The sequence below is a fragment of the Salvia miltiorrhiza genome, chromosome 1 (genome assembly GCF_028751815.1).
Source record: "Salvia miltiorrhiza cultivar Shanhuang (shh) chromosome 1, IMPLAD_Smil_shh, whole genome shotgun sequence".
NCBI classification, from domain to species: domain Eukaryota; kingdom Viridiplantae; phylum Streptophyta; class Magnoliopsida; order Lamiales; family Lamiaceae; genus Salvia; species Salvia miltiorrhiza.
In genome coordinates this window covers 59,816,282-59,959,771 of record NC_080387.1, presented here as the reverse complement: position 1 = coordinate 59,959,771, position 143,490 = coordinate 59,816,282, and the positions used below count along the sequence as shown (strand labels likewise).

General features: G+C 35.4%; 14 protein-coding genes and 1 long non-coding RNA gene across 22 annotated transcripts in view; 9 read left to right on the top strand and 6 right to left on the bottom strand.

The window, feature by feature from the left end:
* The first annotated feature begins 20,034 nt into the window (after positions 1-20,034).
* LOC130999770 (pentatricopeptide repeat-containing protein At1g62260, mitochondrial) lies at positions 20,035-24,839 on the top strand. Of its 7 annotated transcripts, none has more exons than XM_057925445.1 (4): positions 20,035-22,153; positions 22,867-22,913; positions 23,627-23,742; positions 23,860-24,839. In XM_057925445.1, exon 1 carries the CDS (start codon positions 20,164-20,166, stop codon positions 22,099-22,101), a length of 1,938 nt encoding a protein of 645 aa, XP_057781428.1. In that variant the 5' UTR covers positions 20,035-20,163; the 3' UTR covers positions 22,102-22,153; positions 22,867-22,913; positions 23,627-23,742; positions 23,860-24,839. The 7 variants fall into 7 exon arrangements, with proteins under 7 accessions (XP_057781428.1, XP_057781398.1, XP_057781405.1 ...); XM_057925415.1 differs by having other exon boundaries at positions 23,836-24,839; XM_057925422.1 differs by lacking the exon at positions 23,627-23,742.
* On the bottom strand, positions 24,313-28,452 carry LOC130999810 (mitochondrial ATP-independent inner membrane protease subunit 2-like). Of its 2 annotated transcripts, XM_057925474.1 has the most exons (6): positions 28,243-28,452; positions 27,048-27,211; positions 26,522-26,705; positions 25,806-25,912; positions 25,596-25,722; positions 24,313-24,554 (listed from the first exon to the last, which is right to left on the bottom strand). In XM_057925474.1, the coding sequence occupies exons 1-5, from the start codon at positions 28,315-28,317 to the stop codon at positions 25,641-25,643; spliced, it is 612 nt and encodes a 203-aa protein (XP_057781457.1). In that variant the 5' UTR covers positions 28,318-28,452; the 3' UTR covers positions 24,313-24,554; positions 25,596-25,640. The 2 variants fall into 2 exon arrangements, with proteins under 2 accessions (XP_057781457.1, XP_057781447.1); XM_057925464.1 differs by lacking the exon at positions 24,313-24,554 and having other exon boundaries at positions 25,451-25,722.
* A 6,735-nt stretch (positions 28,453-35,187) lies between these two features.
* Positions 35,188-47,116, bottom strand: LOC131010934 (uncharacterized). The gene is made up of 10 exons (XM_057938646.1): positions 46,896-47,116; positions 38,690-38,861; positions 37,175-37,331; positions 37,057-37,089; positions 36,886-36,977; positions 36,620-36,684; positions 36,401-36,530; positions 36,023-36,331; positions 35,836-35,937; positions 35,188-35,749 (listed from the first exon to the last, which is right to left on the bottom strand). The coding sequence occupies exons 1-10, from the start codon at positions 47,114-47,116 to the stop codon at positions 35,297-35,299; spliced, it is 1,734 nt and encodes a 577-aa protein (XP_057794629.1). The 3' UTR covers positions 35,188-35,296.
* A 1,103-nt stretch (positions 47,117-48,219) lies between these two features.
* Positions 48,220-59,646, top strand: LOC130999765 (structural maintenance of chromosomes protein 1). The gene is given in 19 exon segments (XM_057925394.1): positions 48,220-48,933; positions 49,484-49,720; positions 50,057-50,287; positions 50,511-50,749; positions 50,859-51,125; positions 51,216-51,486; positions 51,881-52,005; positions 52,474-52,583; positions 52,704-52,811; positions 52,902-53,041; positions 54,723-54,816; positions 54,924-55,128; positions 56,250-56,419; positions 56,937-57,046; positions 57,230-57,609; positions 58,312-58,558; positions 58,560-58,591; positions 59,107-59,334; positions 59,417-59,646. Coding segments are annotated over 19 exon segments (3,681 nt in total). The 5' UTR covers positions 48,220-48,495; the 3' UTR covers positions 59,466-59,646.
* A 704-nt stretch (positions 59,647-60,350) lies between these two features.
* Positions 60,351-62,107, top strand: LOC130999758 (11S globulin seed storage protein Ana o 2.0101-like). Its single transcript, XM_057925382.1, has 3 exons — positions 60,351-60,811; positions 60,884-61,557; positions 61,638-62,107. Exons 1-3 carry the CDS (start codon positions 60,421-60,423, stop codon positions 62,037-62,039), a joined length of 1,467 nt encoding a protein of 488 aa, XP_057781365.1. The 5' UTR covers positions 60,351-60,420; the 3' UTR covers positions 62,040-62,107.
* A 2,776-nt stretch (positions 62,108-64,883) lies between these two features.
* On the top strand, positions 64,884-68,123 carry LOC131010924 (uncharacterized). The gene is made up of 5 exons (XM_057938635.1): positions 64,884-65,681; positions 65,763-67,058; positions 67,130-67,237; positions 67,313-67,516; positions 67,599-68,123. Exons 1-5 carry the CDS (start codon positions 64,884-64,886, stop codon positions 68,052-68,054), a joined length of 2,862 nt encoding a protein of 953 aa, XP_057794618.1. The 3' UTR covers positions 68,055-68,123.
* Positions 68,124-68,193: 70 nt separating this feature from the next.
* LOC131010916 (uncharacterized) lies at positions 68,194-71,028 on the bottom strand. The gene is made up of 2 exons (XM_057938627.1): positions 68,629-71,028; positions 68,194-68,530 (listed from the first exon to the last, which is right to left on the bottom strand). Exons 1-2 carry the CDS (start codon positions 70,908-70,910, stop codon positions 68,194-68,196), a joined length of 2,619 nt encoding a protein of 872 aa, XP_057794610.1. The 5' UTR covers positions 70,911-71,028.
* A 5,261-nt stretch (positions 71,029-76,289) lies between these two features.
* On the top strand, positions 76,290-78,358 carry LOC130999749 (11S globulin seed storage protein 1-like). The gene is made up of 4 exons (XM_057925370.1): positions 76,290-76,773; positions 76,892-77,145; positions 77,215-77,658; positions 77,738-78,358. The coding sequence occupies exons 1-4, from the start codon at positions 76,485-76,487 to the stop codon at positions 78,131-78,133; spliced, it is 1,383 nt and encodes a 460-aa protein (XP_057781353.1). The 5' UTR covers positions 76,290-76,484; the 3' UTR covers positions 78,134-78,358.
* Positions 78,359-83,487: 5,129 nt separating this feature from the next.
* On the top strand, positions 83,488-84,541 carry LOC130999737 (uncharacterized). Its single transcript, XM_057925359.1, has 2 exons — positions 83,488-83,832; positions 83,919-84,541. The coding sequence occupies exons 1-2, from the start codon at positions 83,699-83,701 to the stop codon at positions 84,241-84,243; spliced, it is 459 nt and encodes a 152-aa protein (XP_057781342.1). The 5' UTR covers positions 83,488-83,698; the 3' UTR covers positions 84,244-84,541.
* Positions 84,542-89,806: 5,265 nt separating this feature from the next.
* On the bottom strand, positions 89,807-100,333 carry LOC130999717 (pre-mRNA-splicing factor SLU7-like). Its single transcript, XM_057925340.1, has 11 exons — positions 100,315-100,333; positions 93,943-94,056; positions 93,434-93,597; positions 93,206-93,318; positions 92,400-92,813; positions 92,085-92,220; positions 91,698-91,997; positions 90,854-91,070; positions 90,393-90,496; positions 90,202-90,270; positions 89,807-90,121 (listed from the first exon to the last, which is right to left on the bottom strand). Exons 2-11 carry the CDS (start codon positions 93,956-93,958, stop codon positions 90,044-90,046), a joined length of 1,611 nt encoding a protein of 536 aa, XP_057781323.1. The 5' UTR covers positions 93,959-94,056; positions 100,315-100,333; the 3' UTR covers positions 89,807-90,043.
* An 866-nt stretch (positions 100,334-101,199) lies between these two features.
* LOC130999728 (transcription factor MYB14-like) lies at positions 101,200-102,683 on the bottom strand. Its single transcript, XM_057925349.1, has 3 exons — positions 102,466-102,683; positions 102,259-102,388; positions 101,200-101,853 (listed from the first exon to the last, which is right to left on the bottom strand). The coding sequence occupies exons 1-3, from the start codon at positions 102,596-102,598 to the stop codon at positions 101,364-101,366; spliced, it is 753 nt and encodes a 250-aa protein (XP_057781332.1). The 5' UTR covers positions 102,599-102,683; the 3' UTR covers positions 101,200-101,363.
* Positions 102,684-116,771: 14,088 nt separating this feature from the next.
* Positions 116,772-117,642, top strand: LOC130999710 (uncharacterized). Its single transcript, XR_009093571.1, has 2 exons — positions 116,772-116,887; positions 117,224-117,642. It is a non-coding gene; the product is annotated as an uncharacterized LOC130999710 (long non-coding RNA).
* LOC130999702 (probable inorganic phosphate transporter 1-7) lies at positions 117,616-121,046 on the bottom strand. Its single transcript, XM_057925324.1, has 2 exons — positions 120,912-121,046; positions 117,616-120,384 (listed from the first exon to the last, which is right to left on the bottom strand). Exon 2 carries the CDS (start codon positions 120,365-120,367, stop codon positions 118,796-118,798), a length of 1,572 nt encoding a protein of 523 aa, XP_057781307.1. The 5' UTR covers positions 120,368-120,384; positions 120,912-121,046; the 3' UTR covers positions 117,616-118,795.
* Positions 121,047-136,806: 15,760 nt separating this feature from the next.
* Positions 136,807-137,312, top strand: LOC130999694 (ethylene-responsive transcription factor ERF098-like). Its single transcript, XM_057925313.1, has one exon. It carries the CDS (start codon positions 136,837-136,839, stop codon positions 137,188-137,190), a length of 354 nt encoding a protein of 117 aa, XP_057781296.1. The 5' UTR covers positions 136,807-136,836; the 3' UTR covers positions 137,191-137,312.
* Positions 137,313-142,703: 5,391 nt separating this feature from the next.
* Positions 142,704-143,490, top strand: part of LOC130999686 (uncharacterized) — a 3,959-nt gene continuing 3,172 nt past the window's right edge. Inside the window, exons 1-2 of the mRNA XM_057925301.1 lie at positions 142,704-142,904; positions 142,982-143,239. Of these exons, the coding sequence (XP_057781284.1) occupies positions 142,865-142,904; positions 142,982-143,239 (298 nt within the window). The 5' untranslated portion in view covers positions 142,704-142,864. The remainder of the gene's footprint in view (positions 142,905-142,981; positions 143,240-143,490) is intronic.

Here is a 143,490-nt window from a genome sequence, read left to right as displayed (position 1 = left end):
TTATTAATCTCTTGATCGTTCATTTTCATCATTTTTAAAGAATATATCGAAAACTCGTAATTCCGTGTTTTAACTTTCAGCTATAGGGTCATGATTCCAACAAACTGCTTCGTAATTTCTTCATCAAAAAAACTTAAAACGGAATTTCTTGAGATATTAAAATAAAACTATAATATAAAAATTGATCAATTTTGAAGTTTTGTTGTTGTGAAAACTCGTACAGCACAGTTGCCCCATATTTTAAAATTTCTACTGATATAAAGAAATTAATTAGTAATACTTTTTGATCTAAAGCATTTGAGAGTAAACATGAATGACAACCCTTTACCAAATTTTGTTAAGGAATAATGATTAATTACACCGAAAATAGCAGTACCACCCTAGAAGTTTCTATTGCAACACCATTTTTTCTTGTTGCAATATTGAGAGCCCAAATTCTTCAACGGCTATATGTTGTTTCATTAGTAAAATGACATCGTTTTAGTTAACTTTAATAAAATACTTGGGTAAGTATAGTAATTGCAAAAATATTAAATAAGCGGTGGTGTAATTGCAATGTTTTAGAAATTATATGAAAACTGCAATTCCGGATATAAATTGTGTTATTTTCGTTAAAATAATCATTTAGTTTATGTCAAACGACATAGTACTTCCCAAATAAGTACTGCCATCTGTCATAAAAATTTATATGCCAAGAAATTGGGTGAATTTAATTACTTTTGTTCCATTTGATTATTGCATGAAAAATAAAAAAAAATAAGAATATAATTAGGATAGGAGTAAAATTTTGACATTATTTTTTCTATAAAATTATCCAAAATAGAATAATTATTGAAAGATTAAATTTATTTATAAATATGACACTTATCTGTAGCCACACTATAAGAGGAAAAAGAAAAAAGACGATCATCTTTAAAACCTTAAAAAAAATGAAATGGCCGAGCTAGTGAAAACACATGTGTAGCAGCAGCACGACATTGTGGAAAAAAATACACATAATTAATTGCAAACATTAATGTTTCATAAAAGTGCGACGCATTAACATATCCAAACAAAATTGAAAATTACTGTGAGTTCCCAAAGGAAAAATGGAAACTGTAGAACAAGCTTTCTAACTTTCTATATGTATGACTAACTTAAAGAAATAAATAAATGATTACACACATAAAGAACTTGAACTATTAAATATATATATATACACACACACACACGTATAGCATTAGAGAAAATTAAAGTTAGCACTTAAACACGATATCCCTTCGTCTCTAACCCTAGCCGCCGCTGCCAGCCACCCCACCTGCACCGGACCGGACCGCTGCCCAGCAACGGACGGACCCGACTCGGCGACTCCAGCCCCGCGACTCCCGCGAAACCCCGTCTCTGTCTCCACTCTCGCCAGTCGAGTAGTCGACAGTCGCGCCGCGCCCGCAGCAGGCACCCTCGCCGCCTCTTCCAACAGCCGACGACCGACGCTCGCCGCGACCTCCTCCGAGTGATGTCCTGAAGTGTTCTTTGCTAGAGGACCTTTGGCGCATCTTTCCACCAGCACAGGCGTGTCTTCCCACCGGCGCCGCTGTCCCCCCGTGCTCTGCCTGCAGGCGGCAGGCCGCACACGATCTCCCAGTCCCTTTCTCCCATCTGTGAGGGCTTTCCGACGATCTGAGAAACAGTAGTTGTGAGGGTGGAGAAGAGGGAATCGGCGTCGTCTCCATCAAGATTAACGTTTGTAGAGATATCAAGACAAGAGATCTGACTTCTCTCTGACGTCTGGCGCATCTTTCCACCAGCACCGGCGTGTCTTCCCACCGGCGCCGCTGTCGCCCCGTGCTCAGCCTGCAGGCGGCAGGCCGTACCCGATCTCCCAGTCCCTTTCTCCCATCTGCAGATCCGCTGCTGCATTTGCCATCACCGACTTCCGCCCGTCACCCCCGGCTGTCGTCGCCTCCTTCACCTTCCCGCCAGCCCCTTTCTGCTCACATCAGTCGACTGCATTGACTTGTGTTGAGGAAGCACTGATTGGGCAGATTGGACTTCGGATCTCCTCGGATTTACAGTTTCGGGCAGATCCACCGGTCTCACATCGAAGCTGCGGCAGTCACCACCACCGATTCAGGCGAACCTCGGAATTCCAGATTCAGGAGACCCTCGGATTTCAAGACTGGGCTTCTCCGGAACCGCCGCGGATCCAGTTTTCCAATCAGACGCGCTCGAGGATCCGGATTTGAGGTATCGGGCAGTCTAGCGACGAGGAGATGCGGCGGAGGTGTGGCTAACGTCTGCGGCAGGCTGCATTTTGATTAGTTCCAATTTAAGAGATGGGAGAGGAGGTTTGGAGGGAGGTGAGGAGACGAGGGGCGGGGAGTAACGGAGCCGATGGGATGGTGACGAAGCAGCAGAACCAAAAGACTCAAAGGTTTTCGAAACTTTGGAAAGATAGAGACGACAATGAAGCACAAAGAGTTACATTCTTTTTCAACAACATTCCAGAAGAATGTAGCTTCGATTTTTTGAGGAGAAAGTTCGGTTCCGTGCGAGAACCGATAGACATCTTTTGTCCAAGAAAGAGAGACAAAAAAGGGAAGCCTTTCGGTTTTGTTCGCTTCGAAGACGTTGAAGATAGGGAAGGTTTGCTGGAGCAGCTGAATAAATTGTGGATTGGGAGCTATAAAATTAGGGTGTTCAAACCGAGATTCGAGAGACAAATGAAGGTCCAAGGAAGTAAAGGGAAGGGAATCAAATCTGACGCGGGTAGAAAGCCGGAAAAAACAAAGGTCGTGCATGCCGCAAAAAGAATGATGGGTGTTTCTTTTAAGGAGGTGCTCACTGGATCAAAAGAAGGGGAGTCAGGATCTTCAGATTTGCTTCAGTTTAAAACTTCGGATGAGGAAACACGATGGCTAGATGGAGCCTTCACGGGTTTCATCAAAGATGAATTCTTGTGGGAAGAGATTAATGAAGAAATCAATAGCGAATGTGCTGGGAAACTGAAGGTGACGACGATGGGAGGAAATTTGGTGTTGATACGTAGTGTCTGCGACGCGCCAAAAGAAAAAATTTTAACCGAGATGGATGAATGGAGTGACTTCTGGTTTCAATGGAAGAGGAAATGGAACGTTGTGGATGTGTTTCAACAACGAGTTGTGTGGACGAGGTGGGTCGGGATCCCACTCCATGCATGGAATCCTCGTTTCTTTGAGTTGGCAACTGCAAAGTTCGGTCGGGTGTTGAAGATGCATGAGAAGACGAAAGAAAAAGAAAAACTGGATGTTGCTTTGATTCAAATATCCACGGGCCTTAGATACATTGATCAAGTGACGGAGTGTTGTATTAATGGAGCAAGGTTCACGTTTCGCATTGAGGAAATTCACGAGAACCCTTTCTCTTCCATGATCGGAGAGCCGGAGTTAGAGGATTCGGGATCGGATGTAGGATGGACGAGCGGGGAGGAGTCCATGGATCCGGCAGCTGCAACCATCGGAGATTGGAACGAGAGCGGTGAAAGGGGTGATGATGTTTCGGTTCTCCAAGAAATCAACGTTTCGTCTCCTTCAATTCAAACTGTTGCAGACACGTTTGTCGAGGAAACCAATTATGAGGGGGCGTTGGCGGGAGGATCGAAAATGCTTTTGAATTTGGTTGGGGCAGAAGGTGAGGGTCAACCACTCGTTAAGGATGGGCAGATGGAATGCCACGCTTTTCAAAGCCCAAATCAGATTTTAGAGGAAGAGAATTGGGCCGACTCCCAGAAGATACAGGAAAAAAGCCCAACTGGTGGCTTTACTGATGTTTCTCTTGATGGGCCAGGAAGAAGCGTTTGTGAGAGAGGTCATACTTTAATGTCGACCCAAGCGCAAGGAGAGAATAGAAGCGCTATTCTGGAAAGGGATCGAAATTCAAAAGGAAAAAAAGGGAGAGAAAAGAAAAAGAATAGAGTCAGGGAGAAAGAGAATTGGAAACACTTCATTTCAGATTTAGAGCCAATTGATGGAAGGGGGGAGGAAGAGGCAGAGCAGGAAAGAGAGGGGGAGAACGAAGAAGGGCAGGAGACGACAGTTGGAGAGCAAATTTCAGGTCAGCAGATATGGGATTTTGGAAAGAAGATCGGGCTGTCAAGTCGAATTCCAGACGAAGATGTTGCTCGACAGATTGAAGTGCAAGGTAATTTTCTTTCTTGTGAAAATGCTGGGAGTATTTTGAGGAATGTTTAATGAATTTGTTATCTTATAACATTCGGGGCTTGGGGAGTGTTGCGAAGCAGAGAGATGTTACTGATTTGGTGAAAGGGCAGAAGATAGATTTTTGTTGCTTACAGGAGACAAAGATGGAGGTGTTTAGGGATTTGTTTTGTAAATCTTGGTGGGGGTCTAATTATACAGATATAGCGATTAGAAATTCGGAGGGAAGGGCTGGAGGAATTGTTTGCTTGTGGAATAGGGAGGTTTTCGAAGCCTCTAGTACGTGGGATTTACCAGGGGCGGTAGTGGTGAATGGTAGGTACAAGGAGGGTGATATCTTATGTTGCATCATCAATGTGTACGCACCAATCGGTTCAGGGGATAAGCGGACATTGTGGGATGCCTTAAGTTCAATTGTGGAACAAAATACGGATAGGAGTGTATGTATCTTGGGAGACTTTAACTCTGTTAGGAGGAGGGATGAACGTGTGGGCAGTGGGGAGGCGTTTGGAGTGGCTGATGCAAGAAGTTTTGAAGAATTTATCCGGGAGAACGATCTGGAGGAAATTAAAACTCAAGGCCGGAAGTTTACTTGGTACAAACCAAATGGAAAGTGCAAGAGTAAGATTGATCGTTTCCTCGTTAATGAGAATTGGCTGGGTGCTTGGGAAGGGACGTCGGCACGAGGACTTCAACGTTCAATTTCGGATCACTGTCCGATTATTCTCACTACAAGATCGGAGGATTGGGGACCAAGACCATTTCGGTTCCTCAATGCATGGGTGAATCATTCGGAGTTCGAGGAGATGGTCAAACAGGTTTGGACGGTGAATAATGTGGGGGGATGGAGCTTTTTTGTGGTTAAGGAGAAATTGAAGAAACTCAAAGAGGTATTGAAGGTGTGGAATCGGACTTCTTTCGGTGAGATTGACAACAAAATCCAAGAACTTCAGAAGGAACTTCAAGAGAAGGATAAGGTGGACGAGCAGAGAGGTCTTGAAGAATCAGAGGTGATCAGGAGAAATGAGATTCAAGCCCTGCTATCCCTTCAACTCAAGAATAAACAGATGATGCTGCAACAGAAAGCCAAACTCAAATGGCTCAAAGAGGGAGACACTAATTCGGGTTTTTTCCATAGGGCAATTCGTGGGAGACGGGTTAAAAACGAGATTGGCGGAATGCTCTTTGAAAACTCTTGGATATCGAAACCGGAAGATGTTAAAGTAAGAGTGAGAAATCATTTTGAAGATTTTTTCAAAAGGAAAGAACGACAGATGCCTGATTTCCCCATAGACTTCATGAGGAGGAAAATTTCAAATGACGAGAGGCATTGGCTGATAAGGGATTTTGAGCTGGACGAGATTAAAGAAGCAGTTTGGAGCTGTTGTGGAGATAAGAGTCCGGGACCCGATGGTTTTAACTTCACATTCTGGAGAGCGGCGTGGCATGTGGTTAAAGAGGACTTACTTCAGCTTTTGAAGGAATTTCATGAAAATGGAAAAATTCCGAAAGGTGGTAACGCCTCTTTTATTGTTCTGATTCCGAAGAAAGAAGGGGCTGGGTCGCTCGATGATTTTCGCCCAATTTCTCTTATCACCAGCTTGTATAAAATTGTGGCTAAAATCCTGGCTGAGAGATTGAAGAGGGTTATGGGGTCGATCATCTCCGATAATCAAAGTGCGTTTGTCAAGGGGCGTTTCATCCTAGATGGGGTGGTTATCCTGAATGAAGCTATTTTTGAGGCAAAAAAGAAGAGAGTAGGCCGTATTTTCTTCAAGATTGACTTCGCAAAAGCATACGACTCTGTGCAATGGGATTTCTTGGATATGCTTCTCAATCGACTTAACTTTGACGGAGTTTGGAGGAAGTGGATTAAAGGGAGTCTGGAATCTGGAACGGCAAGTGTATTGGTGAACGGGTCATCGACGGGAAACTTCAACATGGAGAGAGGTTTGAGACAGGGTGACCCGTTGTCACCTTTCCTTTTCCTTATAGTGGCAGAAGGCCTCAACGAGTTCATTGAAAGAGCAGCGGAGAGGCAGCTCCTGGTTCCGGCGAAGATTGGCAAGGATAAAGTGCCCATTTCACATCTACAGTACGCGGACGATACTATCTTCTTGTTGGAGGCAGTTGACAGAAATTTGGAGAGTGTGAAGAAACTCCTGATTCTCTTCCAGTTCGTCTCGGGTTTAGCTGTAAATTTCGACAAAAGTTGTCTTCTGACAGTGGGAGTGGATGAAGCAGTTGAGAGGAGATGGGCATCGCTCCTCATGTGCAAGATCGGATCCTTTCCGTGTAACTACTTGGGTACTAAAGTGGGGGGGGCGCAGCAATGGTGTTGGAGATTGGAAGTTTTTGGTTAAAAAGGTTTCAAACAAAGTGGCAAGCTGGAAGAAGAGACATCTTTCGCTGGCAGGACGAATTACTCTAGTCAAGTCGGTTTTGCAATCCATCTCGGTCTATCAATTATCCCTCGCTTTCATACCTAAAGCGGTGAGTAAGGAGCTTAATTCACTGGTCTCAAAATTTTTGTGGGGAGGAGGTACACAGACGGGGGTTATTACTTGGTTTAAGTGGAATGCCTTGTGTCTCAATAAGGATTCAGGAGGTCTGGGGTTCCGGAATATCGATTGGTTCAATCAGGTGCTGTTAAGTAAGTGGCTCTGGAGGTTTTTGGGGGAGGGGAAAGCTCTTTGGGTAAGGGTGATCAAATCGCTTTATGGGGAGCTAGTGTGGGGGGAAGGGGGAGAATGTTCGGTGGCGGGAAGAGGTGGACAGAAAGGGTGGTGGCAAAAAATTGTGGATAAGGGAGGAGGAAGGAGAGATCGGTGGTTCATCAATAATTTGAGGCGAAGAATTGGGGATGGACTTGAGACCAGCTTCTGGGAGGATGTGTGGGCGGTAGACAAACCCCTTAAGTTTGTGTTTCCGAGATTGTATAATTTGAGCCTGGATAAGAAAAGGCTGGTTGGTGAAAGCGGGTTTTGGGAGGGAGGGTCGTGGGTTTGGAGGGTGGAGTGGAGGAGGGAGTTAAGGGAGAGGGAGAAAGGGCTTGTGGAGGATCTCCGGTTGGTGATTGCTGATTTTGCTCCTTGTGTAGATGAAACAGACAGATGGAACTGGAATGCGACAACAGATGGATGCTTCACAATTAAGTCGGCATATGAATTTGTGGCAAAAACAAGACAGGACCAACAAGTTTTACCTTTGGAGATGGCAAAGGTTTGGAAGGCCCCAACACCAAATAAAGCCAAGGTGACGGCATGGAGATGTCTTAGAAACAGATTGGCAACATGTGATAATTTGAGTAGAAGAAATGTACAGATCAGCGTGGAGGAGAGATGGTGTAATGCATGTGTTTCTAGTGAGGAAACGACGGAACACATGTTCCTCCATTGCCCGAAAGCAGCGGCGGTGTGGGACCAGATCTTTCAATGGCTCGACATCAAAACGGCAATTCCGAGAGATATCTTTCAACACTTCATTTCTTTCATTGCGGCTGGAAAAAAGAAGAGAGAAAGAAGACTGCTTAAAGCTTTGTGGGTGGGAACAGTGTGGTTGCTCTGGGAAAGCAGGAATGGTAGTCGTTTTCAGCACAAGGCTTGGGATATTGATAGACTTGTCTTACAGATTAAGGGGAGACTTTGGAGCTGGAACGAGGCCTACAAAATCGTGGAGTTAGGAATTCCTTTTACTTCTTGGTGTTCCAAAGATTTTAAACTTGTTTTATTGTTTTGATTGGCATTCCTGATGCCTTGACCCTTTACTTTCAATAAAAATTTTACTTTACTGATCAAAAAAAAAAAAGCATTAGAGAAACTTGAACTTACAAACATATATGGGCATAAACAAAAGAAACACAAAAAGGCTAGATACTTAGGCCACTCAAGCAATAGTACACGTAGCCTGTACATATTTGTATGCGGGAGGTGTGGTCAGAAATGCCTTTAATTCGGTGGTGGCGTCCTTTCACTTTTCGACAGGGGCCGGTTTTGCCTTTGAGGCGGAACTTTTTGCTTTTATTATCATTCTTGAGAGGGCTGCTGCTCATCAATGGTATAACCTTTGGATTGAATCTGATTCGACATACGTTGTTAATGTCTTCAATAATCGTGAGGTTCCGGTCCCGTGGCGTTTCCGGAGCAGATGGCGGGCGGCGCTTCAAGGTGTGGAGCAGTACAACCTCCGTTGCTCTCATAACTACCGGGAAGGTAACCGCGTTGCCGATTACCTCGCTTCCTCTCTTTCGCAGGAAGGGTTTTGGCTTCATTCTATTCCTGAGATTGCTCAGCTGGTTTTCGATGATGTACATTCTTCCTTTGTTCGCATGGTGCGATAGCTTGTCCTGGGTTTTTTATTCGGTGCTTGGTGGGAACCGGGGAGATTTGAGGGTGATGGTACGGCCGGAACTTCCGAAGTCTCCTCAACTCAGTTTCTGCAGCACCTAGTTTCTTTCATGTTTTCTTTGTATCTAGACAGGTACTCTTTTTCCTCGTTCTGAGGTTTTAATGCGGCCCGACCCTGGTCTTTTCTTTGGGTTTTTTTTGGTTCCGTTTTCTTTAATAAAATTTCAATTCAGCAGTACATATTTGTATAAAAGATTAATATATTACCGTTTGATAGTTTTCTTAGGATATGGCAAGATAATTTAAGTCAAGATAAATATCGTAGATAATGAGTGATAGGTATTGTATATTTGTGTTTGATAGTAAAAATAGAATCTTTGATATAATTAATTTTTTTGTTTGATAGACAATATATAACTTAAGATTAAATTAATAAATTATTTCAAAAAAAAAATAAATAAGCAAATTACCTTTTTAACCTTAATATTAAAAATAATAATTAAAAACAAAAAACAAAAAATACAACTACCTATATATCGTGTCCTTTCCCAACCCCCACCATCTTTAATGAATGAACACGTACCCCTCCTACACCCCCCCCCTCTTCTTCTTCTTCTTCTTCTTCTTTTTCTCAGGCTCGCAGTACCCTCCACCCCTTTGCTCCTTTTTTTTTTTTTTTTTGTTTTGAAAGTCTCTGCCCCTTTCTTCTCAAGCATACAAATGCCCCCACCCCACCCCACCCCACCCCACCCCATTTTTTCTTCACAGGCTCACACCCCCAACACCCACCTCTCCCCCCCCCCCCCTTCTTCTTCTTCTTCTTTTTCTCAGGCTCGCAGCGCCCTCCACCCCTTTGCTCCTTTTTTTTTTTTTTTTTTTGAAAGTCTCTGCCCCTTTCTTCTCAAGCATACAAATGCCCCCACCCCACCCCACCCCACCCCATTTTTTCTTCACAGGCTCACACCCCCAACACCCACCTCTCCCCCCCCTTCTTCTTCTTCTTCTTTTTCTCAGGCTCGCAGCGCCCTCCACCCCTTTGCTCTTTTTTTTGTTTTTTTTTTGTTTTGAAAGTCTATGCCCCTTTCTTCTCAAGCATACAAATGCCCCCACCCCACCCCACCCCACCCCATTTTTTCTTCACAGGCTCACACCCCCAACACCCACCTCTTTCTTCTTTTCAAAAATAGCAGAAATTATTGCTTTTTTTTCTGTTGATTTCACTGTCCCCAACGTTTTCGTCGACTCCGCCGCTCCCCAACACTCCACCGCCGCATCTGGATCAATGTTAAATAGCTCGGCTTTGTTTTGTCGAAGGAGGCAGCAAAATAGAGCAGAATTTGTACACCCCTCCGATTTTGAAGTAATTTCAGGGATAAAAATGTAAAATTCAAATCTAATCTCAATCACTGTGCAAATCGATATTATTCAACTGGGGGTGGGCATGGGTTGTATTTTCTCGGCCGCACAGTGATTTTGCAGCGGGCTTTGGTTTTGATGCGGGCCCTTGTTATTATTTACAGTGTCTATCAAACCGAGAGTTAAGGCGAGAAATATAAGTTATCTCATCTAATATACCCTATCAAAGACTCCCTAAATTCAAGTTTTCTGATCTTTTCAAGCAACAGGTAACGTGACTGCGCCAAGTCATAAAAATCAATCTCAAGATATTTGACCATCAATTAATTCAACGTAGGAGGTTGGATTGGACATGTTCCTAACTTTTGTTTTTTATATGTGTATCGTAACATATATAGATATAGGATTTATTGATATAGTAGTATATATCCTAATCTTTTAATTTGCTTTTTACCGATTCCATATATTTTAACTTTTTCTTGAATTACTATATATTTTAACTTTTAAAACTCAGTTTATATCGACTTTTTTATGGTATATTATGTAATTTATGAATTATATTGAATGTGTTTGTTATGTCTTAAATGGAATGAGACAAATGTGACGATGCAAATTAAAAAGTTTGACGTTTCAATTGGAAACAAAGATAGTAGAATATAGTGAAAATGACAATGGTGTAAAATAGGCATTTTGCTTAGTAAATAAGTATATAAAGAGTAGTCAAAATTTAAAAATATACTATAAATCATATCCATTCCCATTTTATATAAATAGACTATTTTATCTTTAATGGAATTGTAATTAAATTATGTTCATGTGAAAAATCAAAGGTTCACACGATCACACGAATTGAACAATTTCGCTTGAACCTTAATATTTTAAATTACTAATTAAGGCCATTTTGGAAAGAAATTATATATTTTGGTAAAATTTATAGTATATTTTTAAACTTTGGCTATAATTTATATAACTAAGTAAAAAATATTATATATTTTGCTTCTAAATATAAATTACCTTAAATTTCATTTCCCAACTTATATGCATCATTTGTGTCGGCAATGTTTTGTGGGGAAATTCATAGATCACAATAAATAAATAAATAAAAACAACTTAGATGCAATGGGGAATTGTAGGAGGTGAATGTGAGTGTGAATTATGATGATCAATTAATGTTTACGATTTTTATTATCAAATTGCCGTTGACTTCATATAACATTCCGTCTGGCTCCTGCAGACAATGGATTTTTTTTAATTATGCAGTGGATTTATTGGCAATCACGTATATAAGGATGAACCTTCGCTATTTATATTAATACTGCAAAACAATTTCCCCTAAAAAATTACTACAAAATAAATTTAAATTCAAGATTCGAAGTAATAGATCATGAATCCTAAATCTTGAACTATGATTAATACGGGCGGTGATGTTTGAAGAGAGAAGGGAGGCAGGCGGTGACTGGTAGGGGGGAGGAGAGAGAGAGAGAATAGAGTGGAGTATGATTTATTTAAGGTAATTAGGGAGTATTTTAATGCTTAATTCACCCCTTATTTTTTCTAAAAAAGGAAACGTGCCATCAATAACGGGACAATCCAAAAAGGAAAACGTGACATTAATAATGGGACTGAGGGAGTATGTATTAGGAACGAGAAACTTAATTTGATTTCTTTTGTTACCATGTGGAACCCGAAAAGTGACAGATAGTGGACTTCTTAATCACTCTATTCTATGTCTAGCCAACATTAACCTTAATTTTCTCCCCTCTTTCCTTGAGAAATGACACACATGCAACCTTGGCCAATTAGCCAGTGCAGTTTTCATAATTGTACCTTTTAAATAGAGATAACTGTTATTTAAATTATAATCTTTGGATCTTATTTAAAAAAAGTAATTTTAAAGTGTTTCAATTTCAATAATGTCACAACCTTTTGGTTTATACCTTAATTATATATATATGAATTTGGAGTTAGATATTTAGACATCCATCTTACATTGAAACTCAAAATTGATTGAGGATTTTTGAAGCTCGTTGTTTGGAATGTACGTATTCTTGTATTGTTTATTTTGTTGACGTCTGAAATTGCAATTTGAATTGTTAATTAGAAAGCTCATTGCATTTAATTCTAACTCAATTACTCAATCTTAAGATGTTCGACGACTAGATCGACAACAATTACTTAACCTTTAGACGTTCGACGACGAGATCGACAACATAGAAGGACAATCCAAATGTTGGGAATTAATTAGCAATTTTCAAATTATACTAATATTTTAGTGGTAATTGCAAAATGAATACACTATTCTGTTACCAGTATTGCAATACCATGTTGATGTTGGGATCTGAAGAATTCAATAAAAACATTTTGAATTATCTCAAAATCGTGGGTCAAGATCATGATGATTCAACAAGTGGTGTTAATTAAGATGAGTTATGATGGAAAGCTCAAGTATCGTCCAAAAAACTTAACATTCAGTATAAGAACTTTAAAAGATATATATGTTGTGAACAAATTGTGACATTTTCCTTGTAAATAAAATTTTATTTGATATCAAATCTTAGAAATATAATTATTTGCTCACTAATTATATCTTATCTTATACATATTGATGGTTCAGTTTTAGATATTTTATAATTACAGTATACTACATGTACTAATTAAAAAAACATCAAATTAAGTTTAAATATCTCAAAAGAATTTTTAAAAAAAGTAGTGAAGTGTCAGTTCATGCTGTAAAGTGTAAACATTTAAGGAATAAAAGCTAACTTTTTTAGCTTGAGTGAAACCCCTACTCTAGCCAAAACCTTTTAGTTGTAGGAAAATATGTTCATGAAGATAAATATATGGAAAATGTAGCCTTTTTAGTGTTGAATTGACAAAGTTACCCTTAATAATATATATTGATTAATTAGTATTTTTACTAATTTTCGAAAATTTCACAAAATAGTAAAATCAAAAAAAATTAAAACAAAAAACAAAACCTAGATTTTGGGTTAAAAAAAAGTTACCGTCTTCTTCCCCAAGTTACCACCGTCTCCGGCGGCTTTTTTTCCGGCGACCTCTTTCCAGCGGTCTCGTGAGGCGGTCTCCAAGGCCGTGTTGCTTCTGTTCCTCTCGTTTCCGGTAAGTCACATCCTCCTAATCTCTCATAACACGGAATTTGTCGAGAGGTTTTTGAAAAAATGGTGTTTTGAAATTTTGTTGGGTAAATCTTGATAATAGAGGGATGTGTTAATCCCCATTGTAATGATGTTCAAACAACGAGATTTGGTTGATTTGGTTTAGTATTAGTGAATATTCTTGTTATTGTTGGTTCTTGATTTGTGATTTTCGCATTGTGTTCATGGTTACACGGAAATATACTTGTTTACACACAAAAAACGATAGTTACACACATTATCAATAGTTACACACTTTATTCGAGTGTTACACACAATTTCGAAAGATAATGTGTGTAACAGTGCACTGTTACACACATTATCTTCCCAAACTGCTACACACATTATCTTCCCAAATTGTGTGTAACCGTTCAAAATGCTTCATTACACACATTATCGACCACAAATGTGTGTAATGGTTCAAACTTCACGTTTACACACAATTTCGGCTGATAATTTGCACTGTTACACACATTATCAGCCGAAATTGTGTGTAACACTCGAATAAAGTGTGTAACTATTGATAATGTGTGTAACTATCGTCTTTTGTGTGTAAACAAGTATATTTTCGTGTAACCATGAACACAAGGCCAGTTCGGACGTCGCAGCGGGAGAGGAAAAGAGATGCAGTGGGAGAGGAGAGGAGAGGCGGCAGCCGTGGGGTTTTACGGCTGCAGGACAATGAAGGAACGACGGCGGAGCGAGCAGCCTGCGTCGGACGTCGACGTCACGACGGCAGCGTGAGAACTCAAAGGCGATGGGGAGATGTTAGGGTTTGAGTGTGAATTATGGGTGTGATAAATTTGATATGGTAATTTTTTGATGTAATTTTATTTGATTTAATTATATTTTTAATTGAACAAAATAGGATTTAATTTTTCAGTTTTTATAAATTATTAAAAATTCAAATAAGGGTAAAAAAGTCTTAAAGGCTACTATTTCCATGTTTTAATTTGAGTGGACATTTTTTCCTTTTATTAAGTTGGAAGGGCTAAGTGAGCCCATTTACTCACTTTGAGTTTTATTGCATAAAGTCATTTATACTCCGGACCCACTTATGAGCGAACTATTGTATTGATTTGGCTTATTATACTGATTCATATAAATTAATTTTATTTTTTTAAATTTAAATTTAGAAATTATTAAGCGACAGAAAAATATATAGGGTGTGTTCTCTTTGTTGTAAATTTATCGTGAGAAAATGAGGAATAAACAAAATTTCACCTTTTAAATCCTTTCAATATTTTTTCTCATTTCCTATTTGACCCTTACTCATTTCTCATTTTCACTACAAAGGAGGGATAATATTATCCCTTCAAAAATAGTGTGATAATATTATTCCTCATTTGTAGTGAAAATGAGGAATAAGTAAGTAGGAAATGAGAGAAATTAAGAAATGAATGATTTAAATGATCAAATTTTGATTATTCTTAATTTTCACATGATAATTTTACAATCAAACAGAACGCATCCATGGATGAAATAAGAGGGAAAAAAGAAAAAAGAAGAAGAAGCAAACTTAGCGTGAAAATAGTAGGAAACCATTCTGACTTTTTCAAATTTCTTTTCCTTTAAAATTTTCACACGCGCCATCTATTTCGCTGCGCCTCCTCGAGTCACCCCTCTGCATCGGGTGCTCTGAACGGGTGGGACGAAAGGTCTATATATGAATACTCCCTCTGTTTTTCTTAAGCGTCCTATTAAGATAAATTTATTGTTTCTTTTTAAGTGTCCTATTTCAAAATTTGAGAATAAAAAATGACAAAGTTCCTACTTTACCCCTTTTTAAATGTCCTATTTCAAAATTTGAGAATAAATTTATTACACTTTGAAAATAATAAATATGGGCACAAAAGTAATACTCCAACTTCCTTGATATATGTATTTTTTTTCCATTGGACACTTAAAAAAAACAGAGGGAGTATTGTTTAAGAGTATACATAAATTAACATAAAGACTTATTTAATAAGGGAGAAAATAAATTAATAAAGACGCACACAATTGGTTATACAATATATTCTCGTACCTGATCTACAGTTTAATACAGTAGGAGTAATTTATATTTCAAACAAGTTTCGATAACAGTGCTAACATTTTTTATAAGATACAGTGCTAACTTAAAGATGCAAGAACTAGGAATATATGTGGTGCTTTCAATAGAAAAATGAAAAGGTAAAACAGAATATTTCCAATGGAAAAGACACAATAAACACGATTTCCATTATTATAAAAACAGTAAAAAAATTGGAAAGATTCTATTGGAAATGAACCAAACACGTTCTTACACTTATCTTGTTTGTAATTTACCCTAAAATTACACAATATTGTGTGTTTGTGTGTGTGTATTCGTACATATATAGTATATTACTATACAGGGGCGGATCCAGGAATTTTGTTGGGGGGGGGGCTGAACTTGCACGGGGGTTCGGGGGCTACCGCCCCCGGGAAAAAATTTTGGGATATAATATATAGTAATTAATAAATAATTGTTTTTTTGTCATTAGATCAACAACAATAATAAAAACCTACAATAGTTTCATTCATTACCATGTCTATTACATTACAAATAATCTATGAATAGACACTTGGCGAACCCGAGCTAGTAATTGTGGAAATAATAAATAATCACCTGGCCCAAAGTTGATCAATGTTGAATTGGGAGAAATTATTTCTCGGATCAAGACACGCCATGCATCTAAGCAAATTAGTGCTAGCTTCGAAAAACCGAGTGTTTAGCTCTTGTATTGTTAGATCAACAACCTAAAATATTAATAGAGTATTTAGTTTATTATTAGTGCTAGCTTTCAGTCTGTCCCGTTTGTATTTCTTAACAGAGTATTTAGTTTATTATTATTTTTAATTTCTATATTTAAAATTTTAAAAAAAAAAATCAAAATTTGGGGGGCTCCCTGGATCCGCCACTGTTACTATATGAACACACGCATACCAGCACCCACATCTGGAAAAGACGATGTATGAAGTTGTGTCCCAAATTTGGACAAACATAGCACGATTTCACTAACTAACTGACACGTGGCTGTGGTCCTAAAATATTGATACGTATTTCAAGCTTCCCCTAAATTTGTTTACTGAAAGATTGGTTCGATCCATGTGTTACGTTTTTAATATCATATTTTATGTTGTACGATCATAATAGAGTATGTTTATGTAGTTATTCAAGAAAAGGATATGATGTTTAGTACACATGATAGGTGTCCTGTCGTTGGGAATGAGATTCAGTGTACCACATTTTATGTTCCATTTCGTGTCCCACTTTTAATTCTATTTAATTTCTTATATATATTTTCTTCAATTTCAATTTTATATGCTTTAGTTTAATTTTGTGATTATTAACTAGGATTTATTTCATTAATATAGGGTATATAATTATTTTTTATCATTTAATTTCTCTTTTATTAGCTAATAATAGGTTGATAAATTCAAAGTGATGGTATATACTTTTTTAAAAAATTAATTTTTTAAAATAAAAATTAAATATAATTCATAATATTATAACAAATTTTATTTTTATAAGCAAGGGACACAGTGGCACACATAAAATTGTGGGACTGAATCTCATCCCGTGTTGTTGATAGTTAAATTATGATATGTAATCACATCATGCGAATACGTCAATACGTTGATATCCATAATAAGTGTGGGATAGATACTTATACCACTCTAATATGTTCTTTGCTTCAAAATTCAAAGTCTTTTATATGTTATCTATTATTCATATTAATTTTTTGGATTTTGTACATAATTTTTTTATATATATATTATACCAAACATGATATTGATGTCTAATAAATTAATAGATATTGCAGTTAAAGATATCACGTCTTATCTCATATCACAGTCAAATACAGTGGCGGATCCAGGGGGGGCTAGGGGGGGCTTCAGCCCCCTCCCAATTTTTAAGTTTTTTTTTTTTTTTTTTTTTTTTTTTAATATAGATATATATATATATTCTTATTATTTTGTTTTATATCTATATATGTGTATATAAATAGAAAAATACAAGAAAAAATATAGTAATACATTATTTATAGTATCCAACTATCCACATTAATTGCTCAACACATTGAGTTATTTATAGTATCCAACTATCCACATTATTTTTATCATTTTTTCTTTCTTAGTTAATTTTTAATGTTAAATTTGAGTCAATTCTAAAGGTAAAAGTAAAATTACTAATTACTAACAATGAAAATTAGTTTATTTGTTTAGAAGATGAAACAATTTTTTTTTAAGAAAAATGAATAAAAGTACGTCTTTATATGCTTTCAATCTACTTGAAGTTGAATTAATTGAATTGCGAACAATTATCTTATTATATTAAGTGATTGTTGAAAAAATGCATGAAAATGAAGTGTACGGAATGCTCAAAAAAATTTGCTTCGGGGGCTCCCGCCCCCGAACCCCCGTGTAAATATTTTCAAACACCATAGTCCAATAAATTCAGCCCCCCCTAACATTGAATCCTGGATCCGCCCCTGGTCAAATATATCACGTCAAATATATCCAATGTCATTTCATAAAGTTTAAAGTATGAAGGAATATTGGCGGATAATTATATATTAATTGTTGATGCTTTTTATTTCGTAAAACTTTATAATTAGTAATAATTATAAATTTAAATATTTTGAATGATCATTTATAATCTTTAATAGATTTCATACATAAAATTATCCAATTTATATATAAAGTAAACAAAAAAGTATTCCAAAGATTAATATATATATATATATATATATATATATATATATATATAAAAGAAAAAATAATTTTTATGTAGGAATACATTTTTTTTTTAGAATTACAAGAGTTATATATCTACACAAAGGTGGAAAACAACCAGCACGTAGATGAGACCACTATCCACATAAAAGTGGAAAATTATCCGCATGTAGACGGATTGAACCCAAAATCTTTTACAAAAGATAGTTTGATGGTGATGCATATCAAAAACTTTGCAGTGTGTGGCAAAGTGTCAAGAAAAGATAAGGCAAGACTGTTGTTGTAGCTTGGGATGACGGATCTTCTTTTGTTGATTTTTTTGTTTGTTTTATTTTAGAGGGTATTGACTATTGAGGTGGTGTAATGGAAAAATGGATTATGTGATTAGCATTTAGCAGTAGGTTTCTAAAATGGAAGATAAAGCTAGAGGAAAATGATTAGCGGTAGTTTTGCAAAATGAATAGCAGTGGTTCCAAGTGATTGGTAAATTGGGATTATATTTGGGGGAAAATTAATTTTCAAGTTAGAGGCTATCTATATTTGGAGTTATTTAGAGGTGATTCATGGTTAAAGTTATTTTACATTGATTTTGAAATAAGGAGATGTGTGATGTTTATATCGTAATGTTCTCAAATTTACTTTTGAGTTCTAAAATTGTGATGAATTCACAATTGATATTGGTTGTAAATTCGAATTTTAAAATTATAAATAATTTTAATTATAAATTTTTGAGTTTAAAGCCAAAATTTACAAATATGAATAATTTTGATTGTAAACTCAAATTTTAAAACTGAAACTCACAAATAAAAATAGTTTTAATTGTAAATTCAATTTTTAAAATTGTACTAATTCACAGCTAAGAATATTTTTAATTGTGAATTTTAATTTCGAAGTTAAAATTTACAATCAAATTATTTGGGATTTGCGAATTGTAGAGGTAAAATAGTAGGTGCGATTACTCTTCATACTTATTTAATTATTATATATATATATATATATATATATATCTGATATTCTTCAAAAAATATACTACTACTAGCTTATAAAGATAAATGCAGAGGAAAATATAGATCATCTTTTCATTGGGCCTAACATTTGCAGCCTCTGTCTCAATGCAGAGGAAAATATAGATCATCTTTTTTGGGGTTGCAACTTTGCTAAACATTTATGGGGTTTTCTTTTCTCATGGTTTGAGATGGAGGTTCCATTTTTTCATGATATTGGCAGTTTCATTATCTTTGCTATGAATTATAACGCAAGTGCGCAGGTGACAAGCCTTTGGCGTGTGGGCGTCGTTACAATTCTTTGGGGTCTCTGGTACTCTCGTAACCAATTGATTTTTCAAAATGTTGTGGCCTCACCTCATGCTTTGATGAAGCTTCTTAAGATTTCCTTTTTGGAGGCTGCGACCAATTTTAAATTAGGAAGCATGGCGAACTCGGTGTTTGAGCTCGGGATCCTTCGTCGCCTTGCTGTTGCAGGCAATCCGCGCCCTGCTCCGGTCACAATTGATGTGGGCTGGACCCTTCCTTCTCCTTCTTGGCTCAAAGCCAATATCGACGGGTCCATTAGGGGTAATCCTCCGGTAATGCATGCGGGTGGTGTGGTCAGAAATGCCTTTAATTCGGTGGTGGCGTGCTTTCACTTTTCGGCAGGAGCCGGTTTTGCCTTTGAGGCGGAACTTTTTGCTTTTATTATCATTCTTGAGAGGGCTGCTGCTCATCAATGGTATAACCTCTGGATTGAATCTGATTCAACATACGTTGTTAATGTCTTCAATAATCGTGAGGTTCCGGTCCCGTGGCGTTTTCGGAGCAGATGGCGGGCGGCGCTTAAAGGTGTGGAGCACTACAACCTCCGTTGCTCTCATAACTACCGGGAAGGTAACAAAGTTGCCGATTACCTCGCTTCCTCTCTTTCGCAGGAAGGGTTTTGGCTTCATTCTATTCCTGAGATTGCTCAGCTGGTTTTCGATGATGTACATTCTTCCTTTGTTCGCATGGTGCGATAGCTTGTCCTGGGTTGTTTGTTCGGTGCTTGGTGGGAACCGGGGAGATTTGGGGGTGATGGTACGGCCGGAACTTCTGAAGTCTCCTCAACTCAGTTTCCGCAAAACCTTGTTTCTTTCATGTTTTCTTTGTATCTAGACGGGTACTCTTTATCCTCGTTTTGAGGTTTTAATGAGGCCCGGCCCTGGTCTTCTCTTTGGGTTTTTTTAGGTTCCATTTTTTTTTAATAAAATTTCAATTCAGCAGCAGCTTATAAAGATAAATGATTTAATTCACGAAGAAATAAGGTCTTCTAATATTAGCAGATCAGCAACGACTCACAACTCCGGCGTCTCCGGCGCCCACTACCGCCTCTTCCGTCGCCTTTTCTCATCTACGACTGATGCTTCCAAGGCTCTGGAGCAGACGGGAATTTGAGCTCTATGGTAATCGGGTATTCTCGACTCTGAGAACTAGCTTGTCCCAAGTCCCTCCCGAAGTCCTCTCTGCTAATAAAAAGATCACAGCGTTGATCCGAAGCGGCCGCCTCGATGACGCAAGGGAATTTTTCGATGGCTTGCGGCAGCGGAACACCGTCACTTGGAATTCAATGCTCAGCGGCTACGTCAAACGCCGTGAGATTGCGAAAGCGCGGCTGCTGTTCGACGAAATGCCTAAGAGGGACTTGGTGTCGTGGAATTTGATTATTTCGGGTTATATGTCGTGTCGGGGAAGGAGGTATGTGGAGGAAGGTAGGTACCTGTTTGATAAAATGCCTGAGAGGGGAGTTGTTTCCTGGAACACTATGATCAGTGGGTATGCGAAGAATGGAAGGGTGGATGATGCATTCAGGCTGTTCGACACTATGCCTGAGAAGAATGTGGTTACTTGGAATGCAATGATCACGGGGTTCTTGGATGATGGTCGCGTGAAGAGAGCTTGTGATCTTTTTAGAGCAATGCCGGAGAGAGATGCTGCTTCGCTTAGTGTAATGGTGTCTGGACTGATTGAGAATGATTATCTTGATGAGGCTGGAAAGCTTTTGCTGGAATACGGGGAAGTGGGAGAGGGGAGAGATGACTTAATCCGTGCTTATAATACTTTGATTGCTGGATATGGTCGGAAGGGAAGGGTTTGGGATGCTCGGCGCCTTTTTGATAAGATACCCCTGTCCAGTGATGGCCGAAAATCAAAGTTTGAGAGGAATGTGGTTTCTTGGAATTCAATGATCATGGCCTATGTTAAAGTTAGGGATATGGCTTCTGCAAGTGAGTTGTTTAATGCGATGGAGAGCCGGGATATTTTTACGTGGAACACAATGATTAGCGGTTATGTTAATGCATCTGATATGGAAGCTGCTGTGAAACTTTTCTTTGATATGAAAACACCGGATGTTTTTTCATGGAACTCGATCATCTCAGGGTATGCACGGGCAGGGAAGATGAAACTTGCTCTTGATTTTTTCCAGAGAATGCCTCAGAAGAATCGGATTTCTTGGAATACTATGATAGCTGGATATGAAAAGAATGGAGGCTTCAAAGAAGCAGTGGAACTATTTGTTTGTATGCAGGCGGAAGGAGAGAAACCGGATAGACATACTCTGTCTTCCCTTCTTAGCATTTGTGCTGAATGTGCAGCCCATCATACGGGCATGCAAATTCATCAGTTGGTATCAAAGATAGTTATACCGGATAACCCTGTATATAACTCTCTCATTACCATGTATGCGAAATGTGGGGCTATATCCGAAGCCAGGACAGTTTTCGATGAGATGGAATCTCAAAAGAATGTAATCTCTTGGAATGCTATGATTGGAGGGTATGCCTCACATGGGTTTGCAAGAGAGGCCTTGGAACTTTTTGAATCAATGAAGTGCTTTAAAGTGAAGCCAACATATATTACATTCATATCAGTTCTGAGCGCGTGTGCTCACGGTGGTCTAGTGGGTGAAGGCAGGTCATATTTCAAATCAATGGTTGAAGATTTTGGAATTAAACCAAGAGTGGAACACTTTTCGTCCCTTGTGGATGTAGTTGGTAGGCATGGGAAGCTTGAGGAGGCGATGGATATCGTTAATAGCTTGCCAGTTGAGCCGGACAAAGCTGTCTGGGGGGCACTTATGGGTGCTTGTAGAGTGCACAACAATGTGGAGCTGGCCAGAATTGCAGCTCAAGCATTGATGAAGCTGGAACCGGAGAGCTCTGGCCCTTACGTCTTGCTGTATAATATGTATGCTGATGCTGAAAGATGGAATGATGCGGATGAAATCAGGATAATTATGGAGAAGAACAAAATTAAAAAGGAACGTGGTTATAGCAGGGTAGATTCTAGTTACTCATAATGTTTGTGCTCCTTCTGGAAACTATAGTAGAAGCAGAGGGATTAACTCACAGGTATTTTATTTATCTTTCCTCTGTAGTTTCAACATGCGTGTATGTATTGTCTTCAATTGTAGTTGGTTGCCAATCAAAATGCAAGATTCTCTGGTCATAAAGTATTGAATTGAAGTTAACTGCTGGGTTAGATGCGAATTAATTCATCCGAGATGCTTATTTTTCAGCATTTTTGTTGAGCTATTGTTGCCTGACACTCTATCTAATGGGGTACAGTGGGCCACTAAAAGATACTATAGCATATGTTGAATGGGTAAAGGAAGACAACAGTTTTCTGACATATTGTTCAGATCTCTCTGGCTATAAACGACCATCCTTTCCCATGACTGAAATTGTGTTGCTAGCCATCACCTGTACAGGCCTCATTGTTGTAAATTTCCTTTGGGAGTGAGATACCACTTGACACCAAATATATCATTCTTCAAGTAAATTCCACAAATGGAAGCAATCTCAATCTCTCGCCACACACACACACACACACAAGTTCCCCCAGAGCCATTGTGTTTATTTTTTTCAATTGTAGCATGCTTCATACATTCTTTGAGTGTTAATGTACTTGAAGTGAACTTAATGATTGCTATGTAGATCCTAGGAGCTGAAGTATTAGAATTTTCATTGTATTTATACTGCAGAATCAGCATCTTTTGACCTGTTTTTCATGATTGTTGGAAGAGGGCATATCTAATCTCCCTTTGCTTGATCCTTCATTGCAGGGTGCACATTTTAAATGGAGGAGCAAATAAGATTCAAACTTTATAGGGTATGGCAAACTCCAACTTTACTCTACTAGATGTGAGAAATGGTACGGTTCTTTAAGTCATAATTAAATCTGTACGCAACCATCTGCTCAAGTTATCTCATGTGTACCTTAAGTTTCGTGGATTGCACGGCCTGAGGTCTAATTCTAACATGTGCTTTAGTTATTCTGTAATCCTGAGGTTTCACTTATTTGTGGATGTAAATCATTTTATAAGCCTGTAGTTACTTGGGAATATACCAGTAACATATGTTCTCATCGTATGTCATTTGTCTTTTGCCAGTTTGATAAATTTATGTGATTCCACAAATTCAGTTTCCTTGAAATATTTTACTGTTTTATGTATTATCTAGGTATTATGAAGTAAATCACGTACAAAAGTTATTGTTTCACTTCAAATTTTTTTTTTTCAGCAATTAGTTAAGCCTTTTGTGTAATTAGGTTATCGGATGCCAGTCACTTCTTATCGTTTGGCTTATCTGAGACAGATGCAAGGCCATTTGGAACTTGCTATTAAATCACATCCTGTGAATATCATGTACTATGGCTTTGACATTCATGAAGACAATATCTCATTTTCTTGCCTTTGGTTGTTAGAAATGCATTAGGTTACTGTGTCAACATGGTTTTCCTATCATAGATGTGATACATGGTGAATTTTTTCCTGTTCGAGGTAAGTAGTAAACATGTTTAGCACTTATCTTTCTTCTGTTTAGACCTTCAGACCCTTTAGCTGATGCTGATAAAGAGAAGAAGACAGTTGTATTGATGTGCTGTACAGGTGGAATTCGCTGAAACTAGATTGATCACAATGTTCTTGGCATTGCCCTGTGTGCGTATTTTTTATTTTTTGTTGTTTCTGCTTAGTGATGATCCTAGATAGTGTTTACATATTCTTTTGATTAAAACAATTGTTGAATTGCAGTGCTTAATACTTTCCCTTCGACAGACGTTTCAAAATATTGTATACTCTAAAGGGAGGCGTATCTAATTATCTCGAGAATGAAGGTCCTGTTGGATGGGTCAGGAATCTATTTGTTTTTGATGCTCGTCTCTCTCTACCACGTTCTACATACAAGCCAGAAGTCAGTGCTGAGGAAAGTGGAAAGCAACTGGTGTCTTTTCATTTGCTAAATGTTACAAGTATCTGAGTTGAGGCACTGCAAATCTTCAAGGGAACCTGCTCTTCCTGTAAGTTTGGTTTGCAAATTTGGTTTGTTTTTGTCTCGGCTATATCTTCTATGGAAATTCCTCAGAAATTGCTCAAAGTGGAACACTTTGGTAGATCAGCTTGAACATTACTACTTAGATTATTTGCCCTGAAAAACTATGGCCAATGAGAACTCTCTCCAATACTACTTGATCTGATGCTGATCTTGACCGTTGCATGATGAAAGTCGAATGACATACAATCTGATGCATTTCATGGTTCATTTAGAGGGAACAAGTTGTGAGTAGCTCCCAGTAAACAATGCCTGGCCCGTGCTACCCAGAATCGAGATCTTGAGCTGCGGAGCAGCTGAATAATGTACAGTAAAGGAAAGGGAAGTTAAATTCTGTTTGCAGTGATCTCATCATCCTCTGATCAGAACAAGAATGCCATTTGTTGCTGTACAGCTTCTGTCTTCTGGAATTCATCGGAGTCTGAAAAGGATTCAGAAGGATTAAATCTTGAGAGTTTCTGAGGTTTTACTAAAAATTGAATACTAGGAATCTTGAGAATCCGTCGCATAGAATTTGTTTGATGAAATTGGTGATTTGTTTAATCTGTGTGGTTTCGATAGGCTATTATATAGAGTTGGAATTTCACAAACAAAATCATGTAGAGCGATCATTGTGTTATTTGTTATATTCAGTTACAATTAACATGTGACAAAACATCAAATTGACATACAAACATGAATTTATGTTTGGCCAAATTTACTTCAACGAGCTTATAAGCTCCAACAATTTATATGTGATTTTTCAAAAGCTTATTAGTTGGTAATATATTTGAATAATTAAGCTTATAAATTAGAGAGAGAATTTTATGCTAGTGAGAATAATTAAGATGAATGAATTTGAAAAGGTACATGATAGAAATAATAAATCATGGTTGAAGTAAAATAACTATTGCATATAAGATTATCAAAATACAAATTGATTTAAAGAAACTTATTTTTTGGAGAGCTTCTTGAAGCTTATTTTTATAATTTATAAATTATTTAGAAACTTATTTTACCAAACATTTTAAAAATGCTTATAAGCTCATAAACAATTTATAAGCTGTTTTAAAGTGTTTATAAAATCAGCCAAACACCCTCTTCATCGGATCTAAAAAGATACCAAGTTATTAGTATTACATAATAGTAATATTTACATAAAAACTAATAGTAGTAGTTAATAAACTATAAGTTTGATCCGATAAATATGCTAACATAATCTGTATATAATTATCGTGTACAAGAAAAATATAAATAGCTTATAATATGAATATTAAGTTAAACATAAATGATTTACGGTTGAGCTTACAAATTAGCTCTTCTAATTTTACCCATAACTCAGACAAACAATATGAAAGCCGAAAGCTTTCACAGTATAGCCCTTAAAAAAGCTTGAAGAATTTTCCAATATCCCATACACAAGACGCAGGAAAGAATTTAGCAGGCTACCATCCCATAAAAGACGCATGTTCAGTTAATTTACCACACTTATTTCAGGCCTAAGAATTGGGAAAACTTGGTGGAGAATCTACTGTCTGTTATTCTTCTTCAACTCGTCAACATCAAGTTCCACCGCCAGCACCGGAGAATCCACAATTGCACTAAGATCACTGAGAACAAGTATTATCATTAATCACTATTCACAACCAGAAAACCATCATAGTTAGAATTTGTATAAATTAAAAAATCTAACCTATTATTCACAGGCCCGTGATCTACATCATTCTTTAGGCAATATATAGCTCTACCAACTATGTCGCTCAGAGTAACTGGACCAAATGATCGACTATCATAGGAGTCCTGCCAACACACCAAGAAAAATCCAGTGAAGGGATAAAAATGAAGGCGAGCACAAATCTCTGCCTGTTGGTATAGAAAAAAGCACATCTCTAGCATAATTGGGTCCTCCAAACATTTATATATTTACCCTGAACAATTTAATAAATCATGTGTAACTACACCCTCTTCAACGAAGATGAAGAAAGTTATAAAGTGAAGCACCAATGAAGTTCAATCCATTTTGGAAATGTTACAAGATCATTTTCAAGGATGCAGTATCTTTATCATGTTTAATTGACTCAATGCAGAAAGTTTCAGTTCATAAAATCAACATTCAAATCAAGTATTTGAATAGCTATACACTGCAATGTAGCATGTATTTCCTCATGAAGGTCAAAGAGCAATCATTATCCGGAGTAGTTCAAAAATGACAACTGCTCATAATAAAAATTATTTTAGCTAGCAGAACGTCTGTTAAGGAAACAAAAGCAGATGAACCATTCGTTCATCAGAAGACTTCTTCTAGAACCATATCTCAACAAATGAAAAGCAAGTGGAATGAATGGAATCTAGTTAGGAAACATACATGGATAGACTGGAAAGAAATATTCAAGCATAAGCAGCATATACCTTGGGTTTTGAATCTTCATTGTCGGCTAGTACCCAGCACTCATTATCCTCAAGAACGAAAGGTTCATCTTTTTTATCAGTGGAAGCCATCTCGTGTCCCTCAATGGCAGCTAACCTCCGAACAAGATACTTGTCTGAGTTCATGGGGTCCTTCAGCACTACCAAGTCTCCAACAAAAACATTGCTAACACAAAAGACACATGCTATCAGCCAGTCGTATCATTTCTGCTGCTGAAACGTCTATATCTCTTCTCATGTACATATAGAGATGAATCAGATGATAAATAACAGATGTTGTGTATAATTTATAGTTAGCACCCATCGTTCAATGGCAGAAACTTTCAATTAGCCCTCCAAGTAAGGGTTGATAAAGAAGTCATCAATAGAGATAGCTAAAGTTCGTGAACACCACTTCATGTGAACTACTTGAAGTCTTGAAAAAAGAAAAACAAAGATATTCCTAGGAGCTAACTTAAAGGTATAGAAATAGAGCTAACCAAACAAATCTGGAAAACAAAAGACGTACGTGGGATCTGCATACGGAATTCTCCGAACAAGAAAAGTTCCAGCTTCAGTCCCGATTGTTGGAGCCACCTCTTCCGCTTTATTCTGATGCAAAAAAGTCACCTTCCCTACAAGAATAGTTTTCACTATGGTATCAAAGCATTTAGCATCCACACGTCCATGGGTCTGCAACACATAAGATTCCTGAGGTGAAGCATAATTCCTACAGCCCAGACAAGGATAATAACAGATAAAAAGTCATCATAGTATAAGCTTTGCATCATCAAAAAATCTATTGCAAGCTGAAGAGTCTGGCTATAATTTAGTTAAATATCTCCACACAAAACGATTGAGAGTACAAACTATCAAACACATTAATTCAACAATTTTTTGAAATAAGTGTGATAGATTTAACCACAAACAACTAGGCCTCCTTGCTTTGATGGATTACTAGAAACTATTCAACAATGTCCGGTGTTTATTATTCCTGATTTATAAATAAGTGGATAACCCAAAACTCTTGATTATTTTGGTTGTATCCACCTAAAGAGGTAATATACTATGTAGTATGTACACATCTCTTTTTTCTTAATGCATCAAAATAAACATACGATCTATATTTTAATTTTATCACATTCAACATTCTAATCATCGCTATCTACCTACCTACCAAATTTGAAGGTCTAGAGGGCAATCGCTGAAAATGAGGAACAAAAAGCCAAAAATAAGAAAAAGATTACTAGATTTCTCTCTTGCTAAGAACTCAAGGAAAATAAGGTGCGAATCTGGGCAAGGATTCCCTGTGATAAGATTAATCTTACTATTCTTCTATCTTCACCATCCTTATTTTTGACCTAAGGATCATAACTACAAACCAACATCCTAAAAGATGGAAGAAAACAGAGAGTAAAGAAAGAAAAGAAAACAGCACACAAACGGACACATCTAACAAATCCAATCAAATTTTTAGCCACTGCAACCGGAAAAAATGATCGATTCCGCACAAATGAGATGTTAAAGCGACAGGGAAATTAAAATCAATATTTAGTGGGAAGACAAGAACAATGAAATACGCTAATCCCTTCAACCGCTGTCCAGAAAAGGAGAAAACTAAAAAGAACAAAACAGAAAAAATGGAAATTTCCCAATATACACACTCAAATATATATATACATAGATGTGATCGGAAGCATATGAACCCAGAAAAAATGCGTTACCTTCTGATAGAGAGAGAAGGAGTACACGACTTTGGTGGTGACGTAGCGCAACCAAGTTGAGAGCGACGACGCCATTGCAATTGCAGTTCAATTATGTGAAGAGAACTCAGATTCCAGCCCTCAGCCCTTAAACCCTCCCAACTTTTTTCATTTTTTCTTTTTTTTGGGAATTTTGTGGTTTTATTGGTATTTACGTGGAATTGTGTTGTTACTTCAAAGACTACGTGTTTTTTTTTTTTTTTTTTTTTGAGCAAATAGTTTAAATTAGTACTAAGACATATCATCCAAATTAATATTTTCCCAATTCAACTCAATATTTTTGCCTATAAATACATTTTTTTTACATTTCCATAGAAATCAAATTGAAATATCTTTTTCTTGTTATATTTTGATATTCTTCTGAAATGAGTTTTCCCTCAGGATTATTAAATATGAGCACGTAATGGGATATAACTTTGAAATGGATAAATAACAAATAATATGCCCATTAATATTGTTCTCACACACAATTTGAACATATTAAGAGGGTGTTTGGCTAAGCTTATTTTAAAAAGCTTATAAGTTCTTAGAGCTTATAAGATGTTTCAAGAGCTTATAAGATGTAATTTTAAGAGCTTATAAGTTATCAAAGTGTTTGGATAATTGAGCTTATAAGCTAGAGAGAAATTTTTTTGCTAGAGAGAGAAAATATTTTTTTAGAGAGAGAAAATCGAAGAGAAATGAACTTAAATGATTAATGATGAAAATAATAAATTATAGTTGAAAAATATTTATAAAATGATTGTTGCATATAAGATTATAAAAAAATAAGTTGGGGTAGTGGAACTTATTTTTTGATGAGCTTATTTTTTGAGCTAATAGGCTGTTTAAGAGCTTATTTTGCCAAACACTTTGAAGAAACTTATAAACTCATAAACAGCTTATAAGCTGTTTTAAGGAGCTTATAAGCTCAGCCAAACACCCTCTAAGTCGTAACATCATAAGTGCATTATTTTGGATTAGAGCAAGTGGGCCAAAATAAATATAGCACATATGACATGAAACAATTGATGATGAGTTGATGATTACATTGGTGTGGATAGGGCTGTGCATCGGTTCAAAACCGAACCGAACCGACCCAATTTATAAAAACCGAAACCGAACCGAACTGTGAAATGGTCAAACCGAACCGAACCGCTGAAAGGTCAAAAACCGACCAAAACCGAACCGGTCTAAACCGATCGGTTTCGGTCGGTAACCGAACCAAACCAAATTATTTATCTTTCTTTTCTCTTTTCAATCATGCAATTTCAACCAAGTTCAGCCACATTATATCATCTCTAAACAAAATCAAAATAAAATAAAAAATTGCATCACCTATCAGCATCACCCAGAAAAAAATAAACAAGCAACAGCGTCGTCGGACGCGGGATGGCGGCAGAGGAAACGCCGGGTGAAAGGGCAGCGTCGACGCAGGCTGGCGGAGGAGGAAAAGTCGGGGGAGAAGGGCATCGTCATCGGACGCGGGCTGCTGGCGGAGGAAAAGCCGGGGGAGAAGGGCAGAGCCGCCGCCTCGCTGGTCTGCTGCTGCGTCAGCGTCAATGTCGCCGGTATGCTCCTGCGCTGGCCTACTGCTAGTCGTCGGCGGAGGATGAGTGGTGTCGCCCGCCCGGCGCGGCGCCGCAGTTGCAGGAGGAAGGGATAGGAGGACGAAGGGAGGCTGTTGGCTGAGTAAAGTTACAGGACTTCTAAGGCAGTGGGGCGGCGGATAGTTCACAATACTTAGGGTTTTCAAATGTTAATTATGTATTTATATTTTCGTATATTAAATATATTATAAATAATATATTTAATAAAAAATATGTATGCATCGGTTCGGTTCGGTTCCCGACCGAACCATGGGACGAGAACCGAAACCGAACCGACATTTGATCGGTTTACACTTTCAAAAATCGAACCGAAAACCGACCCAAAAATCTAAAAACCGAACCAAACCAAAAATGATCGGTTCGATCGGTTTTTTCGGTTCGGGTCGGTTTATGCTCACCCCTAGGTGTGGAGTTAAAATTAACATACAATCCAACTAGCAGCTTCATTTTTATTTTATTTTATCTTTTTTTGTGTTTGCAAACTAATTTATGATGAGTGGTGAGCGTAAAGCTTTGTAAGTGTTTTTTTTTTATATATAAATTATATGTAAATAAAAATAATTAATAACTAAACAATAATGAATTTGAATCCGAGACCTAAATTTTAAATATTAATCATTTATCATTAGCCTGAGATATTAATCATTTATCATTAGCCCGACATACGCAATTTTATAAAGTTTGTAGTGTCAAAAAATGCATCAATAAATCAATACCTTTTGTAGTGTCAAAAAATGAACGATGTCCTCTCTGATCATTAAACAATAAAAGGAACTTGTATAACTTATAAAAGGAACTTATAACTTATATTAAGTAGTACGTACGCCCGTGCGATGCACGGCGAACATCGAAATTAAATACTATAATATTTTAAATAATTATAACTTATTCGTTTCAAATCTTATTTAAGAAAATTATATCAATATATGCAAATTTGAGAGTAATAATATTTTTAAACTAATACATACAATAATTGAAAATTCTAAACATTAATTTAATTATAATCTTTATTGTGTTTTTATTTGAACATGAATTAAATATAGTAACACACACACATATAGGCGCTAAAATAAAGCGACATCTTATAATATAAAATAAGAATAATTTTCAACCCTTAAATCATCAAGATTCACGATTCATTCATCATCTTCTTGGATGAATTTATGGTCTTGAGTTTGAATCTCATAAATAGTGAAAATTTTGATTTTCGCAATTCAAACATTTACACAGCAAATTTATACGTGCTTTTTACATAGAATTCATATATTTTAGTTGGTTCGTATTTTTTATTTTAAGAGTTGGTTTTAGCCTAACCCCTATATACACACATGGATGTAATTATTTGTCAATAGCTCATTCGACCACCCTGAGAAAATTATTATCCATCTAAATTAATATTATTATACAAATACAACATTATTAAAAGGGAATTTTGTTTATGAGTAATTGAGTATTCTGATCGTGTGAAAACCAGTCATCTATCTTATGGAGTATAAAGTGAAAATTGTGAATGTAATCATCTATAAGTAAATAGTTATATATTATGTTATATATTTAGATCACATGAATATGTTTATTTTTAAAAATACATACAAAATAATATTAACCAAATATACTAAAATGAATTAAAAGTTGGATGATGTTATCTACTCAATGTTTGCAAATTTAATAGAATAATAGAATAAAAATTCCTTTTATACTATTATAATTGAATTATTTAAAAGAAAATGGGCCTTTTTTATATAAATTACAGTATTAAATAAATAAAAGAAATTTAAATGCTACGTCACAAGAGACTTGAACCCAAGACCTTTGACCTTAGGCATTAAGATATTACTGCTTGACCAACACATCCACACGAATTCATAATGAGCCTAATACAGTAGAAGAACAAACTGAACACAAATTAATATATTTTTATGTAACTCATCTCTTAAATTACTCCCAACTTATAGTAAACTGTGGCTTTATGGCTTTTCCATCAGCTTCACCTCTTTAAATTTATCAAAAGAAGCAATACAAATAATTTCACCATGCACACAAACATTTATTTGAGGAAGAATAAAGCATATTATGTACTAAAGCATATTCTGCACAAAATCCTTGGCAAGAGAAAGTATCAATTTTTTTGTATTTATCAAAATAAAGAATATCTCAATGTATAAGAAAGAAAAGGTAAACATCATGATGCATATTAATAATCTCCATTTCAATTATATGATTGATGATTGATGATTATCAGAATCTTCAGTAAAAAACAACAACTGACGTATAGGTGCAACGAAAAGACAATAAAATAAACTCAAGCTTATCCATCTGATTCTAAGCATATTCTAACCCGGACCTAAGTGAGCAGCCTTTGCATGCTCCTCTTCTTCACGCAGACTTGGAAACCTTTAGGCTTTTGTTAATAGCACTCAATCTTGCAAGGGATGCCTTCAAGTCAGGCATGTAATAGTTATCGATCACTTGATTGACAACAGCCTTCCCCATGCTGTTGAATTCTTTCTTCATGAAAGACTTGTTAAGAAAATTTGCAAGCTTGTTGTATTTCTAGATCTTAGTTGTTGCAAGCATCACATCTTATCCTTTCCCGGAAGAATGGTCACGGTCTTCTTGTTTGCCAACCACATTAATCAGAACCTATGAAAATCACTAATTCAATCCATGAGCAAAAAAAAAAAAAAAAAAAAAATCATAGGACATTACAGAGTTCAATTTGACGCATATTGCATGCATAGTCAATTTTCAATAGATATCCAACCGATAACAATTTAAGAAAACTTTTTCAAACAACAAATGTACCACAAAAATAAACAAAATCGATAATTTTTTAAAATAATAATCAGAATCCCTACTTCTCTCTATCCCGATAAAGTTGTTCACCACTGGCTTCACAATCTCGATGAATGTATGCTTTCTTCTTCCTTTTTTTGGAGGGCTATTCAGCACTACATGACTCGCAATTTCCAAAAACTCATTCACAAGTTGCATGAATTGAAGGGCGGGAGAAATGTTCAGATCCGGGACGGCTGAAACCTCATTAGCATTTGAATCGGAGGAAGAATTGGAAGAAGAAGAAGAAGATATTTTTTGAGGTGAAATGAGTAGTAGGAATTGAATTTAATTTGAAAAAAATGAAAGGAATGAAATAGAATTTACAAATAAATTTTGGAATAATTTAAAAAATGAGCCATTACCACGACTCAATTAAAAAAAAAAAAAACTAAAAAATCGGCTGAGAGGGAGAGAGGAGATTATATTTTCGGTAATAAAAGAATATATACAATATAAATATATATCTATACAATATATAAGTAGAGTTGCAAGATTATATTTTCTATTTTGTCTAAAAAATGTTAAATTTGATTCATGAAAAAAAAATCTAATATATATCTTAGATTAAACTTCATAACAAAATCTTTAATTTGGTGTAAAAATCTATATATCACACAATTTTTAATGGTAATATTTTACCACCAAAATTTAAAAATTTGGGTTTTTAATGGTTTTTTTCTTTATTTTTCTGTTTCTTTTTCTTCTAACTTTTTTCTTTATCCTTTCAAAATGAGTTAATATATCAAACTAGCCTATTTCTTATAGTAAATTAAAAAGTTACCTGCTTAAATAAAATTTTACATAATAGCCAGTTATTGTGTTAAATGACTAAACTACCCCTAACATTGAAATTAAAAAATTACCCACAAATACATCATTACAAACACACTACATATTTTCAAAAAAATATCACAACATATCTCCACTCTCTCTCTCTCTCTCTCATCTCTCTTTATCGGTTCTCTCTCTCTCTCTCTGTTCTTCCACTTCTCTGATTTCTTCCGCGATTGATTAATTGATTGATTTTACTCCAACTTATTGATTTGTGACCGATGCATTGGATTTGAATCTCTTAAATTTCAAGTAAGATTTCTGTGCACCTCTCTCTCTATCTCCTTCTCTCACTCTCTCTCTCCTTTCTCTCTCTCTCCTAAGCAATGCTCAACTAAAGAAAATGGAATCGACGACTCTGGAGACGAGGATCCAGAGATGGCTGAGCGCGGTGAAGATCATCGTAAGAAAACTGTTTTATCGAGAAGAAAATTAGATGTGATGTCGTCTTCTCTTCGTCGAAGAAGATTTGTGAAGGCATGTTTTTGTGATTGGTGGATATATAGGGATGAGAAGCTGCAAGGGAGGCTACAAAGGTATAGTGGAAGCTGCAACAATTAAATATTCACAACAAAAAAAAAATTACAACAATTTAAAAAAATGATTGAGAAAATTGTTGTAGATTTAATTATATATTTGAAGTTGTGTACTATCAACCAGATTTGTGAATTCACAACTTAATGTTATTAAATTCACAACTAGATCTACGAATTCACAACCAGCTCGATGAATTCACAACTGAATTATTAGTGTTGGTTGTGAATTTGAATTTTAAAGCTCAAATTCACAACTAATTGTTTTGGTTGTGAATTCGAGTATTAAAATTAGAATTCACAACCAGTTTGATGAATTCACAACTGAATTGCTAGTAAAACCTTCCGTAGCTACATATAGGTATTTTTTTATTTTTTTTAACCTTCCGTAGTAAAACCGTAGCTATATATAGATTTCTTTTATATTTTTTTAATAATCCGTAGCAAAACCGTAGCTACATATAGGTATTTTTTTATTTTTTTTAACCTTCCGTAGTAAAACCGTAGCTATATATAGATTTCTTTTATATTTTTTTAATAATCCGTAGCAAAACCGTAGCTACATATAGGAATTTTTTTTATTTTTTTTAACCTTCCGTAGTAAAACCGTAGCTATATATAGATTTCTTTTATATTTTTTTAATAATCCGTAGCAAAACCGTAGCTACATATAGGAATTTTTTTTTTTTTTAACTTTCCGTAGTAAAACCGTAGCTATATATAGATTTCTTTTATATTTTTTTAATAATCCGTAGCAAAACCGTAGCTATATATAGGTATTTTTATTTTTTTTAACTTTCCGTAGTAAAACCGTAGCTATATATAGATTTCTTTTTATATTTTTTTAATAATCCGTAGCAAAACCGTAGCTACATATAGGTATTTTTTTATTTTTTTTAACCTTCCGTAGTAAAACCGTAGCTATATATAGTATTTTTTTATTTTTTTTAATATTCCGTAGCAAAACCGTAGCTACATACCGACATTGTTTTTAGTATTCAGTAGTAAAACCGTAGCAATATATATACTTTTTATTTTTATTTTTTTAATATTTCACTGTAAAACCTGTTTCTAATAAATACAAAATCAATGCAATATTTAAATTAATAATCATCTCAAAATCGAACTAATAAAATATCATAAAGGATACCTGTTAGTGTAATAAATTCATAAACATCTACATAAAAATCTAATAACAATATATAATAAGTACAAAACATGTATTTAGGGTGGAGGCGAGGAACGGGAGGATGATTGGAAGAATTTCATAAGCTGAGAAATTTGTTGTTGCATTTCCAATTGCCTAGTCTCCATTTCTGCTTCTTTTCGTCGTCGCTCCTGCACCTCAGCCTCCATTTCTGCTTCTTTTCGTCGTCGCTCCTGCACCTCAGCCTGTAGAGTAGCTTGTAGAGTAGCCTCTCTCTGTTGTGTCTGCTCTAACTCTGTCTGGAGCTGTGCAATCTGAGCTGAGACTGCTGCTGAAGGAAATTGAGACGAGCACGTCGAATGAGTGCTCGTCGAACCAGTGGAACGCATCTGAGACATAATGCCCAATCCGAGTCTACGCCCCTTCGGATCTGGCGTCACCACCTCCCTATAGATCTGACTGACCTCATCTGGAGTGACATCTCGTCCAAGAGTAGAGCGTAACTCCTCGACTCGACTATGTATCTCAAGCTACATTTAGATGCATTACAAACAACTTAAAATGTGATAAAATAGAATTAAATGCTTAGAATAATTAAAATGTTCATATTACTTACACCCTGAGTCTGTGCCCGTCCATCGAACTGTCCTTTCTTAAAGTGCATCCTCATGAAAGTATCATAATGTGCATCTGCGATAGAAATGTTCTTCTCTCGAGCCTGTAATAAAGAAAAATGATTCAAAATTAAATTATTGAATTATTGAATTTTTTACAAAGATAAAAACACGTTTGCAATAACTTACCACATGCTCAGCATGACTAATAGCACTGCGAGAGCCTCCATAGTGGATAGATAATCCTGTACCTGGACCAGCAGGCTCAGATCGACGATTCTTGCTCGCCTGCTGCGACTTAACTTGGAATACAGGTGTCGCCCAATATTCCTTCCACTTTGTAACAATGTCTTTATGAAGAAATTGAGGTCTGCTCCCTTCATCGATAATAACCTTACATCCATGGACAAAATCTTTATAAGCATGCCTAGCTTGTGAGATCCATGTCTTACGAATGACGTCCGAGCTGTAAACTTCCCCATCCCATGTAAAAGATTTCTACAACATTTGAATTTAAAGTTAGTATAAATTTAATGATATCTAAACTAAATCATTACTATAATATACCTTAAACTCATCATAATATATGTCTATGGTGCTGGGCGACAAACTCTTCCAATTGACGCCTTCAGGATCTATGAAGCCTTGAAAGCTTGAAGTAGTTGTACGTCGAATCTTCTCAGTCGGCCTCAAAATGCTGAATTATAAAGTATTGAATTCAATATTAGTAACTCAAATTAAATATATCATAACATTTTACTTAATTCGACAAACATATATACATACCCATTTTCCAACCAACAGATCCGCCTACCGTCAGTAGCTAATATATGGAAGTTATTAGACTTGGGCTTTATATATATGAAGTGAGAAAATCAGTACATAGGTCTAAAAGATTTCTGGAGTACCAGTGAATAACTTGAAAGAAGCAGGCAACGATCTTTTCTCTTTGGCCCAGAAAACACCAGATTTCTTTGAGTGATAAAGTCCAGGATCAATAATTATAGGCCTAGTTCTTTGGTATCTGCAAATAACAAACAAAGACCAAATACAGTTGAATTGGAAAGCCATTTCAGCAAATGTAAGGCCGATGGAGACAAGTTAAGGGCATAAGTCCAGTGCTCACTCTTTCCAACCAAAGTCACTAGTATGCTCAAGGAAATTCAGATCCCTGCAGCAAATTCAGATCCATTCAGCAGCTTCGGCTTGAGCAGAAGCCTTACCTTCTGTCACCCGTCTCAGTGCCTTGGCAACGGCTAAAACCATATTTAATCAAATTAGTATCAACATATTGCTCCAATAGTAGCATATAGATAACAAATGATTAATCTAAAGACTCACTTCTCAAAGCCTCAGAGAACTCAATCAGATTATCTTCGATTCCTTGGAGAGGAGGCTGTTGAATAAGTTCCTCTATAGATTTTTCTGAGCTCAAAACCGAGGTAGAATCTAGACAGCCATACTCAGCAAACCTTCGAGCACATTTGGGTCCTCGAACCTGCAAAAAGTTGGCATTCAATCCTCAGAAAGTAGGCTCTATGTCGAAATAGAAAAGGGAAAATGAGAGAGAAGTTGGGAAGAAACAGATGCATCAACTCAAGCAAACATGATTGTCTCAAGTATTAATGTTTCAAAAAGTGAAAAGTGGTGATCATGGTGGCAGAGGTTGATAATTATAACATAACTTGTGTATTAACAGGTTAAAGAATTGTGGGAAAAAGGAACACAATAGCAGAATATGTATCATGGCAGTACAATACTACTTTAAGTTCTTCTCCCTTCTCAACTTCATTTTTGTAACCCCAAGTATTTCTGTTCCAAATTCGAAAGTACATCTGAGTTTTGCGGCTTCCCTTCTCATTTATACTCTAAAGTCTCATCTGAGTTCAATGTGTATATTTTCAACAATGATAATAACCGATAATTTCATTCACCTCCAAAATGAATTAGTCAGTTGCTTATAACCTCCAAAATGGCATGACCTGAGAGTTAGACCGTAATTTTTAATTCCAGTATCATTTACATTTTTACTGTTCTTCGACTAATCTGAAATTCTTAACATTCATAATTAAGCCAAACACAAAAGCAGAAAGCTTCATGTAGCAACACTACTGCCTGTATTAGTCGCCTAATCTATATAATACAAGTCCAAGAGATTAAACTACACCTCAGGCGAGACCTCTTGTTACATAAACCAAACCACGAAGAGAAAACGCTATGCTATTTTACACGAAGAAGGCATTCGATCAAGACAAAAGCCATATATCTACTCTTACTATGTTCATCCATTGTAACTGAACTACCACCTACTTAGCTCTTGCTCTGTGTCATCAAATCTCATTCGTGGTTTGTATACGAACAATCTATCAATCTAAATTCCTCAAATTCAGAGCCAATGACACAAAATCAAACAATTCAGGAAACTTTATAACTTTCTGTTAACAGATACAGATTTCTTCTCCTATGCCTCAATCTAGATTTATAATGAATATTGGAGGGGGAGAGAGAGAAAGAATATACCTGCCAACCAAGAAATCTGCAATTATAGAATGCACAACGATCAGCCGTCACTCTAAGCGCCACAGCTTGCCCTGAACCCTAACTAATCCCCATTATGGTGAGATTCTCATTTAAGTTATAATCATTATAGAATCAATTGGAGATACAGGAGCATAAAAGTCGCACACAATTTCATAATGAAGGACTAATTTATGCTCCTGTGTTTAGAGATAGATCAGCTTGGAACTTATTGTAGGGCTAGTTGATTACAGATGAAACGACGGGGATAGACGGCGCATCTGTTTGATCAGATACAGATTGAAATTGAAATTGAAATTGAAATGAGGAAATCCAGACCTTCAGCGGCAACTGAAGGCGACGATGGGGAGAAGATGCAGAGATAGACGACGGATATCGGAGCGGGCGGCGGGGAAGACGGCGGAGATCGAAGCGCGCGGCGGGGAGAACGACTGCGCGGGAGCTTATTTCAGAGATAGACGGCAAAGGGGGCGTGAGAAGATGCAGAGAACTATTTAGATAAATATTAACGACTCTTTAACAACGGAAATCTAATTTAGAAAATAAAACAAAAAATTCAACATATTTTAACTACTATTTAGCTACGGAATATTAATTTTCAAAAATAAAATTAAAAATTCAGTATATTTTGACTACTATTTAGCTACGGAATATTAATTTTCATAAATAAAATTAAAAATTCAGTATATTTTAACTACTATTTAGCTACGGAATATTAATTTTCATAAATAAAATTAAAAATTCAGTATATTTTAACTACTATTTAGCTACGGAATATTAATTTTCATAAATAAAATTAAAAATTCAGTATATTTTAACGACTATTTAGCTACGGAATATTAATTTTAATAAATAAAATGAAAAAATCAGTATATTTTAACGACTATTTAGCTACGGATTATTAATTTAATAAATAAAATGAAAAAATCAGTATATTTTAACGACTATTTAACAACGGAATATTAATTTTCATAAATAAAATAAAAAATTCAGTATATTTTAACGACTATTTAACTACGGATAATTAATTGAATAAATAAAATAAAAAATTAAATATATTTTAACGACTATTTAGCTACGGTTTAATAACTAAATATTTAAAATTAATTAAAAAATCAAAATTAATATGTTTCCGTTGGTAATCCGTAGTTAATTAACTACGGAATAAATTCCGTAGTTAAATTCCGTAGCTAATCTGGCGTTTTCTTGTAGTGCATATTGCATGCATAGTCAATTTTCAATAGATATCCAACCGATAACAATTTAAGAAAACTTTTTCAAACAACAAATGTACCACAAAAATAAACAAAATCGATAATTTTTTAAAATAATAATCAGAATCCCTACTTCTCTCTATCCAACAACTGCAACCACAAGTAAATATGTTTCAAGATTACATAAGTTCGCTCCAACCACTTTCATGCAGTCATACTATATCCTTTAATATGTAGTGACTCAGCCACTGAATAAACTAAACACAATGGAAGCCCAAGACCTTGTAGGCATCAATATCAGCTACCTAGGAACCATCACCATTTCTGAGAGAGAATTGCTACAGGCTGTTAATCAATAAGAACAGAAAAAATACAAATTCAAATCAGCTGAATAAGAAATAGAAAAAAGAAATAGAAATAGAAATAGAAATAGAAATAGAAATAGAGAGAAGGAAACTTGCTTTTGCGCTTGGAGGCGTCGTGAGCAGGGGCGGATCCAGGATTCAATGTTAGGGGGGGCTGAATTTATTGGACTATGGTGTTTGGAAATATTTACACGGGGGTTCGGGGGCGGGAGCCCCCGAAGCAAATTTTTTTGAGCATTCCGTACACTTCATTTTCATGCATTTTTTCAACAATCACTTAATATAATAAGATAATTGTTCGCAATTCAATTAATTCAACATCAAGTAGATTGAAAGCATATAAAGACGTACTTTTATTCATTTTTCTTAAAAAAAAATTGTTTCATCTTCTAAACAAATAAACTAATTTTCATTGTTAGTAATTAGTAATTTTACTTTTACCTTTAGAATTGACTCAAATTTAACATTAAAAATTAACTAAGAAAGAAAAAATGATAAAAATAATATGGATAGTTGGATACTATAAATAACTCAATGTGTTGAGCAATTAATATGGATAGTTGGATACTATAAATAATGTATTACTATATTTTTTCTTGTATTTTTCTATTTATATACACATATATAGATATAAAACAAAATAATAAGAATATATATATATATATATATATCTATATTAAAAAAAAAAAAAAAAACTTAAAAATTGGGAGGGGGCTGAAGCCCCCCCTAGCCCCCCCTGGATCCGCCACTGGTCGTGAGGCCGCAGACCAGACTGAGTTTTGGGTGACAGTTTCGTCTCCATCAGAGTTTGATGAGAAAATGGCGGTTGAATCTCTACCAGAGAACAGCTCGCTGATATGGTGGTGGAATTGGCAAAAGAGGAGATTTGGGTGAGAGAAAGGGTTCAAACTTAGGGGATTTTCTTCTGCAATTAGGTTGCTAAGAATAGTTGGGGAGATAAATAAGCTTAGGGCGTGTTTGGTTTTGGGTAAGGGATTAGTCAGTATAGTTAGTAAACTAGATTATTAGCGTGGATAAATATGTATTACTAATATTGGTTGGTTGTTTGCTATTATGGTTAATTAATCATGATTTTCGTTTGGTATCCATATTTCTAGGTTAGATAAGCTTAAAAATAGACACAATTGCAGGGCCGTATTAATTATCCTGCGTAATCCGAGGGGGGAGGTGGTATTAATTATCCTGCGTAATCCAGATTTTTAACCAGGGCCTTCACATATCGCAGGGCCGTCCGCATAAGTGTTATAGAATACCAAACTCTTTACTACTCTGTATTAACTTAACTAATATGCTGTAAAACCCAAAACCAAACACGCCCTTATAGTCGTGGGATTATGATGTTAATGATTTTTTTAATGTGATATGCGAAAATATTTTCCAACGGACTATAGTCGTGGGATTACAAAACTGAGGAAATGGGTATATGGCATAAAAGTAGGAAATCGAGTAATTATAGTCGTGTGATTATAAAATTGAGGAAATGGGTATATGGCAGAAAAGTAGGAAATAGAGTAACCGCTAATTTTGCCGGGAAAAAGAAATTGTAGAAAACTGTGTTTTCATATATTAATAGATAGATTGTAGCTCCTAAGATAACACGTTATCAACTAAAAAAATATTAAGCACTCGTTTGATACGTAATATAGAGTAATATAGTGTAATGTGTGCTATATATATTTTTTTTTTAATCAAAAAAATAATTTTATTTAAAAACTTACCAGAGGTACCACAAGATTACACAAATACAGAAGGAATTTCGCTAGAGAACTAAGCTCCTTATCAAGTAACCCAAAGATCTTGTTCCAACTCTACATCCTCACTTTCACTTCTTCGATCAGGTCTTTAATATCCCAAGTCTTGCCCTCAAATCTGCTCTCGTTTCGTCATTTCCACAGCAACCACGTGATACAGATCCATAATGTCGATAGAAACTGTCGACTTTTCTTTCCTTTGCCTAGATTTGTGAAAAAGTCGAAGTGTACATTTAAAGATTTGATAAAATATAGTACTCATGTCATATTAATATCATATATTTCATAAAATATAGTATAATATTTATAAAATATATAATATGGAGTAATTTTGTACTCCCTCCGTCTCATTAATAATATCCCAAATTCTTTATTGGATTGTCTCATTTATAACGTCTCAATCCAAAAAAAAAAAATATAGTATTTTGTTTATTATCTTTACTTCTCTCCCCATTTACTTTATTTTTATTTCATTTCATTTATCTTCATTTACTTTTTCACTATTATCATTACCTCTATCCTCATTTACTTTGTCTACATTTTTTTAATTTATGCATCCCATTTTTGTGGGGCGTTATAAATGTGACGGGGAAGTATGATGTATGGAACACACTTGGTTGCGTACATGCAGTCGTCGGGTCAGATTGGGCCAATGGCATTGCCGGGTGTCTGGGCTGCTCGTCTATAAAAAAAATAGAAAAAATTTTATTTGTTCTTGAAAAAGGTTTATTTATTCAAAAAATAAAAAGTCTTATTTTTATATAGGTAAAGTCTCATCTACAATTAAAAAGTCTTAAGTCTTATTTATTAAAAACTTACATTTAAACAAAAAAGTCTTATTTGTTCTTAAATAGTCAAATTTACATTTAAACAAAATCTCATTTACAAATAAAAAATCTTAAATTCTTATTTGTTCTAAATAAAAGTCTTATTTAGGTTTAAATTAATTATATACTCCACATGTCTCCCATATTTATGCATATACTTCTTTTTGGTACGTCCCCAAATTTGACATTATCTCACACATACTTTAAACAATTTTATCCGTGTAACTTACACTTATTTACCCACAATCTAATTAATACTAAGGGTGTGTTTGATAGGGTTTATTAGGTGAGATGATAATATTTCTCACCATTTTTATCAGTTTGATAGGCTATCTCAATAATCTTCCAGGCCCGCAAAAGAGGTGAAGCCCGCACCAAAACACTGTAGCATTTAGATAATACATCCGCCCCAACCCCCTGATCGGTTTTTCTCACTTTGAACAGCAATTGAGATTAGGTTTTGTGTTTCCAATTTTCTCCCTCAAATTTCTCTTTCAAATACGTGAATTTTTGGAAAAGGCAGCCCATTTACGCAGATTAAATTGCAAGGTGTTGATTGAAACACGCCTCTGATTTCAATGGACTTGGGGGTTGCTGGGTTTTTTTAACGGAGGGAAAAGATTTTGAGAGGGGTGTCGGCGCAGCAAGAAATTTGGGGGAAGGGTCGCCGATCCCTTTTTGAGGCGGTGGCAGAGCAACGATGTTCCAAGGTGGAGAGGGGGTGCAGCAAGAAATTTGGGCCGTCGGAGGGTGGGGGAAGGAGATTTGGTCTGCAACAAATTTGGAGGCAAGAAAGGGGGGAAGGTGAAAGAATTTTGGGGAGGATGGGCGGTGATTCTGTTGGGGTAAAGAGAGAGAGAGGAGATCTAGTGTGAGGGGAGTTGGCATGGAGGTGGGGGAGAGAGAGTGTGAGGTTGTGTTTTTTTTTTTTTTCTTGGAGTATTATGGAAGAGGAAGAATTTGAGGGTGGGACCGGCTGGTGGGGGGTTGGGATTAAATAATTATTTTATGATTTTTCTTATGTTTAGTTTATTTATTTAAATATAAGGTTAAAATTGTAATTTATTCTTTAATCTATAATTGTATCCTTTGTATCAAACAATAATACTATTTATCTTAGTATTTATATTTTATTTACCAAACACCTATAAAATATTAACAATCGCACCTAATCTATATTATTTATCTAGATTTTATTTATCATCCCTTAATTATCTCAATTTATGTATTTAGAATTTGAGGGTGGGGGGCGGCTCGTTTGGTATGCCGTATGAGACAAAGTGTGATATGTTTGACCGAGATGTCTCTTACTATATGTCATATCAATATTGAGTAAGGAGCTTACTCAATTGAGTGGAAGACCATTTATGAGTAAGCACCCCACATTGGAGAGACTCATCCACTTACTCATATCCATTAGTTTTAATTTTTGTATTTTTCATTTTAAATTGCACTGACTTAAATAACACAATTACTTGAAATTAAAATTGCATTAATTTAAAAAACTTAAAAATTACAAAAAAATACATAAATTTAAAACTAGCTAATTGTCATCCGTTTGTCGTTTTAGAATATTCGCCACCCGTTAAGCATGGATTTCTTTTTGCTCTGGCGTCATGTTGGCGGTATTCAAGAACAAGATCCGATCGTTGTGGATATCCCTCTTGAGGGCATTTTTGTGGCGTACTCATTGATCATTCTACTGGCTTGGCGTCGATGTTCGCCATGTACTCTTTGCATTCAGGTGGAGCCTTTCGACTTTCCTAAAAGCAAGGATTAAATGATTAAAATAGAAGGAATTTTTTTTTAAAGCAAGAGTTCCTTTGGAATTAAAAAAAAATTAATTCAAATGGTCGAATAGAAAAAAGGAAGAAAAAGAAAAAGAAGGAAGCGACGATTGAATGAGATTTAAAAAAAAATTGCACGCGCCATTTAAAAAGCCGGATGAGTCTTACTCATATTTTCGAGTAAGGCTCGAGTAAATGCATGCCCACATCGGCTTATTCGTCGAGGGGCTTATTTGAGTAAGCCCCATCGAGTAGCCGGATGTGGGTGCTCTTAGTTGAATGCATTAAAATATCTGTAATATATTGTTTGGTGCGTTGTATTAAAATTATATAAAGTTAATAATAGTTATAATTATGATTTGTATTATGTATACACCTCTCTAGGTGGTATACAGAATCACTGAAATCAGTATAATATTTTCGAACTTTTAATTTATAAATTACAGTGTGTTTCGTACTTTTTATCAAAAATATTAGAGTGTTATAGATATGCCATAATCACTTGTACCAAACGAGCCCCCTTAATGTAAGACATTTTCTCCACTATTAATATTTTAAAAAAAATCATTAAAATTCGTGTCGAAAACACTTATGTATATTTAAGTACGGGGACAGATGGATTATTAAAATTGTACTTAATGTTTATAGAAAATTGAAAAATATGCTTTTCTAATTTTTTTTGAAAAATATGAATATTGATAAAAATGTTTTGTAAAATTATTTTGGCAATAAAAATGTCATTTCTGTTGAAAGTAGAGAGAAAAATAGAAGAGAAGATAATAGCGTAGAGAGCGTAAAGAGAATAAATCTACAGGAGCGTCTTACTATGAGGACTAAATGCCTCTATTTATAGGAGATACAAAGATATGGTTACGGTTTAGGGTTAGGTCATTAAGTAGGGAAATATATATATATTATATATATTTACAACACTCCCCCTTAAATGACTAATCCTAAAAATATGTTGCCCCGTTAAAATCTTGCCAGGAAAAATTCAATAGAACAAAAATCTAGTCTAAGGAAAAAGAGTACATGAGCTGCTTCCCCTGAAAATAATCATTGTATATCTTTGAGTCGATGCATGCTGATCTTGTGTACTAGTTCTGAAAGTCGATGTTGATAACGCATTTGATAAAAAGTCTGCCACATTATCGCGTGATCGAATCTTCATGTATAACTTGAGTTGCGTGCAATTTGACTCCAAATAAACTCCTCATTTGATGTTATAGTTTAGATCATGTTTATGCCTTGTTAAAAACCTCTCCGTAAAAATCCTATGGAAAAAACTCGGTAGAGAAAAAGAGTACAAGACATAAATTTACTCATATATTACACTAGTTGTCTCGTTAAAAACCTTAACTAAGAAAACCTCGTAGAAAAAACTTAGCAAGGGAAAAATAGTACAATCATTCGGCCTTCAGGGCCATTGACATTCAAAGTCTAATTTTCAAAACTATTTAAAAGATCCTGCTCCCCCTCAAGATAACAATCTTGGAAGTGTTCAATACAGTTTTCGAAATTACATAAATTATCAACATCATCCACCAATTTTGAATTTCGATTTCTTTCATAACATAGACCAATTTTAATTTGCTTTGAATATAGCCAATAACATGGTTAATATCATTTAAAATTCTCATTCTTGGAGAAACATTAAATCTTGCTAGCAAGTTAATTTTCAATTGTAATACATATCATGCATGATAAAAATGGTGCTCCAATAGCACACAAATAAGGAACTTCGGGTCCTAAATAACTTCGTTATATTGTTTTGGTCTAGGTGTCTCCTTATCCACTTCAAGTTGTAGGATAATCATTTGGTAGCTAAACATATGTGATATTATTCAAAATCTTCTTCGGGTAGGTCGACTATTTCATATAAAATACAGTCAATTGGATTGAAATACACCAATGGGGTGATTCTCGATCTTCAGGTCGAGACAATGCTTAGTTTTAACTAAGCATTTCTATTGGAACTTCACCGTCAGACATTTGTTCACGTTCTCATAAGTTTTGAGTATTCATAAATGTTCTTTCTTCGGAAGAACTTCCTTAATTGGTTATGGACTTTCATATATATATATATATATATATGTATATATTTATGTTTAATAACCTATATAATAATACAACCATAACGGCCATAAATTTGGTATTTATATCAATGATTACTGTCATAAAATGTTATATAAATAACGAAACATAATGCCATTCATAACATGAGAATATATTTGATCGATTGTGGGTTTCTCAAACCCTTGAGCTACTAATCTCGCTTAACATCTTAGTGTTTTCATCCATTTAGTGAGTCAGGTTTTGCCTCATTGCTTATTTCTATATTTATCAATGCTTCTGGCACACTAATATAATTTGTTTTGGATCCAAATAATCTTTAAGTTGAACTAGCAATTTGTGGAGGCAAAAGTTGTTGTTGACAACTATAATTTTTCTATTATACGATTCTCACGTATTCACAAAGTTCATGACAACTTTAGTATAACCAAATTTTCACCATTTCCCATAATATTTGGTCTAGTTGTTTCATAATCTCAATATTACGATAATTTAGTTGCTTGATCGAGGTTGAGAATCAATCTGTGTGGGTGGATTGGTTCAAGTGTGGCCTTCCCTACAGGAGTGTCCTGCATCTTGGGCCGGCGTCTTCTGGTTCGTTGATAATGACTCGATTCCTCACGAGCCTCACATCTCCTGGATGATTCTTCTTGTGGGTACTCTGCTTTGGGCACCTCACCTCCATGGTTCATCTTTAGATCAACCATATTTAGGTTAGCAAATGATTCTGCTAACTCTTGTGGATCCTCTAATCCGATTCGATCAAGGTTATTCATGATTTTTTCCCTTCATGATTCGAATTATGTCCTCCGGTTGCAGTTCCTTGGGAGCTGCATTAAGTGGTAGCGGATACGTTGGGTCTTTGGACCATGTATTCCGAATTTTTTTGAAACATGATTTTCGCCTTTCGATGTCCTCCACCTTTTTTTGAATATCACGCAAGAGTTTTAAGATTTCCTCTTGTTTGAGTGATATTTGGCTCATCTCTATCGGTAGATCATATAGCTTGTTGCCATAATATTCCACCGTTCTTTGAATCTCCCGCAGGTTGACGTTGTCGGAACAATTTGGCTCGATTTTTTGGTAAGCTGGATAAGCCTTGTCCTTCTGCTCCATCAGTTGTGAGACGGATGGATCTCGGTTCTGGCTCGTTCAATCGCCGCTCTGGTCTCGGCGATTTTCAGTAGGTGATCATGATAGAACCTAATACTCGTGATAATATCACGAATAATTTCTCCATCTTCTCCTCGACGGATATTTGTTACGACGACTCGATTGTTCCAGTTGAGTTTGTCTAGTAGACGAGTAGTTTATCTCTCCAAATGTTGGAGAGAATCCATGTATACCATACATCTCGGACAATTGTCCGGATCCATAATTTTTTAATGAAGTCTTCTCCCACATAGGTTAATTACAAAATAAATTAAATCTAAAATAATTCCTTAATAAAAACTCGCTCTGATACCATTTTAGGCGAGGCGCGGGTATGCATGTTTTATAATTAGGGTATTTTGATAAAAAGTTCGGAGTTGTTGTGTAATTAATTTTGTGAAGGGGTCAATTCTTAAAATTCTAGATTTAATGGGGTATGTTTTTGAATAATCAAAATTAAATCATGGGCAATTTGAACATATATCAAAGTATTTGATATAATTTGGATTTTCTAAAGTTCATGGGGAAAATGGATTATAAACAAAGTTCGGTAATATTCTATGCAATTAACCCAGAAGACAATAACATATAAATAAAAAGCATAAAGAGAATAAATAATGACTAAATGTCTCTATTTATGATTAGGTCATAAGTAGTATTTACAATTTCCTTTGTCGCGAAATTTTGAGCAAAAAATCACCGTATTATCCCTCTTTCATTTTTCCTCTTTCGCGCTTCTTGCACTTCGCGCATGGGAATCCCTCACTCTCACTAAGCAGTTTTATCTCTCTAAATCCCCACCTCCGCCGTAGTCGGAAATACTCACCGCCGAAACTTCCGCAATTCTCCCCTAAAAAGGCCCTAATTCTTACTCCGAACAAAACTCCCAATCTTTCAAATTCTAGGGCTTCCATTCCCACCGGAATTTTCAACAATGCCGTCTCTCCAAGTTACAGGGAAAATAATCCGGCTGGAGCTCGAGAATTTCAAATCCTACAAAGGCCACCAAATCATCGGCCCGTTCTACGACTTCACGGCTATAATCGGGCCCAACGGCGCCGGAAAGTCTAATTTAATGGACGCCATAAGCTTCGTCCTCGGCGTCCGTACCGGGCAGCTCCGTGGTGCTCAGCTGCGCGACCTTATTTATGCGTTCGATGACCGCGAGAAACAGCAGAGGGGGCGTAGGGCGTTCGTCATGCTCGTTTACCAGCGTGCGGACGGGTCGGAGATCGAGTTCACTCGGTCAATCACGCCTGCTGGTAGTAGCGAGTACAGGATTAATGACCGTATGGTGAACTGGGACGAGTACAATGGGGAGTTGAAGAATCTTGGTATCCTTGTTAAAGCTCGGAATTTCCTTGTTTTTCAGGTGATCACTTGTTCTGTATATATAATCGTTGGTTATTTTTTACATTTGTTGTTCAGTAGCAGAGTTCATTAGTTGACTATAGTTGCGAGAGGCAATTCCGGAGATTGGAACTTAGAAATGCTTAGTATTACTATAGGGAAAGGAAAGGCTTGAAGAAAAGAGTTGGACTGAATTGCTCAATAGTGAGTTGGAGTATGAAGAGAGTTGTTATCTAGGGAATAGGGATAGCGCAGGTGTAGTAGACAATTGTGCTATGGAAACTTTAAGATTTTTCGGTAACAACTTTAGAAATTCATAATTGACAAATGACAAATGACAAAGGCAGTAATAGTGGGAGAAAATAACTGAAAGAAGATTTATTGTTTTGTTGTACTTATTTCCTTCCAATAGTACAGCGAGGTTGTATACATTTGTTTACTAATGAAATTTGGGGAAGAAATTCTAAAATTTTCTTGAAGTGAGACAAAGACTGTGAAAATTCTGCAAACTGATTTGAATAATGGATTTGGTTATGTTCTTCTACATATTGTGAAATGTTTTTATGACTCAGGGAGATGTGGAGTCTATTGCTTCGAAAAACCCTAAGGAGCTAACAGCCTTAATAGAACAAATATCTGGCTCTGAAGAATACAAGAGATCATATGAAGAACTAGAAGTCCAAAAGGCCGAAGCTGATGAAAAGGCTGTCCTTGCTCATCAGAAAAAGAAAACCATTTCAGCGGAGAAAAAGCAGAAGAAGCTGCAGAAGGAGGAGGCTGAAAGGCATCTCAAATTGCAAGAGCAACTGGTTCATATTATTTTTAAATTTTAATTTTGTCTTCTTTACCGAGCCTCTCATGATTCATACTTCAACATGTAGTATACTAATGCTTAATTGTATAATCAAGCTTTATAATGATCTATGCTAAGCTTGAGATATATAATTAACTATTGATATAACTTTCATTATAGACTTACTTTGCGTGTCAAGCATATTGTCGACCTATGCAATTCCAGAACACCAATTTCTTTTTCTTGTTAATGGGCTTAACTGTGTTGACCTCAAAAATATTTTTACAGTACTTAACATCTCCTTTTTTCTTTACTCTGACAATTTTCTCTAATTTTCGTAACTCGCATGCAGAAATCTTTGAAGCAGGATAATTACCTTTGGCAACTATCAAACATAGAGAAGGACATTGAAAAAGCTAATGAGGACCTTTCTGTTGAAGAGAATAGTCTAAAAGAAATTGTGCATGAATTGGAAACTTATGAAGCTGAATCGAAGAAAAAGAGTAAAGAGCAAGCTGGATATTTGAAAGAGATTCAATTACGTCGGAGGAAGATTGCAGAGAAACAGAGTAGACTCGATAAAGTAAGACAGTTTTTTTTTTTTTTTTTTTTTTTTTTCAGAGACATTTTTGCATGACCTCTTATCAGATTGAGTTTTTGGATTCATTTTTGCGATGCTAGGTAGAACCAAACTAAAGGTATCAAGAGAATAGTAATATCTTCTCTTTGTTACAGATACTTTGTTTGGTTTATGTTACAGATAGAGGTCTGTATCAACTAATAATTATTTTCTTTTGATGCTGCAGCAATCTGAGCTTGTTAAGTTAAAGGAGGAGACAACTCGTATAAATTCAAAGATAAAATCTACTAATAAGGAACTGAATAAGAGGAGAGAAGAGAAAAGGAGACATGTGGAGGAGATTGCTAAACTTGAAAATGACTTGAGGGATGTGACGAGGCAACTTGAAGACTTGCGTGAGAAAAGCCAGGATGCTGGTGGAAAGCTTCAACTAGTTGACAGTGAATTGGAGACATATCACCAGATGTGAGTTTACATACTTCTGTTTTCTCAAACTTTTGATGACTTATTGCTCCGTCTAATCTAATGGGTTCTTTAAGAAAGAATAGATGTTTATCCAGTAATTCTTTTGCAGTAAAGAGGAGGCCGGGATGAAAACTACGAAGTTAAAAGGTGAAAAAGAGGTTTTAGACAGGCAACAAAATGCTGATATGGAAGCACAAAAGAACTTGGAAGAGAATGTTCAACAACTGGAAAATCGAAAACAGGAACTGGAGTTGCAAGAGAAACAAATGCAAACTAGGCTCAAGAAAATTCTTGATGCTGTTGGGAAACACAAAGAAGAACTCATCAGAGTGCGCAAAGAACAACGTGAGATGAAGGATAAGCTTGGAGAATCTAAGTCAGACCTTACCCTGAACCTCTACTTTTAGTCATGCTGAAAATGATGTATTTGAGTAATCTTACCTACTTGCTCATTTAATTGTTTCAGGCACAAACATGATATGTTGAAGTTAAAGATTAACGATTTAGATCTTCAGCTACGGGAGTTGAAAGCTGACAGGCATGAAAATGATAGAGATGCCAGGATGTCTGAGGCAGTTGAAACCCTTAAACGCCTCTTTCCTGGCGTGCATGGTCGCATGACTGATCTTTGTAGGCCAACACAAAAGAAGTATAACCTTGCTGTTACTGTTGCTATGGGAAGATTCATGGATGCTGTAGTGGTTGAGGATGAACATACAGGAAAAGAATGCATCAAGGTAATGCCATATACTGGGAATATTCAAGTTGTGTTACTCCATTAAGAATGAATTTTTGAAGAGTCTCTGTGTGCCACTTTCTCGTTTTCTTGACTTTCCTCTTCTTTTATTGCCTCTTATCATTCTACGACATGCCAACCCATCTACAAAGTGCTGTTTCTGCTTTACACATTGTGCTAGCCCGTTTAATTTTTTTGTTGTTGTTCCTCAATAATTTCTTTATTTGAACATGTTCTTCCTAAACCTTAGTAAAAAATTTACTATACAACTTTAGCTTAATAAGCTTTCGCAATTTTTTCAGCTGAAGATTTTTTGCTTGCATTGTTTGGACTTCTTCCTGTTTATGTTTGGAATAAGTAACTTCTTCTTGACCTGTTATTTTCCTTGCCTGCAGTATCTGAAAGAACAGAGGCTTCCGCCACAAACATTTATTCCTCTTCTCTCAGTGCGTGTGAAGCCAGTCATAGAGAAGTTGCGCACTTTGGGTGGAACTGCAAAGCTGGCTTTTGACGTGATACAGTATCCTTAACTAAAGCCTTCCCGTTTGATTGTTTGACGTATTTACATGAATCAATAAGAAACTGTAATTATGAAGTCATTGAATTGTTCTCCTTTCATATTTATCACAGTGAATCTTACACAAGAACTTTCTTTAGCTGCAGTCGCATGACACTCAGCATACACTATGTTTCTGTATATTTTAGTAATTCTTTATCTAGTGACAGTAGTTCAGTTTATATTATGGATACATTTGACACATGTGCCCGGAGGTTTTCTTGTTGGTACTTATTTCTTTAGTAATCTCAACGCCACGAGTTTTACTCTATAAATATTGATTTGTGATATTTCAAATACCAATTCTTATTTAGCTAAGCTTTTGCCTACCAATTCTTATTTCAATGTCTGGCTTCCATCAATCAAAGGAAACTCTCACTTCACTGTTGGTCTTTTTCTTTGGTATTACTTGTAATTCCTTGATAGTCACAGATTCGATCCTGTGCTGGAAAAAGCTATTATATTTGCTGTTGGAAATACCTTAGTGTGTGATGATCTTGATGAAGCTAAGCATCTGAGCTGGACCGGACAGAGATTCAAAGGTATTATAGTTGACTTGTCTCTCCAGATGCTAGTTGACTTGTGCAATTTTATTAGTTTTTCCTGTATTAAATTACAGTTGTCAATGCAATTTATTCTTTTTTCCTGTTATTTTGTTACAGTTGTCACTACTAATGGCATCTTATTGACCAAATCGGGTACAATGACTGGTGGCACAAGTGGTGGAATGGAAGCACGCTCACATAAATGGGATGACAAGAAAATTGAGGGTCAGTGGGAATTCAACTCTGAGTACCACTTGTTGCGTTCTGTATCTGTTAATTCAATTGTTTCAGTGCTAAAAACTTTTCCCTTTGCAGGGCTTAAGAAGAAAAAAGAAGACCTGGAGTCTGAATTGGATAAGCTTGGGTCAATAAGAGAAATGCAGCTAAAGGAGTCTGAAGCATCAGGCAAGATAAGTGGCCTTGAAAAGAAGATTCAGTATACAGAAATTGAGAAGGTTTATCCATTTTCCTACTCTTTTCTTTCTTTCATTCTTTCTTTCTAATTTTTTGAAATTCATCATCAAAAGGTATTTCTACTTTTAAAGTACTAACAGTAACACTCTTTAGTACATTGGTCCTTCTAGTCGTTTTGTTTGGCAGTCTTAATTACTGCCTGCTGAATAAATTCCCTATTTAAGTAAAATAATAGGAACAACTGAAAAGATTATTTACAAAGTACACGTACAGTTAGTGACCCCTCATGAACTTGAAATTTGAAGTCCCTATCAGGCTATCACAGTTTAGTACACTTACATTTAGTAAATTCCCTATCACAGATTTACAGTTTAGTACACATGCATTTAGTGACCCCTTCATGAACTTGAAATTTGAAGTCAGAACCATTGTTTTAAACCAACCTGACCAGCTAGTTTGAGTGTCCAACTTGAAACTGTAAAATTGGTCTTCTGAAGTAGTAAAGTATAGAGACATAAGACATTACATATAGGAGAAAAGAATGAACTGTATATCCACAGCAAGAGAGTCTCCCATATATATGGGGAGTCAATGTTGTGAAAATCGCTTGAGGCGGCCGCCTTGAGGCGCGCCTCAAGGCGAGGCGTCACACAATCCGCTTCAAAATTGCGCTTTTATTGATTTTTCAATACTGAGCGCCTTTTCTTATTGAGGCGCCGCCTCAAGGCTCTGAGGCAGTAAGGCGGTTAGAGAGGCTAGTATGAGGCGGTGATGATATTTGTATTAAACTATCCTTTTTTTTAGATTGCAATTTGTTGTCAGCCGCAATTTTATTAAAGTCAGCCGCAATTTTGCTATCAAAATGGGCCCACTCAAACCCACTATAATATAACCTTAATTATATATTCAAGTATCAGTAAATATAAATAATAACTTTGCATGACAAGTCAAGAGAAATGAGCAGCAGCCAACGCCCATCTCCTCATTTTCACAGTAGCTTTCTCAACCTCTCTTGGTTCAGTTCCAAAATTTAAGACATAAACTTATGAACTCTTTTCAGCTTTTATTTTGATTATTTTAAAACTTATGAACTCATGATTTATATATTTTATTATGATTTTTTTTTCTTGGTGTGAGGCTTACGCCTCAACCCGCCTCAAGGCTTACCGCCTCGCCTCAACGAGGCAAAACGCCTCAATCCCGCCTTAAGCTTTTCACAACATTGTGGGGAGTAGAAAGCTAGGGTTACTACTAGGTTAAATCTATTCCTAAATAGCAACAGATAAATAAGGAAAACCTAGATACAAAAATATTCTATAACAGGTCTACATGCTCATACATTAGATATCAGGTTAACCACAATATATCCAGATAAAATTGTAAAGAATGGAAAACAGTTAAAACTGGAAACTTTAGCTGGCTCTGGTCTTTGTCTTTGTAGAGCAACACTTAGAGGGCTTGAACTTGAAGTTCAAACTAGATGCTTGATCTCTGTGGAAATTCTTTCAGTTTCAGAAATGTGATCATGGAATGGAAGATATATATGATAAGAAGTATATTTTATATGCAGAATTTCTTCTATTAATCTGCATTTCTGTAGTAAAATAGTATGCATAGTTAGTGCTCTAAACTCAGGGGACATTGATTTACATTGCTTAGTGTGACATCATGCTCTATGTGATTGGCATATGATACTATTACTTAAAAGACAATGTTCTGCAGAAAAGTATCGAAGACAAACTGAACAAACTGAAGGCGGAGAAACACAATATTGAAAAGGAGATAGGCCCCTTGAAGCCTGAACTCGGAAAGGTTCTTTTTGATTCTTAGTATATATTCCTGGTCATGAAGCTCTTCAATCTTTTATACATATGTATATATAATGATGAATTCAATCTTCTGATTTTTCTTCTGCAGATTGGAAAAAAGTTATTGCCACTAGGGCATCTAAGATCCAATCGCTGGAAAAAAGGATCAATGATATTGTTGACCTTATCTACAAGAAATTCAGTGAGTCTGTTGGTGTAAAGAACATACGCGAATATGAAGAAAACCATCTTAAGGCTATTGAGCAGATGGCTGCAGATAGATTCAACTTGCATAACCAGCAATCGAAGCTCAAATACCAGTATGAACTCTATTAATTAGTTTTATGCCATTTCATTTTTTTTTTTTTTATAATTCTGATGATCTTTTATTTACAGCTCACTCTACTTCTGAAAGTTTGTTGCATCCTTAACTGCAGTGTTTCATAAACATTCATCTGTTAACTGTATTTTCGTTTGCCTTCTTGAAAGTTTCTTGTTGCACCCGTAAGTCTGTAATTTCTAAACATTCAAATCCCTCTCCCTTTTGCCACACCCTTCCTCTATTTGTGTTATTGCAAATAAGTTTGTATTTTCCCTGAATCTTTGATGGACACTCTTGTTAGTTTCCATTCACAATATAATAAAAACCCATTTAAATTTTGGTCTTTCTGAGAGTTAAACATTTTCTTAGACCAGCAACTTCATCAATACTTTTAACAGGATCCTTTGTATTTGTTCAAGAGGATTCCGGTTCTTCTGGCTGTGCTTTGTTTCACTGCTTGGTAATGTGGACTTTGGCCTATAAAAGTAATTGGATTTGAACCAGACATTTGGAGTCTGAAAAGGTCAATCTAGTTTGTTCTAGCTCAATAAAGTTTGTTTGAAGAACATTTAATTTACAATTGTTGATGTCTAAATTTCTTCTCTTAAGATAAGAGAATTAAACAGTATATATGATACAACTATTATAGATCTATATTTTACAGCAGATTGACCTATGTATTCTTCTTAGATGAGTTTTAGTTCCTCACAACTGCAGCCTCTATTGTGATCTGTTTCCACTAGATGGTGGGAGTGTTTGCATGGAAAGGCCTAGTCCAGACTAATAAAGAGCTTATCGTACCTGGAGTATGATCATCTGATGCTTTTCTTCAGGATAATTGAAAGATTGTGGATTGACTTAGGACTAAGTGGGAGAAAAAAGAAGTCTATGGCACCACTAATCTGTTCAAACCAGTGTTTGACTAACTAGGTTTTATTCAGATAATATCATAATATTGATGCACAAATTCCATATTTATGCCCCAAACTCTAAAGTTCAGAACCAAAAGTTGCATCACATCTCATGGCATTGAATGCATGGGGTGCTCTCCTGATTCTGAAGCATAGTACAATCTTATAATGTTGTAATTTATTGTTATTTTACTCCCCATGTGGCTAGATTGGAGTATGAGAAGAAACGGGATGTTGGTTCGCGTATTGCCAAGCTGGAATCAACGATTGCTAACTTAGAAAATTCGTTGAGAGATGTAAAGGAAAAGCAGAAAGAACTGGAGTCAGCGGCGGAGACCGCAAATACTGAGATTGAAGTTTTAAATGAACAAGTGCAAGGTAATTCAAGATTTTGTTCTAGTCATGGAATCAATCTCACTATTATTATACTCCATCCGTCTCCGAAAAACATGCACAATTTGCCGTTTTGGGACGTCTCCCAAAAACATCTACTTTCCATTTTTGGACACCACTCCACTCACAACAAAGTGAGACCCATTTTCCACTCACACACATTCACCTAATATTTCTTAAAACTCATGCCACCAAAAGTGCAGCATGTTTTTTGGAGATGGAGGGAGTATGTACTTGGTGTTTTACTTAACTGGATCAATTCTTTTGTGTTTGTTGACTAATCAAGTAGATATGGTTTCTGTTTTCAATTATTTCTGCAGAAAGCAGATTAGAATTCTGTGTTTCATTCAATTCTATTGTTCTGCTAGTTTTCCTGTGTATCGGTTGCGTTGTGCCTGTTCATGATTTTGATATCTGTAGTCTCTTTCGTCTGAGACCATTTTTTCAAAAAATTATTGCGCTCATCGTGAAAACTACTCATACCCCTTTCTCTTTATCTTAGGTTTGAATTTGAAAGCAGAGGAGTGCGAAAAGGATATTCAGGGATGGAAGAAAAAGATCTCTGCTGCTACATCAAATATTTCAAAGCATAATCGTCAGATTAAGTCTAAGGTTTGTTTGATCTAAAAAAAAGTCTTAAGGTTTGTTTTAATGGCTGATTTCCTTCAGAAACAATCTCTTCTCAGCCATGTATAATTCAGCACTGAGTGTTAATCTGGCAGTTGCAATGTTAAAATATTCCAAATTACAATTCGAAACTAAAAAATTAAGTTTACCTTGCTTTGGAACTTACAGGAGAGTCTGATTGATCAATTGAGTTTGCGTAAACAAGAGATACTGGAGAAGTGTGAACTAGAACACATAGACATTCCAATAATCTCTGACCCTATGGATACTGGGTCATCAGGGCCAGGGCCCGTTATTGATTTCAGTACACTGAGTAGATCACTTCAGCAAAAGGCAAAACCATCAGAAAGGGAGAAGATTGAAGCAGATTTCGCACAGAAAATTGCTGCATTGGTGTCTGAAATTGAAAAAACCGCCCCAAATTTGAAGGCATTGGATCAGTATGAGGCTGTCTTAGAGAAGGAAAGAGCTGCATCAAAAGAGTGGGAAGCAGCCAGAGATGAACAGAATAAAATAACTTCTGACTACAACAAAGTTAAGCAAATGAGGTACTGCAGATTCTGCATAGTATAGCAAGTACTATAAACTTTTGACCTGCATCTTTTTATCAAATCAGATACTCTCTTTTGATTTGTTTTGTTTCTATAAATTAATGAGGAAAGGTTTATACAGACACCCTTCTTTTCTAGTATTGAAGCAACCAATCTGTAGGTTCCTTTCAATTCATTTCTGAAGTGGCTATCCTCCCTACATTGAGCTCCATTTGATTATACCTGTTGACACGGTACCATACACTGAAAATAGAACCTCTGCTGATTTATGCATTCATACTAAAATCTCAAGGTGATATGGTTTTGGTTCTACCTTTTAGCTAATAAATTATTAATTGAAAATATGCCAACATGTGTGCTTTTCTTGTTCGTGCCTTCTCCCCAAGCTGCCTTTGTATATATTCATGTATGACGTTTGCCGCCTTTAACCGGTAGTCTTTCTCTAAATAGTGAATACTCAAAGATAACTAAGAACAACCTTTTGCTTATTGTTTAAGTTTTGTGTATCATATCATAGTGCTTGTTTTACATGTCATTGCTCGTTTTCCTCTGCTCTAGAATTTTCTGTATCTCCATTTTATATAAATCCTAACCTTAGAACTGATGCTCTTTATCATCATTCTCTTGATTTTGCTCCATCTGTATTGTTATCTACGTAGTTTGTCAAGTCATGACCACTGATTTTCAAGTTGAATCCAGGCATGAATGCTTCATGGCAGCTTTTAATCACATCTCAAATAACATTGACAAGATATACAATGAACTCACAAAGAGCAACACACACTCAGTGGGTGGGGTGAGCAGCTCCCATGCGGTGGGTGGAACAGCATATCTGAACTTGGAGAACCCTGATGAGCCATACCTTTATGGCATAAAATACAGTGCTATGCCACCAACAAAGCGATATCGGGATATGTCACAACTATCTGGTGGCGAGAAGACGGTTCGCTGCACTTGCTTTGCTCTTTGCCATCCACAGGTATTCGCAAATGAAAGCAAAAAATTTCTGCATTTGGAATACCTTTTTAGCTGTGCCCAATGAATTTTTTACTGCAGTACTGCTGTTGATTTCTGTCGTATTTTTATCGTTTCATTCGATGCTTTGCAATCCAAGAAATATTCCTGTTTAGTCGTGCCCATATGAATTCCTTACTTCAATCCTGTGATGTCAGATTGTCAGTTTTTGTTCCATCTTAATCTCTTCTAATTCCTTTTGCAATTCTCAAACTCCTCGTAGCTGTAAACTTAATGTGCGTACATTATTATGCTTTTCAATTTCCTATATGTTGATATGATGGTAGACTTACTATATAAAACAATTTTTTCTCATCACCTTTGATTTATTCATTTACTTTGGTACAATTATATCATCAGTTGTACAGATAGGCATATCTATACAGCAGTGCTGTTGCTTATCATCTATTTCTATTTCTGAGTTCTGATATTGTTCCACATCAAGGAATTTGCTCACTAATCATATCCTGGGATTTGCAGTTTCAAACCTTCACCCTTTTTCATATTGGATGAAGTGGATGCTGCGTTAGACAATCTAAATGTCGCCAAGGTTGCTAGCTTCATTCGAGCAAAATCTTGTGGAGGAGCACGATTAGATTGTGATGTCGACTTTGGATCTAGTTTCCAGAGCATCGTGATATCTCTTAAGGATAATTTTTACGACAAAGCTGAAGCTTTGGTTGGTGTATATCGTGATTCTGACCGAGGGTAAGAACATCATCGTTTGCATCTTGAGCTACCGCTTTCTCTACAGGATATGCAAACTCTGAACTTTATGCTTATTTTCCAGGTGCTCACGAACCTTGACGTTCGATTTAACTAAATACCGCGAATCTTGAGAGGAACTCAACACTGCTGCTGCCCTGCAGCTCTTTGTGAAGTCTACACGATGTTGAAGAAGTATGTAATAGAGAATGTACATGATCAGGATGCTCGTAGTTGTTAATTGGTATGTATTACCACTGTTACCGTTTCTGAAATTGATTTGATCTTTTAATAATTGGGAACTTTTCTTAGGTTTGTAACGTGTTATTTCATTTGTTGACGTGTATATTCTTCATGTTTGTCAATTTAGTTTCAACTAGTGCTCTCTATACCTTTTGTCGAATAATATTTTTTTCGACGTGTAGTCGCATTGAAAATTTCAGAAATACATTTTAAACATATGAGAAACCACTTGTTTTAGGAGGCGCGTAATATTCAAATGTCACAACAATTAACATAGGAAATGCCTTATATTTTTAATTATTCATTACAGCAATTCGGCGCGTAACACTCAGAAAATTACGACGCATCATTTTCAGTGGATCAAAGGAAAATCAAAATAAGCTTTGTAGCCATATAATACTAATTTAAGTATATACCTGTCATTTCTATACAATAAAATCACGTATATTTATGGCCTGACTCTCGACGGGGTGAATACCCTGTACCTTATACAGCTTTAAACTTATATCAATTGAAATATATTTATAATCTTATTAATATTTAGTGGTGTGCGGAGGCCGTTGAACCATTTGACATGAGATTTATTATGCAATAACACTATCTCACAAAATCAAAACATTTAAATAGTTTAATGGCACTCAACGCCCTCCCATCTAGCTTCCAACTTAATATTCGTCAATCATTCTATATGATCAAACCACAAACAAACAGAAAACTTTATTTCAAAAATCTAACATTCTTATATAAAGAAAGCCACCTGCCTTGAGAGTTGAGACAATATCATATGTGGAAGTCATTAAAGCTGTGTACACATGCACATTGCAAAATGGCAAACTCCATCTCATTATGTGTCAATCTCATACACTCTTCTTCTCCTCTATAAATCTCCATCACCTTTTCACTCAAAATTCATCTCCTCACTATACTCTTCCAGTAATTTCAGCCATGGGTAGAACCTTCCTCTCAGCTCTCGGCCTTGTTCTGCTCCTCAGCTCCGCCTCCGCCTACAAAGGCAGCGCCGGAAGCTGGCAGCGCGGGGAGTGCGATATCTCTAGGATCAACACCCAGGAGCCGTCGTCCCGCCTGGAATCCGAAGGCGGAGTTTCGGAGTTCTGGGACCACAACGCCGACGAGTTCCGGTGCGCCGGTGTATCGTTCCACCGTCACACCATCCGCAGCAGAGGCCTCATGCTGCCCGCATATCACAATGCTCCAGTTCTAGCCTACGTTATTCAAGGTCTCATCTCCTGCTCTGCTTAATTTATTTATAGTATTAAAGATAGTAGTAATATTTGTACATGCATTGCAGGTAGGGGTATTTTCGGAGTGTTGATTTCCGGGTGCCCGGAGACATTCGAGTCGCCGCAGCAGCAATCAGCGGAGAGGCAGAGGGGAGAGAAGTTCACGGATCGCCACCAGCAAATCGAGTACTTGAAACAGGGCGATGTGATCGCCATCAGAGCCGGAGACGCTCACTGGGCTTACAACAACGGCGATGAAGAGCTTGTGGTGGTTGTTCTGCAAGACAACTCCAACAACGCCAACCAACTCGACCAAAACCCCAGATCCTTCCTGCTCGCCGGAAACCCAGAGAGGCAGCAGCAGATGCAGCATCAGCAACGCTTCAGAGGCCAAGAGCAGCAGCACCAGCTGGGCAACGTTTTCCGTGGATTCAGAACGGAGCTCCTGGCGGAGGTGTTCGAGGTGGACGAGGAGACGGCGAGGAAGCTCAAGAGCGAGAATGATGAGAGAGGGCCCATAGTGATTGTGGAGAAAGAGCTGCAGGTGATCAAGCCACCAGTCCGCCGCCACAACGGCCTCGAGGAGACCGCTTGCAGCGCCAAGATCAGAGAAAACATCGACAGCCCGTCGCGCGCCGACATCTACAACCCGCAGGCGGGGCGTTTGTCCACCGTCAACGGCTTCACCTTCCCGCTGCTCAACTACCTTCAGCTCAGCTTCGCCAAGGCCGTTCTCTACAAGGTATCACTCCATTATATATTTTATTTGGAAATAAATTAATGTGATGAATTATTGAAGTAAATGAGGAATATACATTTCAGAATGCGATAATGGCGCCATACTGGTTCACAAACGCGCACAGCATATTGTACATCACCCGCGGGGAGAACCGGATTCAGGTGGTGAACCAGCACGGGCAGGCCGTGTTCGACGGGCAGGTGAGAGAAGGGCAGGTGTTGGTGGTGCCGCAGAACTTCGCGGTGGTGAAGCAGGCGGGCGAGCAGGGTTGCGAGTGGGTGCAGTTCAATACCAACGCCAACGCCATGTTGAACACACTCAGCGGCCGCACCTCCGCCCTCAGGGGGCTGCCCGTCGACGTCGTCGCCAACTCGTACCAGATCTCCAGAGAGGAGGCGGAGAGGATTAAGTTTTCGCGGGAGGAGACGCTCTTCTTTAGGGGAAGTAGGTCTTCGGGTAGAAGAAGCGTTGTTGCTTCTGCTTGATGAGATGTATTCTGCTTCTGCTTCTGCGTCTGTGTGTAGGGAATAATAATAACGGATGGAATCCTCTATCCTACATTCCTACTGCTCTATTTCAGTTTTGCAAAAATAATTCAGATTACCATTTTCACTTTTGCAAAAATAATCCAGATTGCTATATGTCAGTTTCTTATTTAAATTTAATTTTCAAATTTGAATTTTCATGGAAATGCTGAGAAAAATATTCGAAAAGATCTAACCGAATTGTTTTGAAAATATGATTTAACCTATTGAAAATGTGATAATCGAATTAATTCATCGGTATGGTATAATTTTCTGAAATTAAAAAACTGAAGTGTATTAGTTAGATTTTTATTTTGAGGTGGTCTTGGGTACATTCAGATGTACACTTGGGTTGACCCGTATTCAAATTCCGACCCGCATCATGACTCAAACTCACATTCTAATTCAAATCGTGTAAATGGTATTATTCAGTTATACAAATGACACGCCTGTAATTGACACTATTATGCTATACAAATGACACTACGTATAAGTGACACTATAACATTGTAAATGACACTGTGTATAATTGATACTATTCAGAAATATAAATGACATTGTCTGTAATTGACACTATAAGATTGTAAATGACATTATAATATGTGTTAATAGGCAAAAGTGCCCCATTCCTTATTCATATTTTGAAAAATGCCCTCCCTTATCATGCAAAGCTACCCATGCCCTAAATTACTAATTAACCCTTAAGTGGGTCAACATCAAATGTAATGATTTCGGTTCTCTTACACAATCTTACACATTTTTGAGTTTCAATGCATTTCTTTACAATAATGACCGAAATGATTTCAATCTGTGCATGCAATGATTTTGTAAGTCACTGTATATATATATAGTGTTCATATCTTTAAATTGTAAATATATCGACCGGACACTAATTAACACTTAAACAATATATTAAATTAAATTCAACAAAATAGTAAAAATTAATATAAAGATACAAATAGATAGAATACAAACTTTTATGTCGATATATCATCGATCCGGCCGGTAAAATGGCCAGAGAAATGTATCCGACCGGGTACATTTCAATTTACAAATGACCCGGCCGGATACATTTTTCCTTGACAATTACCGGCCGGATCGATGATATTTAGGCATAAAATATTCTATTTTATTCAATTTCATAAAAAAAAAAAAAATCAAGACGCTAATAATATATATCCATGCGTATCTATCTTAAATTTTTTATTTTTTTCCCTTTAATATATTAATTTCAATACATATATTCTTTGAAATTATTTGTATATATATATATATTTATATATATATATATTGTGTTATTCTTGAATGTTGATATATAGTACTATATAACACTATATATATCGTGTAAATCAATTGATATCTTTAAATTTAAAATATACTCAATATCCGTCCCAAATAAATGCATGCTTGTTACCCAAAAAAATCATGCATGTTACCGATACATAAAGGTAAAAATATCTTTCTTCAAAATTTGATTCCCTTTTGATAGACATAAAGCCGATACAATCGGCTTCTTCACTTTTACCTACTTACTTTAAAATACTAGGGTTTTTTTACTCCACCACACACCTCTATCGGCTTCTTCACTTTTACCCACCGAGAGAGAGAGTTCAAAAGATTGAAGCACAGAGAGTTCAAAAGATTGAAGCACACTCGGACTCATCCATGGCATCTTCTTCACAGGTATTTATTTTTAATTTTCATGAAATTGAATAGAATAATGTATGCTAAAACACGATCGGTCCGGCCGGTGAAGTGGCCGGATAAATCGATCCGGCCGAGAACATTATTTAAATGAAACATACGGCCGGATCGATTTATCCGGCCACTTCACCAGCCGGACCGATCGTGTTTTAGCATAAATTATTCCATTTTAATTAGTTGTATGTTTATATTAATCAGTTAGTAATTTACTGAATTTAATTTAATTATATTTGGTTAAGTAATTATTATTGCGAGTTTTGCTGGGTATTACTGAATTTGTTTCAATCTGAAATATTTGTTTAAGTAATTATAATTGCATTGTGTATGTGGGCTTTGTGCAATTTGATAAATTAAAGTATTTTATGCCGATAGAACAACTACCCGGCCGGCACTATGCCCGGAATAATGAGTCCGGCCGGGACAGTTTCAATCTGAAATGTACCCGGCCGGATTCATTTTACCGGACACTTCGCCGGCCGGATAGTTGTTATTTAGGTATAAAATACTTTTTTCCATGTATCTGTATGTTTACGTTAATTATTACTATTTTACTGAATTTAATTTAATTATAATTGTTGAATTATTAATTAATGAAACTGTTATTTTTTGGTATTAATTAAATTGCCGTTTTTTAATATTTTACTGAATTTAATTAAATTGCTTGGTATTAATTGCAGTTTAATATTTTACTGAATTTTTACTGAATTTAATATTAAATTGCTGAATTACTAATTTTACTGAATTTAATATTAAATTGCTGAATTTTACTGAATTTAATTGCAGTTTAATATTACTGAATTTACTGAATTACTATTTTAATATTTTACTGAATTTGACTATTTTTCTCGAATTTTAGTATTTTACTGAATTATTGAATTTTAATATTTTGCGGAATTTAATTGCAGTTTAATATTACTGAATTTTACTGAATTTAGTATTAAATTGCAGTTTAATTAAATTGGTTGGTATTGATTAAATTGTAGTTATTTAATTATGCCTATTTGTATTATTTTTTAATTTTTTTACTGAATTTAATATGGTATTCATTTTGTAAATGAATAGGCGAATGTCCCATATCTTCGTCGCGGCACTATAGACCAGATGGAGATTGCTATCAGCACCTACTATAGGGATTCACATTTTCCGGAGCTGGTTGAAACTTTAAATGTGGTCGGCGAACAGTGCAATTCAGATTTATTGGGAAGATTTAGAGCATCATGTTTTGGGCATTTCACTGATTGGAGGCCCGGCGCGAAGAGCAATAAAGCATTACACCAGATTGTATCGAGGCAGATTGTGTCAGAAGAAAATGAGATGTGCTTCTTTCTGTGCGGAGCACGAGTCAGATTTTCCCCTGCGGACTACGCATTAGTGACTGGGCTCAATTTCGGGGGATCGAGGTTCGATGCGACATTACAGCACGACTGCAGTCGCGTGGAGGCATACCGACGATTCTGCGGTGCGCGAAGCATGACCATACAGTCGCTCATCAAACGCGTGTGCGATTTGGATCGTCTAGTGGATGATGAGGATGGGAGCCTGTACCTTCGTGCTGTCCTCTTGTGTGTGGCTCACACCCTTGTTCTTGGGTTGGATGCGCGGGTACAGCCGTGGCTTTGGGTGTTGGTGGATGATCTGGCTGCATTTGATAGATTCCCCTGGGGCGCGTATTCGTATAAGATGTTATGCCATTATACGAGAGAGACAGGAAAGGGCGAGAAGTATCACTTCTACGGTCCTTCGTGGGCTTTATATGTCTGGGCATTGGAGCGCGTCCCGGGCTTCGGACACATGGTCGCAGCATCTAGCGGTGATCCGACAGCGCACCCTCGGTGTTTGAGATGGACTTTCAGGGGTAAGCCGAAGCTTCACGGTCTGCGCGATCTATTCGAGGGACAGGTAATCAGTTATTTAAGATTATCCTCCACACCGTTACTGGTTTTACTTATGTTCTAATATATTATCTTTGTTGCTTTCTAGGGTGGTGTCATGCCCCTGGACCCCGATGCTGACGATCTGTCGAGTCACTACTTCATATCAGCGCTGACACCGGGCGAACTCTCGGTGAGCTTCAGGCCCCCCGACAACCCATTAGCTCGGGGTGTCCAATTTCCACAGGGCACCGGAGCCCGTGTTGTGGAGGAGCGCGGGGACGAGGAGGATGTACCTAGACAGCCTCGTACGACTCGCAGTCACAGTGTCCGGGGCCCTGTGAGGGATGCTCGACAGCACGAGCCGGCTCGTCATTCAGTAGATCCGGGCTCGCGCCCTGTGAGGGATGCTCGACCCCACGAGCCGGCTCGTCATTCAGTAGATCCGGGCAAGCGCCCAGCGCCGCATACTTCTTCATCGTCGAGCGGATCTCGGACTGTTTCCAGTCCCAGCGAGGGTGAGGTGGATCGTAAGTGGGTGAAGAAGACGATCCGTCAGGAGATTAAGAAGGCCTTCGGCAAATTCGTGGAGAAACTGAAGAGCAAGGGTAAAAAGGATAGGTGCAAGAAGAGCAAACATTTCCGAGTGCCCGACTCCCCTGATGATGATGACCAGCGACGGTCCCCTGATCCTCCACAGCCACGGTCTCCTCCACAGCCACGGTCTCCTCCACCCAGTGCTTCAGGGCCCGACGCTTCAGGGCCAAGCGTTTCACGTTCCTGCGACGACGACCCCCGCGGTGAGGAACCACGCCATCCAGAGACCCAGGATTACGACGAGCAGTGGCGGGCCATGAATCAGTCTGTTCAGGGCGACTACACACCGGCGGAGCAGACTTTTGACTGGTCGACCCAGGTCTACCCTCATTGGTCTTCCCCATTCCTGAAGCCGCAGTATAGAACAGAGACCCCGATATTCTTTGCTGAACCGCTCACTTCTATTGCACCACATGAGTGGGGACAGTCCAGTTCGGCAGGACAGGCTCAGACGGAGGAGCCTGAGCCACAGGCAGAGCAGCCACAGGTACTGCTGCTGCAGCACCTAGAGCCTGAGCCACAGGCAGAGCAGCCGCCAGCAGAGCAGCCGCCGGCAGAGCAGCCGCCGGCAGAGCTCCCGCGTCGCAGTCAGAGGGTGAGGCGTCCGTCTAACTATCAGCGATCGCCTTGGGTTAATAGCCAAATGCCACGTCCAGTGACACAAGTCTGCAGTGACCATTATGAGAAGTGGATGGCTAGGTGTCGAGAGGGTAGGGGTCGTGAGATTTATGTCAAGGCAAGTGGTGGTTTGCGGGAGTACGACGACTTCGCGCGGGTGGATAATGTCAGCCAGGAATTCACAACTGGGGTAAATAATCTATTGATTTTAACATTGTTAAATTACTTTCTACTAACTTATTGATTTTAACTTTGTTGCAGGATATTGACTTGTATTTCTTAAGCTTGAGAAATAGACTTCGAGCTTCAGCAGATTTACTGGATGACGTAGATATGAATAACACAATCATATTAGACACGGATTGGTTTGTAAGTAAACTTTCATTATTTGTATGTTTTCATTGGTGCGAATATAAATTATTAATTACTTCTATCGATCTGTAGATATACCTCAAGGGCGAGTGGGACGCTCTATTGGAGAAGTGGGCAGCCAGTGAGTTTACTCCAGAGGAGTATCATATATTGACGCATGGAGCAATAGCTGATGGTTGGCAGCCCCGGATAGACTGGCTCTGCCAAATACGTGGAAAAGCCGTTAAGGGCCAAGAACTTCCTCCTGGTCATATAGGATGGATGGATGCCACACAGGTAATCAGTTAAACAATTATTTGTCATTAGTCATTTGTGCTTTATATGTTGTTTCTTATCAATTCATTGTGGTTTGTCATAGGTTCTCATGCCAGTCATAATTGGCCACCATTTTGTCCTATGTCGGATCCGGTTAGGAGAATTGGTTTGCGAGGTCTATGACCCAGTATTCCACAAGCTATCACCTCGCCAGCAGGATGGTCGAGTTGGTGAACTACTGCCTTTACTGAGATTGTTGCCAATTGTCCTTCAGTTGGCGAGGTGGCTAGACGACACATCCATTGATTCGACAGTGGCAAAGGAGAAGTACCCACTTATGACGGCGGTGTTTGCTCCAGCGGAGGTTCAGTTTCACCAGCAGGACTCTGTCAGCTGCGGGCCTTTCGTCTGCATGTATGCAGAACGACTGATATCTGGCTCTCCATCCATTGAGTGGGGTAACCACAACGTGGCGGCATACAGGGCCAAGGTTGCTAGATCTATATTTTCGTTGTGTGAAACTAGGACACATCGTATCACTAGACTTGGTTTTGCATAGTTTTGTATATTGTTACATTAATGTGTGCTTCTATTTGGTTATTCAACGAGCATTATTTCCTGTAAATCATTCCAGCTTATCGAATAATAAGATAATTTAATCAATATCATTAACTGTTACAGCACACAAATACATCCCACTACTCCCTGGGCTCAGTCGCCCTGCCAGCGCACGTTCTCTTGCTGTGTCCTTCTTCATGGCAGATGCTGCACTTCTTTGGTTTACGACGCCTGATACTAGAAGACTCATCGGCTTGTGTGCTGGTGCCTTCACCACCACCTCGATGTCTACCTTCTTTTGGGCGCCCCGCTTGACCTTTTACAATCAGAGGTAATACAACCTGCTCAGCGATGTGCTCGGGAACTAACCACTGGCGTCTCGGCGGGAGATTATTAACTTCGCGAGAGTAAGTATCGATAAGAAAGTCATTCGTGTAGTACGAGTCTACATACTCCGCGATCGTATCACCGGCTTCACTATAAAAACAAACAAACTCGACAAGTAATCAATATAACGAACATTAGAACATATTTACATTTCAATGAACCCGACAGTAATCATTTCATGATCGTACCTTATTGCAGCGATTGAATGAGAACAGGGCAGTTGGTCTAGCTGAAATACTCGACATTCGCATTTTTTCTTCTCTAGATCCACCTTGAAGCTTCTGTCAGCAGTTTGCACCTTATACTTCATGCCACTCAACCTTTGTGCAGTGTATCGACGACTTTTTTGGACTTCAATAGCTACCCTTTTACCAGCCTCAACAGTCAAGCCTTGCTCGATTTGTTGTGCAGCCCTTAGTCGCTCGCTGAACCATTTCTCAATAACAATTCTGATTGCCTCTAACATCGAGCATATAGGAAGTCTTCTTGCCCACAACAATCTGGAATTAAAAGCTTCAGCAGCATTTGATGTCATAAAACTGTAGCGTCGCACAGGCATAGGACACATCGAACGAGCCCACTTCTCCGGCCCAATCCCCATTAGTTTATCGTACGCGGCTCTCTTCATAACCTTCAGGGCGTTCATAGCCCTATTGAAGTCGGACTTCTCGTACGCAAATGCAGCTTGTCGATACACCTCGACCACTGCCTTACCGTAATGCTTCAGGTTATTTTGCAAATGGTAGTAGCATAGGCCGTGGGTTGCATTTGGTAACTCATTTCTGATAGCATTGGCAATGGAGATATGCTGATCAGAGACAATCAAAAGTGGATCGGCTTGGCCATAAACACGTCGAATGCGTGACATGAAATAACTCCACGATTCATCGTTTTCTTTCGGGCCAACACCATACGCGAGTGGGAACAAACTCTCGTTGCCATCCTTCGTCACTGCAACAAACAAAATACCCCTATTCTTGCCCTTCAAGTGTGTGCCATCGACGACAATCACTGGCCGTAAGCTGAACATGAAAGGGGTAGCCGAAGCTGCAAGAGCAACAAATAAGTGTTTGAATCGGCCATCATCGTCAACTTCCCACTCCACCCTCGAACCGGGATTGGATTGTCTCAACATGTATAAGTACTTGGGCAGCATCTCGAAGGACTGATCATGTCGACCATAAACCATCTCAGTGGCTCGATTACGGGCTCGCAATGCAACATCGTACTTGATCTGTACGCCAAACTCACGTCGCAGCTCCAGCTGGATGGCCTTCGGCTTCAAGATCTCGCAATCGTCGTGTATCTTCTGTGCTAAATATGCTGCGACGACTTTTGCGGGGGCCTTTATTCGCGCTACGCGCCCTAGCTCACCGTCGCATGAGTGCTCATTGGTGAACTTATACACTCCCCAAATGACTCCATCTTGTGACGATGCATGGAGCTTGAAGGGGCACGTATCTGAATGCTTGCATTTGACATAGACTCGTCTGCTGTCTGATTTGCTGACAGAAAATTCCTTGCCCTGCTTCATGTTCCACAGACCGATTGCAACGATCAGATCATCTTTGCTATTGAAATACATATTCTTTGACAACTCCCGAGGCAATAGCTGATAATCTTCAATATCCACAACTGCCGCTGCGGCGTCCAACGGGATAACCGGAACTAACCAATTAGTTAGTTCATCTGCTCCAGGAACCTGTTCGTCATCATCCTCGTCGATCTGCAAATTCTGCCAACCTGCATATTCAATCCCCGCCCTTCTCACGTTCTCTGGCTCCGACAAGTCTTCAGAGGCGCTTGTATCAGTCTCGGCTTCAGACGATGGAACATAATCTTCATCTACATTACCAGCATCCTCCACGAACTGAGGCTCGTACGTATATTGATCATCAGCTGGACCCCAACAACGATCAGTTATTAGGCGATCGTACTGGTACGGATTTGGCTCATCCCATGAAGGCCAACCCGTTGACTGATCATTACCCCAAGTGACCGACGGTTCAACACTTTGTTGCGCCGGTGAATCTCCGGCTGATAGGTCTAAATAAGCATATCTTTGGATTGCTTCCAATCCGTCCCCACTTTCGAATGTTGCACTGGATTCACCTCCATACCCGGAAGATTGAGGGAGATCGAACGAAGGAACATACACTCCTCCACTGTAATCGTCTTCAACAACATAAATCTCAGGAAAATGTGGCTGCGACGCCAGCAACTGAAGCAAATCATTGTCATCGGCAATAATATTTTTACTGTATACCCTGCCATTTAATCTCTTCGTCAAATAATACAAGCTGTAATTAGTGCTCAATGAATTCTCCATCATCAGGTAATTTATCATGTACACCGTACTGGCCATTGTGTCTCCGAAAATATGCAAATTCTTAGAAGAGCCGCCGATGTACTCATAACCATTGAAGGCACCTCCATAATTAACCACAAAGTATCTCCCATATTCATTCATCTACAGAAAAAATAATAAATAAATAAATATATGATGTAAATGGAATACAATGTTAAAATACAACATATAACATGTTAATACACTCGAAAAACATCTATCCGCCCGGGGAAGTAGCCGAGGAAATGTGTCCGGCCGTGTATTACATGATATATAATTACACACGGCCGGACACATTATCAAGGACACTTGTCCGGGCGGATACATAATTTTCGAGCATAATAACATGAGTTATGTAGCAATATATATGTATAGAACTAAAATGCAACTAATAATTACTAATTAATACTTTAAAACATGATAGAATTTGCTCTAATTCACATGTATTTCCTTCAAACGTGGCTTTAAATCATAGTATGCTATAATATGCTAATAATTCACATAAGCATATAGGATCAAACAAAACATTGAAAATAAACAATAACCAACTTAAATTACATTTCAAACGTAAAATGACATACCTTTAAACGTTCGGATGAGAGAATTCACAAATAATAGCTTCACCACTTGGAAAATATTAGAATTTCTAATGAGTTTGAGTGTTTTTTCACTTTGAGTGTTCGGATGAGAGGATGAGAGAATGAGAGAATTCACTCATATATAAACAACAAAGATTCCTTCATTTCACGTGATTTTCTTTCAAATTAGAGTGTTTGACATGAATACTTTACTGACAAAGCTATTTCACATCATATTTGTCGTTTATCATCAATTTAAAAAAAAAAAAAAATTATGTCCCTTAATTGAAGGCTAATTAATCGATGGAATATAAATACAAAAAATTAACACAATCCATATTAGCACTCAAAACACACATAGGAACCAAAAAAACATCTATCCGACCGGAACATATATGTGTCCGCCCGGTGAAACCTTGTGTCCGGTCGGACACTTGTTTTTCCCGGTCGGACGCTTGTTTTTTTTTTCCAATGTGTGTTTTGAGTGCTAATATCGATTGTGTTAATTTTTAGTATTTATTTTCCATTGATTAATTAGCCTACGATTTACTTGTAAAACCTTCGATTTTAATTCAAAAATAAATAAATATTAACTTCTCTGTCAGTATTTCACATGTTCCAACACATATTTGACCGATTTCAATGTTTAAATTGATGAATTGATGTTTTTCTTACACTTTAACAACTTTTGTCATAGATGTGTAAGAACTTTTGCGGAAAACAATGCACATCCATCACATTCAAAGGGCATTTTCGGTTCTTCACTTATTTAGGGCATGTAGTGCTTGGTATAGTAAGAGAGGGCATTTTTCAAATTATTGATAAGAGAAAGGGCACTTATAATATTTTAAATAACACTATAAGATTGAAAATAACACTATAACATTTTAAAATGTTACAATATTATTTGTATAATTGAATAGTGTCATTTACACGATTTAGGTCAGGATGCGATTTGGATTAGCATACGAGTTAGAATCTGAGTACGGGTCAACCCGGGAGTACGGTACACCCGAATGTGCAGGAGATTTTTGTGTTTTATTTTTATGTATAAAAGATTACGGTTAATTAAAGGAGTTTTGGCAAATAAAATCACGAACTATTTCGAATTTGCAATTTTAACGCCATTTTTGAAGTGTGGCGAATTAAATCACCATCTTTTCAATTTTTGCAATTTCGTCCTCCCAATTTTTTTTTCGATCGCCAGAGTGTTGAATTGGAGCTTACGAAAATTAATAAAGACGAAATAATTTTTGTGAGGTTTAAACGACGTCGTTTCATACAATTTCAATTAAAATTTTCTCCAAAATATAAAGGGACTATCCTATATTTGCACCATAATTTTCAATATTTAGTAATTTTATTCCAAACGACGTCGTAATATGAATATTATGTGGAGAACTAATTTACGTAAACTCCAACTCAACAATACGACAACCCAAAAAAATTGGGGGATGAAATTGCAAAAATTGAAAAAGTGGTGATTTAATTTGCAACACTTCAAAAGTCACGTTAAAATTGCAAATTCGAAATAGTTCGTGATTTTATTTGCCAGAACTTCTTAATTAAACGGTATACATACTTAGCAAAAATTATAATTTTAATAACAATATGCTCCATTCTCTTAAGAGTGTATTTTTTGTCATTTTATTATGTTACATTAAAAGTGTGTATTTTTTATTTTTAGACACTGTCTTATCACAAACTTTTATTCATCACTTCCATTTTTTTCAATTTATTCATAATTTTAATATATATGTCTATCACAAATTCTTTATTTTCTATTTTCGCTATCATAATAGTACAATAAAAATTGATTCACTTCTTCACTCATAACAAATTCATTTAATATTTATTAAAATTTATGCTATTTAAAATTATAAATTTTGAATCTATATTCTAAGACATGGCATTTTTGTTCATAATTGGGAACATTAATTTTGTTTTTGTTATCATCTATCATCATGTATTTTAAAAAAAAAGGCTCAAGTGTGCTTCAATTAGATTTTGTGAATGTAGAGTTTCAACTTTCAAGTGCCCTATAAAGCTTGTCAAGTACTCCCTCTGTCCACGAAAAAGTGCCCTACTTACCCCTTTTTTTTTGTCCACGAAAAAGTGCCCTGTTTACCTTTTTGTACATTCATACCCTTTACTTTTCAATTTATTTACTCCCTCCGTCCCAATAAAAGTGGCCACCTTTCCATTTTGGTTTGTCCCACTAAAAGTGGCCACTTTCCTAAAATGGAAATATTTACTTTAATTAAGTCATACTTAATCAATCTAATTAAAGCTTCCAACTAAACCTAAACACTACTCAAATAAACATCGCCGCCCCTGCCCCCCCCCTCCCTCCCTCCACCTCCCGCTTTCTTTTTCTCCGGCGAACGACAGCAGCGCCGGCCGCCGCCTCGTCCCCGACCTCCCCCTCACTCGTCTCTGCTCTCTCCCTCTCTCTCGTTGCGCTCACACACACCTCGAAAGTATCGTTGAACGCACACACACGCACAAATCTGAGGGTGGCCGGCGACGTGGCCGCCTAGATCTAAGGGCGGTCGGCGGTGGTGGTGGTGGTTTGGTGGTCTTGATTTGGGGGTCTGGTTTGGGGTTCGTGATTTGGGGGTCTCAGGGTGGTCTGCGGGGCCGTTTGCGTCGATGCCTCAAACTCTGAAAATCCGGCGAGTCGCGCCGGTCTTCTTCTTCCCATTCTGAATTGTGTTGATTTTTTTGTCAATTGGGTATGATTTATGCTGATTTTTTGTCGAATTGATTTTGCTCAAAACCCCCCTCATTTTTGGGGATGATTTCTGCTGATTTGTTTGTCGATTGGGGATGATATGTCGAATTGGGGATGATTTGTCGATTGGGGATGATTTGTCGATTGGGGATGATTTCTGATGATATCTGCTGATTTGCTGATTTTTGTGGATTTGTTCTGCCATCGCCGATGAAGTTTGATTTGGGGATGATTTCAGGCGGCTGGTAGGATGGCCACCGCCGGCGCCGGCGCCACCGTCTCCGTCGCCGGCGCCCAAATGCAGTGAGAGGAGGAAGGAGAAGTTAGATTGAGGATGTCTTAATTAACTCTTTAATTTTGGTGGACCACAATTAATTAAACATAACTATCTCTTTCTTAATCTCCGTGCCCAAAAGAAAGGGGCCAGTTTTATTGGGACGGAGGGAGTACAACTTATGTCATTAATAAATCCACACTTTTATTTAATCTATGCAATTAACCCACACAATTAATCCCATTTATTTATTTATTTTCTTAATTTTCAGTTTATTTATTTATTTTCTTAATCTTCAGTTTATTTATTTATTTATTTTCTTAATTTCAAGTTTATTTATTTATTTAATTTTGAATTTTTAGTTTATTTATTTCCAGTTTATTTATTTATTTATTTTCTGAATTTTCAGTTTATTTATTTTCCATTTTATTTATATATTTATTTTCTGAATTTTCAGTTTATTTATTTATTTATTTTCTGAATTTCAAGTTTATTTATTTATTTATTTTTGAATTTTCAGTTTATTTATTTCCAGTTTATTTATTTATTTATTTATTTATTTCCAGTTTATTTATTTATTTTCTGAATTTTCAGTTTATTTATTTATTTATTTATTTATTTCCAGTTTATTTATTTTCCATTTTATTTATATATTTATTTTCTGAATTTTCAGTTTATTTATTTATTTATTCTCTGAATTTCAAGTTTATTTATTTATTTTTGAATTTTCAGTTTATTTATTTTCCAGTTTATTTATTTCCAGTTTATTTACTTATTTATTTATTTATTTCCAGTTTATTTATTTTCCAGTTTATTTATTTATTTATTTTCTGAATTTTCAGTTTATTTATTTATTTATTTTCTGAATTTTAAGTTTAATTATTTATTTATTTTTGAATTTTCAGTTTATTTATTTTCCAGTTTATTTACTTATTTATTTATTTATTTCCAGTTTATTTATTTATTTATTTTCTGAATTTTCAGTTTATTTATTTATTTATTTTCTGAATTTCAAGTTTAGTTATTTATTTATTTTTGAATTTTCAGTTTATTTATTTTACAGTTTATTTACTTATTTATTTATTTATTTCCAGTTTATTTATTTATTTTCTCAATTTTCGGTTTATTTATTTATTTATTTTCAAATTTTTATTTTATTTATTTCCATTTTATTTATTTATTTATTTATTTCCAGTTTATTTATTTATTTTCTGAATTTTCAGTTTATTTATTTATTTCCAGTTTATTTATTTTCCATTTTTTTATATATTTATTTTCTGAATTTTCAGTTTATTTATTTATTTATTTTCTGAATTTCAAGTTTATTTATTTTTTTATTTTTGAATTTTCAGTTTATTTATTTTCTAGTTTATTTATTTCCAGTTTATTTACTTATTTATTTATTTATTTATTTCCAGTTTATTTATTTTTCATTTTATTTATATATTTATTTTCTGAATTTTTCACCTAATAAAATAATGCCAAATAGTTAGTGCAAGATTAGTAAAAGTAACCACAATACATTAACACTACCCTTTTAGTCTTTTACACAACATTTACATCACCTTTTTCAGCTTTCTTAAAACCCGTGCCAGCACCCAAATGGGGCACTTTTTCGTGGACCGAGGGAGTACATTTTTGTTGACTTTTGTTTTTCAACATAGTAATTTACACTTTTGGAAAAGCCACAAAACTCACAAGGCAATTTATTGTTCAACGTAACAGTTGAAATATGGAAAATAAACTCGTCTTCTCAAAAAAAAAAAAAATATTGCACCTCGTGTATCCAAAACATTTGAAATATTGATCGTATTACTCAAATCTCTCCACCAATATTATCAATCACACTACACACAAAACAGATATCTTCATTAATCCAAGCACAAACAAACAGAAAAAGCCTATGTTTCAAAATTGCATCATTCTCAGATAAAGAAAGCCAGATGCCTTGAGAGAAAATCATAGGTGGAAGGCATTAAAGGTGTCCTACACATGCACACTGCAAAATGGCAAACTCCCTCTCATTATGTGTCAATCCCAACCACCCACTTTCCCTCTATAAATCCCCTCCGTTTTCCCACTCAAAATTCACATCAATTTTCTGAATAAACATGGCTACAACCTTCCTCTCTGCTCTCAGCCTTGTTCTGCTCCTCGGCTCCGCCGCCGCCTCCGCCTATAAAGGAAGCTGGCAGCATGGCGAGTGCGATATCTCTAGGATCAACGCCATGGAGCCGTCCTTCCGCCTCCAATCCGAAGGCGGAGTGTCCGAATTCTGGGATCACAACGCCGAGGAGTTCCAGTGCGCCGGCGTGTCGTTGCACCGCCACACCATCCGCACCAGAGGCATGCTGCTGCCTGTATATCACAATGCTCCCATGCTTGTCTATGTTCTTCAAGGTTTCATCTCTTCCTTGAAAGTCGTAATTGCAATTTTGGTAAATAAGAGTAGATTCATGGTGCAATGAAGAAGTAAAATTGGTATTGGACATGAATTGATTTGGTATTTTGCGTGCAGGCAAGGGGATTTACGGGATCACGATTTCTGGGTGCCCCGAAACCTTCGAGTCGCCCCAGCAATCGCGGGAGGGGATGAGAAGCCAAAAATTCGGTGATCGTCATCAGCAAATCGGCTTCTTGAAAGAGGGCGATGTGATCGCCATCAGAGCCGGAGATGCTCACTGGGCTTACAACAACGGCGATCAAGACCTCGTCGTCGTCGTTTTGCAAGACAACGCCAACAACGCCAACCAGCTCGACCAAAACCCCAGGGTACTACAATTACTTAATATCTCCCAATCATTAATTCAATTACTGAATATGAGTGTGTGTTTTTGGCAGTCCTTCTTCCTCGCCGGAAACCCCAACTGGGGGCAGGAGCAACAAAAGGAGCAGCTCCGCTTCCACGGCGAGAGACGCCACGCGCAGCACGAGTTCGGCAACGTCTTCAAGGGAATGAGCCTCGACATTTTGACGGAGGCGTTCGACATCGATGAGGAGACGGCCAGGAAGCTGCAGTGCGACAACGACGAGAGAGGAATGATTGTCATTGTAGACAAAGAGCTGCAGGTGATCAAGCCCCCTCTCAGAGAGAGAGAAAGGGAATACATGACTAACGGAATTGATGAGACCATTTGCACCACCCAGAACAAGGACAACGTCGACAATCCCTCACGCGCCGCCGTCTACAACCCGCAGGCCGGCCGCTTCTCTACCGTCAACGCCTTCACCCTTCCCCTCCTCCGCTTCATTCAGCTCAGCTTCGCCAAGGCCAATCTTCACAGGGTAATTAACCACTCCAACTATTATAATATACTCCTCAATGATGAAATCAATTAATTGGAGTATTTTTTTGTAAAACCAGAATGCCATAATGGCGCCACATTGGTTCATGAATGCCCACAGCATATTGTACATCACCCGCGGTGAGAAATATATTCAAGTGGTGAACCAGAAGGGGCAGGCGGTGTTCGAGGGGCAGGTGAGAGAGGGGCAGGTGTTGGTGGTGCCGCAGAACTTCGCGGTGGTGAAGCAAGCAGGCGAGCAGGGGTGCGAGTGGGTGCAGTTCCACACCCACGCCAACGCCATGTTCAACACACTCAGCGGCCGCACCTCCGCCCTCAGGGGGCTGCCCGTTGATGTGGTGGCCAACGCATACCAGATCTCGAGAGAGGAGGCCGAGAGGCTCAAGAATTCGAGGCGGGAGACGCTGCTTTTCAGCGGCACTAGGCAGTCAAGAAGAAGAGTTGCTTCTGCTTGAAGATCGACACGAAATTCATGTTGAGATTTAGGGGAGTCGATAATAATGAGAGTAGTGTGTGTGGGGCTTTTCACATGTTTTTGGAACATGAAAACATCAATAAGACCACAAACTCAGTCTTCTAAACTTGATGCCAAATGCGTTTTAGGTTTATCAATAAGTCCAAATTCTCGATAGATAGAAATCGAATGGGCCTAAACAAAACTAATTTCCAATACCATGTCCACTTCATTACAATAACTATATATGAGGTATCTAGGAAAAACAACAGTTTAACATGACTGTCGAATGAACTTATGCAAATGCAATGTTAGCCCATCTATATGACTATGATAAACTCTAACAAAATATAGTACAAGATTTGAGCCATTTCCAAAATATTCAGTATATCTTCGGGTAAGAAGTGTCCCCTCTTCTGGATACGGACACTTATTTGGAATTCCAGTTTCTGGGAAAAAGAAAAGAAAATAAAATAGACAAAAGATTTGACGTACGGCTCATATTTGAACTTTAGTCACGTGCAGCCATGACATGAGTTCCCAATTCCCATCACCCTTAATTAAATTAATTTTACAGGAATAATTTACTTTTACTTTAGGCCATATTTCTTTCTTTCTTTCTTTTTTTTATGTTGTTGTTTTTCTTTTTACTGTAAAAATAGTCGAGAATGACAAAGAGTTTTAACAAAAGTAGTAATAAGGAAATTATGAGTGAATAAATGATTTCACTTTAAAAATTAATAATAATAATTAATTATATTGTAAGTGCAGAGAGAATTCCACCATATGACAGAATAAATAAATAAGTTAATATACGAAAGATAATATATTGTGAAATAATTATTTTTTATGAACATTTAAAACAAAAATTAGGATTACTTTTATACGACGGAGAGAGCATCAACTATTAGTTCATTACTTCTACTAAATGTATAATTTATTACAATAATATACTCCCTCCGTCCCAATAATGAAGTCTCCTTTGTTTTGGGCACGGGTATTTAGGAGAGGTAAAGTTGATGTTAAATTAGTAGGGACCACATAATTAGTGTTTTAATTAATGTTATTTTATTTCTTAATTAAAGCAACTAATTCCTTCTTCCTCCTCCATCTGGAATCCGCCCCAAAATTCCACCGGCCGCCAAATTCCCTTCTTCCACCTTCTTCCCCAAATTCCACCGGCCGCCAGAAATCAGAAGCTCCTCCTCCAATTCCACCGGTCACCACCACCATCAGAAGCTTCCCTAAACTCCCTTCGTCTCATCTCAGAGACGCCGCCGGAGCCACCACCATTTTCCCCCAAATCTGCAAAATCAAGCTCAGAAATCCACCGCACCACCGCGCAACCCTACCACCTCTGAGGGGCCGTCGTGCCGCCGCACCGCCTTCGAGGAAGAGAGTAGAGAGAGAGAGGCGGTGGAAGGCAGAGTACATACAGAGAGTCGCCTTTTGCAGAGGGCGGCGCCGCCGCTTGAAAAATGGGCGGCGGCTGGCTGCGCCTGCGCGGATGTGTCTGGGAGAGGGAGTCGGTGGAGGCGGAGGAGATCAGAGGGTTGAGGCGGTGGAGAGATAGGAGGCGCACTACAAGAAAACACGCGGTTAACGACCGAAATTAACGACCGAAATTTTCGGTCGTTAATTTTGCGGCCTTAACGACCGATTTACGACCGTTTAACGACCGATTTTATTTTTTATTTTTTTTTATTTTTTAACGACCGAAAATCCGGTCGCTAATTATTATTTTAATATTTTAATATTTAATTTTTCTTAACGACCGAATTTTCGGTCGTAAAATATATTTTTTTTATTTTAATTATTTTTTTAATTTTAACGACCGAAAATTCGGTCGTTAATATATTTTTTTTATTTTTTTTTATTAAAAAAATATTTTTTTAAAAAAAAATTAATTTTTTTTTGAAAAAAAAAATTAATTTTTTAACGACCGAATTATTCGGTCGTTAATATTATTTTTTAATTTTTTTTAATTTTTTTATTATTTTTTTAATATTTTTAAAATAAAAAAAAATATTTTTTTTAATTATTTTTTTTAAAGACCGAATTTTTCGGTCGTTAAAATTATTTTTATTTATTTTTTATTTTTTATTTATTTTTTATTTTTTATTTATTTTAATTTATTAATTTATTTATTTTATTTATTAACGACCGAATAATCGGTCGTTAATATTATTTTTAAAATTTTAAAAATTTTTAAATTTCATTTTTATTTTTTCATTATATATAAATATTTAATTATTTTTTAGTAATTTTCTATTTAATTATTATTTTCAAATTATAGAGATTATTTTTAATTATTTAATTATTATTTTTCGATTATTATTTAATTATTATTTTCTATAGAAATAATTAATTATTTAATTATTATTTTTCGATTATTATTTTATTTTTATTTTTCTATTTCTATTTAATTATTTTTTATTAATTTTGTATTTAATATTATTTTTAATTATTTTACAAATTTAATTATTTTACAAATTTAATTATTTTTTATTAATTTTCTATTTAATTATTTTTCGATTATATATAAATATTTAATTATTTTTTATTATTTTCAAATTATTTTTATTTTTATTATTTAATTATTTAATTATTATTTTCAAATAATAATAAATTATTAGATTTATTATAATAAATTATTAGACTTATTAGATTTTCTAAATTATTAGATTCATAATAATAAAATTATTTTTCAAATATTAATTTTATTAATATTGATTATTTGATTTAATATTGATTTTGTTGTATTGATTATTATTTTTCATACTCATATTTTATTTTCTTTATTTAATTACTATAATATTAATTTTTTACTATTTTAAATTCGATCGTATATTTATCGTAAATGTTTAATGATATTTTATATTATCTCGACATATTATAAGGTTATGAATGATTAATGATATTTTATATTGAATTAGAGTTTAAATGAATTAATAGGTTCTATATATATCAATAATACGAGTGTTCTGTACTGGTGACTACTCGAAAAGAACTCCGAGGTTAAGCGTGCTTGACTTAGAGCACAAGTAAGATGGGTGACCTACTGGGAAGTTCGTCAAATGGTATGCAATTAAGGTCAAAATACATTAGAAATACACTAAAAATACTTGTGGGATACAAAGATATATATAAAAAAAAAAAATTATTTTTTTCGAAAAAAAAAATTATTTTTTTTATTAATTTTTAACGACCGAAAATTCGGTCGTTAAAAATAAAATTTCGGTCGTTAATTAAAAAAAATAAAAAAATAATTTTTTTTATTTTTATTTTTTATTTTTTTTCTCTTTTTAACGACCGAAATTTCGGTCGTTAAAAATAAAAAATCGGTCGTTAAATTTAACGACCGAAAAAACGGTCGTTAAAACTCGGGCGACGATGCAAACAACGACCGAAAAAAACGGTCGTTAAATCGGTCGTTAATAATATTAACGACCGATTTTTGGGTTTTAACGACCGAAATTTCGGTCGTTAGAGCCGCATTTTCTTGTAGTGGCGGCAGCGCCTCGTCGACGCCAGGAGAGGGCAGAGCCCTGGTTGCCGGAAAACGGACGGCGAGGCAGAGGCCTTGTCGCTGCGGTCACCGGGAGAGAAGAGGAACGGCGGTGGTGAGGCGGCGGTGGTGAGGCGTCCGAGAGAGAGAAGAGGCGAAGAGAGAGAGAGAGAGTGTCAGATTTGGGAAAGAGAGTGGGAGAGAGAGAGAGAGAGATTAAAGTTAGAAAGAGAGAGAGAATGCCTAATTAATTGAACTAATTGTATTGTAATTTATGCCAAAAAAGGAAATGAGACTTGAATATTGGGACGGCCCAAAAAGGAATAGGAGACTTGAATATTGGGACGGAGGGAGTATATATATATATACTCCCTCCGTCCCTGAAATGGCTTCCTCTTTAGGGACGGCACGAGTTTTAATAAAAAGTTGTAAAGTGTATTGATAGTGGAGAAAAAGTGATATAATTATTATTGGAAGTTGTGAAAAGTGTTATAATTAGTATTGGGAGTGGTAAAAAGTGAAAAGTAAGAATAAATAAAGTATTATTAGTGGTGGGGTAGGTTTCCAAAAATGGAAAGAAAGAAAGAGGAAGTTATTTGGGGGACGTCCCAAAATGGAAAAAGAGGAAGTTATTTTAGGGACGGAGGGAGTATATTACAATATTTTTTTTAAAAAAATCTATTAGTTCATTACTTTTACTAAATGTATAATTTATTGGATAGATTTATTTATTTATAAGCTTTATCAATAGTTAGCTGTAGATATATATCACATAAATTTAGTGTAATATCTAATGAATTAATATATTTTTATAAATATATAATATACTCCCTCCGTCCCCAAAATAAGTTCCTCTTTGGGGACGGCACGAGTTTTAAGGAAAAATGGTAAAGTGTATTGATAGTGAAGAAAAATATGTTATAATTAGTATTGTAAGTGGTGAAAATGTGAAAAGGTGTTATAATTAGTATTGAGAGTAGTGAAAAGTGAAAAGTAAGAATAAATAAAGTATTATTAGTGGTGGGGTAGTTGTCCAAAAATAGAAAGAAAGAAAGAGAAACTTATTTGAGGACGTCCCAAAAAGGAAAAAAATGAACTTATTTCAGGAACGGAGGGAGTATAAAATAACCTTAAAATAAAACATGTAATAAAGGTAAAATAAACAATTCGCATGTTGGCCCTATACCTTTTTTTTGTATTAGTATAGATGAAGTTGGTGTAACTTTCGTTTGGTTTCCACTTGGTATTAGCTGACCATATTACGTCACACGCACAATTAGTTATGAATCGAAATAATTATTAAAATAAATTAAATTAAAAGATAAAATAATTTAATTAGATGTAGAAGATGTTTTCTAAAATCAAAATAAATATAAATAATAATTGTTGAACATGAAAAGAGAATTAAAATGTTAGAGTAGTCAGTTTCAGCATTGGGTTAAATCTTTGGAGTATTATTAGATTATTAGGGCCCGTTTGATTTTCAGTATTGGATTAATCAGGATATAAATTATCCTGATAATTTAGTGTGGATTAGTCATAATTTCTAATCTCAGATGGGTGTTTGATATCATTGGTAATTAATCCCAAAAAGTATTTGGTATCCATTGAAATAGGTTGGATTTACATATCAAATACCTAAATTAGTAGCCTATGAAGGGGGTGGAATAATTAGTATGGGTTAATCCCATGGGGAAGGTGGGATAATTAGTGTGGGTTAATCCCACAAAATAAGTTAGGGTCTTGGGATAAACCTAGAATTGACCATATTAGTAATACATAATATCAAACACTACATAAATCCATATTAATTTAAGTGCTTTTAAAACCATATCAAAGCCCTTAGTAGATGGGTTCACATGGAAGCGAGATTCAAATCGTAAAAGCTGAAAATAGTGTTGAAAATACAATAAACAAAACAGTGGTCACGCCTCACGAGGAAGAAGCAGACACACACACACACTGCTCTTTGTCTCTCTCTCTACTTCTCCTCTGCTACACATACCCTTTCCTCTATCTATTTCCAATTTTCCATAACATGAAAAATCTAGAGTAGCAATGCCAATATCCATGGAAAATCCAATCCTTCTTCTCACATCCATCATTTTCCTGGCCGCTTCATCAATGGCGGCGGCCCACCAGCCCATGCCCGGATTCCTCTACACAAGATCCAGAGGAACATGCACTCCTCAGTCAGTAAACAACCGCTCTCTCTCTCTCTCTCTCTACAAGGCTCCCGATATATATATATATATATATTAATTGTTTTGATTTGCAGGTATTGGAGCAGCAGGAGCGAGTCGTGGCCGAAGATGGTTCCCCACAGATCCACGGTGTCCAACGCTTTCGGGTCGCGGGCCTTCGAGCGCTTCCGGCCCGAACTCACGCTTCTGGAGGCGGCCGCCAGGAACGACGACGGCGGCGACGTCTTCGCAAGCCTGCTCAAGGAGTCGACGGCGGCGCTCATCAACTCCTACGCCAGAAAAGGCTATCCCTACGCCGCTTGGGAGGTCAAGACGCTGCTCATTCAGGCGCTCGTCTCCCACGCCGCCGCCGCCGCTCAGGCTCACACATTTCTTCAGGCTAACCTCAACTGTGCTTGATATTTCTAGAAAAAAGACATTTCGTGTTTTCTGGGGATTTTGGGAAGTCGTGATAGCGATAGTTTGGATTTTGGTATCTGTAATTACTCGTTACTTTCTTTTTCTTTTTTTTGCTTTCTGTGATTTACATTTATAGATGTGTGATGCTTTTCATCAGATGCACTGGGAAGGTTGTGTTAGATTTAGGTTGTAGTTCTTGAATTTTTTACTGGCATTTTGAATTGGCAGATCAACGTGTGTGAAAAGATAATCGGAAGAATTTTTTTTATCTTTTTTTTTTCAAAAATTATCAGAGGAATTGATTTGGTGTTTTCCTATTTATGATTAATTATGTTTGGAAATGTGGATGTAGTAATGTCCTAGAAAAGGCCAACCCTCGTTTCCTTTGTTTGAACTCTCCTATTTTGGTCCATGATTCACAATTATGGTTGGGGTACTTTGATACTTCTATATGACACATTAATTACTTATTTATGTAAGTTGCATTCCATATAGACTATATAGTTAGACGACATAAAATGGCTTCGTTTTGAGGTCCGAGTACTTGATACTTGATAGACAATTTCCAATCCATCACAAAAACACCAAATTTGGTATTCAATTGTTTCGAAATTTTAATTTAACTCATTTAGTAAATTATCTCAAGAAAAGGAGTATATATTTTGACATTATTTTGTAAACGTGCACAATCAAAAATTTAAACACTCGCTAAGTATGCAAGGAAAAAAATTGTATTCTAGTTTGAATGCAAAGTTTGAAAAATCTCGTAATAATAAAGTTTCAAAACAGAAAAATGTCACACTTTTGGCACTAGTTTCCAATTCATGCGTTCGCCTTAACAAGTAAGGTGAACTGGATGTCAATGGGTGGGTTTTACTCAGACCAGAACCATTAAAATTATTACGGTTCCGGAACCAGAACCGACCCATTGCTTAATAGATCCACACCGGACCAGACCATTAAGTGAAAAATTAAATGGTGCGGGTAGGTTAATTACCCATGGGTATTATAAGACCCATAGATCCAATAATACCCATTACCAAACTTAAAAAAGCCCAAAAAAGACCAAAAAAGCCCATGGTCTCGATACACCAAGTCCCAAAATTTTTTTCCTCCCCAATCCCACCCCAAGCCCCGCCACCCCCCACCCCACCCACCCCCCACCCCGCCCCCCCCCCCCCCATTTTTTTTTTTTTTAAATTTTTCCTCCCCAATCCCACCCCAGCCCCGCCACCCCCACCCACCCCACCCCCCACCCCCCCCAACCCCCTCCCCCCCCAAAATTTTTTTTTTAAAATTTTTTTAAAATTTTTCCTCCTCAAATCTCAGACCAGCCCCGCCACCCCCACCTACCCCCAACCCCCCCCCCCACCCCCAAAAGAATTTTTTTTTTAATTTTTTAAAAAAAATTTCCTCCCCAATTCCACCCCCACCCCCCCACCCACCCCACCGCCCTCACCCCTACCCACCCCTCCCCCAAAAAATTTTTTTTTTTAATTTTTTAAAAATTTTTCCTCCCCAATCCACACCACCAGCCCCGCCACCCCCACCCACCCCCCTCCCCCCATTTTTTTTTTAATTTTTCCTCCCTAACCCCACCCACCCCACCCCCTAATTTTTTTTAAAAAAATTTCTCCCCAATCCCACCTCTGCCACCCCCACCCCTACCTAAAAAAAATTACTTTCTCCCCATCCCCACCCATCCACCAACCCCCACCCCCCCCTTTTAAAATTTTCTCCCCACCGCTTTATAGGTCAAGAATTTGATTGAACAATGAAAACGGCGTGTATCATTTTGTAATTTTTTGTTATCGTTTATTAAATAGTTCGATCTATTATATTAGAAATTATGTAACAAAAGTGCGAGTGTTGATCGGAAGCTATAGAGCCGAACGACATAAATATAATTTAAAAAAATGGGGAAGGGGTTGCGGTCGGTGGGGGTGGGGTGGGGCTGGGTAGAAAATTTTTAAAAAATAAAAAAATAATTTTTTTGGACGGAGGGATGGGGAGAAAAAATTAAAAAAAAATTGGGGGGGTGGGTAGGGGTGAGGGCGGTGGGGTGGGTGGGGGGTGGGGGTGGCGTGGCTAGGGTGGAATTGGGAAGGAATTTTTTTTTAAAAAATTAAAAAAAAAATAATTTGGGGGGGGGGTGGGTGGGGGTGGCGGGGCTGGGGTGGGATTGGGGAGGAAAAAATTAAAAAAAAAAAAAATTGGGAGGGGGGTGGGGGGTGGGTGGCGGGGCTGGGGTGGGATTGGGGAGGAAAAAATTAAAAAAAAAAAAAAATGGGAGGGGGGGTGGGGGGTGGTGGGTGGGGGTGGCGGGGCTGGGGTGGGATTGGGGAGAAATTTTTTTAAAAAAAATTAAAAAAAATTTGGGGTGTGGGAGGGATGGGGTGGATGGGGTGGGCGTGGGGGGTGGGTGGTGGTGGGTTAGCGGCAAAACATGTCGGGTCGGACCGGACCCATAACAAACGGGTCAGGTCGGATCTGACCCGTCAGGTTTTGGGTCTAAATGGGTCGGGTCTAGAATCAGAATCAGAACCGTTGCTTTATAGCTTAACGGGTAATGAGCGGTTCTGGTTCTGGTCCGGGTAATATCCACCCACTGACATCCCTGAGGTGAAGGTGAAGACTCTCTTGAAGAAATTAGGGTGATTTTTTACTTTTTATTTTTTGTAAGAGTTTTAAACTTGAATTTGAGATTTTTGACCTCAAATATTATTTACATTATTAATGTTAAATCAACACACACCTTTTGGAACACAATTTTGTTACTTCTTTAATTTGCTAATTGTGTTGATCATGTTCTTGTAGTCGTCTCAAAAACTATTTGTGTTGCCTGGATAGAAAATTTTCCTATATGCATGGTTAAAATGATTTTGTAGGATGCAATTAGCCTTGAAAAGAATTATATTTTCTATTTCTAACTTTTGCTTTGAAACCAAATCTCCACTGCTCTAGAAAAAGTGAAATCTTTTGTGTTTGGAACATATATTAATTTCTTGTTTGGAATCACAATGATGCGAACCAAAATAATACATAGAACTTAGATCTGAGAAATTCAATTTTCATAGTCTGAGTCCAACCAACTCGATCCTATGTTAAAATATTTTATGTGCACCTCCGTTATGGGTCCTAAAAATGGTAGAGTTCTTGAATTCTTCAAATTCTAGGGAGCCAAAACCGAGTTTGTTAAGAAATCATATAGCGTGTTAATATATCCATATTTATAAACTTACGAGTTTTTTAATAATAATAATAATAATAACCTTTATAAGGTTTTTAGACATTCTTCTGAGTTCAAAATCTAAAATACTCTTAACGAGGATTAATTCCGACAATTCAACACTGTCATTAACGGGGCAGGACTACGGATTTCTCATATCAATAAATCTATGCAGCCACATTGTGGCCACCCACACACTAAGATAATAAGGATAATTTTAATTTATTTAATTTATTTTTTTAAATAAAAATAGGATTTAATTATTTTATTATATTCTCTACATTGTACTTATTTTTTTAAATTTTTTTTGCATTTTTTATTTTAATTTATTTTTTAATAAAAATAAAAAAGTTACAAAAAAATTGTAAAAAAAATAACTATAATGTAGAGAATATGATAAAATAATTAAATCTTATTTTTATTTTAAAAAATAAATTAAATTATTTTCGACTTAGGTAAATTGTGGGTGGCCACAATGTGGCTGTTTAGCATTACTCTTCTCATATATGTTATCAAAAGAAATGAGGGGTCAATATTATTATTATTATTATTGACTCGTATATCATTGCAATGTTGCAGGTTATAGGGTTGACTCGTATATAAAAGAAGATGAGAGCATCCGAAGGATAAACTGCACATGATATCAAAGATTTCACAGAGAACACGTTGTCCACAACAAGAGTCCTTGAGCACAAAAAAAAAAAGACAAAATAATTAGTCATTAGTCGAAAAAATCAACGGAGCGCTGCCATTTAGGGAGTTTAAGAGCTTGTGTATCATTTGCTCGCAACCATTTTATTATATCGATTATTTTGTTAATTTCGTAAATTTATTAAGAATTACATTCCATGAACTCACCATTATTTCTCTTTCCTTTCAGTTGTAGCGCGGTTGCCGCCTCACAGATGAGATGTGGAAATGAAATTCATTAAGTTACATTTTGTTTGCAAAAACAAAGTAAAAGACATCAATTGAAAAAAATAAGGGTAATGTAAACTTTAACACTATAAATGACTTAAAAACTTTTTTTTTTTTTTGAGGGAAAAATGACTTAAAAATTTATATATTTCTATGTAGGTGTTAAAACTAATCTAGAGTGACCAACTTATTTTGTTTTTGTCCCTTCATAATTGACATGTTGACGAGTAGATTTTGAGTTGTGGGCCATGAAGTGAACGCACGTAAGTTGTAAGCTAAGAAAGAATCGTATTCAACTTGGGAAAAAGCAAAATATTGTATCCTTTATTCGATTTTCCATAAGCATTTTGCATTTTGCTTATAGGATAAGGTACCGCCCTGGTGGACTCCATTCTCAAAACAATCGGATATTCTAATTTGTTAACCAATCTCCTACATCACTAACTTATCAACATTTGGTCATTAATTACTAGAAACAACTTATTCGCGTAAGATTTAAGTCCACACTTATGCTAAACCCATATTTAACTCCTCCCACATACTCTCTCTCTCTCCTCTCACTATAAATATAAGATCCTCTCATCTGCCCAGCTGCACCCTCTTTCACTTTCGTTTCTTCTCTTCTGTTAAAAAACTGCCCCAACTCTAGAATGTCTTGTCTGAATTTGAAGAGGCTGCTGCCGCACAGAAAGTTGTGGAAGGTCTTAACAAACAAACTGCCCCTCAAACTCATCAGATCAAAGGCGCACAGGAAGCAGAAAGTGAAACTCAGATCTTACAAAACATCCAAGAAACTTTCCTTGCCATCCCTTTCCATTCAGCCCAAGAAGTTCAAGAAACACACAATCATCCACCACAAGAACCATCACTGCTACTCCCAGAGGCGGCCGCCCCCCATCTTCATCGACCACCTCTTCGTGCAACCTCTTTCTCTAGTGGAAGAGCATGTGGTTCCACCTGAGCCAAAACTAACTTCATCCACCAGCCAGAATCCCAATCGCAAAACCAGCAACGACAACAGTGGCCAGCCAGAATCCGGTTCCGGTGAGGAAGTACCCATTGCAAATGCAGATGATGCGTGGGAGTCAATGCTGCTTAATTCACCACAAATGGATGGGATCGATGCAAGGGCTGACGAGTTCATAGCTCGATTTCGGGCTGAGATGCGCCAGCAAGAGATTCAGGCGCAGCATTTGTAGCCTTCATTGCATTGTTAGGTTTTGCTATTGTAACATCTAGGAAATGTAAATAAATTCTTGCAAGTTTTTTATGCAGGAGCAGATCAGGTAATGAGATATCAAATCTGGAAAATTATGCATTCAACTACCCAAATTCTCAACATCATTCTGTGTAAACATTAACATCCTTCCCAATCTTTGTATCCGACCATGAAACATTGATATTTTGAAGCTAGCATTACAGTAGAGTTCATCATCGCATATCATAACTGCCAAAAGCAGCAGAGCAACATAAGACATTTTGATTTACATAAAACAAGAAATGAGGTCTCACAACCGGTTAACATGCTTCCTATCAGGTTTTCATGTCATCATGTACGACGACAAACTAAAGACACATTTAGCACCTCTAGAACTTAAACTACAATTCTTTCAGCTTCCAACCAAGTTGGGATTCGTGTTCTCCAAATTTTGTTTAATTCAGGAAATCCTTCATTGGATCGTCGTGATGGACCCTCTTCATCCTGAAAGCTTCCATATCTTCGGGTGTAACCTGAAAGCCGAAGAGTGGTCAGAACCAGAAGAAATATTATCATAGTTGAAAGAAGGTTGATTGCATATGTAACAAAGTACCTCATCGTTCCACTTCACGTTGTATTTCCGTTTCCTTTCATCCCTCTCCTCTCTCTTCCGTTCGTCCTCCTATCACAAGAATAAAAGTTTTAACCACTGATGAAGGAAACAAGCTACTAGGAGGAGACCATAATACAAGATGATTCAGAAACTGGACTGTAACAAGAGATTATTGAATTAAAGAATTTCACCTTCTGAAGTGCTTCGATAAGTCTTTTTTGGTCTAGTACCAGATCGTCAGGTACTTCCGATCCCCATGTAGCAAGTCTTTTCTCCTCAGCTGCTGCAGGTGCTTCTGCTTTCAAAATTAAACTATCAGATACTCTGCATATCTGTCTACACGATTCTAGAAGTACAAAGTAGCTTAAGTAATAGCAAACTTTGTCTCTAGTAAGAACTCACTTTGTCCAGCATGTTAGATTGATTCAATAACAAATTACATTAGATTACATAAAATTGTTGCATACACCATTCCAAATAACTAATCAACTTCGCATTAAATACTGAAGCAGACATTAATTTTTTTGGAAGGAAAAAAAAAATCTATAAATTCTCTTCACATGAGTTAATATGAACAAGCTTTTGAAACATGCAACTCTATGTCAGATCATGACAAGTTTCAAATAACCCTAATTTAAGTCAGAGTCATTACCTTCAGTAGCCTCCTTCCGAGCTATATTAGCTTTCATAAGGTCAGCTGAAGCTTCAGCAGCCTCAATACCAGCAGCACCAGTACAATAACTGTTCCTTACTGTCTGGTGGCAACATTTGTAACCCCATTGATGATCTTTCCACCATGAACCCCAAACACTTGTGTGGTTGTTTATGTAAACATCTTCTTCGTACTTGCTCTTCGGAAGAGCCATCTCCTGCAAATAATGCAATCAACAGGTCATTTCTACTCAAAAAATGTCTACCAAGGTAAACAAAGTGCAAACAAATTTTTCTACAGACCAAGCATGGGGGCAACGCACGAAAGTTTCATGCTACTCATTCACTTATTTATCTCTCTCAATTTACCCTTTGAACTTCTCTACAATTACTGACTGCTTGGTGGTTACCGGAAATCTCGAAATACATTCACAATAAGTTGGAAGTCTTTATGAAACAGAAACCCAAGTGCAACTCAGCCAACATAACATGATGACCAGACAGAATTCTAGTACACAGGCACATGCAGAAAATAAGAAAGGCGAAAACACACATTAGACCATCACTCCTGTAAAATAGAATGCACAAATAATTCCAAGATATCATGAAATGGAGGCATTTGGGAGGAGCTTTCAGGTGTGACAAATGCATTTCACTTATGAACCACCCATAGACTAACACAACATTTGGGAAAATTAGCACTCTGCATTAAAGCATCATATGAAATAAGAGATTTCAATTTTTGGATCTTAGAGAAAACTACAGAAACAACATGGAAGCATCTCATGGAGAGAGTCAGATGGAAACAACATCTAGTCAAGACAGAAGGCACAGTTGGTCCATACCTGGCCTTTTATGATCCTACCAGCACGATCATATTCAACCTCTCGCTCACTTTGCCCCAGTAGAAGTTCTCGTGGAAGTACTTCATCAGCAGCAGCATTCCCATACTTCTCCATGATTGTGTCTTTAGTATGAGACTTCAACTTTTCCTTGTTGATCTTGAAATTTTTATAAAGCAACTCGGCTTGTGAAGGAGCAGCTTGCATATGAACGTCATGACCCTTGTCAAATGCTTCCCAAGCATGAACATTCAGCTGTTTGAACTCCAAAGCTTGCCCACTCACTCTATTCTGGTTGTCTCCCTGTAATTTTCATAGATCACAATTGTATAAGCAAGATCAGGCATGAAATGTAGCAACCATGGCAATTAGCACAGAAAGTGCACTTACAGCATAAAACTTCTCATTCGGATCCATGTCTGGAAGAGGGTCCTCACGCATAGAACGGGTTTTGGGGTCATAGTGGGCAGAGTTAACATCAAGATTGAGAAGATATTTTGCAGTATCCTCTCTAATACGTAAATTCCTGATAATGAGAGGAGAATAATTAGGAATAATTTCAAATTTCACATTCAAAGTGCTTGAAAACAGTTATTCCAATGACATTCTAGTGTCACCCTCATCAAGGATAATGTGAGAGTAAATATGTTTCAGTAGAGCAAATGTATAAACATGGTGGTGGACATCAAGAATACACATATATACCTGACAGTTCCTGTGCTACCACCACCCGTAGTACGCACACGCTTCTCAACCTTCGCGAAGTCCATTTGTTTGCTCTCATCAACCTTGGCCTCGTCAACTTTCAAATTGTCTTCATTATCCTCATCATCACTGACACCATCTTCTTTATTTTGATTATTATTTTTCTCCTCCAACTTCTTAAGCTGTTGGTCCTTCAAAAATTTGCTTCTTGCTTCATCCCTTGCTTCATATCTCTGAATGACATGTTTATAAGATGCAGCATCATATCCATTCCATCGATCTCTCTTCCCATCATAATCGAGCTCAAAGGTCTCTATCTTTTCATCTGGGGCAATATGCTTGCCTGTCCATTTGGCTCCTAATTTGCGGGGTCTTTCCACGCAAGCCTTCTTGTCGTGTGTCAAAGCTCCGCAGCTGCAGCAAGCACGGAAGCTCAGAGCCAGTACCATAACATTCAATTCGTACTAAAAGTTGTGATATTTACAGCAATGCTTGGTTTCCCTCCTATCTATAGTGACAAAGTCCAAAATGACCTTGTTATATTTACAACCAAAAAGTTGTCATAGATAAGGCAAGATGGATATAAATGTACCACGTTACTTAAAAACTTCATGTAACATAGCCATATATGACTTGAGTTATCCAGTTAAATAATTGCAGATTGCAGGTTAGACATAAGTTGGACCTTCCAAGCCTAGTCTTAATTCACCAAAGGAATATAGCACATAATACAAGATGGACAGATAATAACAATAGTTTCTGTTTCTATCTAGATAATACAAACGGACCCTGCATTTTTCACTTACTTTTCACAAGCACCCTTTCTAAATTTTTCAGCTTGAAAAGTCTTTGCACCTCTGTCATACCACGACTTGGTATAATTTGGATCAGACTTCCACTTCCTTTGATGCTTCAAACTCTGGAAAAAGAACAAGCTAAACAATGAGCACTCGATATCTCTAGGCTAGGAAACCACTCTGTCAAGTACAACAAAATAGGGTAATTAACTAACTACACATAATCACAGATCGTACCGGTCTCTCCGCATTGAGATACCAAGGCGCAGAAGACATATACTGTGGAATGTGAGGATTGATTTCCTTTCCATCTTCATCCACTTCGGCCGGTGCGAGCCCAGCCTTTCGGGCCTCTTCTAGTTCAAGTTGTTTCCTGTGATCCTCCCTTGATTTAAACGCCACTAGGATCCCAAAAACCAAAAACAACATTAGCAATAAATCCAATAAAGAAAAATTGAATAAATACGAGTAATTCTGGAAAGTGCAACAATCGTGCAGATTGCAAATCCAGATGCCCAAATAATTGAAGGAACAAGCACTCGGACAACAAAAGGCGTGAACTTGACCGTCATCACAAGTCACATATGGCAAGTTTGATAGTGTTGCTATCATTAATTAACGATTAAACCACCAAAACAAACGAATTGCAAAACACGGGGAAACAATCGATCGATATAATGGACAGCGGCAGCGAAAGCAAAATGATGACACGGTGATGAATTAAAATTGAAAAGTGCAGGATATACCTGACGCAGTCGCCATGGTTTACAGAGCTAATTTGGATCGAATTCGATTGAATTGTCGAACCCTAGCTGGGACAGGAAGAATGAGAATTTGTGGATTGTAGAGAGGGAAAGAAACGCAAATACTTGTGTGAGGTCAACCTCATTGTATGAGACGGGTTCGCCCGACCCGCGCTCCGACCCGGCCCGACCCGTATTAAGAAAATATAAAAAGGCCTTTTGTAATTATTTCTTTATTTCATATCTGGGGTTTTCTACATTTTTCTCTCTGCCGATTCACATCTTCATCTTCTCCTCCTCTCTTCTTTTCCTCTTCTCCCTCCTCTTCCCATCGGATCTCCTTCTTCTCCCCCGACCGCCGGCGCGGCAAGCGCACAAAAACTGGCAGGAGGTCGCCATCGACGTGGCGTCGCGATGCCCAGCCCACCCAACCAAGATCTTTGTCCAGTGCTCCGCCTCGCCGCCGCCGCCACTGATGGTGGTTCCTCCCAACGCCGGTCTCTCTCTGTTTGTGTGTTTGTGTGATATGCGGGTTCAGTTTTGGAAATGAGAGATTGTGGAATTTGGAGAGATTTTGCGGTCGAATTGATCGTGCCTACTGCATCTGAATGTTTAACTAGTATATGCCCATTCGTGTTATGCACGACAGACATCGAAATTAAATGATAAATTTAAATAATAAATAAATAAATAAAATAAAAAATACAAAATATGTTTAAAATAAATTATAATAATTCACATCAATTACTCAATAAAATTATGAATTTAAAAATATAAATTTTCAATTTATACAAAGTGTAATGATATTATAGTTATTAAATAAATTTAAAAATGATTCGATAATGAAAATTTGCATTATGCATATTATTATACAGTATTATTAATCATAATAAATATTTTTCACATATAAACATAAATAAAAAGTTGTAAATTTTTAATGAGGAGATAGAAAATAAAATACTCCCTCCGTCCCGCGAAGCGTGACCCACTTTCTTTTTTGGGTTGTCCCACGAAGCTTGACCTGTTTCTAAAAATGGTAAAAAAAAATTACCCTTTATTCACCTTTTTCACTTTTTCACCTACCACACTTAACACACAAAATACCAATTTCTTAATTCCCGTGCCGAAAAGAAATGGGTCACGCTTCATGGGACGGAGGGAGTATTTTAAAATTTTCATAACTTATTTATTTTAAATTCATTTTTGATAATTTTTATACTATATTAAATTTAAGATACATATTGATTTTTTTTCATGAATCAAATTTGATGATGTTTAGAAAAATAATTAAATTATAAAAAACTAAAAAGAAAAAATAGTAAAAATTTTGGTGGAAGAAGAGAGAGAAAAAGAGAAGGAAAATATGGAGGGAAAAAACTCATTATTGATGAATTGTTTAATTATTGTTGGGACCTACTGCTTAAATTAATAAATTGTTTAATTATTGCTCAATAATTTTTGTGAATTTTAATGTTTGTGAATTGATGGGAATTTCGTGCCCGCAGTATCTGAATTGATTTGATAAAAAATTAAGCCTGTTTTCTACTATTGAGAATCATTTTTTCTTGTTGAATGTATCCATTTCTTTGTAAATAATTTGTGAATCGAGACTTTATTGAATTAATCGATCTATCAATCTTCCTTCAACTCACCTTGTTTGTTTTTGGGCAAAATTTGGATCTTTCATTCATTCCTAAACTGAACACTTTTTTTTTTCTTTCTTTATAACCATATATTCAATTTTATTATTTATTCTTCAATTCATTTAATCAAATAATTATTATTCTAATAAAAAGTAATTATTGATACGAACAAATATAATATTTTTGAATTATTACATTTGTTTAGGATAATGTTTATTTTTATTTATAAGACATTAACTTTTAGTTATTTTATCAAGTAATTGTTTTTATAAACAAATGTAATTATTGATGTGAAGAAAAGTAATTTTATTTTCATTGGCTAGAATTTTTAAACTTAGCTATTCGGTCAAGTAATTATTGTCGTAATAAAAAATAATAATTATTACTATGAAATGTAATGTTTCTAAATTATTACATTTGTTAACTATTATTGTTACTTTTATTTTTGTGAATTTATACTTTTAGTTATTTGATAAAATAATTATTATTGTAAGAAAATGCAATTATTAATATATATAAAAGTAATGTTATTTTTACTCGTTATAATTTGTAATTTTGTATATTCGGTCAAGTAATTATTGTTGTAAGAAAAAGTAAATATTTATGATAAAAAAATAACATTTCAAGACTGTTACATTTATTCATGTCAATAATTTTATTTTTTTTCATTATAATAACAATAGTTATTTTGAATAACGTAGAAATAAATAATCGAATGGCGAAAAAATATTCAATAAATTATTCAAGTAATGATTGTTGTAAAGAAAAGTAACTATTGATATGAAGAAATGTAATTTTTCTAAATTATTAGATAAAAAATGTAATGTTTCGAAAACATTACTTTTCTTCATGTTGATTATTACTTTTTATCACAACAATATTTACTTTGGTTTGAAGAAATAAATAATTTTATTTATTTGGTGAAATAATTATTTTCTTGAAAAATAATATTATTTTTATTCGCGAGAACTTGTACTTTTAATTGTTTTGTCAAGTAATTAAGCATTGTCATAAGAAAATGTAATTATTGATATGTATAATACTTTAAATTGAATAAAGGTAAATACTTATATTAACATAAGTATATATTTGTGAGAACAAATGTATATTTTATGGTCATTAAAAATAAATATTCATGTTATGATTTAATGTTCAGGTTTCGAGTTTAGCAAATATAATACTTTATATTGAATAAAAGTAGATATTTATATTAACATAAGTATACATTTGTTAGCACAACTGTATATCTTATTCGTATTAAAAAAGTAAATATGCTTATTAGAGTTTAGGATTTAGTGTTTAAGGTTTAATGTTCAGGGTTTATGGTTTAGTGTTCAGGGTTTAAAGTTTTGAAAATATAATGCTTTATATTAAATGAAGATAAATATTTATATTAACGTAAGTATATATTTGTGCCAATAAATGTATAATTTGTATTTATTTAGGGTTTAGTATTCAAGGTTTAGGGTTTAGTATTCACTATTTAGGGTTTAGTATTCAGTGTTTAGGTAATTACAAAATATAGAATGAAAGGAAATACTTATAGAACCATAAGTATACATTTGTACAAAGAAATGTATATACTAGCCTAAATAAAAGTAATTATTTTCGTTAGGGTTTAGCATTCAAGGGTTATAGTTTAGTATTCATTATTTACAGTTTAGTATTCAAGGTTTAGGGTTTAGTATTCACTATTTAGGGTTTAGTATTCAGTGTTCAGGTAATTACAAAGTATAGAATGAAATGAAATACTTATAGAAACATAAGTATACATTTGTACAAAGAAATGTATATGTTAGACTACATAACAGTAAATATTTCCATTAGGGTTTAGCATTCAAGGATAAATAAAAGTGAGTATTTCCATTAGCGAGTAAATATTTCCATTTGGGTTTATTATTGAATGGCTAGGGTTTAATATTCAGTGTTTAGGGTTTAGTATTCAGTGTTTAGGTTTAAAAAATATTGAATGATGGTTAATACTTATATTCACATAAGTATACATTTATGCATGGAAATGTATATCTTAGATAAAATAAAAGTAAATATTGTCATTTGGGTTGATTATTGAATGATTAGGGTTTAGTATTAAGTGTTTATGGTTTAGTATTCCCTATTTAGGGTTTAGTATTCAGTGTTTAGGGTTTAATATTCCCTATTTAGGGTTTAGTATTCACAAAAAAACTTTCTACCTATTTTTTGGACCATACCCCACCACTTACAATTACTCTTACTTTTCACTTTTCACTTTTCACAACTCCCAATATTTGATATTTGAAAAGGAGGGATTTCTGGGCTCCATAAATAGGCAGATGAAAAAGCAATAATTTTCATCAATCATTCTTTTCATCAAGTAAACATTTATCGTAAGATAAAGTAACCATTGATATGATAAAAGGTAATATTTTTGAAATATTATATTTCTTCACAATAATGTTTATTTTTATTCATAAGAATATTTACTTTTAGCTATTTGCTTAAGTAATTATTTTTAAGAATATAAGTAATTATTGATGTAGAAAAAAGTAATCATATTTTCACTCGCTATAAATTTTATTCTTAATTATTTGGTCAAGTAATTATTGTTGTAAATAAAAGTAATTATTACACTAAAATGTAACGTTTCTAGATTATTACATTTCTTCACGATAATTATTACTTTTATTCATTAGAATTTATATTTTTAATTATTTGGTCAAATAATTATTGGTGTAAAGAAAATTATTGATATAACTAAAAGTAAATACTTATATTAATATAAGGGTTCAAGATTTAGTATTCTGAATTTAGTGTTTAGGGTTTAGAAAATAGAATATTTTATATTGAATAAAGGTAAATACTTATATTAACATAAGTATACTTTTATGCGAACAAATGTATATCTTATACTTATTAAAAGTAAATATTCGTATTAGGGTTCAGGATTTAGTGTTCATGGTTTAAGGTTTAGTGTTCAACGTTTAGGGTATAGTTTTCAGGGTTTAGAATTTAGAAAATATAATACTTTATATTGAATAAAGGTAAATACTTATATTAACTATTGATGTGATGAAAAGTAATGTTTAAAAACATTACATTTTTTCATGTCAATAATTACTTTTTTCATTATAATAACAATTACTTTGAATAACGTAATAAATAAATAGAATATAGAAAAAAATAATCAAATAATAATTCAAGTAATCATTGTCTTGAGAAAAAGTAACTATTGCTATGATAAAATGTAATGTTTGTAAATTATTATATTTGTTCATAATAATTGTTACTTTTATTAATGAAAAATTGTACTTTATTTATTTTATCAAGTAAATATTATCATAAGAAAAGATAATTATTGATATGGACAAATGTAATGTTTCAAAATTATTACATTTGTTGTAGACTTGTAGTTATTGTTGTAATACAAAGTATTTATTGTTGTAATAAAAAAAATTTATTATTACAAAGGAAGGTAATGTTTTTGAAACATTACATTTCTTCACAATAATGTTTATTTTTATTAGGGTTAAGTACCAAATACCCCCCCAACGTTGGGGCCCCTATCGCGTATAGGACCCTATAGTCAGGGTCCGCGCTGTTTACTACCTCAACGTGGCTAAACCTAAGCAAATCCCCCCCTCAAATACCCCCTGTATTAAGTCACCGTTGGGGGGGTATTTGGTACTTAATACCTGACTATAGGGTCCTATACGCGATAGGGGCCCAACGTTGGGGGGGGATTTGCTTAGGTTTAGCCACGTTGAGGTAGTAAACAGCGCGGACCCTGACTATAGGGTCCTATACGCGATAGGGGCCCCAACGTTGGGGGGTATTTGGTACTTAACCCTTTTTATTAATAAGAACTTTTATTTTTAGTTATTTGCTCAAGTAATTATTTTTGTAAGTAAAAGTAATTATTGATATGAATAAAAATAATGTTATTTTCACTCGTAAGTACTTTTATTCTAAACTATTTGATCAATTAATTATTGTCATAATAAAAAGTAACTATTCAGGGTTTAGGGTTTAAGGTCTAATTTTCAGGGTCTATGGTGTAAAAAATATAGTAATACATTATATTGAATGAAGGTAAATACTTATATAAACATAAGTATATATTTGTGCTAACAAATGTATATCTTATGCTATTAAAAGTAACTATTGTCTTAATAAAAGGTAATTATTCATATAAAGAAATAGAATATTTTAAAATTATTATTTTTTTCACGATAATTGTTATTTTTACTCATGAAACTTGTAATTTTAGTTATTTGGTCAAATAATTATTGTCGTACGAAAAAAAATAACAATTGATATGAATAAAGGTAATACTTTTAAAAGCATTACATTTCTTTATGTTGATAATTATTTTTTTATCACAATAACAATTACTTGAAATAAATAAAATACCAAAAAATAAAATAAAAAATATTATAAAAAAAGTAGGAAAAAAAAAGAACAAATAAAAGAAAAAACTGAAAAAGAAACAAAAAAAAAAAACGCAAGTAAAAAAGAACATAAGATACAAATGAAAAAACATCAAAAAAGAATCTGACAATAATGGGTTTCGAACCGATGACCGTCCAGATAAACAAGGAGTCAGGCGCATGTAGTAGCCACTGCACCATAGCTTTGATTTACCTTATGTTTGTCAGAAATATAATATAGCGTTTTTATCCGGGTCGGGTCAAGATGGATCCAACCCGTCTCACCCCATGAGGTTGACCTCACCCAAGACCAACTCGAAAAGAAAAGGTTTTTTTTATTTTTCTCGCGGGGGAGGACAAAGTTATTTCGAGGCCGCAACTCTACAATTTGTTGGATATTAGCATTATCCACCGACATTAGTAATTACTAGTCACCTTTTTTTATTATTAATTAACAATATTAAATAAAAATAAATAAAAGCCGCTCTATAGGGATTCGAATCCAAAACATTTGACCTTAATTTAGTAATAGTCTATATTCATTTTTCTAATCGATAATAAATTGTTATTTATATTAAACTAACTACTAAATTTTAATGTATTATTCTTCCTCTGTGAATGAAAAATTTGCCAAATTATAAATTACATGAGTTTTAATATAATATAAGTAGAATTGTTAATAAAGTAAGTGTCCCACTTTAAATATGAATAAATCGTGTGTATCATATTATTAAAAATAGAAATGACATTTTCTTTTTAATGAACAGACCCCGCAAAGAAAATTGTGACAATTTTTTCATGGATTAAAAAAATAAAATAATACTTCTAATACATTTTAATTCAGTATCTTTTAAGATTTTAATATAATTATTCAACCAAATTTATCTCACGTGGCAACTAAAATACCACATAAGCTTCTCTTATTAAATTGAATCATCAAAATATTTACCACATCACTTTCTACTCAAGATAAATATAAAATTTCATTTAAAATCATCGGTTAATAATTCGTGTGACATTATCAATTACAAATTTACACATATGAATGAATGATATATGGCCAATTTAAGGATATAAGATTGTCAAATATTAGGTGTTTATTTTTCTTATAGTAGTATTCTAAATCTCAACTCCTTTAGTAATGTTACATTTCAATTATTTAGGAATAATACAATACAATACATCACACTAGAAGACAATAAATTATCTGAGTTGGTGAAATTCGAAGGAGTATTCTTCTAACAAATCATTCAATATATATATTTGGCATGGTAAAAAATAAATAAATAAATTACCCATTACAGGATCATATGAACATAAGCAATTTGATTCTAAGCTCTAAACTACAGATTTCTAAATCTCCCATGCATACCCACTAAAGCAGATCAACAAATTCTGTTAATTCCTCGGCCCTATTAAACACGTCCCGCCAAAAACTGCTATCTTCCATATTTAATTCGGACTCAGCAAATCGAAACTGATCAGGATCGCTATTGCCAGATAAGAAATCACTACTGCCACTCCATTCCCCCGCCGGAAAAACATCTGACCAGAAACTCTCGCCCATCTCCGACCACTTGTCTAACAAATCCGACATCAGAGCATCGTCGCGGCCACCGTGACCGGCGTCGGAAATGATGGCCGACGAGACCTCACTGAGGGATTCCCCTGGCGAGCTGAGCTCCGAGCACATCTCCACTTTCCGACAAAAATGATTAGAAGAATATTCAACTTCTCCGGTCTTGGTTACCGGTTGGGGTTGGGGTTGATATTTTCCGGCGACCCGCTTCTTCAAGTGGGTGTGCCAAACATTCTTGATTTCATTGTCTGTCCTCCCCGGCAATCTCGATGCAATCACGGACCATCTGAAGAAAACAAGATTGATAGGGAAAATGGTGTTAGAGACTTAGAAAATTTTGTAGTAATTGATTTTGTTCAAATATACTCCCTCCATCCACGAAAGAACTTTCTACGACGGAGCTAGTAAGACTGGTTTTAAGAAAAGAGATTGATGAGCGTATTGAAAGTGGAGAAAATGTTGTTTGAGTATATTGGGAACCGTGAAAATGTCTTTTAATTAATATTAAGAGTGTTGAAAAATAAAGGTAAATGAGATATTTATAAGTGCTAGGTATAGTAAAAAAATAGGTAAAAAGTTCTTTTGTGGACTTCTCAAAAAGAAAAAAATAGGAAGTTATTTTATGGACGGAGGGAATATATAGGTAGGAGAAAAATAATACTCCTAGTTGGAGTTGGAGTTGGAAACGTACTTATTTCCCAATTGTGCATGCAATTGAATGATAGAATCCTCCTCTTGTGGGGTAAAATTCCCTCTCCTAATATCGGGGCGCAAGTAGTTCATCCAGCGGAGACGGCAGCTCTTTCCACACCTCAGCAATCCTGATAGAAGACATGATATGATATCCCGTGAGTGTGAGTTTTGGTAGACGAAAATGAGGATAGAAATTGATTCGTACCGGCCCGTTTGGGAAGAGCCCGCCAATTGGGATGTCCATTTTGGGTGATGAAGTTGATGAGAATCAGATCTTCTTCCGCAGTCCAGGGGCCTTTCTTCAGGCCCGTTTTCTCGCAGCATGGAGCCCTAACCATTGCCGATATGAAGTTATGCTCTCTGCTGCTGTGTGAGTTCTTGATGGATGATGGAGGTGGAGAACTAATAATGGAAAGCACAGAGTTGAATGCCTATTTATACATGAGTTTGGACTTAGGAAAATTGGTGGGCCCCTCATGATATTCCAAAATTTGATGTTTCTTTCTTCCCTCGTTCATTTAAAAAAAATGACACATGTGTGAAGACCCAAGTCTGAAAATAAGGGTGAAACCGGAAGATATCGTCGATGCTCACGGTTTCGACGAAGGGGCTGTCATTTACGGCTCGGATTTCTCATTTTGAATGGTCAAACAACACGTGGGGCCTTCCCACTTGTGGATGTAATACTAATAATAGGTGGGGGTGGGGGCAATTGTATTGCTATTGCAGTTGTGTCTCTGTTTTTTTTTTTTTTTTTTTTTTTTTTTTTTGAAAAATCGTATCACGTGCTTAATTTAGTTGTTATTGGAATTTTGTTACTTGGGGATATAATTTATGTTTTTGAGAAAAAAAATTAAGTGTTATTGTGTTATATATTCATCAGTAGTAGTTTGTAAACTATGTTCGCAGCTGTAAATTTTATTGGGCAAGATCATGTTACAAATTAACATGGCTGTCTACATTTTGTATATGATACGCTGCTTCCTAAAAATTATGTTTGTCCGGTTAAAGAATAAGGGAAGCTAAGCTGAAAAGTTCAGCCTCTCTAATGTAATTTAGTATAATAATTTACACACACACACACTTCGGATAACCATACATCACTACGCGTATATAAACATTAATTTATACGTACAAAAATATTTTAAATACTAACATTAGGTTTTCTCAGATTGACTTCGTAACAATTGAGTTATTGAATGACTAAATCCATTTAGAATGAGTCGAAATTGCTAAGATATACATTGAGATTTAATTAAGTTAACCCAACTTGCTTACGTTTCCAATGACTCAGTAAAACGGTAAAAACTAAGTCCACAAAGGTTTATACACTATAATCTGTATTAATGTAATCTCACATTTTCCAGATACCATGGCGAAAAGTCCGTGTGTTCCCGTGTAAATATAGGCATGCAAGTATTTTCTAATAAATAATTTTATTAAGTGTTATTTGACATTTTTTAGAGTAATGTACATGCATGACCTAGCTAGGTTTTTATGTTTATTCATAGTTTGTATCTAATATTGAACAAAGTTGCAATTGTGGTATTAAATTTTCTAAAAAATCACGGAATAATTAAATACTATGAATGCAATTATAAAATCAAATACAAAATTATTAAAATTACAATATTATACTTAAATCATATATCAGGATATTAATGAAAATATAATTACATATGATTATATACTTCTTATAAACTTATTAAATAAATATTATGTAGTATATACAAACTTATGATAATCACAATTAATTGATATATATATATATATATATATATATATATATATATAACATGAAAATCAAATTATGTGTGTGTAAAATATTATATAGGTTCAAAATATTACCTAGATTAGAAATCATGAGGTAAAATTTTAATTTTTTTTAATGCGTTAAATTCAAGAGCGAATGCATTAACTTTATTGGAAAATGCATTGTTGTCAAGAAAAAATCTACGTAATTCTTATTTGATCCATTTCCCTATATGTAGAAGGAGATTCAAATGAGAACGATGAACCATTCTTAGTCTTTCAATCGTGAAAATCTATGGTGGATGCATCATTTTGATGGATGAATGTGACACATGAGTTCGAATCTTGGAGGAAATATGATAAGTGCAAGTGATTTATAATTTGTATGTCAAGTGAGATTTTTATTTGATCCAATTCATGCATATTTATATAATTTCTATTGAATCTGAGAACCCTTATCTTTATTTTATTTTTACAACAAAATATGCACTCCATCTCTAACCTTATAGTCTATTTTACAGAAGGAAATTTTCAAAATTCAAAAAAACTCTTCAAAAGCAAAGACTAAGAACTATATGCGAGGCCCTCTATATTATCTAACTTGTTATTAGGATAATAATTGTATATATTCCATTTGTATATTAATTTGTTATATATATCTTTAGTTATGTAATTCTGTTGGGTTACGTTAATTTTAAGAATTAGTATATGTAATTTTTTGTATTTCAATATATGTATCTTTAATTAGTTATTTTATGCAATTATATTGTTGTCGTAATTTTAATTAAAACTTTACTAACTAATTTTAATTATAACAAAATACAAATAAGACAAACTAAAGAACTAACTTAAACAAAACTTCAATAGTAACTAAGTATAACAAAATAAAGGAAAAACAAGATAGCATAATTACGTACACTGCAATATGGACTAGCAAATAATTAGCAGTCTCCAAAAGAAAGGTTCAACTTCTTTTACTTTTTTTTTTGAAAGGTTCAACTTCTTTTACTTATTAACAAGACAAATTAAACTGACAATTCATGGAAAAAAGTTCTGAAAATATATGTCGACATCCAGATATAGCCACTATTTGTCTATCAGTAGTATATTATTCACTTTATTCTTTATTTTTCATGACACCATTGCATGAAAAAAAAGGGTTATTAGCCTGTAAATACACGAACTTTTCATATTAATTTTTTGAAATTTAACATGATTTTTATTTTCAGCCCACAAATACACGAACTTAGCATTTTTTCTGATTTTTGAAAAACTATTAATGACACGAGACTTGGTAACTAATATTCGTATCATAAAAATTAATTGCGTTTGAAAGTGTAACTATTAGTGATTAGCTACATTAAATATCGTTAATTTTTATGACACATCATGTCATTAGTAGGATAATTTTTTGTAGTGCACAAAATAAAATACACTTTTTTTATTGCAATTATATTAAAATTAATTTTCCTTTAATAAAATAATCTTACTCATTATTTGTGAAAATGACGTGTAGGATAATAAATAAAGGTAAAATAAAATAATAATGCATATAAACTGTAATTTTTAGATAAAATTAAATAAATTTTCTTAATCTTTTGTGGAAATTGAAAGAGTACTAATTCCATACCACGAATGGAGTAATTTTTATTTAACTCGCAATAAATAAAATTTATATAAAAATAATTTTCAACGTAAACCAAATGTGAGCAATGTATGCCACTGATACTAAGTAGTAAGTACAACCGCGTTCATGCAAAGCTTACATGGAAGAGAAAAGTCAAACCGCATGGATTTAAAAATGTAGAAAACTCAAACCGATGGATAGATGATAATAAAAAGTCTGCACCTGTTTCTTAAACTATTTTATAACTTTATTTTATCAAAATAAAATTCAGAGTAATTTTAATTTTAATTAATTTGTCTAAAAATCGTAGAGATTAATTCTTAATCATTTTAACACAAACGCACTGACACAACTCAGTGTGTGAGTGAAGAAGGGTGGTTCCATATTGTTGTGAGTGGAGTGCTGGCCATGTGAGGTTGTTCGTTGAATAAATTGATAAACTATATATAAATAAATAAAGTACGTGTTCAAAAATAGACGTTAATGTTATTATGAGAATTTATAAAATGTCAAATTGCATATATATGTTTTGGTGGATAGAGAGAATATTAGTATACAAAGATAATGTGTATATATTGATGCACTTGTCAAATGTATGAAAGTTATTTTATGAAGGTATATTATGACTAAATTCATAAGTGTCAACGAGACAACAAGGCATTACACTACATAATTGACAGTAGTTATGTGTGAGTATATATATATATATATATATATATAGGGGCACATATATCAAATAGTACCTTTGTCATAGAGTTAGAATTGGATCCTCCACGTATTTTTAATCCAAAAATTATCCTCCATTTTCTACATATATCCAACTCTTAAATTTAAGATAATAAACACACATGCATAGGGAATAATATCATGTATCAATGCATTATGGAAAAGGAAAAATAATCGGCTTATATTTAAATATTGAGTAAAGAATAATGACTTTTTAACACTAGTGTTAAAAAAACTCATTATTCTTTACTCAATATTAAATATATGTGTGTGTGTTTTACTTTTTGTTAAAGTAAAACACACATACAGATATATATATATATATATATATATATATAATAAATCAAATATATTTTTTTTTATAAAAGTTTGTGCTTATTTTAGTTTATCCCTAAAGATAAATTACTTGTTAATGAAAAGTTTGCAAATGAATGTGCATATGGCAATAGAATAAATATTTTTTTGTGTGTGTTCATATAATAAAGGAAAAAGTAGCAAATAGCCCCCTATCATGCAACTCTCTAACACGTTTACCTCCCTATCTTTTGATTTTGGGCTGTTAACCCCTCAATATATCATAAAGAGTGCAAAATGCCCCCTGCTCTTAACGGACATTTAACACCGTTAAGTATTTTTCATTTTTTTAATTTGTTACTAATATTTCTTACTATAAGCATATATATATATATATATATATATATATATATATATATTGAATTTAAATTTAAATGTGTGTATTGAAAAATGATTTTATTTAAAAAAATATTACAAACACTTAAATTTAAATTCAAAAAAAAATATATGCTATAGTAAGAAATATTAGTAACAAATTAAAAAAAATGAAAAATACTTAACGGTAGTGTTAAATGTCCTTTAAGAGCAGGGGGCATTTTGCACTCTTTATGATATATTGAGGGGCTAACAGCCCAAAATATCAAAAGATAGGGAGGTAAACGTGTTAGAGGATTGTATGATAGGGGGCTATTTGCTATCTTTCCCCATAATAAATATATAAATCTACAAGGTGAAAAATATATTATTAGAGGTGTCAATATAATTATTTGAAAAAAGGTCAAAGGCTAGTTCATTGAAAATGAAAATCTATATATACTAGTCATGAAATTGTTATTGTGAGTAGATAATGCAATGTGTGGCTATTCATGTAAGGGAAAAATCAAAGGATGCACACCCAGTTTGATTCAACGATTTATGCACAAACCTTTTTTAGAATATTGGGGAATATTTCACAAAAACCAACAAAGGTCAACAAAATAGGCCTAATCCTATCTTGGTCAACTTCGAAATTTCCCAATGATAATTACAGTCCACTGCAACTTGTGAGTGTAGGGGTTTGTGCATGCTTCTTCGTGGAAATTCTGATATCTCTAAATTTCTTTTGTAAGTTTTTTCAAAAATATGAAAATGGATAAAGTTTTATTTTATAATGATTAGATGGGAGATTGACATTCGAGATGAGGACTCGGGGTTAATGAAGAAGTGAAAATTTTCGAAGGCTTTCAATTAAACCGCACTTTTTAATTTTTGTCATTTTGCAGTCCGACTTTTGTTTTTGTTTACGCAATATTTTCAGCATTCTTTTTCATTATTCTTTTCTTTTGATTTTGTCAAGCATGCATTTCCAATTCAGTTTCTTTACTAGCTATTCCGTCACATCAATTACATATTCTATATTTTGAGATCCTTAATTTTATAATTTATTTTCAACTTTATAAAACGCGCATGTTTGTGATCTTTACCTCGGATTCCCTTCAAACATTGCTTGTTTTTCGTGGTTGTTTAGACTCACCCCCAAATTGTTTCTTTAAACTTTTGAGCTGTAGTTTTCAGATTTTCAAGCGGAACTTTCACTATGTTTTTTTCTTTTTGAGGCATTTCACTAAGGTTTTCTTATTCAGTAGTTTTCATGGTGAACTTTTGTTATTGGATTACCAGATTGATATCTCGGTTCGATTTCGAGTATTAAAATTGAGCGAATTTTGGATTCTGGCCTAAGAAAAACTATAACACCTTCCATAAGTATAAACTCAAATATGGCGAACTAATTCATCTTCTTTTTTTGAGGGAAAAAGAAAAAAGAAGTAACCATCGGTCCATCACTTCGCTTCAGATTGATTTTTTCGTATGTATGTATGTATGTATGTATGTATGTATTATTATTATTATTATTATAAGATTCTAATTTACATAAATAAATTCCAAATTAACAAATTTGCAAGCCTTCCAATATAAATTTGCATATATACCGAAATGAGATTCAGTGTACCACACTTTATGTCTCATTTTGCGTCTCACTTTCAATTTTATTTAATTTCTTATATATATTTTTTTCAATTTCAACTTTATATGCTTTAGTTTAATTTTGTGACTATTAACAAGGATTTATTTTATTCCATCAATCTAGGGTATATAATTATTTTTTATCATTTAATTTCACTTTTATTAGCTAATAATAGGTTGATAAATTCAAAGTTATGGTATATACTTTTTAAAATATTTAATTTTTTTAAAATAAAAATTAAATATAATTCATAATATTATAATAAATTTTATTTTTATAAAAATATTTTAAAAAAATAAATATAAGCATAGAACACAGTAACACATATAAAATTACGAAATATCGGATCTCATCCCATATATACCAACCAACACAAACATTGAATTTGAATTGCCCAATATCAAACTTAAGTAATTTGTCGTGTCTCTAAAAAATGACGTGTGAATAATAATCATGCATTTTTGTAGTGGGCCACTGGGCCGTATATAATTTGCCTTTGTGGAGTGTTGGCCCAATTTCATTAAACCCCCAAGCCCAAGCCCAAGCCCATCCCCTTTATACCCTAAGTCCAAATCAGCCCCCCCATTTCTTCACTCCCGTGCGCCGCTGATCTCTCTCTCCCATCTGCGCCCTTCCAGTTCCCTCCACCTCCCGACTCCTCGGTTCTCCTTCCGTCTTCAATTCTCCACCCCCTTCCCGATGCCTCCCATCCTTTTAAATCTGGCCCTAATTCTTCACAGCAAGAAGAAGGTCTTCAGGCAATTTCTCAAGAAGGCTCTGCTACTCCTTCTAAGATTTCTCTCCTGTGTGTGAACGAGGCCTTCCTTGTTGCTGTGAGAGTTATCACCGGATTCCTGCCCACCGGATTCCTGATTGGTGATACTCTGGTTGATTGTGTTGTCATCGGAATTCCTGCCCTTAGGATTCCTGCTGTTGGTGACTGACCATCTGAGATTTGAGCGCCGATCTGCTCTCACCATTCCTTTGTGCTGTGATCATTAACGCTGCCGGAAGAAGCTCTGCCTACCGTGGGAAAATCTGAGCCAAAGTGTCCCGAGGACACATTTTCCCACTTCAATCATTTCTGCACTTTCCTGCTCTTCTGTCTCATTTTGCTTTTCTTCACTTTGTATCAGTTTACTTGTTGGTTTATTGGTGTTCTACAGGTACAGGTACAAGAGGAGTGAAGACGACGAAGAAGAAGGAACGTGAAGTGGATCTTGGCACTAGAGTGTCGAGTGAGAAGGACTGGAGGTTCGGGAAACAAGAGGAGTAATCCCGGCAAGGCGAAGATACCCAACAGTGGTATCAGAGCCACGGGGACCTTGCCGGGGCTCCCCCCGAACACATCCCTCTCACCCCGCCGCCCTTTGGCTGCGCCGATTCGCTCCCGACGAGCAAGGTTTTGGTAAGACCGACTCTTCCCCTACCTGGGAAGTCGGCTCTGGTAAATTGGCTGAATCACTAAGACTCCTAGATTCTAGGATTGGTGTTGCCTGCTGTTTTTTGTTCTTTTACCTGTTTTTGTCTGGTATCTTGCGATCCTATTACCCTTTTTTGCTTCCGCGTGTTGCCTTGTCATCTCGATATACCCCTGGCATTTCAAAGCCAAGTGAGATTCTCCCTTGCATTTGGTCCAGTTCGTCTGGATTCTCCTTTAAAGGAGTCTCCTCGTGCGAGTACCCTGGAAATCAAGGGAGAAAGGGGGCTATCTAGATAGGCTGTATGTGATTTGATTCCTTACTGTTTCCGCTGTTGTTTTGCTCTCTCTGGTGTTTCTGCTTTGTTCTGTAAAATCTCTCTTGGATTGAGAGTTTTACCGTTTTCTGGACTCAGATAGTCCTCTTGGAACTCCTTGGAGGGATCAGTGTGAAACCTTGCTCCACAGATCAATCTGTGCTGAGATCTGGGCTCTTCCCTGCTCCTGAACTCCAGAAGTTTCCTTCCTTGAGGTCCTAGTGACCTTTTGTTGTGGTGTTATTTGCTCTGTGGTCTGACTGACCTGTTACTCTGTGGTTGTTGTGGTTTTCTGTGAAAAGTGTGTTTGCTTAAGTGCTGCGGAAGCAAAAAAGGGTAATAGGATCGCAAGATACCAGACAAAAACAGGTAAAAGAACAAAAAACAGCAGGCAACACCAATCCTAGAATCTAGGAGTCTTAGTGATTCAGCCAATTTACCAGAGCCGACTTCCCAGGTAGGGGAAGAGTCGGTCTTACCAAAACCTTGCTCGTCGGGAGCGAATCGGCGCAGCCAAAGGGCGGCGGGGTGAGAGGGATGTGTTCGGGGGGAGCCCCGGCAAGGTCCCCGTGGCTCTGATACCACTGTTGTCTTGCTCTCTCTGGTGTTTCTGCTTTGTTCTGTAAAATCTCTCTTGGATTGAGAGTTTTACCGTTTTCTGGACTCAGATAGTCCTCTTGGAACTCCTTGGAGGGATCAGTGTGAAACCTTGCTCCACAGATCAATCTGTGCTGAGATCTGAGCTCTTCCCTGCTCCTGAACTCCAGAAGTTTCCTTCCTTGAGGTCCTAGTGACCTTTTGTTGTGGTGTTATTTGCTCTGTGGTCTGACTGACCTGTTACTCTGTGGTTGTTGTGGTTTTCTGTGAAAAGTGTGTTTGCTTAAGTGCTGCATCTGCATTCACCATGAACAACTTGCATATGGTGCCATTCAATGGCCGGGATGATTTTCAAGATTGGAAAACCAAAATAGAGTGCATTTTAGTCAAGGAAAAGGTTAATAAAGCTCTGTTGTCTAAAATTGACAAATCTGTGACTGATGAGAAACTGCATGATATGAATGATAATGCTAGGGCCACTATCTTGTTAAATCTGAGCAGTTCTGTGGTTAGGAAAGTGTCTCATCATTTATGTGCTAAAGATTTATGGGATGATTTGAACTCTATTTACTCCACTTCATCTGAAGAATCTGCATGGACCTTACAAAATCAATTTATGAATTTTCAAATGGATCCTTCAAAGGATGTTGATTCAAACCTTGATGATTTTCACAAACTGTTGCATGATTTGAAAATTGCTGGTGATGACAATATTGAGAAGTATGCCCCTCAGATTTTGTTAAGTTCTATTCCTGAGTCTTTTTCTGAAGTAAAATCAGCTTTAAAATATGGTGGGTCTAAGGTCTCTTGTGAAATGATTATCAATGGTCTTAAGACCAAAGAAAGTGAACTTAAACTGCAAAAACCCAAGTCTCTTCAGGGTGAGGTTATGTATGTGAATAAGGATAATCAGAGAAACCCTCACCATCATTTTTCTAAGGGCCAGAAGTCTGATCATCATAAAATTGCTGCATCAACTGAACAGAGGGAAGACAATAGGTTTGATCATAATCAAAATCAAAATAGAAATCAAAATCCTGATCAGAAACCTAGGAAAGTGTGTTGGAATTGTGGGAAACCTGGGCATTTCATAAATAGGTGCAGGTTGCCTAAAAAGAATAAGAACTTTGTTCCTAATGAGCCTAAACAGCATGCAAACAATGTGTTTGAAGAAGATGGTGTCTATATGGTACATGACTATGATTTTCAGTTTATAAATTACTCAAATGCTGTGTCTAAATCTGTAAGTTCAAATGAGTGGCTGATTGACTCTGGTTGTACCTTTCATGTGACCCCTTTTGAGCATATGTTTCAAAACCTTCAGTTGGTCAAATCTGGGCATGTTTCTTTGGCTGATGGTCAAAGTTGTGATATTTTGGGTAAGGGTGATGTTTGCTTGAAATTTGAAAATGGGAGTCTTCTTACCTTGAATGATGTTAGATTTGTGCCAAACTTGAAATTTAGCTTGCTTTCAGTGTCTAAGATTGCTGATAAAATGCTGAATGGTTCTGTGAACTACTTGAGATTTCAATTTGAAAAGGACTCTATGCTTTACTTTACTGCTCCAAGAAAGGAAGATTTGTATGCTGTAAGTGCTAAGTCAGTTCCTTTACCTGTTGCTAATGTGGTCCATGAGGACAAATCTGCACTCTGGCATGCTAGATTAGGGCACATGAGTAACAAAGGCATGGAAATTTTGAAAAAATCTGGTGTGTTTGGCAATGATAAGATCTCTGAAATTCCTTTCTGTGAACCATGTGTGATGGGAAAACATCATAAGTCTGCTTTTCCAGTTTCTGTTCCTTATCCTAGGAAGCATGTTAGCACTGAAATACTTGAATACCTGCATGTTGATGTTTGGGGTCCTGCTAAAGTGCCCACTCATGGTGGAAACATGTATTTTCTATCTGTCATTGATGATTTTTCAAGAAAAACTTGGGTCTTTTTAATGAAAAACAAGTCTGATGTGTTTGAAAAATTGTCAACGTGGGCTACGCAGATTCAAAATCAAACTGGAAAACGGATTAAATGTCTTAGAACTGATAATGGTCTTGAATTCTGTAATCATGCTATGGATAATTGGTGCACTGAGTCTGGTATCATGAGGCATAAGTCTGTCCCTTACACTCCACAGCAAAATGGAGTGGTTGAAAGGATGAATAGAACTCTCCTTGAGAGAGTTAGGAGCATGCTTGTTGCATCTGGTTTGACTAAACATTTTTGGGGTGAGGCACTCATGACTGCTGTGTATTTAATCAACAGATCTCCTTCTGTTCCCTTACTTGGCAAACTCCCTGAATCTGTGTTTTTTGATAAACCTGTCTGTTTGAAACATTTGAGAGTGTTTGGGTGTGCTGCCTATGTTCACCAAAATGTTGGGAAATTAGAACCTAGGGCTAAGAAATGCATATTCCTTGGTTATCCAGAAGGGGTAAAAGGCTATAGGTTGTGGGATAGGTCAATTCCTGGATTCAAAACTTGTGTGAGCAGAGATGTGTCCTTTAATGAGTTTAACTTCCCTTGTCTACTTGAACCCTCACACTCTGCTACTCCAAGTGAGGTGGAGAAAATGCATGTCTATGACTTCAACAGGTATGAGTTTATGTTCACCCCACCCATGGATCCTCCTGAGGTGGATCCTCTGCAATATGATCCTCCTACCATGACTGAGCATACTGAAACTAACCCCACTCCCAACCCGGAACTCAACATTGATCCCACCAACTCAGCACCTCCTGATAATACTCCTTTGAATGACTATCAACTTGCTAGGGACAGAGAAAGGAGGAACATCAGACCTCCTGCTCGGTTTGATGATTATAACTTGTCTATGTATGCATTCAATGTGTTCAACAATGTGGATTACTCTGAACCCTGCACTTATTCTGATGCTGTTAATTCTGCTGATTCTGATAAGTGGCTGACTGCTATGAATTCTGAAATGAAGTCTCTGCATGATAATGAAACTTGGATTTTAGTCAAGAAACCTGATGATTGTTCTGTTGTTGAATGCAAATGGTTGTTTAAGGTCAAGCATGAAACTGATAACATTAGATACAAGGCTAGGCTTGTAGCTAAAGGATTTACTCAAAAAGAAGGCATTGACTATAATGAAATATTTGCTCATGTTGTTAAGTTCACCACTGTGCGCATTATGCTTGCCTTGTGTGCTCACTTTGATTGGGAATTGAAGCAAATGGATGTTACTACTGCTTTTCTTCATGGTGACCTTGAGAATGACATTTATATGAAACAACCTGAGGGATTTGTGAGTGATGAGTTTCCTGATCATGTGTGTTTGCTGAAAAAGTCCCTATATGGTCTTAAACAGTCTCCAAGACAATGGAATCTCAAATTTGACCAATGCATGCAGAACTTGAACTTTTCTAGAAGTCAATATGATCATTGCTTGTATTACTCAAATTCTGAACCTCCTGTGTTTCTATTATTATATGTGGATGACATGCTTTTACTTGGCCCTTGTCTGCAAACCATTGAAAATGTGCAGAAAAAGTTGTGTGAAAACTTTGACATGAAAAATCTTGGTGATGCCAAGAAGATTTTGGGCATGAGCATAGAAAGAGATAGGGAGAAATCCACCTTGCTGTTGCATCAAAGTGATTATGTGAAACAAGTTCTTTTGAAATTCAATATGGAAAATTGCAGATCTGTAACTGTGCCTCTTGGTTCTCATTTTGAACTTAGTAAAAAGCAATGTCCTAAAACTGACCTTGAACTTGAAGAAATGAGAAACATTCCATATGCTAATGCTATAGGCTCTGTCATGTACTTGATGATTAGTACTAGGCCAGATATTGCGTATGCTGTTTCTTGTTTAAGTAGATATATGGCAAATCCTGGTGCTTCTCATTGGGAAGCTTTGAAATGGTTGCTCAGATACTTGAAGTCTACTATGCATTATGGTCTGAATTTTGCTAAGGCTCAAGATGGCATTAAATGTGTTGGATATGTTGATTCTAACTATGCAAATGATATAGATAGTAGGAAGTCATCTACTTCTTATGTATTCACTTTGTGTAATGCCTGCATTAGTTGGAAATCTCAATTGCAAAACGTTGTTGCCTTGTCTACTACTGAATCTGAGTATATTGCTGCAACTGAGGCTGTGAAAGAAGCTCTTTGGCTTGATGGATTGCTGTCTGAAATTAGATACATTGATGATAAACCCATTGTTTTCTCTGATAGTCAATCTGCCATTCAACTATGCAAAAACCCTGTGTTCCATGATAGAACTAAGCATATTGCTGTTAAATATCACTTCATTAGGGATGTAGTTGAAAAAGGAGATGTTTTACTTGATAAGATTCCCTCTGAATTCAATCCAGCAGATATGGGCACCAAGTGCCTTCCAGTTGCAAAGCTGGAATCTTGCTTGGAAACTTTGAATATTGGTCCTGGTTAACTTTTCTTTTGTGTCTTTGTGTGACAAGTTCAGCCTCTGTGGCTGCTTGTCTCTTCTTTGTCTGTGTTACTTCTTTTTCTGCATGATGTTTGTTGTCCTTGAGCTGCATGCTGTGTTCTGGTCTGTGTACCTACTGCTGTCCAGTGTGAGTTTTTCCGTTTATGTCTCCTTGTCCTGTGTGTGTGTGACTGCCTTGTTATGCTTTGTTTTTCTTTGTTGTCTGCTCTGGTCTGTTTGTCCCTTCTGTGTGTGTATTGTGTGATGTTGCTTGAGTGCATGTGTGTGTGTCTGTTGTGTCTTCAATGATAACCCTTTGGGTTTGAGAAATGGTGATTTCCCTTGGGTTGGTCTCTGTTGTTGAGATTGAGTTAAATATGCATAATATTTTTCTCACCCTCTATTGTCTTGTCTTTGTGATAGGATGATAGTAAAAATGGCTGTGATGATAAAGCTCGAATCAAAGGCTGGCTCTTCCCTGGTGACTTAATGATCATTGTGCCAAAGGTGGAATGTGGAGTGTTGGCCCAATTTCATTAACCCCAAGCCCAAGCCCATCCCCTTTATACCCTAAGTCCAAATCAGCCCCCCCATTTCTTCACTCCCGTGCGCCGCTGATCTCTCTCTCCCATCTGCGCCCTTCCAGTTCCCTCCACCTCCCGACTCCTCGGTTCTCCTTCCGTCTTCAATTCTCCACCCCCTTCCCGATGCCTCCCATCCTTTTAAATCTGGCCCTAATTCTTCACAGCAAGAAGAAGGTCTTCAGGCAATTTCTCAAGAAGGCTCTGCTACTCCTTCTAAGATTTCTCTCCTGTGTGTGAACGAGGCCTTCCTTGTTGCTGTGAGAGTTATCACCGGATTCCTGCCCACCGGATTCCTGATTGGTGATACTCTGGTTGATTGTGTTGTCATCGGAATTCCTGCCCTTAGGATTCCTGCTGTTGGTGACTGACCATCTGAGATTTGAGCGCCGATCTGCTCTCACCATTCCTTTGTGCTGTGATCATTAACGCTGCCGGAAGAAGCTCTGCCTACCGTGGGAAAATCTGAGCCAAAGTGTCCCGAGGACACATTTTCCCACTTCAATCATTTCTGCACTTTCCTGCTCTTCTGTCTCATTTTGCTTTTCTTCACTTTGTATCAGTTTACTTGTTGGTTTATTGGTGTTCTACAGGTACAGGTACAAGAGGAGTGAAGACGACGAAGAAGAAGGAACGTGAAGTGGATCTTGGCACTAGAGTGTCGAGTGAGAAGGACTGGAGGTTCGGGAAACAAGAGGAGTAATCCCGGCAAGGCGAAGATACCCAACAGCCTTTTCGTTGAAAACTTTCAGACCACATTCTCCATATTACCATCATTTCTCAAACAAACACAAAGATTTTTTTTTTTTTAAAAGAACCATTTCTTTTTCTTGCCAAGCCCTCTTCCATTTCTCCAACGTTTCATCCATGTCATTCAGAATCAGATGGGTATGAATCCATCACTTTTGTTTTTCATTGGTATATGTAATTTTGTAACTATGTGTGATCATTCATTTTTTGAAAGTGATGATTGAACTAGTTCTTTGATATGCACATACGTGATATGGTTTAATCTATGTTACACACATAAAAAGTGTATAATTCAAATGATCACACTAAGAAGTAGCTAGTACTTGTATATAATTTGGTTTATCATAAATTTTCTTTTTCAGTTGTAGTTTAATATTGGAGGATTATTTTGATGATCTCTGTGAATATTTTATTTTTTTTCCTTAATCCAATGGTGGATTCTTGTTATCTTGTATGTTTCTTGATTTGGATTAGATGTTGGGATATCAAGCTGTGAGGAAATGTTGATGGCAATGGAATTCATTGTTGTGAAATCTTGGTTCTAGTGTTTTTTTTTATCCATTTAAAATCACTTGAATTTAAGAATTTAGGAAAGCATCATGATTGTATTTGATAAAGTTGGTCAGCAAAATGTATCTTCTGGTGTGGGAGTTGGAGATGAGATTCTTGGAGCTTAAGAGGAAGAAGGGGTATCGACGTTATGTGATTTTTAAGATTGATGAGAAAAAATGAGGTGGTTGTTGACAGCCCTGCTGAAAACCAGAATGATTTTGTTGAATCTTTGCCACAAAATGATTGTCGATATGCAGTTTATGATTTTGATTTTGTGATTACTGACAAGTGTCGAATAAACAAGATTTTCTTCATTACCTAGTTAGTTTTTATGCTCATTCTTCAATCCTATATATGTGGTTTAATCACTTATGCAAGAATTATTGTTTCTGTTAAACCCGTATACATAATAACATGCATCATTTTCCCTAATTTGTTTATGACTTTCAACCCTTCGACTTAGGATTAGTCCGTTTTATTTCTAGATGGGGGCAAATCCCATTTGAAATGAAATCAAGTACATGAATTTCAATCTTAGATTTTCGAATTGCCCCAAGGCATTCATAATGTATAGTCTCATAGTGCAATGTTGTAGATAGAAAAGTTGTGAGCTAGTTACATTGTGAAAGACACAGAGAGATTGCTTTAAGTCTTCATATAAACTTCAGCCTGATAATAAGACCATATGCAATATATGTTGCTGGTGTCGAAAAGTTGTGAATTAATTTGTGCGAGAGAGAGAGAGAGATTGTTATAAGTTGAAACTTTGTGATAATAATATATATATGGTGATCAGGTCTCCAGTAGTGTCGAGAATTTGTTCAAAGACGTTGTATGCTACATCCAAAGTGTTTAGAAGCTTATAAGTTTATTCAAAGTGTTTGGCAAAATAAGCTGCAAAACAGCTTATAAGCTCCAAGAGCTTAAGCTCTCCAAAAAATAAGTTCTCTACCCCAACTTATTTTTTTATGATCTTATATGCAATAATCATTTTATAAATATTTTTAAACTATAATTTATTATTTTCATCATATATCATTCAAGTTCATTTTTCTTCGATTTTCTCTCTCTAGTAAAAAAAATATCTCTCTAACTTATAAGTTCAATTATCCAAACACTTTGATAACTTATAAGCTTTTAAAGAATTACATCTTATAAGCTCTTAAAATATCTTATAAGCTCCAAGAGCTTATAAGCTCTTTAAAATAAGCTTAGCCAAACACCCTCTAATTTCTTTATCCAATTAATCCAACTAAAAAGATATTGAACAATTAATATATACAAAACTTAGTTCGCCTCAAAAAAAAAATACAAAACTTAGTTATTACTGATAATTTTGGCAGAGACCACATTACACTTATCACTAACATAGTACAAATAACTAAAACACTATACATACACACATAATTAATTATCCTACCAGAAATAGAAAAAAAAAACCCCTAATTAATTAATTTCTCGAAACAAAAATTAATGGTCTCAATTACCACTTGCTCAATCAGTAGCCTCCTCATTTTCTCCACTCAAATCCTCCAAAGATTTCCCCTTGGCCTCAGGCACCAAGAAAGTGAACAACAACCCTAGGAGATTGACCACTCCCAAAACAATCAAAGAATTCTTCACCCCAATTCCTGGATGGTACCCAACATCAACCTTCTTGGGGTCTTGACTCTGCGCTAGTATCTGAAACCCAAACGCACCCACGATGGCCCCAAGCTTCCCAGAGGCAGCCGAGATGCCGTGGCAGGTCGAGCGAAACCTTGCCGGGAATATCTCAGCCGGGACAACAAACGTTGTGGCATTAGGGCCAAAGTTGGCGAAGAAGAATGTGAGCGAGTACATCACCACAAACCCTATTCTGTGTTCAGGCTGAGTCCAATGATTATAAGGGATGGCGAGGGCGAACATGAACACAGTCATGAAGAAGAATCCGCCAAGCTGGATGGTGAAGCGGCCGATGACGTCGATGAGTGCCACCGTGAACCAGTAGCCCGGCACAGTGGAGCAGAGGGCAATGAGCGTCTGAGCCCGCGAGATGGTGTAGACCTCATGGATAGCATTCATGGTCTTGGCCGGCGGGATCCAACCGATGGCGGTGAAGATGTCTTTCTGGAAGAGATTCTGGCTGTAGAAGGCGATGTCGAGGAGAAACCATGTGCTAGTGGTGCCGAGGAGGTGGCTGCCGTGGCGATGGAGAAACTCCTTGGAGAAGAGGTTGTAGCCCTCCTGCCGGCTGGCCATGGCCTCAGCCTTGTGTTGCTCGGCCTCGATGTCGGCTTGGAGGACCTTGGCCATGTCGGCGGCGGCGCGCTTGGCGTCCTTGGCGACGAGAGCGGTGTAGCGGGCGGTTTCGGGCATCTTGAGGCGCCAGTAGAAGGTGAGGAGGGCGGGAAGGGCGCCGACCATGAGGACAATCCGCCAAAGGTAGTCGGCTTGAGGAATGGTGGAGGCAGAGGGGTCCACCTCGTAGGGTGGAGACTTGAAGGTCGCGTCGAAGATGGCAGAAAGTGTCATGGCAAAGATGCCGCCGGCGAGGATGCCGAAGCCCTGCATGGCAAACACAGCTGCGATGAAGGCGCCACGGGTCTTCTTGTTGGCGTACTCGGACATGATGGTGGCGGAGAGGGGGTAGTCGCCGCCGATGCCGAAGCCCAACCAGAAACGGAAGAAGCAGAGGGTGGCCATGACGGCCTTGGCGTCGCGGCCGAATGAGAGGCCCGACGCGATGGAGCAGATGCACATCACCATCAGGGTTAGACCGTAAACCTTCTTGCGGCCGAGCTTGTCTCCCAGCCAGCCGAAGAAGAGTTGGCCTGCTAGGGTGCCGCAGAGGGCTACACCATTGACAGCCGCAGAGACGTTGGGTGGGAGGGACCCGGGTTTCGGGGAGCCCTCCACGTGGTAGTAGATGCGGCCGAGCATCTTGGTGACGAGGGAGATGCAGAAGAGGTCGTAGGCGTCCGTGAAGAAACCCATCCCCGCGATTATGATCGCCGTGAAATGGTACCACTGCGTCTTCGCCATGTCTAGTGCGTTCAGCACCTTTAGATTGTTGTCACCCGCCATTTTCCCACTTTCAATTTCTATTATATACTTTTACATCATTATCCACAAACTTTTATATGTCATCAACACCACAAAACAAAGCTACAACACCCATCAATTATATATCATCTCATGATGCATTTAATACTACTTACTCTTACTGAAAATTCTCTATTTTGAATCGTATTCTATTTTAAATATCACTCACTGCGATATAATAATAATAATAATAATAATAATAATAGTGAAATCTTCCTAATTAATGGAGGATTCTAATTTCTAAGTAACCAACAACATTGTGATGAATCATCAATCAATCAATCGTCTCAATGCATGTAAAACTATCAATTTGTATATGTAAAAAATGAATCAAGAAATCATAAACAGATCTAAATCGTTCTAAACTAGCAAAATCCCACTGAGAAACATTCATCACCTTTGCATGGAATCATATATAAATATATATATTATAGACAAAAACAAATTAAAATTGATTCAATGAGATCACATATATACATATTTACGGGTAAAGTGTGTCAAATCATGAAATAAATAAATCACTCACCTGATTAGAGAGAGAAGTTCAGTTATAAAAGTAAATCTTGAGAATGGTGGTCGAGTTATGTGGAGGTGAAGTAGGGGATGGTGTTTTTTATATGAGGGGGCCAACGTTGCCATATGGGATCTTCGTCGTATATTCTCTCATTTTTCGGCATCTTTCTTAAACCAGTCAAAAAAACGAATCCCTTATTTTCGTTTCTTTATTTATTTAATTTTAAACTTTTTACCTTGTTTTCGTTCAATCAATTCCACCTTCATTTTGTTTATTTATATAATCATCTGAACGAGATTAACATTAATTACATTCATCAAATAAAATACAAACAACATTAATTACATTCTATCCAAGAGTATTTCGTAGATGAATTATTCAAGAATAAGGTGTTGGGCCTGTTGGCGGCAGTTGTAAAATTATTTACTTTTGATAAAATTATTATTTAATTAGAATTTGAAATCAGGAGCTAGCTACAGAGATAAAATGGTACATCTATTATTATTTTTTTAATTAGGTATTTTATTAAGTAAAAAAGGCTATGTGCTAAATTGAGTATTTTCTTTAATACTCAAGATCAAGAAGAACTAATTGAGTCGTTGCTGCTAAATTTTAAACATCTATCAATAGCATTTTGGCAATGGGCTTAGAAAATATATTTTCAATTTATCTAAGCCCACTTGGAATATGTGACATAGTATAAGTCGATGCTCCATTTACACACCAACATTCAACATAATATTCTAATGTCACAATCGCATGTCGATGACCGGAAACTTAAGGAACGACATTTCAAAAGTTTTTTGCTTTGGGAAATAAAAGAAAGGCAAACCGATCAAAAATGTGAGTCTACATATTTAAGTCAAACTAGTATCGGTCTCCCGTGCAATGCATGGAAATAATTATAATTACATAAAATAGTAAAAAAAAAATTAAATTATTTATCATACATAATCAATTAATTAATTATGAATGGTTCACTTGCATATAAGTTGTAAATCATAAAATTTAAGTAGTTAAACCATTCACTTGTATTCATACATAATTAATTAATTAATCATTGTTCGATGCGTACTGCAAAACATATATTCACACCATATTCTAGAATAAAAAAAATAAAATAAATAAATAAAATGCGAGAACAATAAGAGGGGGAATTTAAGAAAATATTTTTGTTTAAAACTTCTAACTGTTATAACTTTTAAATTTTTTAAATTTATTTTTTATATACTAATATATATCAAATACAAGCTATTGTCATAATCTTTAATTGATATGTATATTAAATATTTAGCCATTAGTCAAATTACATTACAATTGAAAAGAGAAAGACAAAAGAGGGGGGAAAACATGCAAGATTGAGTGTGAATTGTGAAAAAAAAAAAAATAGGCATTTTGGAGTAGTAAAAATCATTTAAAAAAAAACTTACACTAAAAAATATTCCTTAAAACTGTCATTTTATATATATTATATTCTAGAATGAAAAATAAGAATAAAATAAATAAAATGCGAAAAGAATAAGAGGAAGAATTAAAAAAATAATTTTGTTTAAAACTTTTAATTTTAAATTTATTTTTTATATAATATATATCAAATTAAAGCTATTTTCATAATCTGTAATTTGATGTGTATATTAAATATTTAACCATTAGTCAAATTACATTACAATTGAAACGAAAAAAGAATAAAAAAAACATGCAGGATATAGTGTGAGTTGTGAAAGAAATACTCCTATTTTGTAGTAGTAAAAAAACATTTTTCTTTAAAAAAAACTTACACCAAAAAGTATCCGTTAAAATTGTATTTTTATATATTATATAAATATAGATATAATATTGATGTCATATTTTTACTCTGAGCAAAATAAATTAAAATTAAAATAAAGCTAATTAAATAAAATCAAAATACAAAAAAATGTAGAAAATAAAATAAACCAAAACATACAAGAAAAAAGTGGAGTGGAAAGAAGGAGTGGGACGAAACTTTTGCATGCTTGCTGAAAAATAGGCAGTAGTTAAAAAAAATTGATTTTTAAAATTTGGTGAGAAAAAATAGCCGTTAAAAATTAAAACAGCCTTTTTATATACTCCTTTCGTCCCACGAATCTTGACACGTTTTCATTTTGGGTAATAATTATTACTTTCTCTCTCCTACTTAATCACTTTTATTACTCTCTCTCTCCTATTTTATCATTTTTATTACTTTCTCTCTCCTACTTTATCACTTTTATATTTTATTAACTATACACTTACAACATTAATCTACAACTCCTTAATTCTCGTGCCGAATCCAAATGTGTCAAGATTCGTTGAAATGAAAAATGAATTTTAATCCAGAGTTATCCGCAATAACAATATTCTTCAACCAATTAAAGAAATCATGTATCCAACACATCGATTGCACCAAATTTCAAAGAAATAGAGCTAGACAATGAGCAATTCAATTAACCGACTTTTATAAACATGGGACACACCCACAAGCATGCGCTCTGCATAATCTTCCTCACATCATCTAATATTAGTAGACCTTCCTTTTTCGGATTAGCCATCACCTGAGCAGCTAATAGTGAATTTGTATGTATCTATATGCACAATCTACCTATATTATATGCATGCATATAGTGTGTTATAAATTAAAAATATAGTATATTACAGGACAAATAAATTTCCCTATAACAGCTATACGATTACACACACATCAAATGTAAAACTTTGTTACATATTTTTCATTCTATCATGTATTAATTTGACTACTTTGAATCTTTCATCCTTTTGTAAATTAATACTTTGTTACACATATTTTTCATCCTTCATACTTCATAGATGATCTTGAGTCCAGTCGGATCTATATAATTTTTACAAACTCAACTCAACTCAATCAATCGTAAATTACTATAGGTGAGGCTGAGTGACCCGGATCAACCCGACCCAAGTCACCCAACCCAAACACATGCATATTCTATGATATAGCATTATAGTTTATATATACTATACAGATCCGATCATCTACCCACCATGGGTAAACATAACATGTCCACCACTAATGTGTCAATTTTAATTAGGAAAGAGAATTAACATATCTTATTCGTCTATTAAAATTATCTTACTTTAGTTAAAATTGTCACATCAGTAGTGGACACATTATACTTGCCCACGGTGGGCAGATGATGTTTTATGATATAATCGGACTAGAGTTGCTAAAGTATTTAAAAAAAAAAAAATTGGACCCACCTTAAAACACCTTTATCATTTTTATATTCTATATTTACTACACTTTATCACTAGTGGACCCACTCACAACACCTTTATCACTTTAGTCAACTATCTTTATCACTTTAGTCAACTATCCTTATATTTCATCCACATCACATTTTCCAACTTTTTTAGTCTTCGTACCCACACCCAAATAGGGCATTAAATCATGGACGGAGAGAGTATTTTACATGAATAGTTGGTCTTGTGACTTGTCCTTCAGAAAGGAAGATAAGGCCGAATTGTCTTTCAAATCTACTTTTGCATTTGTCAGAATTTGAATTTGAAAAGAGTAAATAGAATAAGGAATTATATAGCATCTAAAATATGAGAGAAACACTTTTAATAAAGATTAAAGGTCATGAAATCCTTGTAATATAGCAAAATTAATTCGCCACTAGGCCCACTACTTTATTATTATTTATAAACAAAAAAAAATTATATAAAAGAAATACTTCTTTCGTCCATAAAATATTATCATAATTTATCATTTTGATGCGTTTATAAAAAATTGTCATAATTTATTTTTAGTAATAATTTATGAGTCCATTTTTTCACTTACTAATATATGGACCTCATTTTTTACTCACTAATTTAATTAATTTTTTTCACTATTTTTTATGTGTGGACTTTTTTTTCCACTCAATAAATAAGAGCATCCACAATGGTTACACGATAGCCATTACACGATAGGGCTATCGTGTAAATGAGCTATCGTGTAACCGTTGCGGGAGAGGTTTACACGAGGGCTACACGTTCTATCGTGTAGCCCTTTAAACGGTGAATTTTTTTTTATTTTTTTTTTCAATTTTTCTTCTCTTTATAACTAATTCTATCATGTAAGCTATCATGTAACCCCACTGCAGCATCTTTACACCATGTGGTTCCCCATCATAAAATAGGCTATCATGTAAGCTATCATGTAACCCCATTGCGGATGCTGTAAGCAACATAATTTTTTTAAAAATCCGTGCAGCCGTGCCTTCTTTAGGACAATATTTCCACGTTCGTGGACAATAATTTTTCGAAAAGTGTCAAAATTTAGTCAATTTTAAAAAATCTAAAATTTTAGAAAATTTGTAATTATGACCCAGGATAAAAAAATAATTCCGACAACTGAATATGTGAATTTGACTTTGGTTCCCCCAGCGGCCCCCACTTAATAATCAAGGCAACTATAGTTGATTTTTGTCCCTAGTTTTGACTGTTTTTGAGAAAATGTCCTCATGAATTTAATTTTATCTTTTAAAAATCACTAATTTTGGGAAATTTTTTTTGCAATTATTGATGGAGAAAATTAATAAATGTAACTTAAGAATATTTTTAGAAGCGATAATGACATTTGGACACCAGGTGTTCAGGATACCTGGTAAAAACCCAGTTCTTTTGGTGAGTAGAGAGTGGGCCGGTTTTTAGAGGTTTAGTGTTTTTATTATTTTATCCATTGATTTTTTCCATGTATATTATATCCGAAATTAGTTGCTATGTTTCCTTTTTTTTTTCGTCTATTTTGTTTCCTTTTTTTCTTCCATTTTGTTTCCTTATTTTTATGTTTTTATTTCACAAAAAAATCTAAATTATATAATTCAAATTTTTTCTTCGGATTTGTTTTTGATTTATTTGTTTTTAAATTTTATTATTGATTTGTTACCAATAATTTAGTATTTCTTGTTAAAATAATCCTAAATTTGTTTCCAACTATTTTTTTTTTCAAAAATTATTACTCCTAAATTTTGTGTTTATTTGTTTTTTCTTAATTTGTTTCAACTAATTTTGTGTTTCTCCTAAAAATAATACTAGATTTGTCTTCGGATATTATTTTTTAATTTTTTCAAAAATTAGATTTTTTAAATAATATTATTTATTTTTATCTAATATTAAATTCTGTTATTTTTTCGGATATTTATTTTGCTAAAATTTTGTTATTTTTATTTGTTTCCACTAATTTGTGTATTCCGCTAAAACTAATCTTAAATTTGTTTCCACTAATTTAGAGATTCTAATTTTGCTATAATTAATCCTAGATTTATTTCCACTAATTTAGATATTCTAATTCTGCTACAATTAATCGTAGATTTGTTTCCACTAATTTAGGGATTCTAATTATCCCAAAAGTAATCCTATATTTGATTACACTAATTTAGAGATTCTCCTAAAAATAATCCTATATTTGTTTCAACATATATTTTATTTTTTGATAACTATTTTATATTTTTCAAATTTTATGTACAAATATACTTGTTCAGTTTGGAAACAATATTGTGCGTCACTTTTGTTTATTTTAAAAGGATATGATTATGAATATAAATTAGGAACAATTTTCGTATTAAATCTCACGAAATTAGAATTTGAATTTAAATCTGAACTACTATAGAGTGAGTGATGAGGTAAAAATTATTTTATTGAATTAAATAAAGTGTAATTTTAGAAACCGAAATACAAGAAAAAGGTGATTGGGTGAAATAATCGTAGATTTATTTTCATTTATATATATATATATTTTCCAATATTTTAAAAAAAAATCGAAGATGATTTGAAAAAAAAAACTAAAATAAAAGAAAAATGTGCTTGGTGGATTTGAACCTGAGACCTCAATAATATGTGACTTATACTTTGCCACCTTGTCCAGTAGTGGCAACCGTATTAGTAAAGCGTTAGAAATAAAAATAAAATGAATCATATGATGGGGCATCGGTCGAAAAAATAAATAACATATACTTGGATTAAATGTATTATAATAATGCAGTAAACGCGATATAATAATAGGAAATAAATTTTAATTAATTAATAGAAATAAATTAGTGAAGGTTGGAAAAAAAATGTGAATACGATGTGATTTTGGTTGAAAAACTATATAACATATACTTGAAGACAATTAGACAACATATTATAATATAGTATTAAACGCGATATAATAATAACAAATAATTATACTTAATGAAATAGAGTTGAATTAATTAATTGAAATAAATTAGTGAATTTGAAAAAATTAAATTTAAAACTATATTACATATACTTTATTTTTATATATTATAATAAAGTATTGTAGTCGATATCATGATAACAAAATGAACCACGATCGTGTGAGTAACGAAGTCGAAATAGTTATACTCAATGAAAAAAAAATTAATTAATTAGTTGAAATTATATAACAATATAACAATATACTTGAAGACCATGTATTATAATATAGTATTGAAGTCGAAATAATTAAACTCAATATTCATCAAGTTTAATTATATAATTGAAATATTATTTAAGTTGGAATAAAAAATAAAGTATAGTCAATCGTACGCAGAGATTTTTATTGGAATCTATATAACATATAGTTGAATACAATGAATTATAATATAGTATTACACGAGATATAATAATAATAAATAATTATAGTAAATGAAATAAAGTTGTATTAATTAATTGAAATAAATTCAGTCCGAGGAAGAATGTTTAACTGATACTTGACTTTGGTATCAGTCCGCTGAATCCACGTGGCACGCATTAAGTAATCAGTCGAAACTGATCATTCGACTGATAAGTCAAACGCCAGTATTTGACTTTGTCTTAATCGTTACATCAGTCGGCATCTTCAGTCTTAGTCTTCAGTTCTTCATTCTTCAGTCTTCAGTCAGCAGAACAACAACTAAACTAGAAAAAGAACTCTAACACTTGAGTTCGAACAATTCTAGTCTATTACAAGTGAAACCTTTTGATTTTGGTATCATCAAAACTAGGATTAGGATATTTCATTAAGTTCCCAACATGAATAATATAATTGAAATAAATTTGTGAATTTTAAAAAAAATAAATTATACGCAATGAAATAAAGTTTAAAGAATTAGTGATTTTGAAAGAAAAGAAAAAAAACAATACGTAGGGAGGTTGCGCGGAAAACTATATAACATACACTTGAAGACAAAGTAGTATGTTATAGTATTGTAATTGATACAATAATAAGAAAATTGACTACCATAGCGTGAATAGCAAAGTCCAAATAGTTAATCTCAAAGAATCATATACTTGAATTATAATTTGTTGGGAACTTCATGGAATATCATAATCCTTGTTTTGATGATACCAAAATCAATAGGTTTATTTTGTAATAGACTAGAACTGCTTGAACTCAAGTGTTAGAATTCTTTTTCTAGTTTAGTTGCGGTTCTGAAGACTGAAGACTGAAGAACGAAGGACTGAGGACTGAAGACTGAAGTTGTCGACTGAAGCATCGGTCGAAGAATCAGTTTTGACTGATTACTTAATGCGAGCCACGTGGAATCAACGAACTGATACTAAAGTCAAGTATCAGTTAAACATTATTCCTCAGACTGAACCTCCAACGTTCAAAGGAAGCCACGCACTCCAGGAGTACAGTCGCATTAAATGTGGAGATCTCAGGATCGTCCTTTCTCTGCAGAGGCCATTCCTTTTTGGTGATTACCTTTTCAGAGATGTCGCATCTCCTGCTCTTCAAAGTAGCCGTTCTCACCTAACAAGGAACCTCGAAGATTGAAGCTTCAGCCCAAATTCGAATTACTCTCTAACGAAAGAAATCTTGAAGACCTTCTCCGCCAACAGATCTATTCAAGACTTCTCCTATAAATAGCGCTCGAGGATCACTTCAATCTTCACCGATTCAACAACATAAGCTGAAACGCTGCTAAAATCCTTACTCAGCCAAGAGCCTAAACTCTCCAAAGTTTGAATCGAAGAAGAGAATCCAAAGCCAAAAATCAGTCACTGCTGATTACACATATTCTCTTAGACCTTAGGCAAACCTTGTTTATCCAAAGCCTAGGTCAAACTAACTACAAAGAACTTGTTCTTTGAAGTTTAGTTGACAAGTTTTCAAACCTCTCTTCAACCGACCGAATTGAGTGTTTGTGTGAAAAAGGAGTTCAGAAAGATGTTCTATCTCCGTGAGGTCCTAATGCCCAGTGTGTGCTAGGAGTGAGAAATCCAACAAGGCGTGTTGGTACTGAAGATTGGATCTTCAGTTGTTTCGGTTGTGTGCACCCGCAAGCACACGTTCAGGTTTGTTGTGCACCCCGTAAGCACGAGCATCGGTTTGCAGTGCACCCGTAAGCACTTTCCAGTGAAGTTGTTGGTCTGATCAACCGATTGTGGATGTAGGAAGTGTTTTTCGAACCATGTAAAAATCTTTGTGTTGTTTACAACTTTCAATATTTACTTGCTTACTTGTGTTATTCCCTTCGTAAACTGAAAACTGATTAACAACAAAGAGAAACCTAAAGACTGACAACATGCTTAATTCACAGGCTATTACGAAACAAAAGTTTTCCGATGCGTGTGTTATTAGTCTAACTGATCTATCTTCTGATAGTCAGTAATATTCATAACATCTCTTTTTATCAAACTCGACTGAAGCTTTGCGTGTATCAGTTAAGGTCTTTTAACTTAACTGATAACTCCTTACTGAAGAGTATTTAGTATCAGTCGTCAACCCCGTTTTGGTCAAAACTCTTTTCAATAAAACGTGTTGTGTGAGTTTGTGTTTGACGTTGTGTTTTGACTCCTGTAAAAGTCAAAAATAGCCTATAGGTGTATTCTCCCCCCCCAATACTAACATAATTTAATATGAAACGCGATATAATAATAATAAATAATTATACTCAATGTAATAAAGTTGAAATAATTAATTAAAATAAATTAGTTAATTTGGAAATAAAAATGTAAATAAAATCAAGCATGAATCATAAAAAAATGAGCTTATATGTCTTGGTTAATCGTAAAAAAAAATAAAAAAAAATGAACCACGATTGTGTGAGTAACGAAGTCAAAATAATTAAACTCAATGCAAACAAGTTTAATTGGTTAGTTGAAATTAATTAGTGAATTTGTAATAAAAAAGAATGAATCATATGATGGGATTTTGCTCGAAAAAGGTATATAACATATACTTTATTAAAAGCGATATAATATTAAGAAAATGAAATACTATAGGGTGATTAATGAGAAAAATTTAAATAAAATGAATCATATGTAGGGATTTTGCTCGTAAACCTATATAACATGATTTATTTGAATATAATATAAACAAGTGTTGTAATAGATGCGGTAATAGAAAAATGACAATTGTCTGAGTAACGAAGTCGAAATTATTATATTCAATGAAATCAAATTTAATTAATTAGTTGAAATTATATAACAATATACTTGAAGACCATATATTATAATATAGTATTGAAGTTCAAAATAATTAAATTGTTACTTCTCAAATGGCATATGATAATAGTTACTTCTCAAATGGCATATGATAAGAAAGTATTTGTTAATGCTCAACAAAGAGGTTCTTAATTATTTGTTGGTTAATTTCACGTGTGCTTAGTTTCTTGATTCTTTCTCCTTGACAATTTTTTTTTCCCAACAATACTAGTTCTTGGCGAATCAAGTTGATGGAAGTCGATGCACCGTGTTTCAATCGAGAATGCAGCTAAAAACTGAGCTATGAGAACTACTATTAACGAGAAAGCTAAAGCAGAGAACGTCGTTTCAAATGTCTAGCAAATTGCGCGCATTTGTAATATGTTCTTTTAAAATTAAATATATAGCTAAATAGAATATATGTGATGTTTTCATTATATTTGGATGATAATGTATGAATATTTTGGATGTTATATAATATATGTTATTGATGGCAATGTCATTTTGTTGTTTTAGAATTATTAATTTAATTTTCAAGATAAATAACTAGGTAAATTAAAAAAATATATTACAGTTATAAAAAGTGTAAAAAACTGTTATAAAAAGTGCAAAAAACTGTTATATATTTCTATTAAAGATAACGGTTAAAACCGTTATAAAAAGTGTAAAAAACTGTTAACTATGATGAAAATATATATATATATATATATATATATATTATATCTAATACATAACGGTAAAAACAATAATACATAACAGTAGGAACCGTTATGTATCACTTGTAAAGATAACGGATATTTACTGTTATATGTATGAGTGCACATACCGTTATCTATACGATTATACATAACAGTTTTTTTACCGTTATGTATGACTGTATCATAAATAACACCACTATACTTAACGGTTTTTTTGAGCGTTTTTGTAGTAGTGTCATAAAGTGTAATTCTATAATTGAAATAATAAAAAATTATAGTATTAATTAAATCCGATATAATAATAAGAAATAATTAAACTCAATGAAATAAAGTTGAATTAATTAATTGAAATAATTTAGTGACTTTGAAAAAATAAATTAATATTCATGAATCATACGATGGAATTTTGCTCGGAGAACTAGTATAGTGTGACTAATGAACTCGTATAACTATACTGAATGTAATCAAGTTGCATAATATAATTGAAATAAATTAATGTGAATAGCAAAGTAGAAAATACAATTACTCAATGATTCATACGTAGGGAAATCGCGTGAAAAAACTGTATAACTTATACATTTTTTGAACGTGTTACAATAAATTCGAAATTGGACTCATATGTTTCTTGTGACCCATAGAATCCAAGACATAGATATTACATTTAAAACTCAAGAATGAATAAATAAAAACTTGTTTTATACATAATCGATTTGCATATAGTAAAAGAATGAAAATATAAAAACCAAAAAAACAAATAAAGATATATAACTCAATGAAAAAAAACATGCAAAATTGGAAAAAAAAATCAATTTTAATAGAATTAGGAGCCAATTTGAAGGATCATCAATATCTTGTAAAATTTAATAGAAAATTCGTTTAATCATTTTAACAAACATGTGCAGTGCATTATTTTGGTGAAGGAATTGAATATGAGAGGGGACTTTTTTTTTTTTTTTTTATGTTGTGAAGATTTGATTTTTGATTTTTGATTTTTGTTCATGGTAAATAAATCATAAATATCTAATTTTAAGGATGATAAAAATCATTCAAAATGTTATACGAAATTCGATCACACTTTTTAACAAACATCTGGCGTGCATTCAAATAGTGGATTCAAGTATTAATATTACTTACTTATTAATGGAAAAAAATCATAAGTTTCAAAAAAATAAAAACATAATTTCCAAAAATATAAATAATAAAAATTTCGGAAAAAGTCTTGAAATATTTTATGAGAATCTCTAAAATAGTGGATTCAAATATAAGATAATTTTGTGAAGAATGAGAATATCTAAATTAGTGGAACAAATCTATGATTAGTTTTAGAAGAATCACCAAATTATTTGAAACAAATAAAGATAACATAATTTCCAAATATAAAAAAATGGAATAAAAACTAACATAATTTTCAAATATAAAAAACATAATAACATAATTTTCTAAAATAAATAAATAAATAATCTTTAAAAAATATTAATTTCGAAAAAAACAATAGCTACAAATAAATCTAGGATTTTTTTAGCAAAAACCCATGAATTATTGGTAACAAATCAATAATAAAATATTAAAAATAATAAATTAAACAATTTTCGAAATAAATAATCATATAAACTTCAAATATATGATTCACATAATTTTCAAAACTAAATAACCGAAAAAAGGAAAAAAAAAACCAAAAAAAGGGAACAATAAAAAGCGAAAAAAAGGAAACAAAAAAAACCAAAAAAAAAGGAAAAAAAATCATTAAATAATATGAGGGGTTAATTAGTAAATACAAAAATCCCTCTAAACCGGCCCATTTAGGTTAAATGCAAAAAAATCGATTTTATGCAGGTGTCCAGGACACCAGATGTCCAAATATCATCACCCTTTTAGAAGTATGTTAAAATAAAAGACATAAATTATATTTATCCCTTTAAATTACATTCCGATATATCGTATCATTTTGTAATAAAATTATATTCCACCGCCAATAAGCTATTTTAAAAGATATTCTCATTCTCCTATTTAACTTGGCCTGTATTTATTTTTTGATTTTACTTATTTTCTCTTTAAGTAATTAATTTTTATAATAATATATATGAACTCAAATTTTTTTATATTATAATTTATTCTTTCAACGTCCCGTGCTAAAAAGAATGAGATCAAATAACATGAGAGGGGCAATAATATTTATAATTTTACATGTCGTCCCATAATTCGTATATATAAAGGGGTTATAGCCAAAAAAATACACAAACTTTGAAAAAAATTATAGTTTTCAGTTAAATTTTTAATTAAGTCAAAAAATACATATATTTATATTTTTGTTATAATTTTTATCTAAGTTTGACTTTCAATAAAATTAGAGGTTAATTTACAGTCGGAAGTTCGTCTGATGTTGGTCTACCTTCATCAGAAGAAGTATTTATAAGCTCAGAGGTCTAATAAAGCAAAATTTAATATATTTAACTTAATTTCGACTGTTAATTAAACTCTAATTTTGTTGAAAGTTAAATTTAGATGAAAATTGCAACTAAAATATAAATTCATGTATTTTTTTTTACTTAATTAAAAATTCAAATAAAAATTATAATTTTTTTCAAAGTTGTCGTAACTTTTGGCCATAATTCCTATATAAAAAATGTTAGTAGCTTTACCTTGACCGCCCAAGACCACAAAGGCACAAAGCGGTATGGCGGCGCCTTTGACTTAAAATGACCTAATTACGTTTTCTTGCACAATCAAACTTATTTACAGTTTTTCTACCAGAAGTTTTAGAGAATTACATCACCTATACATATTAATTATCGAAGTTTATAAACTCAAGGGAAAATTGCACCTAAATACACAAATTTTGCCAAAAATTCATCAACTTTGTCAAAATTTTACATTTTAATACACCAACTTTCGTTGTTGTCCAAATTTTACATTTTAAACCATTTTAGGCGCGGATCAAAAATTAAAAGAAAACATCATAAGGAAATATCTTGTTTTGGTTTAAATGTCCCAAATAATAACATAAGTGGGTCTTTGTATAATTATTTACAAAAAGAGGTTGTTTTTTGAATTTTTAAGAATTAAGTCGTGTCAAATTTGGACAATAACGAAAGTTGATGTATTAAAATATAAAATCCTAACTTCGCGTCAAATATGGATTTTTGGCAAAGTTTGTGTATTTTCACGCAATTATCCCTAAACTCAAAAGATTAAAATTGGAAGGAAGCACAAAACTAGTCACCAAATTACATATAGTTTTGGATTTAGTTTTGGTTAATAGTGTTTTATTCTGAATATTCGGCGTTTTCTATAAAATGTATTGAACTTTTATTTTTTTTTTAAATCTTAAATATTCAGTATTTTTCATAAAATGTCCGTAATACAAAATTTGGTGATGGGAAAATGTCTTATTTCTTATAGAATGCAATATTTTGGAAATTATCATATATATATATATATTGTTGAAAAACTATATTAGGAATTATCATCATAAAGCGCTGAAAATTCGAGGGTTTTCATCATCGAATTTTGTATAACGAGACATGTTATGAAAAACGTTGAAAGTTCATGATATAAAGTAATACCAACTCATTTAAATTTATATAAATCTAGATCTGTCCAATTTTCATCCGTTTCAAATTTCAATTGGATATAAGCTGCATGAAAAATGTAAATGATCCAGAGGACCTAAATGACTGCATAATTTAATGTGGTTATTATTGAATTACTGATTTAATTTAATTTTATTATCAATTATAATTTCAACCAAACTTAATATTAACATGACTAGTAATCGAATAGTTGATGTAGCATAGTCGTTCTCGTATGATATTCGGTTGGTAGAAACGACATGGTTTCTTATGAAATAATGACAGTTATTCGGCTAGTCATATATGAGTAATTTTGACAGGAGTTTTGATTAGTATTGAAATTAGATTAAATTACTAATTCCCATAATAACCATGCTAAACTTTGAAATTTAATTTGTACGGAAAATCAGAATTTGACGAAAGTTCAGTAATTTATAGATAATTAACTCATAAAATTAATAATTTCATTGCAATTTATTGTTACTTAATTATTTATGATATGAACTCAACGAAGCGGAAAGAAATTGTTTTGACTTTATTCTTTGTAATAATAATTTGTGCTTAAAATTTGTAAACAATATCTTGAGAATTTTTATGTCTAAATGAATGATAATGCCTCAAACGTTTTATTTCAAAATGGGTTTTGGGGATCTTATGATCGAATAATTATATATTGTAGTACTCCATTAAAAATATTCATAGGTTGTTACCTTTTGTAAGTCTGTTATTATTCTTTTTATTTTCTTTGGCGTGTATATGTCTGTTGTTTTATTTATGCCTATATAAGTATATAGTATATGATGGGAGAGGAGACTGTCATAAGAAATATATATTAATGTAATATATATATATATATATATATATATATATATATAAAAGTATTAATGACATAAAGTATTAATTTAACATATAAAAAATAGAGTAAAATTTTGAAGTAGCCAAAATGAAGCATAAAACACAATTTATGGCCACACATTGAAAAAACACAAATTTTGGCCATTTTTATTGATTTGGACGTTTTTGCCCTTAATGAGGCGGACTGGGTAGGATCAGGCACGCGGGTCGCGTGCCGGGTCGGGTTAGGCACTTATGGCACTATTAGTGCCATAAGTGCCATCGGAAATCCAAAATAAAACCAAGTAAAATAGTCATTTTGGCACTTATGGCACTAATAGTGCCATAAGTGCCAACGAAAATTCAAAATAAAACTAAGTAAAATGGTCATTTGGGCACTTATGGCACTAATAGTGCCATAAGTGCCATACGTGCAGCACAAATACAGAAACAACAACATCATTTAAACCCTAAATGGAACATCTAAACCCTAGGGGAAGTGTGCACTTATAGCACTTATGGCACTAATAGTGCCATAAGTGCCATACGTGCAGCACAGATCAGATCAGCACAGATCAGATCAGATCAGATCTGATCTGCCGCCGCCGCCGCCTCATCATCCGCCACCTGACCAATCCCTCCTCCACGCGTTTCAGAGGATCGGATCTCCTCCACCGCTGCCGCCCCATCCTCTACTCCGACGAATTCTGCCGCTGACTTCTGCTCGGCGCCGCTGCGATCAGATTAGCTCCGCCGCTGCGATCAGATCTGCTTGGCACCGCCGCTGCGATCAGATCAGCTGCGATCAGATCTGCTCCGGTGACTTCTGCTCGGCGCCGCTGCCGCGTAGCCGCTGGAGAAAGAGAGAGGGAGATGAGAAGGAGAGAGGAGATAGCGCAGCCGCTGGAGAGAGAGAGAGGGAGATGAGAAGGAGAGAGGAAAGAGAGAGAAAGGTAGAATAGTCATGACATACAAAAAATGGCTAAAATTTATGTTTTTTCAAATGGTGGACAAAATTTGATGTTGTATGTTGAATAGGGTCATTCGGCCCTATTGTTTCTAAAAAATATGACTACTACAGTACTGCATAAAAGAGGCATCAACAACAATACCAGGAAAAAAAAAACTTTCAGTGTACAATAATAATAATAAAATAAAATAAAAGGAACATGTAGCTAGGTCTATTAATTCAACTCGTGGGCGTGAGTGTACAATTCCATATATTCAGAAATATAGACGAATCTGAAATTTATTTCCCAGTTTAGTCAATATTCTTTCTAAAATACGAAGAATTCAAACCGCCACGTCTGACCTAAATAATTGCTAATTCAATACCAACCGTAGCACTATGTGGTATATATAGGTATTTGCATGAGCATGAGACCAAAGTTTTCTCGAGTTTGACACAACTTCTTCTCAACTAAAATGGAAGGCGCCCAAAAAGACCACAAGTACCGCGGCGTCCGGCAGCGGCCGTGGGGAAAGTTTGCGGCGGAGATACGCGACCCCAACCGCAACGGCGCGCGGCTGTGGCTCGGCACGTTCGAGTCCGCGGAGGAGGCGGCGCGGGCCTACGATAGGGCGGCCTATGCGCTGAGGGGTCATCAGGCCATTCTCAACTTCCCCAACGACGGCCACTACGCAGCCCAACCAGCCCAGCCCCAGCCCCAGCCCCAGCCCGAGCCCTCGTCTCGTTCCACTCAACCACCTATCGAGCTCGAGTATTTTCATAATGACTTGTTGGAGGATCTTCTCCAGACAAAGGATACACCTCAGTAATTCAGGTTGATGATCATAATTAATATAATGCAAATAAAAAAATACTATATGTTGTTTGTTTGCACAATTTCTTTGTCTAACGTTTAATTTGTTGTTGATATATATCATAATGATTTTTAATCGAGGTCGAAGTAACCTTAAATCTATATTAAAAAGCAGATGAGATCCTCTGTGCCACTATTTTGTGTGTACTACCGTGTACTATTCCTAATTTATTTATTTTATAATTTTTTTTATAAAAATAAAACATATTATTATATTATAAACTCTAATTAATATTTATCACTAAAAATTGAAATTTTTTTAAAAATTATATACCCTAACTTTGAATTAATGAACCCAAATAATCAATTATTAATTCAAATAAATATAAAAAAAATAGTTATAAACCCTAATTGGATGAGTGAACCCTTGTTAATTATATCTTTTTACAATATTAAAGCATAATAAATTACAATTGAAGAAAATATAATTAAAAACTATAATAAATTAATAGTTGTACACATAAAATAGTGGGACAGAGGATCTCATCTGATTAAAAAGGGAGTTTCCAATTTGAAATCAATTTCAAAATTGAGTGGCAATTTTGTAGTTATAATAAAATTGAAGGTTTATGTTTAAACTATATATTTTTCTTTTTTATTTTCATTTTCTTTAACTTCTTATTTGTTGCTACGTTTCTTTCCAAAATTATGAAATTCGATTGATTATAAAATATTTAATATGCATATCAAATTAAAGATCACGATAAGAGCCTTAAATATGATATGTTTTATGAAAATATTTAATTTAAAATGTAAAAATGAAATTTGTTTAAATATTAAAGTTTTATAAATTTCTCTTTCATCTTTTTTAATTCTTTTTAATTAGTATTTTATTTTTAATTTTTTTAGCTTATTTTTTTGTTTTTGTTTTTGTTTTTCATAATATCAAATTTTATAATTGCGAATTATTTTTTTATTTTTTTACTATTTAATTCAAATATATTCAATTAAAATTAATTTTTATTATATTTATAAGTATAATAATTGAATTAGCATTACTTTTTATATAAATACAAACATTAGAAATGTTTTCCCGTGCAAATGCTAGTTGAATGTAAAGGCCGGTTGAAGGCAGTTTCTGCTATATATAGGGATGGCAATCAAATACGACGGGCACGGATAGTGGCTATCCATACTCGTACCCGTGAACTAATTAATGGATAATAAATTTTAACCACAAAACTATCCGTGGATATCGATCAAATGCTATCCAAACCTATCACCCGCGGATACTCGCTATCCATCGGATATCCACCAACCGCTACCCGTCGGATACCTGCCACCGCTATTCATCGGATATTCACGAAATATAATTTAAATATATATAAATTAAAGAGTAATCGTTTTGTGGTTAATGATTTATGGTTCAACTACATTTAAATATGTATAAATTAAAGAGTAATCGTTTTGTGGTTAATGATTTATGGTTCAACTACATGTTAAAGATCTAGTAATCGTTTTGTGGTTTTCACCTTATGAGTTGGTGATTTGTTATTAGCCTAAAGGCGTGTTTGATATTGGCTAATGCACTGTATTAACTAATTTAGTACAGATCAGTCTAGTGTTTGGTATTATTTAGTAATAATGCGGATGACCCGGTTTAATCCCACGACCCAGTATTATTAATTCAGATTTCTTAGGATTAATAATACCACCTCCCCCTATGATTAACTTAAACCAGGATATTCTGTATTTAGTCATGATAGCAAACACCAACTCAGTATTAATAATCTGTCATTATCCACGCTAATTATCCTGGTTACAAATTATCCTACATAATCCTTTACTGAAAACCAAACGAGCCCTAAGGGGTGGTGGTTATTATACAAACTAGATTTAACATATAATGAAATGTATTGCGAGAAACATAATGAAATGTACTCTGATGAATTCAAAAAAATAGAGTTTTCGCGACTTATAAAATTCGAATCTCGGATCAATACCAATAAAATGATGAATATTTCACCGTAAATCTCATAATTTAATGGCTAAAAATTATTCATATTTTATAATGGATTTAATTATTTGAACTGCTCCCTTTGGCCTCAAGGCCCTCAACTGGAAAATCTATCTCAAATGACAATTTTTTTTACTGTTGAGTTTGAACAATATAATTAATACCCAAACTATGAAAAATTATGCAAATCTATCCTTAGAACAATTTTTTCCATGTACTTAAAGCCGAGCAGAACAGAATCTTTGAAAATTATACAATTAAATTACTTAAGAATTATTTAAATACGTTACACTTTGTACATATCAATCCATACAAGTATACTATTGCTGACAATGGCAAATGTGTTTGTTTCGATTATTTCAAATGACAAAAAAATAAAAGAGGATCTCTGAGCCCTTTATCTAAAGTTGATGATTCAATTATTAAATTGTATTTCCTCCGTCTATCAAATAAGTATTTTTTTTTTTGGGTACTCCACACAACTCACTCTCAATAAAAGTGGACCTTTATTCCACTCACACGCATAAGCCATTTCTTAAAACCCTTATCAAGTTATCATCCCCAATAGATACTCATATAGCGAATGAAGAGCCCTCATCTCTTGCGCAAGTGTGGGTAAGGGTGTATTATCTCCCGGTGGAATTATGGACTCCAGTTATCATTGCTAATATTGGTCGAGCCCTAGGACATCCGTTGCGTATTGACAACGTTTCTGCTAATGGCCAAGTGGGGCACTTCGCCAGGGTCCTTGTGGAAATCAATATGGCGCTGCCCCTTCTCAATTCAATGTACATCGATGATGGTAATAATTCTTTCTACATTGAATTTGGTTTCGAATCTTTGCCGTTGTTCTGTTCTCGTTGTAAAATCACTGGCCATTCCACGGACAAATGCCGGAGAGCTGCGAAAGAAAAAGGCAATCAGAAGAATGAGGAAGCGGCTGATCAAATTGAGGAGATTCATAAAGGAGCTGCTAAGGTGGATCCCAAGCCTACTTGGCAGCCTAAGGAACAGGTTAATGAAGCTTTAGAGTCGAGTGTTTTGGAGCAGGTTGTGACGTCCCAAGAGGATGTGAACGAAAGGGATGACCGTATTTTGTCAGGGCCTGATTCGTTGGAAGTTGTGCTAGTCGCTTCCCAATTGGTGCTCGAGAAACCGTCTGGGGATATGTCTCCCACACATGTTGTGCCTAATTCTAGTAGTGGAATACCCACAGCCACTATTACGACTTCAGCATCTCAGGATAAGCCTGGCATCGTTCGCACCCCTGAGTCTGGTGCTTCAATCGTCCCTCTGCATACTGACTCGACTCATGCAACTGGCGGACAACAACCTCCTACACCTGTGGGCTTGGGGAGGAGTGATATGCCTCTTGATCAGGTTCGCCCAGCCTCAGACACAGTCGAGCTCACTGAAGCTCCTACGGCGAGGCGAGGCCGAGGGCGTCCTAAGGGCGGTACCAAGCAAGTCGGGAAATGGGGGGTTTCTGATACCTCTATAAAACACAGGTTACGACATCCTGCTATTCCTCAACGTTGGGGGGACATCATGGATTCTGTAACTCATACGGAGGATGCTTCTCAACGTTGGGGGGACATCATGGATTCTGTAACTCATACGGAGGATGCTTCTCAACGTTGGGGGGACATCATGGATTCTGTAACTTATACGGAGGATGCTTCTCAACGTTGGGGGGCAATCATGGATTCTGTAACTCATACGGAGGATGATGCTCTTGACTTTTGATGGTCATGGGGTTCCTGCACATTTCTTGACTCTTTTTTCCTCTCACGGTGTTTTTCCGTCTGGGTCCTCGCCGTTATAGTTTCGTAGCCCGTTAGTTTGCGTCTGTTGTGCCTTCAACGGGTTGTCTTTGTTACTTTCATTTTTCCTTTTCTCAATAAAATTTCAATTCAGCATATAGCGAATGAAGAGAGTATTAAAATTTCATAAATCAGACATGAGACAACCAAGAGAAATTCTTAGTTGCATTTTTGTAGTTGTTATCAACATAAAACAATTCTGCATTGTGGTAATTTCTTGAAGTAATCGCTGCCATCTGTCTTAAACTCATCACAAAAAATTTCTTATACGAATCTATACTAAATTAGTATGATCTTGAATGTGACGGTTTGATGCTCCCATAAACATATATAAAGGGAAGGCATTAGAGCACGTCACTCCAAGCTGCAATATTGACGTAAAAATGAGACAGATGGAGGTGGTGGAGTTCAGAACCCCGCAGCACCCTTCAATATTTGGCGGCAACACATGGGGCGGGGCGTCGCCCCTGCTGGCCCGGAACATCCCCAAGGAAGCGCTCGAGCAGCGCTACCTGAGGCTCAACGCCAGCCGCGGCTACGACCAAGTCTTCCCGTCAGCGACCATTGAGGAAGAGATCTTCAAATCTCAACCTAGTAAGACTATAAAAGATGAGATCTTCGCCTTCTTGAAGGCCGATGCGGCCCCCAAACGCCGCCTCTGGAGGTGGCGGCCGCGCAGGAAGAGTGCCCGCGCGACGCTCGGGAACCCCACCTCCAAATGGCTGCCCAAATGGGACTCCAAGAATAAATGGCCTAACGGTTGGTGCTAATATTGGCGCCCGCCTTACCATGTATAGAGGGAATTTTTGTTTCTGCAAATATTTTGGCGATTGGTTTCGCAAAATCTATGTTTTTTCTTAATATGCACTAGTTAATAAGATTGAAGCAGATATTGTTTTTTGCCAAAAAGTACAATAGCCTACGGATCACACAATGTATCCCCAATTATTTATTTGGTAGCACTAGAAACATCGGACATACTATCGATTCATCATTTATTCCCTCCATCCCATAATAAATGTTCACCTTTTGCCCTATAACAAATGTTTACTTTCTAAAGAAGGAAAGTAGATCCTATTACTTTTTATCTTTTTAACCTTCTATTAATTTCACAAAGTAAAAGTGAAGTACTCCATCACTTTGTATCTTTTTACTCATTAATCATCATCACCTAAATTTTCGTGCCAAAACAAAGATTATAAGACGGAGGGAGAAGTATTTACATTAATTAAATTAAATAAATAACACCCCATCCTTCCCCTAAATAACTTTCTAAAAGGAAGGGACACGATTTTTAAGACTAAGTTGTTGTGTGGATTGAAAATGAGGAAAACATGTTATAATTAGTATTGAGAAGAAGAGTGAAAGGTAGAAAATAAGAATAAATAGGATATTATTAGTGATAGAATAGTGTCCCATAATGGATAGGAAATTATTTGGAGGACGATCCGAAAAAGAAAGATAAGAAAGTTATTTGGGGTACGGAGGGAGTATTAATTTAGTGTATTTGAAATAATTAATTTTTTCATATAATAGTGTATGAAAATAAGCTGAGTGGGCTTGTGCTGGGTTTCTTATGGGCCGAGCCCAACAACCATAGTGCAGCAACCAACAAGCCCGAAATAGGTTTATCCGATATGTAAGATGAAAGACCATAACACCCCTGCACTTCCAAAGTATTCCCAGTCATGTCCCACAGCGAAACTACCGGACTGTGAGCGGTCCAAGCAAACAACGAGCACAAACCGCCTCTTGGAGGTGTAGGCTCTAATCCTTCACCGCCCTCCACTCCATACCCATTTCTTTTCGCTCCAAAAACACAAAATTTCTCCAATTCACGCCCCGCCAAAATGTCGAAAGCATCCCTCAGACAGTTCTTCACCAGCATGGGTAGGTCTTCTTCATCTCAAATTTCGTTGATTCGGGATTAATAAATTTGAATAGCATTTTCATTTTATGTGTTTCAGAATTTAGTAGGAGAATACGGTCGTTGAAGAAAGATGATCTGTACAAGAAATCCACCTTCATTTTGAACCGTTTCCAGTGGTCGAAAGCGGATGACCATGAGTTGGAAAATAATCCGGCGAGTTGTGACTCGGCGGCGAGCAATAGCAGCTCCTCGGATGACGAATTGAACGGTCACAATAACAAATGGAGTCCGGAAATTGCGTGGCGTAAAGCTCTCGAACCCGCTTTGCAGTTGTATAAGTGGGCGGTTCCTACAGGTTTGTTTTTTTCTTTATTTTTTTATCCGAGATCCAACTTTTGGAAGATTTTGTGTGATTGATGACTCGAAGTTTAGATTTTGTAGCAGTAACTTTCAATTGAGATTTTTAAGCGGTTGCTGTTTTGGCTTGCATTATGCGATTCGTTGTTTAGAAAATAAGATGTACTCCCTCCATCTCGCAAGAGTGTGCACCACTTTTGGTGGCACGGGTTTTAATAAAATGTTAGATGGGTGTATATGTAGTAGAGA

Coding starts and splice junctions, on each gene's coding strand:
- LOC130999728 (XM_057925349.1), bottom strand. CDS start 102,598: ATGGTTAGGGCTCCATGCTGCGAGAAAACGGGCCTGAAGAAAGGCCCC. Junction 102,389..102,465: donor GGCTCTTCCCAAACGGGCCG/GTACGAATCAAT, acceptor GTCTTCTATCAG/GATTGCTGAGGTGTGGAAAG. Junction 101,854..102,258: donor CATGCACAATTGGGAAATAA/GTACGTTTCCAA, acceptor TGTTTTCTTCAG/ATGGTCCGTGATTGCATCGA.
- LOC130999694 (XM_057925313.1), top strand. CDS start 136,837: ATGGAAGGCGCCCAAAAAGACCACAAGTACCGCGGCGTCCGGCAGCGG.
- LOC130999702 (XM_057925324.1), bottom strand. CDS start 120,367: ATGGCGGGTGACAACAATCTAAAGGTGCTGAACGCACTAGACATGGCG.
- LOC130999749 (XM_057925370.1), top strand. CDS start 76,485: ATGGCTACAACCTTCCTCTCTGCTCTCAGCCTTGTTCTGCTCCTCGGC. Junction 76,774..76,891: donor GCTTGTCTATGTTCTTCAAG/GTTTCATCTCTT, acceptor TTTTGCGTGCAG/GCAAGGGGATTTACGGGATC. Junction 77,659..77,737: donor CCAAGGCCAATCTTCACAGG/GTAATTAACCAC, acceptor TTGTAAAACCAG/AATGCCATAATGGCGCCACA.
- LOC131010924 (XM_057938635.1), top strand. CDS start 64,884: ATGGAGATTGCTATCAGCACCTACTATAGGGATTCACATTTTCCGGAG. Junction 65,682..65,762: donor GCGATCTATTCGAGGGACAG/GTAATCAGTTAT, acceptor GTTGCTTTCTAG/GGTGGTGTCATGCCCCTGGA. Junction 67,517..67,598: donor GATGGATGGATGCCACACAG/GTAATCAGTTAA, acceptor GGTTTGTCATAG/GTTCTCATGCCAGTCATAAT.
- LOC130999810 (XM_057925474.1), bottom strand. CDS start 28,317: ATGGCGTCGTCGCTCTCAACTTGGTTGCGCTACGTCACCACCAAAGTC. Junction 27,212..28,242: donor CCTTCTCTCTCTATCAGAAG/GTAACGCATTTT, acceptor TATGTGTTGCAG/ACCCATGGACGTGTGGATGC. Junction 25,913..26,521: donor ATGAAGATTCAAAACCCAAG/GTATATGCTGCT, acceptor GTGTGTTGGCAG/GACTCCTATGATAGTCGATC.
- LOC131010916 (XM_057938627.1), bottom strand. CDS start 70,910: ATGAATGAATATGGGAGATACTTTGTGGTTAATTATGGAGGTGCCTTC. Junction 68,531..68,628: donor CATTCAATCGCTGCAATAAG/GTACGATCATGA, acceptor TTGTTTTTATAG/TGAAGCCGGTGATACGATCG.
- LOC130999758 (XM_057925382.1), top strand. CDS start 60,421: ATGTGTCAATCTCATACACTCTTCTTCTCCTCTATAAATCTCCATCAC. Junction 60,812..60,883: donor TCTAGCCTACGTTATTCAAG/GTCTCATCTCCT, acceptor CATGCATTGCAG/GTAGGGGTATTTTCGGAGTG. Junction 61,558..61,637: donor CCAAGGCCGTTCTCTACAAG/GTATCACTCCAT, acceptor TATACATTTCAG/AATGCGATAATGGCGCCATA.
- LOC130999717 (XM_057925340.1), bottom strand. Junction 91,071..91,697: donor GTAGGATCATAAAAGGCCAG/GTATGGACCAAC, acceptor CATTATTTGCAG/GAGATGGCTCTTCCGAAGAG. Junction 90,122..90,201: donor ACGTGAAGTGGAACGATGAG/GTACTTTGTTAC, acceptor TTCGGCTTTCAG/GTTACACCCGAAGATATGGA.
- LOC130999770 (XM_057925422.1), top strand. CDS start 20,164: ATGCTTCCAAGGCTCTGGAGCAGACGGGAATTTGAGCTCTATGGTAAT.
- LOC131010934 (XM_057938646.1), bottom strand. CDS start 47,116: ATGGTTGATCTAAAGATGAACCATGGAGGTGAGGTGCCCAAAGCAGAG. Junction 38,862..46,895: donor GATCAAGCAACTAAATTATC/GTAATATTGAGA, acceptor TTATCTAAATAG/TTCTCTGCATCTTCTCACGC. Junction 36,531..36,619: donor ATCTGTTGGTTGGAAAATGG/GTATGTATATAT, acceptor TTTATAATTCAG/CATTTTGAGGCCGACTGAGA.
- LOC130999737 (XM_057925359.1), top strand. CDS start 83,699: ATGCCAATATCCATGGAAAATCCAATCCTTCTTCTCACATCCATCATT. Junction 83,833..83,918: donor AGAGGAACATGCACTCCTCA/GTCAGTAAACAA, acceptor TTTGATTTGCAG/GTATTGGAGCAGCAGGAGCG.